At 38.4% G+C, this 144,179-nt stretch overlaps 1 pseudogene; it reads left to right on the forward strand.

The window, feature by feature from the left end:
* Window positions 1–7,205: 7,205 nt before the first annotated feature.
* Window positions 7,206–112,279, forward strand: LOC149177696 (glutamine--fructose-6-phosphate aminotransferase [isomerizing] 1-like; annotated as a pseudogene).
* Window positions 112,280–144,179: the final 31,900 nt, after the last annotated feature.

Below are 144,179 nucleotides of genomic sequence, written 5' to 3' on the forward strand. Positions count from 1 at the left end.
CGCAGGTTGATCTCAAGGTTGAGCAGAGCATATTGTATTCATCTAGATTCTTTGACTAATGCAATATACATATAGTAGGGGTTTTTAGCTGTGGCTTTCTCTTATATGCTTTGTGATTTCATCGATCGTTTATTGTTTCTGCTGATGAGTAGAGTAGATTCAAGTATTTTGTTTTAGCATATTACATAAGAAGTTTGAATCTACAAGGAATTTCTTTAATTTTTTTTTTGATATTTTCAACCATCAAGGACTCCACACTCACTAGTCTTCCTTCTAAATGTTGTGTTAATTTTCCTTTTCGCCTCAACAAGAACATGAACTACAACATGTAAGACTCATGCTTTCTTGATTGTTTGCAATAGGTAAGAACCACATATCTTGCTTTTCTACAACAATTAAGACTCACACTTTTTTATTTTCTGCAACATTAGACTCACACTTTCTTGATTTTCTTGATTTCCAAATTTGATTCCCTTCTATAATGCTTTTATTTTTTCTCTGAATTGAATGTGTTTATTTACTGAATGTTATCACCGCGTGCAAATTATGAACAATTGGTCAAGGATTTACGATCATTTTTGGGATAAATAGAATCTAAACAAGTGTAATATGCAATGTTGTTGCTTAATACCTACCTCTTATGCAAATAATAACAAAAGTTATTGTAACTAGGATAAAAAGAATACTACTACTATGTAAAAAATTGTCTATATTTATGACAATTTTTTATCATATTTTTCTAAGTAGATTACTATGTTGAGTAGCAAATTTACTTCTATACCTGCTATGTTAAATGGAATGAGAAGTGAATCAACTTTTATATTGATCCTTTGCATAAAACTATTGTTATAGAGGTAGATGAAGTTGTTTTATAATTAAAATGTCAAAATCTATAGGTTTTAAATAAATTAAATTGAATAGTAGAACATCTTAAAATTATTTTTGTAACTAAGAATATTATTATGAAACTTATTTAAAGTATATCATAATTAGTATTTTTTAAAGATTTCAAATATAATTTTTAAATTTAAAAAAAACATAAAATTAAAGTTGACTATTCAAACTTATGATTTTTTTTTTTAAAGGAACATGTAGCTTTATATTTATCAAAATTGGAATCAGGTCAGGTCCTTTACATTCTAAGATTTATGTATTTCAAGCCTTTCCCAAAAATGTTCCAATTAGATCTTATAACTAACCTGTCTGGTCATTGCTATTCTCCTGACTACATTTAGGCTATAAATTCGCCAAAATACTCCATATAGTTTGACAAAAAAAACATTACATAAGTAATTTAAAAACAACTACCGCTTTCCACCAATTCCTTGGGAGGACTATCTTCCTAAGCCATATGTTCACCAATTTTCACAGCGTTAGTCATCGATGGCCCGTTGGATTTCCCTTCCTCTTCCCCGAAAGCCTGAGCACCTGATGGAGATGCCTCTTTGAGCCCGAAAACTTCCTTCATCACACCGATTGTTGCTGACTCCACCTTGACTTCCATACTATCTACTTTGAAATTCAAATTAATCAATTTGGTGGTTAGATGATCCATAGACCTCTATAGAACCTCATCCTTCCCTATTCTAGTGAGTTGACTGATCACCACTAACAATTGAGCACAAGCTTCTTGAATAATTTGGTCCCCTGCTTCCACAATGAGCATCACAATTTCCTCCTTGAACAAAGACATTTGTTCCTCCGTGAGAGCACCACTTCCGTTTTTTCTAGAGGATTCCATTTTGAGAGTTATCCATATTTGTATGCGAATCACTTTAAAATTTAACTGCTGCATCATGCTCCTTATATTCCCAAGCTACTTACTCCTTATCAACTATTGTGGACATCAACTCACATTGAATGCATACCCCTATTCTTTGATCATTCTCGGCGCGAGATTCCATCCCCGATGTCGTTGTTTCGTCCACAATTCGACTTGGAATTAAATTCCCTGGATTGAATCAGATATCCCCTCTCCCATCATTGAAGCTGTTAATTAATGTTAATTACCATCCCTTCCAATTGTCTCTTATCATGGATTTCATTCCATACTGCTTCCATCTAGAGGTGTATCGATCCTGCTGCTTATCTTGCCACCTAAGAAGGTCTTGTCATGCATCGACTTGAATGAGGGGTGATAGTGGGGTGTCGAATTTAATCCTAGTTTATACAATTCCTTGGCTGTATTCATTCTCCGGTTTCTCTTGATCATGGAATATGATATAATATCATTTCTGCTTGATCTAGCACCAATGTCCCTTGTTCTACTACAACTCCCTTATTGGCCCGCTTGTCTATTGATCGATTATTCTCCCTTTTAACATGGAAAAAATCATAACATTCAAAATTATTGAGAAGCATCCTTATTCATAGGAATATGGGGGAGATATCTTCCTCCTTTTGTTGTTTGATCTTGATACATCTTTGGATGATGATCATTGAGTCTCTAATTATACTTATTTGATGTAGGCCCGTTGCAGAAGTGATCTTTAACCCTTGCTAAAGGGATAAAGACTTGACTTGATTATTTGAAGCATTTCCAAATCCCTAAGCATACTTCATCTCTATTTATCCATTAGGGTTATATAACACCTCTCCCGCTCATGCCTCCCCTAGATTACCTTTCGAGGCCCCATCAAAGAAGAGTTGATATTTGCCCAAGGACCGACTCCAATCTTCAAACCTTTCCCTTGGCATCCTTATACAATAAGAGGGGGTTGATTTATGGGACATGAATCTACCAGCATGATCTAGAGGTTTATCTAGCTTGAACCACTCTTTCTCCTCATTCCTGAGAGTGTTCATATTTGATGCATCGTACCCCCTGGATGATATCGCTTCGAAGAGAGACTGCATTCCTTTCAATGCCACTTATACTGGGGATGACCTGACATCTTTAAAGATAGCCTAATTTCGACATAACCATATGGTATAGCATAAATACTTGGGGAATGCCATCTAACATCTTAGATTAACTGAATCATTGCTATGGTTATATGGGTATTGATATCTCTAATGAACAAACATTTCAGACCAATAAGAGGGCATGCTTTGAATTTGTACAAGCGACTGTAATGAAATTGTGCAAACTTCCAGAGTGAATGAGAATTGAAAAAAATATGGTTGATGTCTTCCTTAGCCTTACCACAAAGAACACAATGAGAAGGACCTTGTATCTTCTGCTTTTTGAGCTTTTTCTTTGTTAGCATTTTCCCATGAGCTCTCTCCCAAAAAAGGGTGTTAATATTTGATAAACCATTCCTGTTCCATATCTTGTCCCAAACCCGAGAGAGGGGAGGGGAAGGAATATTTTTAAGAAGGTAAGTGTAACCCTCCTTAACAATGTAATGGGATTGCTTACCTCCTATCCAAATACGCCTATCCAATCTAAGCAATACTATTTGAGTGAAGCCTTTTAGCGATTTTATCACTTCTAGCCAATGATGATGGAGGTGGGGTGGGGGCGGGGGGGGGGGGGGGTATGTGGGCGGGGGGTGGGAAGAAAGACTACACCATTCGCTCCACATCACATTCTCATCCCATATTGAAATGTATGTTAAATGGTTAATGTCACGATCTTCTATCCATTTAGCCAGCTCCCAAACACCTTGATTCTTAGAAGCCAGAGCGACGAGAGGGGTTTGATATTTCTAGAGGTGAATATACTTTCCATTTCCTGACTGCCATCCTTACTACCCTAACAGAAAAGGGGCAACAATTTTGAAAATCTTCCAAAATTTGGTTCCCTGCCCTTCCCAAGAATCACCCTCTAGCCTAAGCAGCCTGTTCTTATGAAAATATTTTTGAATGAAATCTTTTTTCCACCATTCATTTGAGTCTGATAATAATCTCCAAACCAATTTTGCTCCTAATGCTAAGTTCATATATTCAGGGTCTTTGACGGCCAACCCATCCAGTCTCTTTGGTAGTCTCACAATGTTATAGTTCACTAAATGAAATCGATTCTCATTATTTTTACCTCCCTACCATAAGAATTTTTTGATCATGCTGCCAATACTATGGATGACGTTCTTTGGTGCTAGAAGTCAAGATGCAATATACATAGGTAAGAACGATAACACCGATTTGATGAGCATCGTTCTCCCTGCTACATTCAACCACCAATCTCCCCAAGATTACACTCTTTTTCTAATTTTTTCAGGACCACCTCCCAATCCTCCCCATTTCATTGTCTTAAAGAGATAGGGATACCGAGATATGAAAAAGATCTCTAGTCCTTGTTTACTGGAAAACCTAATATTTTTGAAATTTCCTGTAAAGTGGTTTCAAAGCAATTTCAACCTATCAACTAACTCTTCATTCTATTGATCAATCCTTCAGACAAAAACAAATAGAACATGAATTATTTTATTATGAAATTAAAAAAGTTATTTTATTATAAAACTTATGTAATATATAGTTTAATTAATTTTTAGAAGATATATAGAGAAGTATAATATCATTTTATTGTGTTTTTTCACGTTTTATTATAAAATAAACACAATATATTCCATTAATTTATAACTTTAATCAAATTTTATTAATATAAATTAATTTAGAAATATAAATTGATTTAAAATTAGTTTTTTTATTTTTGTTAAAATAAAAAAAATATTTGAAATTGTAGTCATATATGAAATTTGGTTTGATTTTTTTATCTTTAATATAATTGGAAAAGAAATTATTAAAAAAATTGAGCATGTGAATTACTAAATTGGCCTACGAGCATGTGAATTTGAAGATCTAGATTAGATCTACCACATATGCTTCCCTTATTCTTGACATTTAATATGAGTATGGCACTAAGCAAAAAATATTGATAATTAATATTCATATAATTAATATAAAAAATAAATTTGTGATTTAAATTTTTTTATATAAAAAATTTATTTGATCTTAAAACTCTATTTTTTTGAACTATTCTTAACTTAATTTGATGTAGGAGCATCCAGCTAAGGGAGGTCATGGCTGGAGTATTTGTCTTTGCAGACTAGAAGGAGTTTCAGTTAGTTTTTTTTTTTTTTTAATTCCATTTAAATTTCTAGTTAACAACATTTAGGACCTTATGTTAAGTTTAAGGCTGTCCCAACCACTGTTTATTTTTATTTACGTTCTTTTTATTTTTGTTTCAAATTAACTTTAGAATACAGACAAGGATGAACAATTATCAATGAATAACTAAAATGTAACTACTGACAGTTTAAATAACTGAACAGTGATCTTTAAGAGAAGGAAGAAAAAGCCACTGTAATCATCCATCATAGTATTGAATAAAAAGAAGCATGCAATCATTTTGAAGCAAGAAAAATCTGAATCCATATATTTGCAGCCTATAGTTATTTAAATTAAATTCATATACCCATTTCCTAACAGTGACAGAGAGCAGACATTATCACAGAGGCAAGAAGAAAATGCAGTCAAGTCCCATAGAACAACAGAGAGGGTTTGCAGAAGAGTCGAATACAACAAATATCTACAGGTACCAACAGAACTCGCATCATTTCCATTTACTATTTACTTTTCAAAAATCTCTGTGTATATATATAGATATCAAAAATTTACAGTCCAAGATACAGTTAAAAAAAAACACAAACAAGCCACGAAACAGAGGTCCTCCGTAACAATGCCAAATACAACCACGAGTTCACCATAGAGCCAACATAAATACAGTTTCATAAGTTAATAGCCCGGAGGCATAAATACATAGACCATGACACAGTGAGGCTGAAGCCACAACCCTCGACAACAGACCCAGAGAAGACTACTATCAGCAAACGCTTCGAAACAGACCGACAGAGAAACGACAAGGCACGACCCTACCCGATACAAGAGCGTAGGTGTCAGGGCAGAGACCAGTGGTCGGCGAGCCCACTTGTACACCTGTAGTGGCCACCAAACAAGGCCATTAGAACCCAACAAATAGAACCATAAACTGAAAACAGGGACGAGGTTTGAGAAAAGTTCACTTACCAGAGGAGCCGAGCCTTGCAAACGGAGGAAGGAAGTCACGGACCAAGGTCACAGTTGCAGAGCACCCACTGCTCACAAGGAGCAAGAATAATCAATAACAGTAGAAAACGAAGCAGAAGCTTAAGACATGGAGGGAGAGCTTACCTTTGTTTGAATGCCGGATGAAAGCTGAGAGTCGAGCCACCCCACGACCATGACCTGCAACAAAATGCCAAGCTTACAGTCAAACAACGAGGTGAACACTTGGAAATCAACAACATAATCGAAACCAGCGTACAACAAAGACCCACAAGTACAGGACCCAAAATCATAACCAGAGCCGAACAGACGGAGACCAAAGACTGAGACCAGGGGTCCCAGACCCGAAACTTCAGAACCGTTCTCAGAACAGGGAACATCACCAGAGCGTGCAAGTAGAAACCCTCACGGAGAACCATCCCTAGAGCTGGACAAGCGAAACCCTCGTGGAGCAGCAACCTGAGACCAGAAGCCGAGACCTCACCTCGACGGAGCAGCAGAGCACCAGAGCAACAACAGAATGGTCAGGGTTAGGGTTTCTTCGGTATAGTGAAGAGGTGGGAGAAGCGAGACCCGAGGACAGGACAGTTGTCCTCACACCATTAAATCACCAGTACCGTGCCATAAAACCAATAAACAATAAAATCATCCACGCAATCACCAAATTAATGATATGCTGTAAGTGATTAGGTCTAGTCCCATCAAATTTGGTATCAGAGCAAGTTAGGGTTAATTCAAGTTTATTTATTTATTTATATAGAATGGAAGTTGGAAGAAGAGGTTGTGGTAGAGCTATTCAAAGAGTAGTAGATGAAGGATTAAGAGAAGAGATTAGGATCCTAAATGCCCGTTTGGCAGCAGTAGAAGCAGGAAGGAGAAGGGATCCGGAATGGGGGGATGACAGTGATGAAGAAGCTGTAGTTACGACAGATGGATCAGATGAGGAAGGACCTGAAATCAGATTGTTAAGGTCAGTTTTATTGGCTAGTAGTAAGCCAAAGCCTGAGATTTCAAACTATGATGGTAGTTTGTCCACAGAAGTGCTGTTGGACTGGATCAGTGAGTTAGACAAATACTTTGAATGTGAGGAGATTAGCAAAGATAGAAAAGTTAAATTCACTGCCACCAAGTTGAAATGACATGCAACCTTATGGTGGGACAGTGTTCAAGCAGAGAGGAGAAGATTAAATAAGCTACCCATTAAGAAGTGGACTAGAATGGTCGCCAAAATAAAGGGTAAGTTTTTGCCCAAAGATTACCAGATTGCTCTATATCGACAGGTGCAGAATTTGAAACAGAGAGGAATGACTATGAAAGAATATACTGAAGAATTTTATCGGGTGAATCTGAGAGCAGGTTACGTTGAAGACACCCCAGAAAAAACAGCAAGGTTTGTGAATGGCCTAAGGCTGGAGATATTGGATGAGATAAGTATTCTTTCTCCAAAAACCATAGAGGAAGGGGATGAATGGAAAACAACTTTCAATGCGTTTACACGCAACTAGGGGCTAACAACCGATAACATCCTTCTTGGACCAATGAAGGTCTATATGAATCGCTGGTGATGCCATTTGGGTTGAGTAATGCCCCTAGCACTTTCATGCGCCTAATGAACAAGATGTTGAAGGAGTTCATTGGAAAATTCGTGATTGTATATCTTGACAATATAATTGAGTTAACAAAATTTTTATAAATTAAATAAACTATAATTAAATTATTCTAGAGTCTGGGACATTAATCTAGAATGTTTGAGGGCACAACAGTTCTTTACACGTATATTTTCATTATCGTCCTAATCTCCTTATGTTTTAAAACAAAATTCTTTTGGACCACTCCCCTGATGCAGTGACATCCCAACCGTGATGTCATTTGATGTTGTACACTTTCTCATCAATCCGTCTGCCAATGTCCTCTAGCTAATTCTGAGGAAATATATTTTAATGGATGAAAAAATTAAAAATACTTAAGCATTGATTATGGTTTCAACATGGAAGAGCGTTGACATAATGATAATTAATTATGAGGGCATTTGCTCATTATAATTTTTTTTTTAGATTTTTTATATAATTTTTTAATAAACTTTATAAATTGTTTTAAAAAATTTACAAACTAATTGAAGTCAAATGAGTTTGATTAACAATTAATTGCAATTATATATATATATATATATATATATATATATATATATATATATATATATATATATATATATATATATATATATATATATCTATTAGTAAGAAAAAACGATGGTTTCTGTTAGATAGCAAAAAAAACCAGTACATATTGTATGTGTGTCTATCATTGCAACTTGCATATAAGAGAGATAGTGAGCAGAAAAAACAACCAGATGTGGTCATTTGACCCAGTCATAATAAGTGCAAACAGTGAGGGCCCCTCTGGGCACTTCCAAAAAATAGCAAAAAGGTGTCAATCAATAAGACTTGTACATATACCGAGTCTAATATGGAGAAGTAAATCAGTAAACATTCAAAATAGCAGTAGCAACCAAAAAAGAAAGTCCTTGTTCTAAGAAAACTAGAAAAAAATGATAAAGTTTAAATAGGTGCTGTCATGGATCCAACATGTGTGCATTGTCCTCCTCCTGTATATTGCAGAAAACAGATCTGCCCTATCCATGGATGCCTCTCTTTTTCATATGATTTTTGTAAGTCAATCTTCATGACTATTGATTTGGTTGTAGTCCATGTGAATTCAAGCTCCACACCCACATCTCCTATCCTGTGCTGCACCATCAAAGAAACATGCAGGGAAAGATATATTTGGTGCGACTTTATGTTGTAAAGTAGTCCCCTGAGCAAAAGCAGTAGTCAATAATGGCCCCACCCAAGAAATGATGTTGTTGATAATCTTGCTCACATTTAAATCATGACCTTCGAAAATGATGGAGTTCCCGACTCTCCATAATTCCCAAAAGATAACAATTGGAACAACCCTTAAATCTCGTGATCTCCTTCTCCACCATATTAAACAAGCTTCTATCATGGCCTGTACGTCATATTTGAAAGAAAAGATATCCATGATCCTATTCCATACCTGAATTGCCCAAGGGCAGTGTAGAAACATGTGTGCATTGTCCTCCTCTTGTATATTGCAGAAAACACATCTGCCCGATCCATGGTTGTAGCTTTGGTTGTAGTCCATGTGAATCCAAGCTCCACACCCACATCTCCTATCCTATGTTGCACCATTAAAGAAGCCTACAGGGAAAGATATATTTGGTGCGGCTTTATGTTGTAAAGTAGTCACTTGAGGAAAAGTAGTAGTCAATAATGGTCCCACCCAAGAAATGATGTTGTTGATAATATTGCTCACATTTAAATCATGACCTTTGAAAATGATGGAGTTCCCAGCTCTCCATAATTCCCAAAAGATAACAATTGGAACAACCCTTAAATCTCGTGATCTCCTGCTCCACCATATTAAACAAGCTTCTATCATGGCCTGTACATCATATTTGAAAGAAAAGATATCCAGGATCGTATTCCATACCTGAATTTCCCAAGGGCAGTGTAGAAACATGTATGCATTGTCCTCTTGTATATTGCAGAAAACACATCTGCCCAATCCATGGATGCCTCTCTTTTTCAAATTTTCCCAAGTTAGATTTTTGTTTCTCCAAGTCAACCAGGTGAATAGGATCATTTTATATGGTACATGTGCTCTCCAGAATGTAGCAAACCATGATGTGTTCTGTATATTGTGTGTGGTGCAACAAATGTAAGAATATGTATTAGGAACATAAATAACACCTTTATGTATCTTCCCATCCCACCCAACTTGGCCCCCCTCTGTAGAATTTCCTGTAGATTCACAAGATCATGCAATTTACTAAAGCACATGACAAAAATATACTTCTACTTTCAACCAACGGAAGCCAATAGATCGACAAAAACAATATGAACAAGAAGAAGATAAATCAATGGCACATCATAACACAATAAGTATCCGGGGAAAGCCTTAGTTGAAAACCCTCTACTATCTGTATTGCATTAAATCAGAAATCCAAGATGATAATACAATGCTTGCTCTCACAATAACAATCCCAACACTCAGTATGATCAATCTCCCTACTCACAAGTAAGCTCAATCCAATCTCTATCCTCTTCTACTGCTCTCCAAACCCCTGATTCCTTGCGCCCTTGGTCATAGAATTTGGATGAATACACTATGATCTACTCAACCTTGAGCTTAACCTGCACAAGTATTTCCTATCCTCCGCCTGATGACTTCCTTTGGCCAATACTTAGCCAAATTTCCAAGCCTCCAAGCTTCTAATTCTTTGCACAATTCCTGAGAGAATTAGCCTATATTTAAAGGGAAATTCCTCATCCATCACCACGCAATCCAAAATTAGGTCCTTCTCTAATTTCATGCATGATATTTACAACTTAGTAAATCATACAACTGATAGTACGCTATGATTGCACTCTAGTCTCAACCGAGTCTTTCTCTGAACTAACATGCATGAGTTTCTGATGAGGGAATTTTCAGATAACTAGAGTAACGCTTGTGGATGCACCAGCGCATCAACTGACTGCTAATCCTCTATTAGTTCCACAAATAGTTAGAACTAATTTAACTGACCATAACTCCGCAAATTGAGTTATCTAATTACAACTCATAAATAAACTCATCTTGGCCCCCTAAAACTTAGGGATCACATTTACATGACTTCAGATAGACTCCTAACTTGAAATTCCTAAGTTAACTAAGTCAACTTAATTTAGTTAACTATTAAAAGTTGCTATGAGAAAAGAATGACAATTTTAATTCATAATTTAATTCAAGGACAAATTAAATTGGAATTTTTGGATTCTATTTTTAACATTTCTTGTTGTTATTTTCAACACCCTCTCTATTCTTGTATACACCAACACTACATAGCTCATTGGTTATGCCCTCCCAGCTTTCCACATTTGTGCCTATTAGCCCCATTTCCTCAACCTACATCCATATTGGAGTGATACCCTGTCATGTTTTAATGGTCTGGGCCAGGTAGAAAATACCCCTCCTGTTGAGGCTGTGGATCGGGGTGGCATTATAATGCTTTTCAATTTCAGATCCCAAAATTCAGTCCCTACCCAAAATGATTTCTTCCCCTGACCCAAAAGTCCAACAATGTCTTCTTATAAGCCAACACTTTACTTTGTTGAAGCTAATCCATATGGTAGATCCCTGTTTTCTCCCAATGAGCCCATCTCGCATCCACTGTCCAGCCTGAATCCCCCTTAGATATTTTGATCTAATGATGTCAACCCATAAACAATTCCCAAATATTGTGCACCAAAGGGATTTGACCAACAAAGCCCAACCGAAAAATTTAATGTTTAGTAATCCCCATCCACCCAGCTTCTTAGGAATAGTGATATTATCCAATTTGGTGAGATGATATTTAAAAGTTTTCCCTGAGCCAGCCCATATAAATCGAGCCATAATAGCATTTATCTTCTGGATTATATTTGCAGGGAGGCAATATAAATGTGCCCAATATACCACCAGCTACTGTAGAACTAATTGTGTGAGAGTGACTCTACCACCTAGTGTTAATAATCGGTGTTCCCATCCCAAAATTTTCTTCTGGAACCTGTCAACAACCCACCACCAGTCATTTACCTTATAATTATTAGGCTTGATGTTGTATCCCAGGTATTTTAGACCATTACTAATGTGCACTGCCTCAACACCAAACAGGTTTTTAATGTATTCAATATCCTCCATCTTTCCTACCTCGAATAATAGAATGGATTTCCCTTTGTTGATCACTAGTCCAGAGGTGTTGCCGAATATGTAGAAAATGTTGTATAAGGTATCCCAATACCTTCTCAATATCATTTTGAATACCAAAATGTTGTCCACAAAGAAACTATGAGTGACTTTGATATCTCGGCCAACTGCCAAGCCACAAAAACCATCCTCCAAGCATGCATGTCTGATTTTGTGGCTGAGTCCATCCATAATAAGAATGAATAGTAAGGGAGACAGTGAACATCCCTGTCAGAGACCCCTTCCTGCTCCAAAAAAATTGGTGGGGTATCCATTGATGATTACAACATAGTTGACAGAGGTGACACACACCATAATCCACTCAATATTTCTATTCTCCAATCCAATCTTATGAAGTATAATGCACAGGAATGCCCAATCTACACTATCATATGATTTTTGTAAGTCAATCTTCATGAATATTGCTTCCATTTTCCTTGTGTGGATTGAGTGCATGCATTCTTGTGTCGTGGCCACTGCATCATGAATTAATCTATCCTGCAAGAAACCAAATTGTTCCGGAGAGATATGTGTGGACATGGTGTGTTTGATCCTATTTGCGATGATCTTTGATATAATCTTGTATATCAAATTGTAGAGGGAGATGGGCCTATAATTAGCAAAAGAAGTCAGTTCATTGCTTTTTAGAATAAGGGCGATGAAAGTAGAGTTGATAGCCCCCAGGATGTGCCCCTGCCTTCTAGATTCTTCAACCATGCTAACTAGATCTGGCCCAATCATATCAAAGAAATGTATGAAAACTCAACCGTCCAACCATCAGGTCCTGGGCATTTATCTTTCATGAAGGACTTAAGTACAGAAAGTACCTCCTCAAGATTGACCAACCTATAAAATAAAGATAAATTTATAAATTTATAATATATCATTTTTTTTATGGTTATATTCATGAATGTGAAACTTTTGAATCTTGTATATAAATTTCAATTCACATAACATGTAATGGATTTATAAATTTGATAATTTTAAATTTGATTTACAAATTTTGAACCACTTTGTAATTATAAATAGATAGATACTACATTTTTAATTATATATATATATATATATATATATATATATATATATAAAAGATATGATTGAGGTAATGTTTATCTCACTAAATTTTATAATTTTTTTTATGCATTTTGTTTAACATTTTGACTTAGTCAAAATAAAATAAAATAAAATAAAAATAAAATAAAAAACACACAATTAATAATTATAATTATAATTAATAATTAAACTACCCTAGATACATATTAATCCTAGATCTGCCAAGCATCGAGATGGATCAAATCTCTTTTAGAGTGGAAAGAGATTTGATCCCTCTCATGCTTGGTAGATTTGGAGTTAAAATGGATCTAGGCTAGCTTTACTTAAACATATTAAAAAACACCTTATTTAGTTCGATTGTACTTTCAAATGTGACAGATGAAACTAATATGATACAAATTTTATTTATCAATTCATTAATTTAAAAAAAAAATTGAAAACTTTAAGAAAGAAAGAAAATTGTTTTAATGTCCACGAGGCTAAAAATAGCCTATGGGATAGATTGCTTCTTCATCTGGTTGATGTATTCGGCCCTTTTCTTGTGAAGCCTCATAATAAATGCTCCCAGCTTCTCGAAAAACCCCTCGCTAAATAAATTATCCCAAGAGCTAGTTGCCAGAATATCTGCATAACTTTCCCTGTTGTCTTTGAAGGCGTCACATTCTAAAATGAAATGCTTTTCTGTTTCCACTTTTCTAGAATAAAAAAAAAAATACATTCTCTTTCCTCCCACACTTCTTTTGGCTTTTTCCAATGCCCTGATTCACAACGAAGTTGTTGAGAATTAGTCCTTAACTGAGCAATAAGAATTTTGGCACTCCAAGAAATATTGGCCTCTATGTACGCTTTTTGTTGATGATTATGAGTGGGATTAAACACTCCAATATAATACTTTTTCTTTCTACCTAGCTCCTTATCCCAAGTACACTTGTGGAACTTATTCATAACAAAAGCTTTTATCTCTTTACTGTTTATGGGAGATGCGTTCAAGTAAATACCCCATTTACTAAACCATTTATTATTTTGCGGCATCCAAGTCTTTTTTCTTTTGCACAATATGTCATTAAAGACAACCTTAGACCATCTGCCCTCTTCCATGTGCTCAATTTTTTTAAATACCTTATGACTCGCACCATAACAATTGCTTCAATAGGAGAAACCCTTGTCACTAATAACTAAGTGTATGGTTACTAACAAATCTACTTTATTCAACTTTTAAACACATGGAGTAGCCATTTTTTTTTTGCCTTTTTGAATTTTAAACTATATACAAGTCATACATTGTCACAAGTCTTAAATATGTTGTTAGTGTTGGGAAACACTCATATGCATCAATTTATAATAAACATCAACACACTTATCTCATAATATATCTTACATTATTAAGATTAAAAAAATTATATAAAATTACTAGATTATAATTTTATTTTAAATTATTATATATATATATATATATATATATATATTTTAAACAAAATGGTTAATTTTTTTCCTATAAATTTCAATTTGGTTTCAAGGCTAGAACCTTTTACATCTACAACATGATCTCCATCTACTAAGATCAAAAGAGTCCAAAAAAGTCTTGCTTTCTTCCTACATTGTCTACATATTGCACTTCTAAGTTAACATTGCATATAAATCCTCCAAAAAACTCCTAAAGTTACTATATACTTGCAATATATGAATTAACACAAGAAACAAACTAGACTGCATAGTTTAAACTATATTCATGGTTTAACTCTTTCTTTTCCTTGTCATGTTGCCTAGGCTGTGAAGGAGCAGATTCTTGGACTCCCTTTGCAACCTCATCATCCCCCTGCGGCAGCTCTGCAATCACGACCTGAGGTGCCTCCAAATCGACGATCCTACCCTCTTCCTCTCCTACTTCAAATGATTCCAGTTTGATCAAACAGAGCTCCAAAATTTCATTTTTCTTTGTAGCATGTCTACCTTAGTCTACAACAGGCCAATTTTATGATTTAAGAGCACTAATTGCACTTGAACCTCGATGGCTCCCATTCCCCATACCTGGTTAACAAAGTCAATATGTATTCCATTGTCACCGTGAGGTAGTCTAGGTGCCATATGGAATATTCCTTCTCAAAGGTAGATGACCTTTCCACTTCGATTCCAATGCCATAGACCTCCTTTCCTGCATAAACGTTTATGAACCAAACTTGAACTGTTGTTGAAATGATGATGATCGACCATTCTTATAAAAAAAAATGTTTGCCCCCACCAATTCATCAATTTTATCGCCATCTTCAATGCAATTAACTACCTTTTATAGTCTTAGACCGATACATTCAATTTGAGGTTTAAATTCATTGCAAATTTCTCCCACCTCCATTAGTTGAATTTTGTACCTCGAGCATGCTTGCGTCTCCTCAGAATTAGGTGTAACATTCCTTTGCATACTCCCACATTTTTTGAAGATTTGAACTGGTGTCCATTTTCCCTTGGCCTTGCATGAGAGCACGTGGGTTAGCAAGGTGGATGCATGGACTCAAATCCCGTCAAAATGCAATTGCCATCGAAATGTTGAGGAAAGGGATTGGGGATTCGAAATACATGAATGTGGCTGAACATGAGGCCATAAGACCGACACCCAAATAATTCCACCTTTATTTCTACTTAAAATATTCAAAGCACCAACACTCTGATTTATGCTTGGGATTTTCATGGTAATGGTTTATACACACCACTTATATAATCTTGAGCCAAGATCCCTTGTTCTAAGTTAGCTCCCTATGTTTGCTAGTGCATCCTCTTTTGAGTTGAGGTGCTGGTTGTTGGAATTGAGATCACTACTGAGAGGGGATGGGGTTAAATCAATAGTAAAGGCACTTACAATTTTTTCTCCAAATGATTATTCTTTAATCATGTATAAAATGAAATACAAAAACATAAATTAGAGCATCAAATATAAACATGTAACCATGAAATTAATCAACATAATAGACACAAATATTTCTGGTTGAAAACCCTCTCTAGGGAAAAAAACCACCCGCTGCAATTGCCTGCTAAAATATTCTATTATGTAAAGCAATTTATTTACATAAAGATTTAGTTGGCTACTATCAAATGGAGACTCTTTCTCATGCAAATCTACGAACTACCATCTGTTGAAGGCCACCATGAACAACAATCGTCGACCAGATAATCCTAAACTAACAATCAACTCTTTAGACTCCTATTTGCAGGAAGCCACCATGACCAACGAGCTTTGACCAATTTCTTCCGAACTGTCCAACCACCATTGGATTGAGAAAACTACTCAGTTATATTGATTTCATCGGAGTCCTCTAACTCCTCTCCTTTATGTGGTTCTCGTTTCATACATTTTAATACTGGAACCAATAATTTCTCAACATGAGCACTACAACAACGTATCATCAAAGCACACAATCAAAAACTAAATCTGCATCACAGTCTCATCAACACTGCATAAGATAATTTGTAGAGTACTTCAGCAAAAGCCCCTCTGCAATAATAAATCTGCTCACAAATAACTGCTGCACACAATGAGCAAACTAGTGAATACACAAGCTACTACCAAACACCCGGAAGATATACAATCAATCTCTACTTCATCTCCTCACTCTCTGCTCAAAATGTTGGTTGAAACATGATTCAACTAACTGCTACAACACCTGCAAACTGCTTCAGAAAATATGCATCAAACATTCCTCACACGGCTTGCACACAATCCTCTAATCTCTCACACACTCAACACATCAAGAGAATCAACCATACTATCATTGAGATTCCTCAGATATATGGATGAACTGAGGTGTTCAACTCAATAATTACTAAGAACTATTGAGCTCCACAAACTCTGTTCATATGCTTGATTTGATTCAGATTCATCTCATTGACTTGATCAAGCCACTCACTCCACTTCATAAAAGATATTTTCAATGTTAATCACTTTCTAGAATCTCCTTGACCTTTACATGAAAAATTTCGAACAAGACAAGCTAGAAAAAACCATAAATTAATTTGAGATGCGCGAGGAATGTGGAGAAAAACACTTCTAGGATGTATACACGACTCTTGCGAAGGAAATCTGCATATATTCTTGGGTATACACGACTCTTGCGAAGGAAATCTGCATATATTCTTGGGTATATCCCTTGAAACTCAATTTTTACATTTGTTTAAGCCACCACTTGGAGATGATCTCTGGGAGTAAGCTAGGGACATCATGACACACCTTGACACATACTTTGACACCATGAAAACATGCATAAAGCTCAGAAAAGGACATCAAAGAGACCAACATCTCCAACTCCTCAAGCATCAATAACAACTTGTCCAAACAACTCTAGCACCTATAGAAACATCTCTACTACCTGTAACAACATCTCCAACACTTGCAAAAACAACATCAAATCATCCAACTGCCTCCAACACCGGTAGAGGCACCTCCAACACATATAGCTACTTCTCCAATGCTTCCAACACATGTAGAAGCATATGAAACACTTGTAGCAACAATCCAACCACCTGCAACATCAACATATTCAACATATGATAAGCCATCATACCATGCCTTGCAACCATCTCTACTCAGCCCCAAATCACCTCCACTAAGTCATGCCACAACCAAGTTGACATCAATGCCAACCAACAAATCAACCAACTGAACATTGCAACAACCAAACAATCATCACACATCATCATCGGATTGACATAAGAATATGAGAAGTAGCACCATGACCTTGTTGACATCAATGGCAACACTGCAATTCCAACAAGCTCCCCCTTTGGCATTTATGTCAACCTCAATCCAACATCTGAGGTTGATCTCCATACACTCTCCAAAACTAAAGATGCAACTCTGAATCTGATCTCTATCCATCCAAATTCTCTCCGCCTTTGACATCAATGGCAAAGGGCCATACCAACATTGAATGAAATTCTAATAATGTGTCGGATGAGAGAAGTGATCCCCATGTCATACTTAACTCCATGCATATGTAAACCAAGAAGTATCTCCTGCAAGATAAGCATGTGAAACAAGAAACTTTGCTGCTAGAAAATCTCTAGCCAATGCCATGCAATCTCTGAAAAATGAACATTCTCCCCCTAAGCATGTAATGAAGTTGTAATCACACCCTCTTTGCTATTGAAGCAACACATCCTCTTCACTGCAATACGCCTCCTTGCCAAGTGCAAGAGACTACTCCTCATGAACCATGATTCCAACTAACTTAGGACAAGATATACAATGAATTACAATACATATACAATGCTTCATGGAGAAAATACATGGCTTTGAAAAATACATAGGACTGACATATGAATCCTCTATAAACTCTCTTATCAACAATCAAGACTTCTATGGACCGAAGTTTACATCATGCACCTAATGTATTGGGGCTACATCAATGATATACAAAATGATACACGAATAGGAATTCCATTGACACACACATAGCTAATGATAAGACATACTAGACACCATGGGTCTCTCTATGAGCAATGTTCCAACAAGATAAAACAACAAAGGTACATGGATTTTAAATCTACACATAAGTGTGCTCTCATGTATGCATGCCCAATACAATAATATAACATGAGTACATGGCATCAATGAGAAATGATATACTCTCTCAATGTGTAGCAACAACAAGAGAAGAAATAGCCAAACCATATGCTAGTGCATGGCCACTTAACACCTTAGCCATCATTATCCCAAAAATGAAGATTCTGTAGCAAAATCATGATAACCACTAGCAACCACCACCATGCTCCACATGTGCATCAACAAAAAAATCAACTGATAGCAACAACATAACAATATGTCATAGAGCAACAAAATATACATATCCTCATCATCATGAGGCTCATCAACCATCAACATAATATATCATTTCCTCAATATCAAGCCATCGACACATTCTCTCTCCCCATGAGAGAAAAAAAAAGCAACAACATCCATCCTGCCAAAACATCATGAGCAACAACATTACCTCCATATATAATCAACAATATAAATCAACATGATTGAAACATATGAATATCCAACACATCATAAGCAACATCATACTCTTTCTCCATGCAAAAGCAACATATGATTCAACCATCTAATACATATTAGCAACATAAACTCATCATCTCCTCAACATAGGCGGATAACATATCATTAATAAGGCACAAGCAAAAAATCATCACTATAAATCGACAACAACAACATAAGATCCAACAATAAAGTATTGTGAGCAACGCATAATTCATCCTCTCCATAAATGCACAATATATCATCATCAGCATGCATCAAAACATCATGAACAATAAGAACCATCCACCTGATGTCTCATCCATCCAAAAATATATAAGCAATGACATGATACATCTATAATAGAAAACATAAGCGATTGTATTCCAACACATCAACTATTCTAAACTGAAGCAACATAAAAAAACTAACTCAAATGAATCCCAAGCATATGCATTGCATGCTCCTATATACGAAAACAATGCCAACCATCTACGACTCTATTAGGAAGAAACAATACTCCGCTTGGCATTGCAATGCAGATGCCATACCTCCAAGAACATCATAAACACCTCAACATGCAGTTGCTCCAAAAATCATTAGTAATAGATGTACATGGACGATCCAACTAAAACCAGACTTGGAATATAAATAGATCAAAAATGAAAATGCACTTCAAACCTCATGAAATCCCCCTGAACACATGCATCTCTAAAAATGCATATTTGTCTTCATTCACACTTTCTGATATGGATGCACATCCAAGAATCTACATGCAACTTATGATGCAACCATATGCTCCCCCCTGAGACCATGCAAGCCTCAATTTTGATGGGAGTTCCCTGTTTCTCTTTTCTCCCCCAAACTTTTATCTGCTGATCCTTCCTCTTCTTATGTGATTGGCTTTGCATATTATTCTCTTTTTGATTGGATCTCCTGTAACATATGGACAACTTGAAATCCTTGGCCTTATGGCCAATATTGTCACAAAAAAAACATCTTATGTGACCAAGGAACTTAGGAATAGCTTGATATCTTTTGTTGATTTGATTTTTATTCCTTACATGTGCCCTGTAGTCAATAGCCTTATGGCCAAAATAATTGCATGAGAAACAATAACCATAAAATGTACTATTATACTTGGCAGATGGAGATATTCTTCGCATGCATGCTTGCAGTTGCTTCTCCTTTGGTTTCTCCTTTTGATGAGAGGGTTTGATCTTTTCATTATTGCAAATTACTACTATATGTCCACGTATTCCACAATTATAACATCTTCCAATTCTATTCTTCTTCTTTGGCCTTCTATGCTTGTTCTTCTGCTTTTTGCATGGCTGTTGATTTACCTTTTCCTCACTGCTACTAGCTTCTCCAACAATTTCTGATTTGCTTGTAGATGCTTGAGCACTAGTTTTGAACCTCTCTAATTCTTCTCTTGCAAATTTTGCTTCAGCTTTCAATTTTTGATACTCATCCTCCAACTCATTGTATTTCTTCCTCATTCCAATTTCAATCTTCATTCCATCTTCCAGCGAAGTTTTCAAATCTGAAATTTATTCTTTGTATACACACTCCTTTTCATCAAACATTTGTAGCAACATCTTTTGATATTTATTTTCACCCATGAGCCTTTGAATCTTTGATTCTAGTGCCATTATCTTGGGTTGCTCGTCATCTTTGATACTGATCTCTTCTTATTGTTGTTGGGTGTGGAGCTTGATTATCTTCCTGATTGCTCATAGGTTTTTTTTAGTCGTGTTGGATACCTATTCCTAACGGGGCACCAACGACACCCGTTTAATCTCTGTCGGGGGTCCATGGGGGGTGGCGATGAATTTTATGAACCCCCCCGCCCCCCCGGCGAGGGTTTGGGGGTAGCACCCTCGAAGCTAAAAATAAAGGAAAATTTGCCTTGTAAAATATTGTAATTTCATAATCAATCCGGTCCGTTCATTATGCGATGATCTGACGGTAGAAGTTATGTTAATTTAGGGTTTTTTTTTCCTTAGAAGGCAACCCTCGGTTTATATGAGGGAATTGTATTGCGACTGCGTATGATTATTTTGAGCAAGAGAGAGCGAGAGAGGAGGTTGTGTGAGATTAAAGAGGAAATTACAATAGATATGCTATAGGTTGTATCTCTTCATTTTATTGGATAGTATAAAAAAGGATTGGCTGTTTCTCCGTGGACGTAGCCCAAATTGGGTGAACCGATGATCATGTGATCAAATTTTAGCTCAAAAATGAAAATGTCTAGAAAGTCTTGAAACTGACGTCAAATCGAAGTGCTCTTCATTCTGAATCCAACGACGTTCATTTCACTTCAATCCGAAACCATATGCTCAAGTTATCGTGTGCTAACTGTTTGGCCTGACAACTAAAATTTTAGCAGGTTTGTTCATTGGGTGATCTTACAGTTGACTCAATAGATTGACTATGCACCCTCGGGCCAATGACAAATTGACAAGTGGCCTCATTTGATTGGTGCATGTTGGTGAAATCTGATTGGTTGATGTCTTTTTTTGGTGTACCAATGATTAGGTGCCACGTGGCACCCTGGGAGAACAATTTTTTTTTATGGTCGGGCTAGCCTCAACCAGGTTTGAATCGGTGACCTCATGACAAACATTGCAGTGCTCTACCATTGCGATGTTGGTGGTTCTTGTTAACCATAGTGGCGAATTTCTATTTAAACTTTCTAAAATTCAAGTTTGGGGGTTGGGGCCGGGGCTAAGCCCTTGGCCCCTTGTCACTACGCGCCCACAGGACCGGAAATGAAGGAAATGACGCTAATGTGGAGGGGATGTCAGTATGGCCTGACCCCAAGGCGTATGAAGAGCTACAGAACCATGGACGAGCGGGAAAGGTGCCAAGTGACATGTACAAAAAATTGGGGGCCAGCGCCGGGTTCTATAAACTGTTAGAACCGCAGCCCGACGGTTGGGGGGCTAAGCCGACAGGGGTAAGCAGTTAGCCCCAACCCCCAACTGCATGGCCCCATGTGGCCATATTTTTTCCACCATAAGGGTCATTAGACAATTTAATTGTCTAACAAATTGCACCAGTGGAGGGTGGATTTGTCGCCTCTTTAGTGAAAAATAAGGTGGATTTGTAGGACAATTAGACTGTTGGTCCGATTTGTAGGACAATTAACAGTAAAAGTCATGGAGAGCTTGGAGAGCCATATCTTTTGGAGTTTTCAGTTTTTTGGAGCTCAAGAAGAGTCTACGTAAGTGTTTTTGGATATTCTGGATCCAATGGTGACCTCTAATTGTTGATTTGAGCACATCTACAGAGTCTTTTTACAGGTTGAAGACAAAGGGTGTATGGATCAATCCGGTTTTTGAAATGGTTCTGGAAGGTGTTTGAGCACAAAGAATGCCTTGTAAGGGTTTTCTCACATTCAGAGGTCTACTACAACAGCTGTTACTTCAAGGGTTCAGCTCAGGTTTACTTTTCTCATTATGTCATGTTGAAGGAAGTTTTGTTTATGCTTTTCAATGTGGAATTGAAGTGTTCATTTTTGGGTGCAGGAATTACACTTAAGAAAACTCCTCAACACTTACTTTGTCAACCCGGGGGATTCGTAAACTTAGAGACGAAGCACAGGCAATGCCAGAGATGGTATGAATCTTCCTAATATAAATCCCTACATTCTTTAAAGGAAAGATTGCAGAATCAAATTAAAAAGAAAAAATGGCAACTTGAACCATCAAAATAATCTAAGACTGGAACAAGGAAGAATGCATTTGCAAGAGGGAATTAAAGATAAAGGGAAACCACTCTAGCTAATTATTGTTTAACTATTGAGTGTGTGTTTTTCTTTAGTAGAGACACTTAGCAGTCTCATCAGATGGGTCCTTAAACCTGCTCCTTTAGAGATTTCCTTCTTGCACTAATCTGTCCTGTACTATCGCAGTCTGCGTACACTAGTGTAGGAACAGAGATTTATGCAGAAGGTATAAATAGTGTCTTTACTAAATTCTTTTTACTTCCTGCAAGGGCTTGAACTTTTCCAAGTTAAAAGCACTCAGATCCCGTGGCAAGAAACTAGTTCTTGCACCGGATCAAAGCTTCCTACATTTAGCATTTAATTCTTAAAATGAGTGCTTGATTATTGCAAGTGCTATTACACTGCTAAATCAAATTGCACACATAAAAAGTGAATGTTTTTTATCTTAACAGAGTGCAGGAATAAAGAAACAATCAATATATATTTATCCTGTCATAAGCATTTAATGAAAGAAAGAAGATTGCGGGAAGTAAACTAAGAAGGTGTTGTGGCCAGCAACAACCCCCTTCTTATTTAGTGTTATTACTAATACTAAATAAGTGGGGACCCTTAGTCAAAAATTTAAAAAATCAATTAGTGCTTGAATTTCCTTTTTTTCAATAAAATTTACCATCATAAACTTAGGAGAATACCCTTGAAAAATCTAAAAAAGCTTAAGTTTTATGATAAGGTAGGATAAAATCACTCCTTAAGAAATATCGCATTGCAAAAAGGATAATGGATACCTCCTTACAAACACAATTCTAAGGTTGCGAGATCGCAATGCGAAACTTCATCGCATCGCATGCATCAAATATCACTTATGCTGAAAAACCTCAAACTGCCAATATGCGATGGCGCATATCGCAAATCGCATTTCGCAGAAAACACATTAACAGATGATTGTCATATGCTACGCTCTAGCGATATTGCAATGTTGCGATATTGCGATCGAGCGATAAAGCGATATTACGATAAAGCGATAGAGCGATATTGCGATGTTGTGATCTGCGATATTGCGAAGCAAATCGCAAAATCACTTCATCGCAAATCTTTCGGGCTCATTGTTCAAAAAAGTATTTTCCATAAATCGAGACCTGGTTATGCACTTTAATGCTAATTAATGAGTTAGTTGCCAATCATTAATGAAATAGGGTTTCGTGCTTATCGAAGAGCCATTTCACGTAAGGTGGTATATTTTATATGTCTTCGGCATTTAAAGCTTTCCCGTCACCTTTTACTTATCATGATTCTCACCTTATTTGTAAACCGCAAGAACAAAAAACAGAGAATTATACAAAGCAGTGTTCGGGATACTATGGGAAAGAAAGGCAAAGCTCCGAGTTCTGAAGATCAAGAAATGCACCCTTGTATACAGACACCGCCTGTAACAGAGACGCTGGTATTATTACTTGGGAAGGCATGTATAGTCTACTTGAGGAAGAGAATCCCAAAATGATGGAGGTTACAACTACTGCAGGCTCACATAGGTCTTCTGAGGCGTCTATTGCAGAGCTAGCTTGCTCATTCTTACATCGGATAGCGGCGAGGCCCAAAATTCTTCCATACACGAACATGGTTAAATGGGTACTGGACAGCGTTGACATCACAAACAAACAATTTAAGACTCAGTGTCAGCAACTTATGGAATCATTATTTTTACAAAATTTAAGCTTTATATCCGCTAACAAAAAGCGCGCAAGAGGCAAAAAATCGCATCAGGGAAGTCCGGATCAAGAAACGGAGGTAGTTTCCGATGGGCAAAACCTCTTGAAAGGGAAAGACTCTAATTTCTCAAGTCACCTGTAAGCCAAAAAATTTGTAAGAAAGCAACGCTAGAGGTAAAAAAGTAAAACTTGAATGCTAAAACCAGTGGTATTTTTTCCTAAATATCTTCAAAATGGTATGTATTTATGCACAACAACTGCAAACAGACTGGAGACAGAAAGCTCAAGAAAACGCAGAATCGATCAAAAGATTAACTAAGTTGAATTGGGATTCTTACTGGGCACATTTGATAAAACCACACAACCAGTGCATGACTCTCAAATGTATCATCAATTCTGCCGAGAAGATGGCGCCAGCTCTTGCTGATGTTGTTTTCGCAGGACAGTTAAAGTCGGAAGTCGGCCAGCCGACTCTTCTCAAACAAATGCTGAACGCTTGTGATTTCAAGGAACAGATACAGAAATAGTTAGTTGTTAGTTTTAATTTTAGATTCAATGTTAGTATTAATTTTGCTTTATTTTTGCCTGAAATGAGGACGGTCATTTAAACCGTATCCTACATTTTTGTAATAAGTTATTTTTAGATTTAGTTAGTAGTATTTAAACCCTTCTCATGCATTTAGAGAAGGGTCTTGAAATTTGTCAAAAACTTGTCCTCAGAACATGCACTTTTGCACCCTCCGAGGAGGTTTTGATGAATGAATGGAACATGATTTATTGATATCTGCATTTAATATCTACTACTGATGTTGCACTTCTGTACTCTTAGTGGATGTTGGATTAAGAAGAGATAAATCATTATCGCTTGAAGCTCATGAGTAGAACTAGTTATAAATGGTACTTCTATCTCTTAACTCTTTCTGCCTTTGTGTTAAAGTGATATTTATATTCAGTTGTTTATATATTGATGCGTGAATGCTTGAGTTATCATTTGGCACTTCTGTACGGTGATAGCTATTTATTTATGCTTAATGTATGAGTAGCTTATTATGTGATATGTTTTTCACAACTGTTTCGTCTAACTTTTTATACGAAGTGGTTTATCTCTATTGAATTCTCTTCTTATAACAGTTGAATGATCTTTATTACCAATTGTTATTTGAAATCATTTTAGATCGCATAATGGAAAGATTACACCTCGGGTTAGTGTAGAATTAGTTATTTAAGTTTATTAGAATACAATTGCATGTTATTAGATTAGAGTTAAAGTAAAAGCATTTCACTTGGGAACTTTTAGAAAGGAAATATCAAATCTCAACACACACACACATAAATTGGGAAACTAGTCCCATATCCCCAGTTGGACCCACTATACCAAACGGAAAAAGAGCTGCTAACCAAGGTCTGGACAGAGTGGGTATCCCCCTTGTCGTAAACCCTGTTACACAGTAATTTGTCACCATCCCTGTTACTCCTCTTGTCGTACCTTGGAGGACTCATCCCGGGAGTTATAAGAAGTGACAAAGTCTAAAAACGCTTACATTATGTTCCCCTGAGTATGTACTCCATGTTCCCTGAAGACACCTTCTGCAGATTATCCCTGAAAAGTGCTCTTTTTCCATTGGCGCGAGTCCACAGTATCTTACCCGCGCCAATCATGGAGATCCTCAAAAGAGGGCGCGACCATTGGCGCTCTGTCTTAGAGCAACAGTCGTGCCAACCAAGTTTAGTCATGCTTTTTGCCTTAACGCACGTCCGACTGTTGTTTCCTTCATTACATGGAGCTTTTCTGAGGATAAAAAATCAGCTTTATGTCGAGCTCTATCCTATCTCCATCTTTAATGGCTTTTGGAGATAATGCTAATCCACCAAAGGTGTCCCGGTTCATCGTATCCTCCTCCCTTCTTCATCTATATAAGCTTGTCATTATGCATTGGACAAGCTAGTGATAGTAGTGATAATCGTTAGTCATGGAGTGTTAGATGTTGAGTTCTTGAGTTCTTGGAGGAATGCTAGTGAGTTCTAGAGAGGTTATGCTGCCGGAGAGGAGATGCATTGCAACACACATATAGTTACTCGCCCAGCCAGGAGAAGGGTCGACGTCAGAACAATGGTTGTAACTTTTCTTGTTTATTATTAATTGATGAGCGACTGCTATTATAGTTCCAATCTCATTGTCTATCATGGTGATGTGTTGATTTATTTCCTTTCTGACTGAAATATAGTTGTGCCTTGGTAGCTTTTATGTTGGTATTTGTCTCTTCCTTTGCATGTGCAGGTGTTCGTTTATGATCTGTTGGAGCGAGGGGGCGGGGATATCAACTCTGCTTCAATCATAGCGTTGGACTCCAGGTTGGTCTTCTTAATTCACCTTTGATGCATAACTAGGAACTTGCGTAGCAGCGTGGTTTGATTGTGGCTAGTTCTGTTATAGGCTAGTGGGATCGCCTCTGTCCGCAGAGGGGATTTACCTGACCAACAATTTGGCGACTCCGCTGGGGAGGAGCTAGTTGATTTTTGTCTTGCATGTTAATTTTCTTCTGCTTGCTTGAGTGAATGAGCTTCCTGAGTCAGTTTTGAGTTTATTCTTTACTGTTTGACCCATCTGAGCACTGTCAACCCGACCTGAGGTCGTATCATTTATTTTTCTAGTTGGCAAGCTTAATTGGCGCGGTTATTTCTCTGACAGTCGCGCCAGTTGGCGCATGTTGCTCAAAAGCAACTCGCGCCAATCCTGTGGTAGCGCAAGTTGCAGGCTGACAGTCGCGCCAACTCTGTAAATTTTGCCTGTGCATGGGTGGAAAGCTCTTTCAATCTCTTTTTATATCTCTTTCAGCCTCTGGAACTGTGTTGAACCTCTGCTTGACTGGTCTTAGCCTTTATCCCTCAGCTGTTTGCTCATTTCTATTGATTTTCGACTCAGCCCTAGGACATCTAGTGACTTTGCATGTCTAGCCTTCTGTGGGAAGTTTCGGTCTCTTGATTATCCAGTCAGCTTGTTGGTTGTGTTCTGCACTTATCCAGTGATTTGTTAAAGCTTGATCTTCTATACTCTGAGTGCTTCACTTCTAGCCTCTTTGGATTTCACTTGATTTCATTCGAACTTAGATTACATGGTTCAGTGAAAGTGTTTTGTGTTTTTCCTTGCTTGCATGGTTCATTTTGGTGTTTCAGAATTGGTTCTATTTCATTGAGTGAACTTGGATTGTGCATATCTCTTAAAATTTGTTTACATGCATCATGCCATCTTAAAGGAAAGAAAAACAAAAAAAATCTTTTGCATCGTATTAGTTAGCATTTATTGTTATTTGTTGCTATTAAAAAGAAACAGAAAAAATTTCATTTCTTGTTATTAGCTGCATTAGGATCTTTGTTATTTGTTGAGTGATCACTTCGTTTGTGTAAAAATCTCAACCCTCCTGTAGATAGAATTCATCGAATCAAATGATTTAATTTTGGCATATAGTTTGCATTTAAGAAGTTTTTGAGATATCACATACGGTAGGACCAAAAAACTGAAACATAATCGAAGATAAACTTTAAAATGAACTCAATGAACATAACAACGCATTGGAACATAACGCAAATACTCTAGAGGTCTAGGTTAGAGACGTGTTCCGGCGTCTTTAAACCTGGTAGTTTATCGTCGAGTGGTTGGGTGATTCCTCCACGGTGAAACGATAGGTGCCAATACGGACTGTGCTCCCACGTACCGTCGAGTATATATTGGGAGACCCCTATAGGAATAAAGCCTTTATCCATAGGAAGCCGTGTCAACCACCCTACGATTTGCAATGCAGTGAACACAGCATTCACGAAGATTGACCACCAGTACCCTAAAAAGTATTCTGTGGTTTTCCAAAAAGTTTGGCACACCTTCTACCTAGAATTCCAGAGCAGTCACTTTTGATCCTTTTCGGACTCCCTAAACGAAAAGGTGCCTGTGAGCGTCTTGTCACTTCGTGCTCATTAAATATTCGAAGGAGACTAGAGTCATCTTTTATCCTTTTCTCGACTCTTAAAAAATGAAAAGGTTAAGTTCAGTGTCTTAAAATTTACTAGCCACGATAACATTACCCAATTAGATTTTGTTTGCGTTAGCTTGAGTAGGATTATTTCTCGTTCAATGGTAGCCTTCCCGGCGCCCATCGGCCAAGGTGTTCCTCCTGATGGGAACCCTCGTCCATTTCCTTCTGTTGGAAATGTCGGTGTTCAGTATATCGCAACATTGTCTTTGCCTGGGTTGACCATTGGTTTACCCGTGTGGTTGTTTTCAAACTCGATGGTCTCAAGTGTGGTGACTCCTATTTCGCCACCACCTCCTCCACCCGAACAACACCATGTTGATTCTAAGGTGGACCCCTTCCCTTCTTCGCCCATTGCTGCGTCCTCATCTTCTATTTCGCCTGGTGAAATCGTGGATTTCACTAACCAGGTGGCTAAGAAAAAGAAGAAGAAGACCAATAAGAAGAAGTCTCCTAAGGGAAAGGTCGCATCTACCACGAAAATATCTGAAGTGGAATCCCCTTCTGCTCCTCCGCGGAAGGCTAAGTCTCCTTGTCGATTATGCAAGGGGGACCACTTTCTTTCTGATTGTCCTGGTATTCCCTGGATCCTCGATATATGGTCCCGTGACCCAACTCGCTCCTTGTCGTCGTCAATCGACGATACCTTGTCAGTTGGTAAGAGAAAAGGGAAGGTTCGTTTCCCTTGTCGACTTTGTGAAGGTAATCATCTCCTTCGCCTTTGTCCACTTATGGATGAAGCCTCCCGTCTTTTGGCAAGTCTGTCAGCTCCCTTACCCAAACTACCCGCTGGATATCAGCGTCTCTTTGCAGCTGCAGATCATCTCTCCACTAACCAAGTGATCAAACATGATTCCTCTTTGGTCCAGACCTCTCTTCCTGAACCTACCTGTGCTCCGCCTGTTCCAGACCAGTCCCTGGTCGGAACGAGTGTTGATTTACATTCATCATCTACACACCACTCTATCATCAAAGATGAACCATTTGAGTCCAAACCAAACGAAAGTCCACAGTTCCAGATTACAGTTGACCCGGTCTTTCGAAAGGTCCAAATTACAAGTGACCCGGTTTTGCTTTCAGAAATTCCAGCTTTAGATGATCTTACACCTGAATCCAAACCAGACAAAAGTCAAACGGTCCAGATTACAAGTGACCCGGTTTTGCCTTCAGAAGTTACCTCCTCAGATGATGTTATCACTGCAAAGAATGAAGATCCCACCGCCCAAATTCTATTTATTAACGTAGATGATCAAGTTAGCATCCCTCTCATTCCTTCGCACCAGGAAGAAAGTCCATCAGAATCATATCCGGCTATCTATCCAGTCCCACCTCCAAGCAACCTAGTTGTTTCCTTCAATTGGGATCAACTAGTTAATCCTCGGTTACCAGCCTCCATACCATTTCTCATTATAGTCCAAGTCTACCGCATGGTTATGGCCGGTACAATTATTGATGAGGGATCTCCTGTGAGTATCCTTTCTTCAACAGCTTGGGAAGCACTTGGTTCCCCACTGCTTCTGCCTGAGATGAGAAACCTTACAGGTTTCCATCGAGAAACCACTCGACCTTTAGGAATTCTTCCCAATGTACCTATTACATTAGAAGGGAAGACTATTCAAATGGGTGTCATGGTAGTCCAAGGTCTGTTAGATTACAATTTACTCCTTGGACGAGACTATATTTATCGCATACGTGCTATTGTGTCCTCACTCTTCAGAGTGATGTGTTTTCCGCATGAAGGAAGAACGATCAAAGTCGTAGACCAACTTTCCTTCCCCGGTTCGCACTTCACATATAGTCATCTACCATTCCTAAATGGTCTTATTTCCACAGGAAATACCCCAGCACCCACCCCGTCATTCTGATGACGGCAGCTCACCCGGGTGCGTGACTGAAGCCCGGGGGGCATGCATCCTCCTTCAAAATCGAGTCTTTCCAAGTAAACCTTCATACCATCCACTCCGTGAATGCCATGAAGCTTGGGGGGCATGTACCTCGATTTGTATGATCATGCTGGGGGCATGCAACAAAAAAATTTTTTTTACAAGCAAAGTTCTCCATGGTTCAAGCTTGTGTAAAAATGAACCCATTTACATCCCGTGATTGCCTTTTATCCGCTAAATTCTGCTAGATGAGCCTTGGTTGTTTCATTCCATCGCCACCATCTTTTTGGCCGATCATATGCTTTCACTTGGTTGTTTCTCCTTTCCTGAGGAACCGCAGCGATGAGTGGTTTTATTAGCCAGCCTCTTAACCTTTACATGTTTCGAGTAAGTTCCACTATTACCGGAACCAGTTGCTATCCTTTATACCACTTGTTCCTTCAGGACGAGTCGCCTTTACGCTCTTTTCTGACTCGTAAAATATGAAAAGATTGCCGAGTATTTTTCCTTTTTGACTTGTTAAAGAGAATAAAAATGGAGGTCCGCTTTCAACTCTTTTCTGACCATTTAAAGAGGAAAAGATTGCCGAGTCGCTCCTCTTGACTCGTTAAATGTTAATAAGGGGCGGTCGTTTTAAGTTCTTTTTGTCGACCGTTAAAACATAAAAAGATTACCGGGTTTTTGTCGTTTCAAACTCGTTAATGGTTACGAAACGACGTGGTTTTGACCGCTTTTTTACTTTTTCAGGTTGAAATCACTAATTATGAAAAGTACTCCTCGATCGTAATGATCAGGCGGTTCTTTTGGGTATTATTTTATACTTTTTCGGGCCCGAGAGACACAACTTTACGAAAAAGGACATCCCTGGAGTTTCCTTTTCTGCTGTCTTTTCAAACTCTCTAAACATGAAAAGACGCCGAGTTCTTCCTTTGTCAGACTCGTTAAAACTTAATGACATCGGATTGTGTCACAACACAAGCATATGCTATCCCCATCAAGCTTGTTAAAAATAATTGGGGTACTCGCCAGAAATGGCGGGGGGAAAAGAAAATTTTTGAACCATAATTATTACCATAACGGCAGTATGTCGCTCTTGAACATGGCACTTTTTGTTTTCGTGTTCGGGGTGGGGATATTTCATCTCATATCTTTCACTTGCTTCCATGGACTTGGGTACCCTATTTGACCTCTCACCCACTCATTGCCTCGTCATCATGACCTTTGATACATTGATGTCAAATACTGCCAATTCCGTTAATGTGCCGCCGATATGTTCAAGAGAAGTTGACCTCTGCAAAGAAACAACCTCCCTCTGATAGTTCGCACAATCTTGATTCACAACATTATCTCTCTGTCTCGTGTCGATGATGTGGGAAACATTATGGCCCACCTTCGATCAAGGTCACTCCCTGTCGACTTCAACTCATTATCCAGGAAGTTGATCTAGAGACTCCTTTCCGGTGCCTTGGAGCCTGCATGCCTCAATGGCAGGTTCTTCGTGTTCGACGTGAGGTTTTCATCATTGGCCTCCGATCGAATGATTCTACAGGTGTTCGACTTCAGATCATTGATTCACGCGCCGTAGATTGTACCTATAGTACCTTGAGGGCCATTGTCATTATTGGTGGTACCTCTCGCGTCTGTTAACAGTTTCCACTATTGACTGGTAATCAGACGATGTTCATGCATGTTCGACTTCAGCTCATATATTCACATGCTTGAACTTGTACTCTTGTTCGGGGCGGGATGGAGCGCAAGACCCTGGATTGTGTCTGTTGTAATCCAGGCGTGATTCTTGATACTTGACTCATTCACTGGATGGCTGCGACCATACCTGAGTCAATTCATTGATCCTAACCAGATGGCTGCGTCCATACTATGGATCCAGATTATTTATGTACTCTCTTATGGATGGCTGCGACCATACCACGTACATCATGTAATTGAACTATCAGTCATGTCTCTTAATACAGATCCTCGGCGGCAGTAACTATATGTGTTCTTATGTGTGTTCTTGTAAAGCATTTCACCCCTCTCCACCTCTCGGACTTCATGCTTTAGGGGGCATCTGTTACACAGTAATTTGTCACCATCCCTGTTACTCCTCTTGTCGTACCTTGGAGAACTCATCCCGGGAGTTATAAGAAGTGACAAAGTCTAAAAACACTTACATTATGTTCCCCTGAGTATGTACTCCATGTTCCCTGAAGACACCTTCTGCAGATTATCCCTGAAAAGTGCTCTTTTTCCATTGGCGCGAGTCCACAGTATCTTACCCGCGCCAATCATGGAGATCCTCAAAAGAGGGCGCGACCATTGGCACTCTGTCTTAGAGCAACAGTCGCGCCAACCAAGTTTAGTCATGCTTTTTGCCTTAACGCACGTCCGACTGTTGTTTCCTTCATTACATGGAGCTTTTCTGAGGATAAAAAATCAGCGTTATGTCGAGCTCTATCCTATCTCCATCTTTAATGGCTTTTGGGGATAATGCTAATCCACCAAAGGTGTCCCGGTTCATCGTATCCTCCTCCCTTCTTCATCTATATAAGCTTGTCATTATGCATTGGACAAGCTAGTGATAGTAGTGATAATCGTTAGTCATGGAGTGTTAGATGTTGAGTTCTTGAGTTCTTGGAGGAATGCTAGTGAGTGCTAGAGAGGTTATGCTGCCGGAGAGGAGATGCATTGCAAGACACATATAGTTACTCGCCCAGCCAGGAGAAGGGTCGACGTCAGAACAATGGTTGTAACTTTTCCTGTTTATTATTAATTGATGAGCGACTGCTATTATAGTTCCAATCTCATTGTCTATCATGGTGATGTGTTGATTTATTTCCTTTCTGACTGAAATATAGTTGTGCCTTGGTAGCTTTTATGTTGGTATCTGTCTCTTCCTTTGCATGTGCAGGTGTTCGTTTATGATCTGTTGGAGTGAGGGGGCGGGGATATCAACTCTGCTTCAATCATAGCGTTGGACTCCAGGTTGGTCTTCTTAATTCACCTTTGATGCATAACTAGGAACTTGCGTAGCAGCATGGTTTGATTGTGGCTAGTTCTGTTATAGGCTAGTGGGATTGCCTCTGTCCGCAGAGGGGATTTACCTGACCAACAGACCCCATTTTCGGAGCTTCAACATATTTGGCGCCAGAAGGAGGGCCCCGAACTGTGAATGGAAAGTAAGTCTAAATCTAAATACCATTCTGAGAGTAAATCGCCCTCACCATCTCCCCTGACTTCTCCATCGCACTTAGAATCTTTAAATCTAGAGCCAGAAGTCGAAAGAACAACAACCACTGCTACAAACCCTGACATTTCAGAACAATCTACTATTGAACCTCCTGAAGTTGAATCTTTGATCCATAAACTTTAGTGATTTTCTATATCACCTCAAAGATCTGATAAATCTCAAGGCAGCGTGACTTCGCAATATAACCCTGCTCATCCTCTTACCAGATTAAAGAGCAAAAAGTTTGGTGTTCAGCTAACCGAGTTATCTCTGCCTACAAGAAAGAGAGCAAGGAAATCGCCTAAAGGTTTCGATAGCGAGACTCTTTCATCATCATCATCCATCTCCACCTCTCCACCGCGAAGTCAACCATCCACTCCTCCACTTCAGATTATTGTCCACCAGTCCACAGGAACTTCCACACCTTTTTCTCAATCATTTGGAGTCGTAATATCCTCATCTTCTCAATCGCAGGGATCATCTTCTACACTTTCCTCTGTTAGTAGTTCAACGATGGTCCAATCTCCATGGAATAACCCAGGGGCAGTCTTAATGCATGTGCCCTTGAGTCAGATACCGACCCATCCTGAAAAATGGTTGCCTAAGTTTAATCCTGAAGCAGGCATGCTAGCGGAAGAACATATAAATAACTTTATGTTATCCATAAATCTCAATGGAGTTACCAACGAAGATGCTGTCGTTTGACTTTTCCCTTATACTCTGCAAGGAGCAGCCGAATCATGGTATTTCTCATTACCGTCTGGATCTATCACTAGTTGGGATATCTTCCAAGAACAATTCTTGACTAAGTTCGGTGATGACAGGTCTACAGCGACACTGATCAACGACCTGTCTAACCTTAGGGCCGAGTCAAAGGAACTGTTGGTATCATCCCAAGACCTCTTTTTCCTCCTTAAAACATATCATTTACCCATTCCTTTTCATCATATATCCCTTAGAATCCTTGAAAATTAATTATTAATAGTCTTATAGTTATTAAAATGCATTGGAATTGATTTAGGAATTTTATGTTGAAGAATTAGAAGTTTTTGGTGAAATGGTTACAGGAAGTTCCAACATCCTGTAATTAGCTCATTGTTTGACATGTGGCACAACAGCTGGGCGAGAACGAAAGGCATGGATGAAAAGTAGAATGTCCAAGCATGGACAAACACCTATCCTACAGCCGGATCGATCCTCCTACATGCGCGGTCAACTCAGGTCAAAGCATGGCACACTGGCGACAAAGGCAGAAACAGCAGCTCATTCTATTTTGATTTAGTTTTTGTTTGAGATCAGTTAGGATAGAAACATTTTGAAAAGCTCGATGTAATAAAAGCGGCAACAGCCAAATTCCGAATGTACATTCATTATCGAAATGACATGGTTGTGCTAGACATATGTAAATACAGTCCGAGTAATGGATAGATGGTTAATCGTTGTATCGTTCTAAAACAGAGTTTTGAAACTTAATACTAAGAACCCAGTTGCAGTTACGACTTGTGTCTAGTGCATTGATTTGATATTCGGTCGAATATAGTCCAGTGTACCTCTGGAACGCGGACGGGCCCTGCGTTCAACCGGTATACTGTTCTTTTCATTTTATTTGCACTTAGGTTATCGTATGGTTTGCACAGTAGTTACGATTGATTGGATTTCGATTTCAATAGGTATTATATGGTTTGCACAGCAGTTACAATTACTTGGGTTTCGATTTCCATAGCTTTTGATTTCCATCGAATGTATATGGTTTGCGCTTATGGTTGGTTTGCGTTTATGGTAATGCTGAACAGTCATCACTGAGATCTGGAAGTGCGTCCTGTAAGGGATTCGATCCCTGTGTTGTCTTTTAAAAGCACTATCATAAACTTTGTTTTCATTTCACAATTCATTTATGATCTCTGTATATTTTGATGTTGTATAAATATTAGCGAATGCTGGGTGTTTACTGAACAAGGGTTTTATGTGTAATGTCTTTGTAAGGAGATTGAGTTCATTGTTGCAGTGATACACATTGTTTAGTTTCAGTGTGAATGCATTTAATGATAGTATTGTAATCAGGTATATTAGCAGAGTGACCTGAGTGTTTGGATGATAGGTGACATACCCCAGTCTTCCGTAAAGAAGCCCTGTGACCTACATCATAACCACTTAGCCAACAATCCTTTATGTCTATATAATTTAGACGCATGCCTCTAAGCTTACGCATCCTGGTCGATAATAAATATAGTCTAGTCTAGTACCCTAGCTAGAACACTACATTTTGGCGCCGTTGCCGGGGAGGCGTACTTAAAAGATTCAGACAAAAAGAAAAAAAATTTCAACACAAAAATAAACAAAAACACAGTTAGAAATCATGTTCATTTATGCCTAGATTTAGAGACAGTCAAGGGAGATTTGTAAAAACCCCCCACCATCTAAAAACTAACCTATCATCATCAGGAGCAGACTCTCTAGGGAATACAACACCAGCTGAGGAAGTTATCCAAACATTGGCAGAAAAATTTTATTCAGGACAAGAACTTACTCTTATTGAGAGGGAAACTTTATTCACACATAAATCGTAGAAGAAGCACTTTCCTAGACCTTCTACACAAGGAGAAAGTAGTACAGTTACTGAACAATCTTCCTTCCTCCTTTTTCCACCAAGTGACACTGACACAGAGAGACCAATTAGAATGGCTAAGGAAGGATCTGGATCAGTACCACGCCAAAGAGATGAAGAGGAGTCAACTTTTAAGTTCCCTATACATGAACCACAGGAGGATGAGGAGATCAAAATGAAAAACATACCCCCATCCGTGCTACCAAATTTCTATGGTATGGCTTCGGAGGATCCGGACTCATTCTTGTTCGAGTTTGACATTGTATGTCGAACTTATGGCTATACAGATGATGCCCATAGGCTTAGATTGTTCCCAGCCACACTAAAAACATCAACCTTAAAATGGTTCATGGGGCTTGGTGAGCATGCTATAGTTGATTGGGATGGTATGAGGAGAATATTTCTTAGGAAATATCAGCCTTATTGCAGATCCAAAGACTCTAAAGATGATATCTTTAGAATGAGTCAGCAAGAGGATGAAACCTTAGAGGAATATTTAGAACGGTTTGTCTATAACTTACAAAAATCTAAACATCGAACTATGCTTCCTGATCTGGTCCGCACAATATTCTTGAAAGGTATTCGAGAGGAATACATGGATGATCTCAACCTGATGGGAAAAGGTGACATTTCTGCCTTACCCTTTGAAGAAATCGCTGAGTTGTGCGAAAAGTATTCAAGGAGTAAAGCTAAAATGGGAAAGAGAAGCCTGTCATCAAGGGTCACAAAATCTGCCTCTGCAAGTGTTACAAGGGCCGAAATAGGGAATCTTTTAGAAGAGTTTAAAACAGATTTGTTAAGCACTCTAGGGAACCAAATTGACACTTTAAAAGCCAAGAAGAAACAAGAAGATGAAGATCATATCATGGCTATCTTCTGCCCAAAATGCCGAAAGAAACATGCATTAAAAGATTGCCCTCTAGAGAACATCCAAGTTTGTGCTTTTTGTACTGAACATCATGATATGTTTAACTGTCCTAAAGTTAAAGTTTTGCAGAACTGTAATATGGCAGCCAATGCAGAGATGGAAAACGTGTATTACATGGGCACAAAGCGACCATGGCAGCCAAGGCCAGCAACCCAAGGTATGTTTCCAAATCAAAATCTGCAGTTTCCTATGAATGATCAAATGTATGCACAAAACTCATGGAATGTACCCATGCCATGGCAGCACCAAAACCAACCACAACACCAATGGAGACCGTCTCAACAGTACTCCCAATCTTATCATACATATCCTCAATCATACCCACCTTACTCACAACCATATCAACAATACCAACAGTCGTATCCATCACATTCTCAACCATATCAGCAGTATCCTCAGCAAGTTGTCTATCAGCCCCAACCTCCTCAACAAGCTCTGCCTGCTCCTCCACCAATAAATGCACCACAACTCCAATTCCCAGCTAACTCACAACCTCCCAGACCCACTCAAATTCCTGCTCAAACTGTCCCAAATCCGAATAATAGAGCAGAGAGGCCAGCCTACAATGTAGAAGAAGGAACCTCATATTCCACACTGCCTTTGCAAAACATTAATTTGAGGTCTGGTAGGGTGCTCCACAAAGATTCTCCAATAACAGATAAGCAAGAAGAAAACTCAGAAAAGGAAAATGAAATGACAAATCCAACAAAACCAATCAATGATACCAAAGATAAACAGATGCAACCACTGCATCCACCTTTTCCAGACCGATTGGTCCAAGTAAAACCACCACTGTCTATACCACAATTTGATGTCTTAGATGAGCTTAAAAATGTCTACATAAAAATCCCACTGTTGCAAGCTATAAAAGACATTCCTATCTATACCAAAGCCATCAAAGACATGTGCCTCAAGAAGCCTGCTAGGAAAAGAATTGATCCTCAAACCATTCATGTTTTAGGAAATTTAGCAGGCCTTATGACCAATACCATCTCCATGGAGAAGTATGTTGATCCTAGCATTCCCAAAGTGACCACCATCATTAACAACATACGGATTCCAAATACTTTGATAGATCTTGGAGCCGCAATCAATGTCATGACTCTTGAAACTATGAGAACACTCCAGCTCATGAATTTGCAACATACCACGATTGTTCTTGAATTAGCTGATAGGTCCAAAGTCATTCCTGAAGGGATTTTGGAAGACATCATTGTCTCACTGGACTCTTGGGAGTATCCAGTGGATTTCCTAGTCCTTCAACCCAAATCCAATTTAGGAGGACACCCTATCATCCTAGGTAGACCATGGTTAGCGACTGCTGATGCATTTATAGGATGTCGATCAGGCAACATGATCATTTCAAGGGGGACCGAAAGAAAACAACTCACCCTTTATCCATCGGCACAATCACCAGCAGTAACACATAATTTGTGGCTTGATGATAAATTTAATGATAAAGAAGAAGTACAATCTGTTTTTAGCATTGACCAAATCTATGATTTCCAGGAAGACAATAATGATTTGGTAGAATTATTCCTTTCTCAACCTGATATGTCTGAAAATTTGAGAAGTGAACAATATCATGCTGCAGATGTACTTCTGGCCCAAAGCTTTCAAGAAACATGCACCATCCAATCTTTGCAAACTACATTTCACGACATTTTTCCAGTTCAATCCATCACCAATACACAGAGTCAGATCATAGAGATTAGTCCAGGGAAAACTCTGAACATAGGCAATCACCTAGACTCATCTCGACAAGAGAAATTGATTAAACTCTTGAGAAAATACCAAAAAGCCTTTTCTTGGGACTACACCGATATGCATGGGATTCACCCCGACACATGCACTCACCATATCTATACATATAGCACCATTAAACCAGTGAGGCAACCACAGAGAAGAATGAACCCCATGCTCCAAGATATTGTCAGAGAGGAATTGCAAAAATTTTTGAGAGTTAATTTTATATATCCTATTTCTGACAGTCAGTGGGTATCCCCATTGGTTATAGTGCCCAAGAAAAATGGTAAGTGGTGCATTTGTGTTGATTACAGACAGCTGAACAAAGCAACGCTCAAAGACTACTTCCCACTGCCATTTATTGACCAAGTGTTAAACAGTAGACACCCTAGCTGGCAAGTCATCATTTTCTTTTCTTGATGGTTTCAGTGGCTACAACTAGATCAGGATAGCCTCTGAAGACCAAGACAAAACCACATTCACCTGTCCTTGGGGCACCTATGCCTACAATGTTTTGCCATTTGGACTTTGTAACGCTCCAGCTACCTTTCAGAGAGCTGTGTTAGCTATTTTCGCTGATTTAATTCATGATTGTGTTGAAGTCTACATGGATGATTTTTCAGTATATGGCAATTCATTTGAACATGCATTAGAAAATCTTGAGAGAGTTTTGAAAAGATGTATTGAAGCTAACCTGTCCCTCAGCAATGAAAAGTGCTTTATGATGTTAAACGAAGGGATAGTGTTAGGCCACTATATTTCTTTTCAAGGCATCCAGGTTGACCCAGCCAAGATCCAGATCATTGCTGATTTGCTAATTCCACAGAATCAAAGAGAGGTAAGAAGTTTCCCTGGGTATGCAAGCTATTACCGCAGATTTATTGAAAATTTTAGTAAGATAGCTTTACCTTTGTTTAAACTTCTAACCAAAGATGTACTTTTCAACTGGAATGAGAACTGCCAACAAGCATCCGAACAGCTCAAAAAGAAGTTATCAACCGCACCAGTCTTGAGAGGGCCTAATTGGAGCCTACCATTTCATATCTTTACAGATGCATCCGACACTGCAGTAGGTGCATCCTTAGGCCAAAAAGAGGAATCTTGTACTTATGCCATTTATTTCATTAGTAAAAATCTAACACCTGCAGAGTTAAACTACACAGTTACAGAAAAGGAAACACTTGCCATCATTTATGCTGTGAATAAATTCCGACATTACATAACTGGTTATGAGGTCTTTGTACATACTGATCATTCAACCATTAGACATTTAATGAATAAACCAATAACTAGTGGCAGAGTTACCAGATGGCTACTATTGTTATAGGAATTTAACATCACAGTGTTAGATAGACCAGGAAAAGAGAACCAGGTGGCAGATTTTCTCTCTAGACTGCAAAATCCAGGTGAGGTTGTTCCAGTTGAAGATTCTTTTCCAGATGAAAACTTATTTGCAATTTCCATAGTAACTCCTTGGTATGCTGATTTGGCCAATTATTTGTCTACAGGAAGGACACCTCCACACTTTACTGCAAAGGAAAGGAAGAGACTAGTCAAACAAAGTGCTAGATATTCATGGCTTAATGGCGATTTATTTTACACCGGTTATGATATGATTATTAGGAGATGTGTAAGAAATGATGAGGTAGTTGATATTTTAAAATCTTGCCATGATGAACCGTGTGGTGAGCATTTTGCAGCGAAGCGGACAACATTCAAAGTTCTTACTCTTGGATACTACTGGCCATCCATTTTCAAGGATGCCAAGAAGTATGTAAAGAGTTGTGACAGCTGCCAAAGAATGGGCAGGCCCACAGCTACCGATGAGATGCCCCTTCAGCCCCAAGTTCACTTAGAGCCATTTGACAAGTGGGCTCTAGACTTTATAGGACCCATTAACCCAACCTCCAATGGTAAGAAGTACATCTTAGTATGTACTGATTACGTCACAAAGTGGGCTGAAGCAAAAGCACTGGTTAGAGCAACCGAACACACAGTAGTCAATTTCCTTTTTGAGGAGATTTTTGTGAGGTATGGAGTACCAAGGGAAATTGTGACTGATCAAGGTACCCAATTCACCTCAAAGCTAGTGAAGGACATCACAGACAAATACCAAATCAAGCATAGGAAAAGTACCCCTTACCATCCACAGGCCAATGGGCAGGTGGAATCCACAAACAAAACTTTGGAGGGGATCATTACTAAAACTGTTGCAATGAACAGGAAAAACTGGGAAGAGAAGCTCAAAGATGCACTCTGGGCTTACAGGATTACCTGGAAAGATACTACAGGATTTACACCATATCAGTTGGTGTACGACAAAGAGGTAATGCTTCCTATTGAGTTCCAAATACATACTTTTAAACTGGCTGTAGATTTACAAATCGATTTGGACCAAGCACAAAAAGAAAGAATCCAACAGTTGAACCAGCTGGATGAGATGAGGCAGCAAGCAGAGGAAACCACAATCCTCATGCAAAAACAAAGGAAGCAGTGGCATGATGCACATATTAAGAAGAAGCAGTTCAAGGAAGGTGACTGGGCTTTACTTTTTGACTCAAAATTCAGAGATCATAAAGCCAAGTTCACCACCCATTGGATGGGCCACTATGAAATTGTTCAGGCTTATGACAATGGTTTAGTCAAGCTCAAAACTATTGATGGAGAAGGTCACTCTTTCACAGTCAATGGTCATCGCCTGAAAATCTACACCAAGCCCATCAGCAAGCAAGATTTTCTCCATATACTATCTCAGCAAAGAGAGGTTGAGGTATTGCAGCCCTCAGCTGCAGTACCACTGCCTTAGTTTCATTTCCTTTCAATTTCAGAGTCAAAAAGAAATAAAAAAAAATAATATAAAACAAAAACTAAAAAAATACATTAAAAAAAAAGATAAAAAATAATGGGTTAGATGTGAAAACCAGTCGCTGGCACACTCTAACCTCGAATTCCTACTTGAAAACCAATTCGTTGGCGGGTATGAATTCTCTTTCTTTTGTTTACTGTTTGATTTATCCGCTGAATCATGACTTGAGGACAAGTCAAAATTTTAGTCGGGGAGAGAGGCATCAACACTTTGTTCTTTTATCTCTCCATTGTAAATTCTTAAAGATTTCTTATTCTATATCTTCACTGTAAATTTCCAAAGCAGCTTGTTCCAGCATTCCAGATTTCAATAAATAAGCTGTTTTGTCATTGTTTTATCTCAGAGGGACCTGGTTATAAACATTATGCAGGGGGACCTGTTCTGTCCAGACATCTATGCTACCAACACCAGCAGTAAGGGACCTGTTTAAGACATTCAGAAGGGACCTGTTAAAGAAATTGACACCAAGGGCTACTTCAACGAAGTTCATCAAGTTTCTACAAAGATTTGGGCACCAAGACTCCATCAAATGCCCAAGCTCAGTGAACCTGTATCAATATAAGGAGCTGCATGAACATTTTCAAATTTTTCTCAAGGGACCTGTTACATCTTCAAATTTTTCTCAAAGGACCTGTGCATTCAATCTTCCTTAGAGGACCTGTTACAACAAGCAAAAGAACAGTAAAAAAGGGACTAGCTACTCAGCATGTCAATACAACAATGACCAACAAAAGAGTAATATGTTTCTTGTTCTTAAACATTTAATTTCTTAGATTGATTTTTAATGTAACTTTGATGACTGTGAACTGTTATGATTGATTTCAAGGACACCTACATTTCCTATCATCCCTTATTCCACCGATTCTCATCATTCTCATACATCAACCTATTCATACTTCTAAACCCATTACCAACACATCAACCTTGTCATACATCCTACAGTCATACCAACATCCTCCATCTGACCGAATACCAACTGGAATAGGACACGTGGCGGATTGTGTTTTTAAATACAAGGGAAAGAGACAAATGTAAAGCGGCCTATCTATTTCATTCCACACAGCCAAATCATAACTCCACCACCCGACGTACCCAATGATTCAAGGGACTTCCCAAAACCATACCCAGCATTATATATACATGCTCCCAGCGCTCTTGTGGTGACATCTATGTAAGCGTACAACACTCCTCTGTTTTAAAATGAATGAATACGTTGTGAAGTGAGTACAGCCGGTTATCCCACCATCATTTCCGCATTCGATTCCCATAACTTTCAAAGTAAAATCAGAAGCAGTGAGCGCCGAAAGAAGTATTATCATTTGGGTCGATTTACACAGTGAGGATTGGAGGCAGTGAGCGCCGAAAGAGGAAAGTATCACCACTCTGTTTCGATTCCCACCACAGTCATAAGACAATCGACCGGCCGAGCATCATATTGAAGACTAAGGGAAGCGATACACCAGGTAACCAGTTTGAAATTTCTTTGTTAAAATTGTAAGAACATAAACAGAGAAGGGTTAGAAGCACGACCCTCTGTCACTATGACTAATAGGGTCGAACCGAGTGTGTTCGACAGTTCACAATATCATGAGGATTGCATTGAAATTCTCAGAGAAATACAGTGGCTACCATTTCTAGAGAAATTTCATGGAAGCAATGAGGAGGTTACCAAGCAATTTTCTTTCACCTTCAATGGAGAAAAAGCCCTTATAGGTAACTTCTCATTCAGGGTTTCAGAGGATACTATAGCTCAGGCAATAGGGATTAGTCCAAAAGGGGAGAAGTATTTTAAAACCAAGCAATTTAAAGAGAAATCATGGACACAGTTTATGTCTAGATCTAGAGTCTCATCAGTGAACTGGAAGAAGGGTGTTCCAAGAAGTTGGTTGATGCATCCCTGGGATGAGATGGTCTACATCCTTCAAAAATTCATAACCTGTGAAGGCCGTTATAGTATTGTCTATCTATACCACATTAAACTACTCCTCCACTTGAAGAAACAATGTGTTATCAGTGTACCATATTTTCTGTTACAAAGCTTAACCAAGATGTCCAAGACTATCCAGAAGCAGAAGGGGAATGAAGACAAAAGCCTGTATCACTTTGGCTTAATTAAAATCCTTATTGAGCATGAATTGCAGAGAAGAGGGAAACCATGGAAATAATTCCTAGCTGTTAATCAAATTAGAGATGAGGAAGATAAAGAAGAAGTGCAAGAGGACTCAGGGTTCATGAAGGACATTGATGAAGAAATCCCAGTATCCAAAACCAGCAAGGCACCTCTACCTGTGGGCAGCATAAAGACTAGGAACATGAGAAAGGAAGATGCTAAGAGGGCCGAAAAAGATAAAATTTTCACCACTTACTCACGAAGAACAAGGAGGACACCAAAAGCCCAGTTACAAGAGGACCAGCTTGAATCCAATGCACCTGCACAAATGGATGTTGAGAGTGGTGACCACTCACTACCAGGACCAGAAATTGATATAGAGGTGGAAAGCAATAACAAGCAGGAAAAATGTTCACCACCTCCCATTAAGAGACAGAAGAAACTGGAAAAACAAATTGAAGAATTAAAGGAAGAGCTCATGGAGGCTAATATGCTAGAAAAAGTTATCAAGAGAGAAAATGAAATGCTCCGGGCGCAGAGTAAAGAAACTCAGAAGAAGAATGAAAAGTTAAAGGAAAGAATCAATGAAATGGAGGCTGAGCAAACTGAGATTTCTAACTGGGCCACTAAGTGGTACAATCAGAAGAAGACTCTCAAAGAAAAATACAAAAGGTTAAAACAGGAGCTCAAGGGTCAGAAAGATAACCAGGTGAAAAAGAATGTGGACACATTGCTCAAGGCAGCGGAGATCCAGGCAGGGACAGAGTTCAAGGGAAGCACTTCGGGGATAGCATGAGGACATGCTAATTCCTTAAGTCGGGGAGAGATGTTGGTATCATCCCAAGACCTCTTTTTCCTCCTAAAAACATATCATTTACCCATTCCTTTTCATCATATATCCCTTAGAATCCTTGAAAATTAATTATTAATAGTCTTATAGTTATTAAAATGCATTGGAATTGATTTAGGAATTTTATGTTGAAGAATTAGAAGTTTTTGGTGAAATGGTTACAGGAAGTTCCAACATCCTGTAATTAGCTCATTGTTTGACATGTGGCACAACAGCTGGGCGAGAACGAAAGGCATGGATGAAAAGTAGAATGTCCAAGCATGGACAAACACCTATCCTACAGCCGGATCGATCCTCCTACATGCGCGGTCAACTCAGGTCAAAGCATGGCACACTGGCGACAAAGGTAGAAACAACAACTCATTCTATTTTGATTTAGTTTTTGTTTGAGATCAATTAGGATAGAAACATTTTGAAAAGCTCGATGTAATAAAAGCGGCAACAGCCAAATTCCGAATGTACATTCATTATCGAAATGACATGGTTGTGCTAGACATATGTAAATACAGTCCGAGTAATGGATAGATGGTTAATCGTTGTATCGTTCTAAAACAGAGTTTTGAAACTTAATACTAAGAACCCAGTTGCAGTTACGACTTGTGTCTAGTGCATTGATTTGATATCCGGTCGAATATAGTCCAGTGTACCTCTGGAACACGGATGGGCCCTGCGTTCAACCGGTATACTGTTCTTTTCATTTTATTTTCACTTAGGTTATCGTATGGTTTGCACAGTAGTTACGATTGATTGGATTTCGATTTCAATATGTATTATATGGTTTGCACAACAGTTACAATTACTTGGTTTTCGATTTCCATAGCTTTTGATTTCCATCGAATGTATATGGTTTGCGCTTATGGTTGGTTTGCGTTTATGGTAATGCTGAACAGTCATCACTGAGATCTGGAAGTGCGTCCTGTAAGGGATTCGATCCCTGTGTTGTCTTTTAAAAGCACTATCATAAACTTTGTTTTCATTTCACAATTCATTTATGATCTCTGTATATTTTGATGTTGTATAAATATTAGCGAATGCTGGGTGTTTACTGAACAAGGGTTTTATGTGTAATGTCTTTGTAAGGAGATTGAGATCATTGTTGCAGTGATACACAGTGTTTAGTTTCAGTGTGAATGCATTTAATGATAGTATTGTAATCAGGTATATTAGCAGAGTGACCTGAGTGTTTGGATGATAGGTGACATACCCCAGTCTTCCGTAAAGAAGCCCTGTGACCTACATCATAACCACTTAGCCAACAATCCTTTATGTCTATATACTTTAGACGCATGCCTCTAAGCTTACGCATCCTGGTCGATAATAAATATAGTCTAGTCTAGTACCCTAGCTAGAACACTACAGGAACCTATCAAAGATTTTAATTCACGTTTCAATAAACTGTTAAATAAAATTCCTACTGCTTCCAAGCCTAGCGAAGAAGTGCGAAGTGAGTGGTACATCTCTGCTTTACCGTCAAACATAGCAATCTTCGTTGATAGGGTTAACAAAACAACTTTAGCCGACACTATGAAAGAAGCAATAGTGGTAGAGAAACGTATCATAGCTCTAGAAAAGAAAAACGTGATAGAAGAACGAAAATACAAGAAGGTTACTTTCAAGGAAGACCCCAAGAAAAAACAATCGAAAGATCCGTTCGATTTAGAAGGATTGCAAAAAGTTTTGAAAACCATGTCTAACGAAAAGGTTGACATTAAGAAACAAGTGGCAGAAACTTCTTCTAAAAAGCCGTATAAGCCTTATAGAAGAAACACTTAAACCGATTCAAAGCCGCCAAATGCTATCACAAGTGCTGAATCAGAAGAAGAAGAAGAGGAAATCGTTACCGAAGAACATACCGATGAAGAAGAAGTTGTAGAGGTGCAAGGTATGTGGGAATTCATCCTCCTAGATGAAGAGGATCAAGAGGCATCCCCGGTTAGTACTCGAAGTAGAAATCAACTTGATCCTCCTCAACCTACTCCTAAGCCAAAGAGCACAAGCTCAATGACTAAGGATAAAGTCGCAGCCAATAAAACGACACCTAAAGCGACTCAAACCAACCCAGTCCAAACAGATTCATCAACTCTATCAAAAACACTGATCGTTTAGGATGAAATGGAGTATAATATCATAGAAGACATGAAAAAGACTAGGGCTAACATAACTTTTTACGAATTGAGCAAGTTAAAACACCAGCAAAAGGTACTTTTGAAAGAATTACATGCTGTACAAGTTGCACCCTTGCGCGCTGCTGTAATCTCTTAAGCTTCCCATGAAATGGGAAGACCTCCAACTAACGTGATTAATAAAGTTGATCCAAACGACATCGCTTTAATTGGAGGAAGGTCGAGATCTCATGCTCCCCCTTTTCTTCTTGCTTATGAAATTTTTAATAAAAATTTGCATAATTGCTTAGTGGATTCTGGAGCTTCATCTAATATTCTACCAAAATCAATATGTGAAAAGTTGAATGTTCAATTGCAAAAATCCGCTGTGCGCATAGTTCAGCTAGATCGATCGCAAGTTGAAGTGATCGGCGAATTAAATCAGCTTACCATAAGGCTGTCATCCAATCCAAAGGTATGTCAAGTTATCGACATTTTAGTTGCTGATATTCTGGAATTTTATGGCTTAATTTTTAGCAGAGATTGGTCAGAAAAACTTCATGGATACTTTGCAACTGACTGGTCGCACATGTGGCTCCCTTACAATGGTAAACCAAATCAGATAAAAGTTGAGTGAGAAAGACATCATAAATTCATAGTAACGGAACTAGAAGGAGAGAACGAACCAGTAGCATACATCAATAACATCATTGGCAACTACTCAGTAGATTCTTTCTTAGGAAATTTTAATGCTCATACTTCACCTTACTTAGAACATTCTATTTTATCTCAAGTAGAAAATTTCTCTCAAACAGATAGTTCTAAATGTATTAATTTTATAGATAGTCCTGTAAATAAATCTTTATTTTGGAAGTTATTTTTTGACAGTTCTAAGTCTAACGAAGGAGTAGGAGCAAGATGCGTGTTAATCAGTCCAGAGGGAAACAAAACTATGCTAACTTGTAGACTCAAATTCGATTGCACCAATAATACCGCAGAATATGAGGCTTTAGTCCAAGGATTATACAAAGCAATCGGATTAGACATCAAATATCTTCAAGTTTTCGGAGATTCTGAAATTGTAATCAGACAGGTACGCAATACTATACATTTTTTATCAGGTCATTTAAAGCATTACCAATTTTTAGTTCAAGATCTAACTAAACACTTTATAGCATTTAATATTTCATCAATTCCCAGACTCCAGAATGCTAGTACAGACCTCCTAGCTAACGTAGCTTCCAAGCTCATTCCTTCAGAAGACTATAGCCCTGATCGATTTTCAATTGAATTAATCTTTAGACCCTCAATTCCTGATAACATTACCAATTGGAGGATTTTTAACGACGATCCTGATATTGTGAGCTTTCTCACATCCAAAGGATCTTACACCAATCAGATAATTGATTAGGACCAACATGACAGACAATTGCAACAAGATAGCGCTAATAATGCTATGCCAAAACCAGTAGTCAAGTTAGAATACCTTTATGATTTGAAAGATCGATTTAAAAGATCTACCAATTCAAAACTGCAAAGTTCAACTTTGAACTATGAATTAGTAAATCTAGGAACTAATGCCAAACCACAGAATATCAACCTAGGCCTTGGCCTAGCTCCTGAAGAAAAATTAACGTATATTCGTCTCTTGAGACAATACAAAAGTGTCTTTGCTTGGAACTACGATGAACTCAAAACTTATGACACTTCTATCTTCCAACATACTATCCCAATGCTAAACGATGAAAAACCTGTCCAGCAAAAGTTGAGAAAGATCCACCCCAATCTAGAAAACCAGATCAAATTTGAACTCAATAAGTTATTGAAAGCCAAAATCATTTTTCCCGTTCGGCATTCCAAATGGGTTTCCAATATGGTTCCCGTTAAAAAGAAAAACGGAGACATTAGAATTTGCATTGACTTTCGAAACCTTAACAAAGCCTGTCAAAAGGATAATTTTCCTTTACCTCCCATGGAGCAAATACTACAGGCAGTCACAGGATCAGAATTAATGTCCTTCTTGGATGGATTCTCAGGATACAACCAAGTGTTGGTTCATCCTGATGATCAATTAAAAACCACATTTAGAACCAAATGGGGCACTTACGCATATCAAAAGATTCCCGTTGGTCTGGTCAACGCTGGTGCCACATTTCAGCGAGCCATGGACATCACATTCAAGGAATTGGTTAACAAATTAGTGGTAATCTACTTGGATGATATAACTGTACATTCCAAGAAACGAGGCAATCATCTTAGAGATTCAAAACAAATCTTCCAACGTTGTCAAAGGAATGGAATTTCACTTAACCCGAAAAAATCATTTTTCGCATTAAGTGAAGGAAAACTTCTTGGATTCATAGTGTCAAAATCTGGAATTCATATTGATCCTGACAGAATCAAGGAGATTTCCGAAATTCCCCTACCTCACAACAAGAAAGCTATGCAATCTTTCCTTGGCCAGATTAATTTTGTAAAGAGATTTGTTCCAGATTTTTCAAGAATCGTGTCTCCTTTACAAGCAATGATTAAAAAGAACTCAAACTTGAAATGGGGCCAAGACGAATATGAGGCATTCAATCTAATCAAACAAGCAATTGTTAACGCTCCATCTTTAGCAACTCCAAATTTTTTCGATCCTTTTATTTTATATACATTTGCCTCTGATAGATCATATGTTGCGATACTCACTCAAGCAAATCAAGACAAGGCAGAAGCTCCAATTGCTTTTTTTCAGTTCAAATTTACAGGGGGCTGAGTTAAATTATTCAGATGTAGAGAAACAAGCTTACGCTGTTTTCAAAGCAATTAAATATTTCAGACCCTTTTTACTTAAGACCCATACAAAAATCATAGTACCGTTTCCAGCGGTAAGAAATCTCTTAGTATAGAAAGTGTGGGTGAGAAAAGAGCCAATTGGGTTACTGCCTTATAGGAATATGATGTAGAAATCAAACCAGCAAGTATTGTAAAAGGTCAAGGCTTTTGCAAAATGCTAGCTGGAGCATCGCTTATTTTCGAAATGCCATCTACAGAGATACAAATGTATGAGGTAAGCCTAAACAATGTTGAATCATTATACGCTGATATCATATTTTATCTAAAGAATGGATATTCTCCTTCAAACCTCGATCATACCAAGAAAAGATCTCTAAGGTTGAAGGCTAAACAATATCAGCTTGTGAACGATGTTATTTTTAGAATAAATTATGATTCTGTTCTCCTTAGATGTCTTGAGAAATCTGAAGCTGAAAAAGTCTTGCAGGAACTCCACGATGGGCCAGCAGACGAACACTATGCTGGAGACGCTACTGCACATAAAATCTTATGCGCAGGCTATTACTGGCCCATATTATTCAAAAACTCACATAACTACGCAAGGAAATGTCAAGTTTGTAAAACCGCTGCTGGGAGACAAAATAAACCATCATTGCCACTGCAACCGGTCAACATTGAGCAGCCTTTTGATCAATGGGGATTGGACATAATAGGTGAGATCGTTCCTCACTCCTCTAAACAACATAGATATATCCTTACAGCAACAGATTACTTCACTAAATGGGTAGAAGCAGTCCCTCTCAAGACGGCTAATGCCGAACACATCATCGAGTTCATAGATCAGAGCATAATCACCAGGTTTGGGTTGCCTTTTGCTTTAATGTTTGATAATGCATCATATTTTTCTGGTAATGCGATGACTGAATTTGCACTCAAAAGGGGTTTCAAGCTTAAATACTCTGCCAATTATTACCCACAAGGGAATGGGTTAGCTGAATCTACAAATAAAAACTTAATTAGAATCATTAAGCGAACCATTAATCAAAATCACAAAAATTGGCACAAGTATTTAATATATGCTTTATGGGCAGATCGAATAACGCAAAAAGCCTCCATTGGAACTTCTCCCTTTAATGTAGTTTATGAGAAAGAAGTGGTTCTTCCAACTCATTTAGCAATTCCCTCTTTGGCCTTAGTTCAATATATTGATGAAGCACCAACTTCTTCCTTACAACTAAGGCAACTGGAAATAATTAAGCTAAAAGAGAAACAAGAACATGCCAAAATAACTCATGCTCATCACCAAGCATCAGTAAAAGCTTCTTTTGATTCAAACATAATATCCAGAAAAGGACTTTCAGATGGGAGATCTAGTTCTAAAATGGGATAAGGCTCATGAGGAAAAAGGGAAACATACGAAATTTCAACGAATGTGGCTTGGCCCTTTTCAAATCGCAGAAGTCATAGGTCTGTCCACTTTTATGTTACAGGATTTAATAGGAAAAAGAGAATCTTTACCTGTTAACGGACAGATCCTCAAAAAATATTTTCCATAGGAGATCATTCTTCTATCTTGTAGATTAGTTTTTTTATTTTATTTTTTATTTTCATAATAAAACCAGTTGTAAATGGTTACATTCGGAATTCACGAAAAAGACACAAATTCTCTGTTAGATTTTGTTTTTTCACTTGTATAAATAGAATTCTTTTAGAAAATTGATCGTTATCACTGAAAGATACAGTTAAAGGCTCTAGGCCTAGAAATGATACTAGTTTCAACCTTGTAAATTTTGATGAAAAACGACCTTTAGTGGGAAATTGTTTTATATCAGTCCAATGAAAGGTATCAATAAAAATACGAAGATTCTTTGTAGAAAATCTCTTTCCAAAAACTCTACCATTGTCGTCCAGAGCTATCTTAAGGAAACAATGACTTCCTCCCCACCTAGGAAATTACAACGTTCAAGGAATAATCCAATGATACACTTTAACTTAAAGAGTAAGAGGTCTCATCACGAGCCGACTTATCATGATCATAGATATTATAGCTCACTGACTTTGCCAATACTGCATACCACAACAGGACAATGACTCAAAGATTGTTGCAATCAAAAGACAAGGGGTCTCATCACGAGCCAAATTGTTCAGCAAAGTTATAAATCGAGTGAATGACACTGTCATAAATTGGCTACCAAACCAAGACATTGTTCTTTAAGGGTAAAAAAGAAAAATGAAAGCAATAAGTGTGAATATGGATTTCTCTTTGAAAATTGTATATTTCTCTAAGTGGGATACAGGATTATTGCTGGGTAACAGGTAACCTTGTCGAGGCTATAAATCCCTGCTTGCAGCAGAGGCTCTACCTACGACAAATGAGCATATTTAAAACTGATTTACAGAGAAGGCTTTATTTTTATCTTTATAAACCAAGAAGTGACTGATGTAGATACAAGGGCTAGCTTGAGGGAGTAAATAATCAAAATTAAAATAGAAGAAATGAAATATCATTGATAGGAAAAAGCATAATGTACTTTGTCTTTCTCTAATAAAGTTTGATTTTTTAGAAAATTTTCTATTTTGGAAGTTTAGAAAATTCAAAAGAAAAGCAGAGATAACTGGTTCTTCTAAGTGAATCGCCAATTGTTGTGGCCAGCAACAAACCCCTTCTTATTTAGTGTTATTACTAATACTAAATAAGTGGGGACCCTTAGTAAAAAATTAAAAAAATCAATTAGTGCTTGAATTCCCTTTTTTTCAACAAAACTTACCATCATAAACTTAGGAGAATACCATTGAAAAATCTAAAAAAGCTTAAAATTTTATGATAAGGTAGGATAAAATCACTCCTTAAGAAATATCGTATCGCAAAAAGGATAATGGATACCTCCTTACAAACACAATTCTCAGGTTGCGAGATCACAATGCGAAACTTCATCGCATCGCATGCATCAAATATCACTTATGCTTAAAAACCTCAAACTGCCAATATGCGATGGTGCATATCGCAAATCACATTTTTCGGAAAACACATTAACAGATGATCGTCATATGCTACGCTCCAGCGATATTGCGATGTTGCGATATTGCGATCGAGTGATAAAACGATATTGCGATAAAGCGATAGAGCGATATTGCAATGTTGCGATCTGCGATATTGCGAAGGAAATCGCAAAATCACTTCATCGCAAATCTTTCGAGCTCGTTGTTCAAAAAAGTATTTTCCATAAACCGAGACCTGGTTATGCACTTTAATGCTAATTAATGAGTTAGTTGCCAATCATTAATGAAATAGGGTTTCGTACTTATCGAAGAGCCATTTCAAGTAAGGTGGTATATTTTATATGTCTTCGACATTTAAATCTTTCCTGTTACCTTTTCCTTATCATGGTTCTCACCTTATTTGTAAACGGCAGGAACAAAGAACAGAGAATTATACAAAGTAGTATTCATGATACTATGGGAAAGAAAGGCAAAGCTCTGAGTTCTGAAGATCAAGAAATGACGCCCTTGTATACAGACACCACCTGTAATAGAGACGCTAGTATTACTACTTGGGAAGGCATGTATAGTCTACTTGAGGAAGAGAATCCCAAAATGATGGAGGTTACAGCTACTGCAGGCTCACATGGGTCTTCTGAGGTGTCTATTGCAGAGCTAGCTTGCTCATTCTTACATCGGATAGCGGCGAGGCCCAAAATTCTTCCATACATGGACATGGTTAAATGGGTACTAGACAGCGCTGACATCACAAACAGACAATTTAAGACTCAGTGTCAGCAACTTACGAAATCATTATTTTCACAAGATTTAAGCTTTATATCCGCTAACAAAAAGCATGCAAGAGGCAAAAAATCGCATCAGGGAAGCCCAGATCAAGAAACAAAGGCAGTTTCCGATGGGCAAAACTTCTTGAAAGGGAAAGACTCTAATTGCTCAAGTCACCTGTAAGCCCATAAATTTGTAAGAAAGCAACACTAGAGGTAAAAAAGTAAAACTTGAATCCTAAAACCAGTGGTATTTGTCAGAAATATCTTCAAAATGGTATGTATATATGCATAGCAACTGCAGACAGACTGGAGACAGAAAGCTCAAGAAAAGGAAGAATCTATCAAAATATTAACTAAGTTGAATTGGGATTCTTACTGGGCACATTTGATAAAACCACAGAGCCAGTGCATGACTCTCAAATGTATCATCAATTCTGCCGAGAAGATGGTGCCAGCTCTTGCTGATGCCGTTTTCGCAGGACAGTTAAAGTCGGAAGTCGGCCAGCTGACTCTTCTCAAACAAATGCTGAACGCTTGCGATTTCAAGGAACAGATACAGAAATAGTTAGTTGTTAGTTTTAATTTTAGATTCAATGTTAGTATTAATTTTTCTTTATTTTTGCTTGAAATGAGGACAGTCATTTAAACTGTATCCTACATTTTTGTAATAAGTTATTTTTAGATTTAGTTAGTAGTATTTAAACCCTTCTCATGCATTTAGAGAAGGGTCCTGAAATTTGTCAAAAATTTGTCCTCAGAACATGCACTTTTGCACCCTTTGAGGAGGTTTTGATGAACGAATGGAACATGATTTATTGATATTTGCATTTAATATCTACTACTGATGGTGCACTTCTGTACTCTTAGTGGATGTTGGATTAAGAAGAGATAAATCATTATCGCTTGAAGCTCATGAGTAGAACTAGTTATAAATGGTACTTCTATCTCTTAACTCTTTCTGCCTTTGTGTTAAAGTGATATTTATGTTCAGTTGTTTATATATTGATGCGTGAATGCTTGAGTTATCATTTGGCACTTCTGTACGGTGATAGCTATTTATTTATGCTTAATGTATGAGTAGCTTATTATGCGATATGTTTTTCACAATTGTTTCGTCTAACTTTTTATATGAAGTGGTTTATCTCTATTGAATTCTCTTCTTATAACAGTTGAATGATCTTTATTACCAATTGTTATTTGAAATCATTTTAGATCGCATAACGGAAAGATTACACCCCGGGTTAGTGTAGAATTAGATATTTCTGTTTATTAGAATACAATTGCATGTTATTAGATTAGAGTTAAAGTAAAAGCATTTCACTTAGGAACTTTTAGAAAGAAAATATCAAATCTCAACACACACACACACACAAATTATGAAACTGGTCCCATATCCCCAGTCGGACCCACTATACCAAATGGAAAAGAAGCTGCTAACCAAGGTCCAGACCGGGTGGGTATCCCCCTTGTTGTAAACCCCATTTTCGAAGCTTCAACAGAAGGCTTGCTGCATCACACCAACGTGCACTGGTGCAGGTTCATTTCTCCTACTTGGACCAAGAGGGGAAAACCAATCAAACAGAAATGCAGAAAAGGAGATATCACACCAACGTGCACTGGTGCAAGGTTATTTCTCTTGCTTGGACCAGGGGGGGAAAACCAATCAAACAAAATTGCAAAAAAGGAGATATCACACCAACGTGCACTAGTGCAGGGTTATTTCTCCTGCTTGGACCAGGGGGAGGAAAACCGATCTGAAATCAAGTTCAGGAAAGGGAATTTATCTACTTCACACAATGGATCCGCTTTCACTCAGACAGGAATGCATGTGCTCAAAATTAAATTACACTTGACAATGTAAACACAAATTACAGGAAAACGAGAAATGGGGTAAACATGCTAGGTTGGCTGGGCCCTAGCCAACCATCGCATTTCCCCTTTAAATAAAAACGCTGCTCAGTATCTTAATCAATTCATCAGCTCAAATACAGAAACACGATTTGTTAAACATGAGGCGGAGCTCCCTTTTATTAATTCACTGAGGCAAGTACATAACATCGTCCAGCCTAGATTCAAGTGATAACAAAATACAACACCCTGTTACCGCTTCTCTGACTATGTCTCCGTTTTATCAAAAAATTCCCCTCTAGTCCTATTTACGTTCTACATTATATAGATCTTTGACCAAAGGCCAAAATAGATCATTCAACTGATTACATAACCAAATGCAAAATTTAGCTTTTCGGTCTTCAAAATTAGACAGTTAGCAAAACTGGCTGTAGCCAATCTCCAGCTTTCGTCCTTCAAAGATTCGATCTCGGCTACCTTTGGATTGATCTTGCTGTCGTGGTTGAAGTTGCTCAAAACAAGGTGACTCGATCTCGGCTGCCTTTGGATCAATCTTGCTGTCGTGGTTGAAGCTGCTCAAAAAGAGGCGTTGATCAAGGAGGTTCGGATCCGCTGCAAGGGTTTGTTGTGCTGGCAACGGTGCAAGATCTAATTCTGCACTAGGATCAACGGTCACGGTAAGTACTCTAACTGCCAAATAAACATTAGAGAAATTGATAAGTTACAAAGAGTGAATAAAAGTAAGAAATCATGTAATAAATAATTAATTAATGCTGAGTTAAATTAAAAGTATGAAAAATAAAGATTATACGAAATATGTCACCGTGCTTGGACTAGTGCAGGATGAGGGTGTATAAAAGAGGTAAAACAACAGTAAATGGTTATGATTTAGGAACTTGGGGAAAATGACAAAAAGAGAAAATTAGGGGGCTAACATCCTCCCATCCCTAAGCTGTTGTGTGTCCTCACACAACTCTTTACCTTTGCAAAAAACCTTCAAAATTTTGAGCATTTCAGCTCAATCCTGCTCTGGCATATTGACATCAGCCTGCAATGTTTCAGACTTCTTCTTTCTGATGTTCTTTAGTTTCTTTGTCACCTTTTTAAGTCAGTTGAAACATTGCGTAGCTCGACACTTCCAAACTCTAACTTCTCTTTGCTTTTTCTGGATCTCCGCAGTTAATTCTTCTTTACTCTGTTCTTTATCCCCTTGTGCTTTCGCTATGAGCTGTTCTAAGTTCTGCACTTGAAGCTCTAGTTCAACTATCCGAGCAGCAGGAGTTACCAAATCTCTTCCTTCTTCTGTCTTGATAGGGGCTGTGTCTTCCTCAGGGACCTCAGTATCCCTCATGGTTACATTAGGAAATTATTCTTCTTCTGGTTCTTCTTCTTCTAGTTCTTCTTCTTTGGTTCTTCTTCTTGCACTGGTCCTTCTTCTTCTGGTTCTTCTTCTTGCACTGGTGCAGAAGAGGATTCAACGTCTTGTGGGGACTGTGGTTCTTTGCCTGCACCAGATTCTTTATTCTTTTTCCAAGGCCTTTTAATGAAATCTGCCAACAGAGTGTCATCTTCGACCTCTGCAAATTTTGCTGCGTCCGCAAGGACTGACAGGTTGTCTTCTTCGGGGGTCTGTGCCTGTATTGGTGGTGTAGAAGGAGTCTCTTCAACAGGTGCACTAGCTGTCTTCTTATTTGGAGATGGGGCCCTTTCTTCTTTTGATTTTTCAGGTTGTTTCCTTTTTGCACTGGTGCAAGAAGGACGCCCCTTTACATTCTTACACAGACCCTTGCTTGTGCTAGTGGGGTCCTCTGTCTCCTTTCCAACAGTTGTCTTTTTATGTAGTTGTTTTAACAGCGCCTCTCGGGTCATGCCTTTAACTTTTAATTGTTTCTGGACCAAAATCTTTATCAGGTCATGGTGGTATAACTTCTTGTCGGCTTGGTCTGCCCATCCGTCCTGCACACCCTTGGCCATTTTTTCCAAGCTCTTAAGCAAAAAATAGGGGAAATTCATCCTCCACCGGATGTGCCAGGCGACTTCGAAATGTTGCAACATCCTAAAATGGTACACAAAAGTGCGAGAATACCTTCCCTCACAGGTTACGAATTTCTGTAGGATGAAAAGGAGGTCCTGCCGCTGTCCCAGCAGGGCACTGCACGAAACTCCTTCCTTCCAATCTACCTTCATATTTTTTTCGACGACGAAATGCTGCCATCACTTCCTTTCTAGTTTCTGATTTTTAAACCACTGCTCACCAGTATTTTCCAAGCCTGTTGCTGCTACTATAAAATCTTCCGTAACCTCAAATTTTAGAGGCCCAATTTTTACTCTGCCATTTTTGAAACTTCTGGCAAATTGTAAGGCCACTTCACTGTTGTGCCCGTCAAACTTTTGCAAGAATTGAAGAAAGCCCGAGTCTCGCAATAGTGCAAGACTATTGCGATACTCAACAGTCTGTTCTACCCTACTGAGAGACGAAGGTTTGCTTCGAATAGGCGGCATCGCTGCTTAACGGTTATGAACAGTCAAGAATTTACATGCAACACCGGGAAAATTGGTTCTTATAGATAGGGATCCAACCGTCCACCATCCCTTCCATCTTATCACCCATTCATTCCATTGAAATAGTCGTGGATGCACGACATCTTTGAGATCATGCCGGATTGGTACTTGCGGCGGCGTTTTAACGACTAGGTGAGGTAATCATTACGAGTGAAGGACATCTAGGATTATGGCAGAAAGGGGCAATTATATCCAAGCAACAGTTAAACACTTCCGCACTCCTTCATAATTCAAAAAAAGAACTTAACATTCATTACAAAATGATCATGATTCTTAACTTAAAAAAACCTTGTACTTTAAATAATTTTCTCCTAGTTAATATGATAGCACAAGTACTCATCGACTAAGTGAAAGGACTTCTTATAAACTTTCATGATGACCACTTTCCTATGACGTATGCTATGAAAAGAACAAATTGTACTATGTTTCTGACAGGGTGCATGCTTGCACCGCTTAAACTATGTTGTTCTGCTTGCATTATTATATACGACGACATGCTTGCACTAGTGCAAGAATAATATCTGAAAAAAAGAATAGGGAATTTAAATAAAATATAGGCTAAACTTCCAACATGGCTTCCTTAATTTATACTGGAAATTTGCTTCACCCTTTCTTGATGCTTCAGAGCATATCCTTTTGCTCTTTGTGTGCGAGATTCTGCAATGAATTCATGAGGGAACAAAGAAGTGGGAAAAGAGAAATTTCAGAATGGGAAGGAATTCCGTTATAGGGATTCCAAGAATAGTACCACAAGAGGGGATAAACAGAAGTGGGATAGGAAAAAAATTCAAGGGTAAAGTGGGGTTTTTATGAAACGGATAGGGTAAATTCAGAAGAATATGGGAAGGTTAATCATTCTGGGATTGAAGAAGAAAATTGAGGGAATATTACGAAAGTGGAATATGAAGAAAGGCAAAAAATTTTCTGGAAGGTCTGCCTGCACTGGTGCAAGAAAAATAACTGCAGCGAAAATTAAGCGTTACTTGAATAAAAATATCCATGCTAATTACCCCAATTGTATAAAGGTTGGTTCTGTTGAACCTACTTTTACTTGGTCGTCGCTAGCATATTTAAAGATTAAGCAACATTCTCTTTTTATTAGAAATTTTTGATCTTCCTGCCAGCAAGCTGGTTTTCAGGTTGATCATTCTGCAATCATGTCAGTGAACTGATTTTCATAATTACAGGAAAATGTTTTTTTTCTTTACTTAAAAAAAAATTGTATTATTTTTTTTTTAAGAAGAAGAAGAATTCATGTTTTCAAAAGGTTGGTATTACCATTCACCACTACCGTTCCGAATTGCTGTTGGACTTGCTGTGTAAAATCTTTCCTCGCAAGTGGCTGAAAATACTTCTTTAATCTGTGTCCATTTACTGAGAACACTGAATCTTGTCCATCAATAGTTTTAACTTCTACTGCTCCATTCTCGAATACTCAGATCACTTCATAAGGTTCCATCCAATGTGTATAGAATTTCCCTTTAAAAATTTTAAATCTAGAATCATAAATAAGCACCCAATCACCTGGCTTGAATTGCTTTCTCTGAATAGACTTGTCATGCCACCTTTTGCATTGCTGCTGAATTAGTATGTTCTGCTGAACAACATCCCTATGAAATTCATCTAACTCATTTAATTGGAGAAGACGTTGTTGTTGTGCCTCAAAGATATCTAGTCCTAACTGAACTGCAGTTCTGAAAGTTTTGATCTGGAATTCAATTGGTAACAGAACCTGTTTGCCATATACTAGCTCATATGGTGTATGTCTTGTGCTATTCCTCCAAGTGGTTCTATATGCCCACAAAGCTTCTGGTAATCTTTCAACATAGTCTTTCCAATGCATGTCTACTGTCTTTGTAAGAATGGACTCGATCACTTTGTTTGTGGATTCCACCTGGCCATTTGCTTGCGGGTGATACAATGTGGATTTCTTGTGCCGGATCTTGTATTTCTCCATCACACCCTGTACCAGATTAGAAATAAACTGCGGACCATTGTCATAAACAATTTCTCTAGGCACACCAAATCTAGTAAAGATTTCAGTAAAAAGCAAATCAACAACAACTTTTTCTGTAGCAAAGGAAACAACTTTAGCTTCCACCCATTTTGTAACAAAATCTGTACAAACCAAGATGTTTTTTTTACTTAATGACGTTGGATTTATTGGCCCTATAAAATCAATAGCCCATTTTTCAAACAACTCAATCATAACTTGGGGGCATAAAGGCATTTCATTGGTTTGATTAGGCTGGCCCATTTGTTGACAGCTATCACATCGCCTGACATACTATTTGGCATCCTTAAACAAGGAAGGCCAAAAGTAACTAGCACGCAATACTTTATATGTAGTCCGCTTATCAGCGAAGTGGCCTCCACAAGGTTCATCATGAGCAGATTTCAATATGTCAAACACTTCCTCCTCTCTTACACACCTACGGATAATCAGGTCTGGACCAGTGTAAAAGAGATCTCCTTGAATCCAAGAGTATGCAACACTTTTCTGAATAATATTCCGCTTTTCACGAGTGGACAAGTGGGGTGGTGTTTTCCCAGTAACCAAGTAATTAGCAATGTCAGCAAACCACGGAGAATCTGTTGACATAGCAAAAATATGTTCATCCGGAAAATCATCATTAACAGGAGTTGCTTCACCAGGATTATCTAATCTAGAAAGAAAATCTGCTACAACATTAGATTTTCCTGGTCTATCAACAATAGTAATATTAAATTCCTGCAACAATAGTAACCACCTAGTCACTCTACCACTATTCAATGGTTTGTTCATCAAATATTTAATCGTGGAATGATCAATATGTACAAATACTTCATATCCTGTAATATAGTGCCTGAACTTATTAATTGCAAAAATTACAGCTAAAAACTCTTTCTCTGTCACTGTATAGTTTAATTCAGCGGAAGACAAATTTTTACTAATATAATAAATAACATAGGATTGCTTATTTTCCTCTTGTCCTGAAGCTGCGCCAATAGACAAATCTGAAGCATCAGAGGAAATGTGAAAATGCAGGGACCAATTAGGACCTCTCAAAACTGGTCAATGTACTAACTTTTCCTTCAATGTTTCAATAGACTGTTGGCAAGTTGTGGTCCAAGAAAATTCACTATCCTTAGCTAGAAGTCGGAAAAGAGGGGCAACTATCTTAGAAAATTTTCAATGAATCTTCTATAGTAACTAGCATGTCCTAAAAAACCTCTTACTTCCTTTTGAGTTTTGGGTGCAGGAAGATGCAAAATGCTTTCAATCTTTGCTGGATCAACCTGGATACCTTTACTAGAAATCAAATGGCCAAGTACCACTCCCTCTTTGCACATTAATCTACATTTCTTGTCACTCAAGGCGAGATGGGCTTCCTGACAACGAAGAAGTACTTTCTCCAGATTTTTGAGAGCTTCCTAAAAAGAATCACCAAACACAGAAAAGTCATCCATATAAATTTCTACAAATTCTAGATCAGCAAAAATGGCCAGGACTGCCCTTTGAAAGGTAGTCGGGGCATTACATAAACCAAAGGGAAACACTTTATAAGCAAATGTACCCCATGGACATGTAAAAGTAGTTTTATCTTGATCTTCGGGTGCAATCTGTATCTGGTTATAGCCACTGAAGCCATCCAAAAAGGAAAAATATTTATTTCCTGCAAGGGTATCAAACACCTGGTCAATGAAAGGGAGAGGGAAATAATCTTTGAGAGTGGCTTTGTTTAATTCTCGATAATCAATACAAATACGCCATCTTCCATCTTTCTTAGGTACTAGCACTAATGGAGAGACCCACTGACTGTTGGAAATAGGATAGATAAAACCGACATCTAAGAATTTCTGTACTTCTTCCTTTACAATATCTCTTAGAGCTGGATTCATTCGCCTTTGGGGTTGTTGGACAGGTCGGGTTCCTTCCTGAATATAGATATGATGTGTACAAGTTTCAAGAGGAATACCCTTCATATCTTCATAGCCCCAAGCAAAGGCACTAAGATGGTTTTGCAACAAATTCACAAGCTACTCCTGCTAAGATGAGTCCAAATCTGAACTAATATGCAAGGATTTACCAGGGCTAATCTCAACAAGAGTAGTATCAGGCTCAGGAGTACTCAAGGGAGTGGTCAAATGCAGCGGTACAGAAGAATGAGAATCATGATTTTCTTGAAAATCTAGGCTGAAAATCTGGCTTAATGGCTCAAAATTAGGCATAGTGTCTAGATTATTCAAGAAATCTTGAATCTCATCTTCTTGTGAAGACCCAGTATAATGATGGATAAGGGAAATGGGCTGAGTCTCCTCATCACTGCTTTGATCCAACCATAAAGTATCTCGAAGGTCTTGAATGGATCTAGCAGGGGGGTATAAGGTAACTTTCTTCCTAGAATCTCCATACAAAATATACATATCACCGGAACGACATCCAATATATGCATCGACTGTAGCAAGCCATGGTCGACCCAAGATCAAGGGATGTCATCCTACTGGGTTCTTTGGTTGAAGCACAATGAAATCAATATGATATTTCCAAGAATCTAATGAGATGATCACATCATCCAGTACTCCTTCTGGCTTAATTTAGATCTATCTGCTAATTCAAGCACAATGGAAGTAGGGCGAAGATGAGATAACCGAAGTTGATCCATGGTTTGCTTAGTCATGACATTAATGGCTACCCCCAGGTCTATAAGAACATTAGAGACAAGGACATTACCAATCTGAACTGAGAAAACAGGGTTTCCAGGATCAGTATATTTTTCCATAGACACACATCCCGTCATCAACTCTGCTGCCCTACCAACAAATTGAATGGTTTGGGGTTCCACTTTTCCTCCCGGGTTTCTTGAGACAGAATTCCTTAATAATCTTGGTACAAATGGGGATCTCTTTGATGGCTTGAAGCAAAGGTATCTTAATGAAAATATTTCGAAGCTGTGATGCCAAGCTAGTCTCAGAAATAGGCTTACTTCTTTCCATTACTAGCCTCTCTAGGAAGGGAGGCTGGTTGGAAGAAGATGAAAAGGATTCAAAGGGTAAGGGCTGCTTAGAGACAACTTTCAAAGAATGGTTAAGAGTTTCCTCTTCTCCTTTCTCTTCATCAATCACTATAGGTTACTTCTGATTTTCTGATGTTATAGTCCTTCCCGATCTTAATTGAATATCATGAACCCCAACTGGAATAAACTAGTACTCGAATGGTAAAGGTAGGTTTGTTACATAGATAATTTGCACAGCTTTATTATTGTTAGGATTGGGCATAGGTTGAGCAGGCAACTGAGGAGGTCGAAAAGGTGGAGGTAAAGGAAACAGTGGAGTAGACTGACTCAGAAGTTGAGGTATTGAATAAGGTGTATGTGTAGATGGATATGACTGCATAGGTGGCTGGTAGGAATATGGAGAATGAGTTGGCCCTCTCCAACCTTGTTTCCATGGTTGAGAAGGTTGCCCATGCTGATATTGATTCCCATACTGCCATTGCTGATTAGTGTTAGGATAAGAATATGCATGTGAATTATAACCAAAATAGTGTGGAGAAAATTCAGGAGCCATACCTACACCTACCTGAGGCCAATTCCTTCTTGCTCCCATAGCATACAAGTATTCAGCTTCAGGCTGTCCCCCTGTAAATACAACTTTAAGTCCTGGTATAGAGGGACATTTTTCTGTGACATGGTCTTCTGCACAAATAGCACACTTATTAGTTTCTTTCAAATTAAGAGGACACTCTTTAGGAGGATGTTTGTCTCTACGTTTAGGACAGAAAATACATAATGACTCTTGTTCCTTCATGAGTTTTCACTGAAATTTTAAAGAGTCCCACTGTTTGGTAACAATATTCATTATATCAATTTTCATGTTTTCCATTTTATTTTTTAGTCCAATAATCATAGCATCAGTAGAATTTAGTTTTTCTATTTCTATTTCAAGTTCCTCTACCGGATCTATACTGATTTCTTGAAAATTTCTTGCATAATTCACAAATTTGTTTAAAAGTTTGCTGAGAAATATCACCTTGTCCCAACATATTTAAATTATTTCTAGCATTCTCAGTAAGTCCTCTTAAGAACAAGGTTCTAATAGTATTGGGATCAAACTTAAGTTTTGACCTTTGTAAACATAAATCTTTCTAGGTAATCTTTAAGAATCTCATCATCATCCTATATGATTGTAAAAATCTCATCCTGCATGTCCTGAGTTTTGCAATATTCTTGATATTTAGACAAAAACACTCTCTTCATCTGATCCCAAGAGGTTATAGTGTTTCCTCCTAACCCCATAAACCAGCGTAGAGCTGAATCCTTGAGAGTAATAGGAAATAATCTTAACTTCTGAGTGTCAGTTGAATAATCATAACTTCTACACAGAATATCAAACTCGAATAGAAAAGAGTCAGGATCTTCATGAAATTTACCATGGAAATGAGGGAAAGCTGATGGTGGAATATTCTTCATTTGCGCCATAGTACTAGGGTCCACAATTTGAAACACAAAAGTGGGTTGTTCTCCACTTACCTTGTTTTCACCAGTCCCTTCCACATGATCTTCATGGTCCGCCATTGTTTCCCTTTTACTTGAACCGCTCTCAATAGGCTGAACCACACCTGAGCTGTTGTCACCAGAATCCAGGTGGACTGTTCCTGCATGATGGGTTTGAATTGGATTGGGCTTCCTGCTTACAGAAGGAGACCCAATATGAGAATTGTTTTTAGAATTCTTTCGGCCCTTAGTGGGCTTCGAACCCTTACCTTTTCTAGGCATTCATTTCAAAAAAGAAAGAAAAATAACAAACAACTTCTAATAAAAAACAATCTCAAAAATCAATTACCACCAGTAAGATTCCTTCAAAGAAGCTTTTCCAAACAATATCGCAGAAATAAAGGAAAAATTACCTCTATTGTATAATCAAAAAATTCTTACCAAATCAAATCGCCTCCCCGACAATGGCGCCAAAATGTTGGGTGCAGGAATTACACTTAAGCAAACTCCTCAACACTTAATTTGTCAACCCGGGGGATCCGTAAACTTAGAGACAAAGCACAAGAAATGCCAGAGATGGTATGAATCTTCCTAATATAAATCCCTACTTTCTTTAAAGGAAAGATTGCAGAATCAAATTAAAAAGAAAAAAAGACAACTTGAACCATCAAAATAATCTAAGACTGGAACAAGGAAGAATGCATTTGCAAGAGGGAATTAAAGATAAAGGGCAATCACTCTAGCTAATTATTGTTTAACTACTGAGTGTGTGTTTTTCTTTAGCAGAGACACTTAGTAGTCTCATCAGATGGGCCCTTAAACCTGCTCCTTTAGAGATTTCCTTCTTGCACTAATCTGTCCTGTACTATCGCAGTGTGCTTGCACTAGTACATGAACAGAGATTTATGCAGAAGGTATAAATAGTGTCTTTACTAAAGGATTTTTACTTCCTGCAAGGGCTTGAAATTTTCCAAGTTCAAAGCACTCAGATCCCGTGGCAAGAGACTAGTTCTTGCACCAGATCAGAGCTTCCTACATTTAGCATTTAATTCTTAAAATGAGTTCTTAATTATTGCAAGTGCTATTATACTGTTAAATCAAACTGCACACATAAAAAGTGAATGTTTCTGATCTTAACAGAGTGCAGGAATAAAGAAACAATCAATATACATTTATTCTGTCATAAGCATTTAATGAAAGAAGGAAGATTGCGGGAAGTAGACTAAGAAGGCTTGCTGCATCACACCAACGTGCATTGGTACAGGTTCATTTCTCCTGCTTGGACCAGGCGGGGAAAACCAATCAAACAGAATTGTAGAAAATGAGATATCACACCAACGTGCACTAGTGCAGGGTTATTTCTCCTGCTTGAACCAGGCGGGGAAAACCAATAAAAAAAAATTGTAGAAAATGAGATATCACACCAACGTGCACTGGTGCAGGGTTATTTCTCTTGCTTGGACCAGGGAGAGGAAAACCAATCTAAAATCAAGTGCAGGAAAGGGAATTTATCTACTTCACACAACGGATCCGCTTTCCCTCAGACAAGAATGCATGTGCTCAAAATTAAATCACACTTGACAATGTAAACACAAATTACAGGAAAACAGGAAATGGGGTAAATGTGTTGGGTTGGTTGGGCCCTAGCCAACCAGTTTGTTTCCCCTTTAAATAAAAAAGCTGCTAAATACCTTAATCAGTTCATCAGCGCAAATACAGAAACGCAATTTGTAAACATGAGGAAAAGCTCCCTTTTATTAATTCACTGAGGCAAGTACATACGTTAATATATCGTCCAACCTAGATTCAGGCGATAACAAAATACATCACCCTATTACCGCCTCTCTAACTATGTCTCTGTTCTATCAAAAACTTCCCCCCTAGTCCTATTTAAATTCTACATTATATAGATCTTTGGCCAAAGGCCAAAATAGATCATTCAACTTGTTACATAACCAAACGTAGAATTTAGCTTTTCGGTCTTCAAAATTAGATAGTTAGAAAAACTGGTCGTACCCAATCTCCAGCTAATTCGTCCTTCACAGATTAGATCTCGGCTGCCTTTGGATTGATCTTGCTGTCGTGGTTGAAGCTGCTCAAAACGAGGCAAATCGATCTCGGCTGCCTTTGCATCGATCTTGCTATCGTGGTTGAAGATGCTCAAAACGAGACGGTGATCAAGGAGGTTCGGATCTGATGCAAGGATTTGTTGTGTTGACAATGGTGCAAGATCCAATCCTGCACTAAGATCAGCGGTCACGGTAAGTACTCTAACTATCAAATAAACATTGGAGATATCGATAAGTTACAAAAAGTGATTAAAAGTAAGAAATCATGTAGTAAATGATTAATTAATGCTAAGTTAAATTAAAAGTATGAAAAATAAAGTTTATAGGAAATATGTCACCGTACTTGGACTGGTGCAAGATGAAGGTGTATAAAAGAGGTAAAACAACGGTAAATGGTTATGATTTAGGAAGGGAAAAATGGAAAAAAGAGAGAAAATTAGGGGGCTAACATTCATATGCTCATGTAAGCTCATTTCAGTTGGAATATAGGATCTTTGTAGGAGATGCCTTGTATTAATACTATATGTGAGAGTTCTTTGTAGGAGAACATTACCTTGTAGGGGTAATAGCCACATGTTTTCATCATCAAACTTTTATGTACTCCCTTTTATACTGAATATGTGGAGCAATCTAACTATGTTGGCAGAACCAGAGATGTAGCCCAGGAGGGGTGAATTTCGTCACCAATTTTTTTGTTATACTCTTCATGATACATGTATGGGTTATGTGCTATTATGTTGCTTATTTTAAGTTTACATGTGAAGACTAACTCATGACTTGAAGAGACATTGGAAGAACTCGTTTTTGTGTCAAGCCCCATTACCACCTTGCAAAGCGTCATAACGGTCCTTGTTTATTTGCTTGTTTGATTTTGGAGAAGGGGAAAAATACACCTCCTCCATTTCCAGATCAAATTAGTATTAGAGCCTAGTTTGACCAAGTTGCAAGAACAGGTAAAAACAGTCTCAAAGAGCTAGAAGAGCAGAATTTGGCTCTTCGTATGGAGAACATTGAGTTGAGAAGAATGCTAGAGATAACTAAAGAGGAGAAGATGCATATGCGCCTACAGTTGCAGCACGTGCTAAAAGAACAAGTTTATGAAAGTTCCACTCCTATGACAATAAGAGAAACCTCTAGAATGAAACCAATATGTGGTCATGGTTCAAATAGTGGTTATGGATCATATGAGGAAGATGATGTAGGTGAATTTTGCAAGCATCTTCAAGATTCTCACCATTTGTCAGTTGATAACAGTTGGTGGCTAGAGTCATCTGCAATATTGTCATCATCATCAAAAGTTGACAAGATGAATGACAACTTTAAGGAGGTAATAAGCATTTCAAGTACAATTCCTTCTATTTATGTGCATAAAACTCTTTTGCAACATTTGAGCAACATACCAAAGGCATTGGTATGAAGATGCTTTCTAAAATGGGTTATGAAGGAGAAGGTCTCGACATCAATGGCCAAGGGATTACCAATCCAATCACGGTTGATAAAGACCAAAGTATCAGGGATTGAGATATGGTCAAAGGGTGTTTGGAGAATGCTCTAAACGGTTTGAGGCACATCAATCATCTGAGGATGAGATGCCACACGAAGATGGTGGTGATAATATTCATTTTTCGCCCAAGCGAGATGAATGCTTGAAAGGACCTTGCATATCATCGTCCACTCCACTCCGTCAAAGTTGCAACCCAAGAGACATGTATAAATTTCATGGGTGTTTTCCAATGCATGATAATTTTGACTACTTGTGGAATATGTACCCTTGTACTTTTTGTGATGCATTTGACCATTGTGTGGTTTTCTGTGAGCAACACATGATAATGGTTAAAAAAATGATTCAGATTCTAGGAATCTAGTATAATGATTCTCCTTCGCATGAGAGGACTTCTTGTTGGAAAGAAAGAGAGAGTTATTTTGTACCCATTACAAGATACATGGGAGTGGAAATGAACGATGTTGGAAATTACATCCAAAGCTTCGTTCAAAGAAAGGAAAGGAGATTGTGCAGCACAATGCAAGGGAAACAAGAGGTGGCAAAGATGACTCAAAAAAAATCCTAAGCAACCTTCAAGGGGAAGATTGGGTAGATTATTTGTAAAGTTGCTCTGTAAATTTGTAATTACTTCTTGTTGTTTCTTTGTTTGGGTACTTTTGTAAAGTGAAGAATAATTGTCACTATGGGCAACAATTATGTGTTTTTCAATGATGTATGTATTGACTTGTTTATAAGTCCACATGTTCAAGGACTTTTGGAATGTGCACGTTTGTCATTAAAGTTTTGTTGACACCTAATCCTCTGTGATTGGGTGAATTTGGAATGTGAACAGTCATCAGAAGATGAACTGAGCAGTCACATTCTTTGTATATAACAATAACTACCTAATGAAATAAATCGAATCAGTTTTCTGCCAAACTGGAGTTACTCCTGGCCTGACATGGTATCAGAGCCAGCTCCTTGTTTTAGCTATTATGCTCCTTGTAACTCCTCTGTCCTGGCCTCTGCTTTATTCCCTTCTGTTCTGAAATAATCTGCCTCTGCCGCACTGCACATCTGTCCATACTGAGACCTGACGGTGCCACTGCAGAGATACGCCACCAGCTCCTGTATGCGTTGTTGAATGGATATACGAGTGGGACGTTTGAATGTGCTGTCTCATGGTATGTGCTGTCTAATAATCCAGTGGTTTTAACGCTGTCCAGTTTTCCTGTTGAACTGCGTTGAATGTGTATTAACACTGTGGGTTTACTCACTATTCCACGGCTCTTTTAATCTGGAATATTAACACTGTTTATATGGTATTTGAAACATTGTATGGTATTGTGCTGTGCGCTGTTTATATGGTATTTGAAACGTTGTATGGTATTGAGCTGTGCGCTGTGGGTTGTATTAACGCTGTGGTTTATATGAGCTGTGCGCTGTGGGTTGTATTAACGTTGTGGCCTATATGAGCTATGCGCTGTGGGTATATAGTATGCGTTAGTGGGTTATCAAAGCCTCTCATTGTTCCGGTATTCTCAACTGTTCAATACACCTCTCATTGTTCCGATATTCTCAACTGTTCAATACGCCTCTCAACTGTTCAATACACCTCTCAAATATTCTTCCCAGTCATTTGTCATACTCTTGTAAAATGCCGCATATTCTTCCTTCGTAATATCCTCTGGTTTTCTCATCCAGATAGGCTTCTGTTTGTTCACAAGACTCCATTCATGTGAAACTTTTCCTAATAACTTTTAATGTTTTCTTTTGTTGGAGAGTTTCGCGAGAAATATTCAGAGAAAGGTCTTCAGAGTCCACGACACCCTTTACAAAGCTAAGGTATTCCGGGATCAACTCTTCACAGTTGTCCATGATGAATACACGCCTGACATAGAGCTTGATGTTATTTTCCAGCTCCTGGTATCTCTGCGTGGGAGACAGCTCCTGTATCGACATTTGAATGCGGAAGGGTAACTGTCGGTCTCTGCGGGTATCGATTGGTATATTTAAATCATATTGAATGGACAGCGCATTTAAATCATATATATGGTATCGATTGGACAACGCATTTTTAGTGTATCTTTAAAATGTCTTTAACGCTGTCCCATATTTTTTAAACACTGTCCAGCACTTTAACGCTGCCATATTTTTCATTACTGACTTTAACGCTGCCATATTTTTTATTACTGGCTTCAAGGTCTAGAGAATCAAAGGGATTTATGGTGTTTTTCTTTCAGTGAGCTTTGAAATTGTGATGCCGTTGCTGCTCCAACTTTGTAGAGCTCGCGGTTGATGCCGTTGCTGCTCCAACTTTGTAGAGCTCGCGGTGAATGATTGATTATTGACTGTGATATGAATTAAACAACCAAAATTGTTTCCCACAGAAATTTTTTGAGTACAATTTCATTGTATATCAGCAGAAATATTTTTTTACAGAATGCATTCAATCATCTCTATGGTAGGAATAGTTCTCACTGGCAAGGAGAACTATCCTGAATGGTCCCGGATGATAAAACACACCCTCATCTTCAATGAGTTGTGGAAAGGAGTGTGTGTTGGAGAAGGAGACAATGACCCAGTGCAGCCTACATCAGACAAAGAGCTCGTCATTTGGGAAAACAAGAATAGAAAAGCCTATGCATTAATCGCAACATCTGTAAATGAAGAGGTGAGTCGCCATATTTCATCATATTCAACTGCCTTTGAAGCTTTACAAAAGCTGAAAGAACTCTATGACTCACATTCTGCACTTGAAGTTGTTCAGCTCATGATTAAACTCTTTACTCTTGAACTGAAAAATAATGATCCTCTTGCTCTTGCATCTGAAGTAAAATATATAATGCATGATATCAAATCCACTAAGGTTGACTTGGATATCCCTCTTATTGCTTTTCTCAAGGCACTCTATCCTACTTACTCCAATTATCTTGAATCTTTACAAGCAAATGGAAATCTTAAAGATATAACCTTTGACTCTCTTGTGAAAAAGTTTGCAGAAAGAGAGAAAGCCTTTGGAAAGAAGACAACCCCTGAATCTTCTGAAGAGACTGTGTGCCTTGCTCATAAATAAAAGCATCCTGCTCAAGATTCTACAAGAGGAAGAGGTGGACGAAGAGGAAGAGGAAGATACTTCAGAGGCAGGGGGGGCAGACATTCTCAAGGAGAAAAGGCAGACTTACATTGCATTCGCTGCAAAAGAAATGGATCACATGATGCCTCTACATGCAAGCTACCATGGGACAAAATTGAGCAGAAAAGAAACCAACAGAAAGGTAAAACTGATGATACAAACAAAGGTAAAGCACCTGAATCCGCTCACTATATCGAGGCACAATGTAACATTGGAGTAAATGAAGATTTGTTTAATGCTTCACTTGCTTCTTCAAAAAATGATTGGTTGCTTGATTCAGGAGCAACCTGTCATATGACTCATAGAAAAGATTTTTTTGAAGATTTCACTGATAATGTTGATGGAGCAGTATACTTTGCAGATCAGTCAAAAATCAAGCCATCAGGGCTTGGCACAATCAGGCTTAAACTGCCTGGTTTTCCAGACTTTCTTCTGGATCATGTTCTATATCTCCCACAGCTCAAGAGAAACTTGCTGTCCTTGGTCCACATCCGTCAGCAAGGTCACTCCATTCATATGTTTGATGGCAAACTTGAGGTAATAAAAGCTTCTGACCACTCACTTGTCATGAGGGGAATAGAAGAAGAAAGACTTCTCAAACTGCAAGGAAACTCTGCTCATGCACAACATTTCTCATATATTTCTCATCATGAAGAAGGTACACTTCCATCAAGTTTATTATGGCATGCTAGATTTGGACATTTAAACTATGACGATCTCTGCTTATTGAAGAAAAATGGTGTTGCTGGTTTGCCTACAATTCCTAGGAAACATAAGCAATGTGATGCTTGCATTCTAGGAAAGCATAGCAAACAGTCTTTTCATGATTCACATTCAAGAGCATATAGGAAGCTTGAACTCATTCATTCAGATTTATGTGGTCCAATGCCTGTTCCTTCTGCAAATGGAAATAAATATATCATGACATTTATTGATGATTACATAAGAATGTGTTGGGTTTATTTATTGAAGAACAAATCTGATGCTTTTCAAACATTCAAGAATTTTCATAAATGGATTGAAAATGATGCACAATCTCATATTGGGTCTATTCGCACTGATAATGGAAAAGAATATACATCAAATGAATTTGAAAACTATCTTCGCCAACATGGGATCAAACATCAAACAACTGTGCCTTATAATCCCCAACAGAATGGTGTAGCTGAAAGAATGAATAGAACAATCTTGAATATGGTACGATCCATGCTTTTCTTCAAAAATGTAAAGATAATGTTTTGGGCTGATGCTGTTCTATGTGCTGCATATATAAATAATAGATGTCCATATAATGCTATAAGAAACAAGACTCCTTATGAATTGTGGTATGGACATGTTCCTTCGGTAAAACATCTCAAGGTCTTTGGTTCCACCTGTTATGATTTGATACCAAAGGTTCATAGAAACAAACTTGGCGCTAGAAGTCGTAAGTGTATCTTCCTGGGGTATTCAAACACCTCCAAAGCATACCGCCTCTATGATGAAGCAAATAAAAAGTTTGTTGTATCTAGAGATGTAATTTTTCTTGAATCATCCAAAACTGACAATGTTGTTGAGCGGCAACTTGATCACTTGGATAGATTCACTAAAACAAAATCATTTCAAGAATTTGATAGTCAGATTCCACATCTTGAAGGGGGGATTCCTATTTTAGATCAACATGTGGAATCTTCTTCTGAAGAACACTCTCCCCCGAATGAAACTCCAACAACGGATGATGTTTTAAGTGATGTAATTGATAGAATTGGGAGACTCAATCTTGATTCAGTCCCAACTCAATCAACAGAGCAGCCTGGACCATCTCGGAAAGGTCCCCCAAAGTGGCTGACAAAGACACTTGAAAGTGTTCATCCTAATGAAATTGGAAAAACAGGAACTAGAAATTCAAACCGACAAAATGGAGGTGATGTAGATGACTCTAATTCACCTGTTGATACGGATGTTTCTTATGATTGTGAATTGAACTTGTCTACAGATTTTGAACCAACTTCCTTCAAAGAAGCTACTTCTCATGATGAATGGAAAGAAGCGATGCAAAAGGAGTATGATGCCCTCATAAAGAACGACACTTGGAAGCTGGTTGATCCTCCATTTGGAACCAAACCAATTCGCTGCAAGTGGGTCTACAAGAACAAGTACAAAGCTGACGGCTCACTTGACAAGCACAAAGCTAGGCTTGTGGAAAAAGGTTTTGCACAGAAGGAAGGGGTCGATTATGAGGAAAATTTTGCTCCCACAGCAAAATGGGCCACCATCCGGACACTCTTTGCACTAGCAGCTCAGAATGGTTGGAAAGTCCATCAAATGGATGTAAAAACTGCCTTCTTGAATGGAGATCTAAAAGAGAATGTTTTTATGTCCCAGCCTGAAGGATTTGCTGTGAAAGGACATGAACATAAAGTATGCAAACTTGTGAAGTCCTTGTATGGCCTCAAACAAGCACCGCGAGCCTGGTATGAAAAACTAACTGAGCATCTTCTAAAACTCAACTTCAATCATTTTGATCTTGATGATGCAACTTTATTTGTCAAGAAAGTTGGCAAAACAGTTGTATATCTTGTGGTATATGTAGATGATCTTTTAATGACAGGGAACAATGAAAGCTACATTGCATCCATAAAGAAGGAATTGGGGAAAAGTTTTGAAATGACTGATTTGGGCTATGTTCATTACTATCTTGGCATTGAAGTAACCCAACATCCAAAATCCATATTTCTTTCTCAAAAGAAATACATTGGAGATTTGTTAAACAAATTTGGCATGACAGAGTGCAATCCTCTTTCTACTCCAATGGAACAAAACTTAAAGCTCACATCTATTGAAGGAAAGGAATTTGAGGATGCAACAAAGTATAGACAGCTTGTAGGAAGTCTCATCTACCTCACTACTACCAGACCAGACATTTCATTTGCTGTTGGAATCCTCTCCAGGTTTATGCAAAAGCCTTGTGAGGGACATTGGTCTGCTGCAAAAAGAGTTCTAAGGTACTTGAAGGGAACTCAAGACCTTGGAATCAAGTATACACAGGTGGACGACATCAGCTTGATTGGATACTCTGATTCAGACTTCGATGGAGACAAAGAAACTGGAGTATCTACTTTAGGATATGCTATGAGTCTTGGATCAGGAGCTGTCTCTTGGAGATCACACAAACAATCAGTTCCAGCAGATTCCACAACAGAAGCAGAATACGTGGCAGCCGCTGAAGCAACGAAAGAAATTGTGTGGCTCAGGAAAATTCTTGAAGATTTGCAGGTAAAACAAGTACAATCAACTCCACTCATGATTGACAACACCTCTGCAATAAAGTTGGCCAAGAACCCAAAGTTCCATGATCGTACAAAGCACATCAATACTAAATATCATCTGATCCGACATCATGTTGAGGCCAAAACAATCCATCTCCGTCATTGTTCCACAAATGAGCAAATTGCATACATATTCACCAAAGCGCTTGGAAGAGAAAAGCTTGAAAGATTCAGAACGATGCTTGGACTCACCAACATCCCTTCAGATTAGGGGGGGAATGTTGACACCTAATCCTCTGCGATTGGGTGAATTTGGAATGTGAATAGTCCTCAGAGGATGAACTGAGCAGTCACATTCTTTGTATATAACAATAGCTACCTAATGAAATAAATCGAATCAGTTTTCTGCCAAACTGGAGTTACTCCTGGCCTGACAAGTTTGTCTACAAGTTTGTCATGTACTCACCGATGCAAGTATTCAATATGAAACTTGTTGTGAATAGAATCCTTTTTTTTTAAAGATTGTACAAGATGACTATGCTTTGGTAGGCAAAGACAATTATATCATTGAATTTTTGCAGCAATGCACTTTTTTATGTACAAGCTCAATTTGAGGATGGTAAAACAAGATTATGTTGCTTCTGATGTTCAAGGTGGAGTCAAGTTTGTTTTCAACAGTTTAACTTCAAAATGAAGTTGTTTTGAGCCGTGCAAAGATAAGATTAAAGAGAATGTTCAGATTCCACTCATCAGTATTTTGTTCTTGCAATAATTATAAGAATATTGGTTCAATTCTTAACTGGACAATAGGTCTTCACAAAGAAGATAGGTGAAGTGCCTTGATTGGATTTTGAAGGGCACCAATTGAAAAGTAAGCATTTTGGATTGAGTTTTTGGGTGATTTTGAGTTTCAGCCTAATTATATTTACTAGGAAAGTAAACTTTTGGAGTCCAAAATTTCCTAGTGGGAGGTGTGATCAGGTGATCAAATTTTAGCTCAGAAATGAAAATGCCCAAAAAGCTTTGAAACTAGTGTCAAGTCGAAGTGCTCGTCATTCTACATTAGGGGAATTTTGAGGTCTAAAATGGGTCTCTTAAGGAAATTATAAAATAATAGTGGAAATAATAAAATAAGATTAGATTACATCATCAAATTTCAGAGGTAAAAAAGAGAAAAAAACTATTTTTCCAACTCGTATTATCAACTTATCTCCTTATGAGTTTACTCAAATTTCGAGCGAAAACACTCGTTGGATGAAGAATTTGATTCCTCATCCAAGGAGTACCCATGTTCTATACTTCCGATGGACCCTTCTACACGAAATTTTTTTCATGTATTTCTTATTTTTCGTGTAGTAGAGTACATAGAAAGTATGCAACATGAGTACTCCTTGGATGAGAAATCAAATTCTTTATCTAACGAATGTTTTCATTCGAAATTTGAGTAAACCCATAGGGAGATAAGTTGATAATATGAGTTGGAAAAATAGTTTATTATTTTATTATTTTTTAATCTTTTTACTTTTTTACTCCAAAAATGGTGAATCAACCCCCATGGTTGACATCATCATCTTGAATCATATTGGTTCTTGTAAAGTTTATTTTGGTTGTACATTTTTCTTAGGAGCCCATTTTAGACCTCAAAATTCTCCTAATGAAATCCAACGACGTTTGCTTCACTTCAATCTAACACCATATGCTCAAGTTATCGCGTGCTCACTATTTGAATCAAAAACTAAAATTTTAGCAGGTCCGTTGATTGGGCGGTTGATTGGGTGACCGTAGAGTTGACTCAGCAGGTTGAATGTGCACCCTTGAGACAATGACAGACTGACAAGTGGCCTCATTTGATTGGTGCATGTTGGCAAAATCTAATTGGTTGATGGCTTGTTTTGGTGGACCAATGATTGGGTGCCACGTGGCCCAATCATGGGCTGCCACATGGCACCCCGAGAGTGAACATTTTTGTTATGGCCAGGCTAGCCTCAACCAGGTTTGAACCGGTGACCTCATGACAAATAATTCAATGCTCTACCATCGCGCTGCTTGTGGTTCTTGTTAACCATAGTGGCGAATTTCTATTTAAACTTTTCGAAATTCAAGTTTGGGGGTTGGGGTCAGGGCTAAGCCCCTGGCCCCCAGTCACTACACGCCCACAGGACCGACAACAGAGGAACTGACACTAATGCAGAGGAGGCTTGGGTATGGCCCATCCCTAGGGCATATGAAGAGCTACAAAACCATGGAAGAGTGGGAAAGGTGTTAGGTGACGGGTGCAGAAAATCGAGGGTTAGCGCTGGGTTCTATGCATTGTTGGAACCATGGCCTAATGGTTGGGGGGCTAGTTAGCCCCAGCCTCTGGCCACATGGCCCCAAGTGGCCAGATTTTTTAGCCATAGGAGTCATTAAACAATTTAATTGTCCAACAAATTGCACTGGCAGAGCGCAGATTTGTTGCCTCGTTAGCAAAAAACAGGGTGGATTTGTAGGAAAATTACACTGTTGGTCCGATTTGTTGGACAATTAATAGTAAAACTCATGGAGAGCTTGGAGGGCCATATATTTTGGAGTTTTAAGTGTTCTGGAGCTCAATAAGAGTCTTCCAAGGGGTTTTTGGATATTCTGGATCCAATGGTGATCTCTAATTGCTGATTTGAGCACATCTAAGGAGCCTTTTTGTAGGTTGAATACCAAGGATGTATGGATCAATCAGATTTTTTGAAGCAATTCTAGAAGGTGTTTAAGCATGGAGAAGGCCTTGTAGGGGTTTTCTCACCTTCAGAAGTCTACTACAACAACTGTTACTTGCAGGGTTCAGCTCAGGTTTACTTTTCTCATTATGTCATGTTGAGGGAAGTTTTGTTTATGCTCTTCAATGTGGAATTGAAGTGCTCATATGCTCATGTAAGCTCATTTCAGTTGGAGTATAGGATCTTTGTAGGAGATGCCTTGTATTGCTACTTTATGTGATAGTTCTTTGCAAGAGAACATTACCATGTAGGGGTAATAGCCACATGTTTTCATCAACAAACTTTTATGTACTCCCTTTTGTACTAAATATATGGAGCGGTCTAACTATGTTGGCAGGTCCGAAAATGTAGCTCAAGAGGGGTGAACTTCGTCACCATTTTTTTTGTTATGCTCTTCATTATACCTGTATGGGTTATGTGCTATTATGTTGCTTATTTTAAGTTTACATGTGAAGACTAACTCATGACTTGAAGAAACATTGGAAAAACCTATTTTTGTGTCAAGACCCATTATTACCTTGCAAAGCATCAGAATGGTTCTTTACTTGTTTAGCTCAATCGCATATATCTGTGAGTCTATTGTTTTATGCGTTTCTATATTTGTGTTTCCGCAATATTTTGTGTATTTCATTGCTTCGTTAATTAATTTCTAACAATTGGTATCAAAGCTGAATGTTTATTTGGTTAATAAACTCTTAGGAGAGAAGGGTTCCTGGTTCGAGTGGGAGCAATGGAGGAAGATAGTAGGTTCAGGGTCGAGAAATTTAATAGCCAAAACTACCAACTGTGGAATATGTAGATGAAAGATTATCTATATCAGAAAGATCTGTGCCTACCATTGATCAGAAAAAATAAATAAATCGACGAGTATGATAGACGCAGAATGGGAGATTCTCAATAGAAAGGCAATGGGAATAATACAATTATGTTTGGCAATGTCGGTGGCATTCACCATTTCAAAGGAAACGACAACAAAAGGTATAAATATGACAATGGAAAAACTATATTAAAAACCCTCGCCCTCAAATACGGTATTTCTTATGAAGCGTATATTTAATATGAAGATGTCAGAAGGTGGATCTGTTGCTGATCATTTAAATGAATTTAATACGGTTACTAGTCAGTTAAGTTATGTAGGGGTAAATTATGATGATGAATTTAAGGCTCTGTTGTTTCTGTGTTCATTGCCAGAAAGTTGGAATGGTTTAGTTATGGCTATCAGTAACTCTGTCTCTGGATCAAATACTTTAAAGTTCGATGATGATGTCGATGCTATCCTTAGCGAGAAAATGCGACAGAAAAGATCATGTGAGATATTAGGTAATGCTTTAACTGCAGAGACTAGGGGAAGAAAAATGAAAAAAGGAAGGAGCCAAGGAAATCATAGTAAATCAAGAAAAGACAGATCCAAATCCAGATCAGGGATAGTGTGCTAGAAATGCGGGAAGAATGACACCTAAAGAAACACTGCAAATCTCGGAAAGGAAAAAAAGGAGATGGACAACAAGAGAACAATCATAAAGCAAATGTGACAAGTGATGTGTTGCAATATTTTTTTATTCTTTCAATAGAGACTATTATTAATGCCTGGGTGGTAGATCAAGGAGATTTTGGACATGTTCGTTTGGGTGATGATAAACCCTGTAAAATCGTTGGAATGGGTAAGGCTTTTATAAAGCAACACAATGGAAACCAATGGCTATTGAAGGAGGTAAGGCATATTCCAAATCTAAAGAAAAATATAATTTCAACAAAGTTAAGTGGTGAAGGTTGTGTAACTACATTCACAGACAAAGCATGGAAGGTCACTAAAGGAGCCCTAGTAATAACAAAAGAAGAAAAGGTTGGCACATTGTATTTATGCAATGGTATTTCTAATTTTGTTAATGCTTCAACTTCCAGAAGAGAAGATGCAACATTGTGGCATCATAGGCTCGAGCACATGAGTGAGAAAGGGATGCAGATTCTTCACTCAAGAAATTTATTGCCATGTTTGAAGCATGTTGATTTGGATTTCTGTGAGAATTGTGTTTATGGAAAACAAAAGAGAGTCAAATTTGTTAGATTTGGGAAGGACAAGTGTTGGAAATAATACTGAGAGAGGTGGGGGGGGGGGGGAATCAGTATTAGCAAATCAATAATCTTTTCATTTCCATTATCAGATTCATATACGCTACTTCAGTTAAGGCAACCCACGTGTATACACAACTGTGTTTAATGCAACTAGCGTATATCCAGTAAACTTATGATTCAGTTAGTTGATCTTTAATGAGTGCATCAGAACATTATTAACCATATAAACAGTGAACAGGGGTGGTAAAATAGAACAGATCATCACACATAAGAAGCACACATGAACCCCATGATATAAGGTGGAAACCTAATGTGGGTGAAAACCACCTGCTGTAATCATCTCTATCTTCCTTTTAATAAGAATCTTCTTTTTAAAATTTTGTACTGGCGCAAACTCATACCAGTACGTAGGCACCCACCTCGAGAAGGCTACAACCTTCTTTCGTTCTCCAGCTACTACTGGAAGGGAGCTACAACCTCTTGTACTAGCCAATATGTTTACTAGTACGTAGGCGCCGACCTACAGTAGACTACGACCTTCTCTTTTCTTCCAGGGACCACGTTTCATAAATTTTCAGACTGGATCCATCAATACAAAACAATCACCACTGCAATACAACCATCAACTATATCTGCATCATCAATTTCTGAATCACCCAACAACTGAATCACTGAAACCCTGTTATCAAAACACAGTCACCAGAACATAGAGTAGAACCCAGAACTCTGCAACAACCACTAGAACCAACAACAACCTCAAATATCAAATCTCATAATGTATACGCTACTTGGCTGTGTCGAACCAATGTGTATACGTTGTTTCACCAAAGGGAACCCGCGTACAGATATGAAAATAATTACTTATACCTTCGCTGCAATTTTCAACTTCAGATATACCCAGAACATAAGATATAAAGGATAAGACATGTGTCAGTATTCAGATCTATTCATGATCATACCATATAATGATAATTCATTTTAGTCTTCATGATCCCAGTCCATCAACCTTCATCAACCGCATAGGTGCACCCTTGGTTCAGATCAAGCAAAGCATCACAAACCCATAACCAGCATACTAGATCTCACACTTCATCAGATATTCATCACTTGCACACTTGCCCTTTGGCCTAATGATCTCCTCCTCCTTTTATAGTCTTAGGCCTTACTCAATACCATGGTCCAAAACCACTTAGAACCAATACCTTGGACTAATTACCTGGGGTTAACACGTTGGACAAGATACCTTGGACCAATACCATGGATCACAATACCATGGACCAAATATCACAGACCAAAACCAAGTTCTCCAACATGTACGCGCCTTTCCTTGTGTGAAAGTGCGTGTATACGCATACGCGTCTTTTGCTCGGCTAACCCACATATATACGCGACTGGGTCAAAAGGGAACTTGCGTATATCTCTTTTTCCTTCATTCTGAGAGCCTGAACTATGATCTGTCATCTAAGTGAGTTGCCATCAAAGACAACACTTGTGTCATACCTGTATCATAATGCCAACAAAAAGAAGAGAGAAAAATTAGAGCTTGTGCATACAAATGTATGGGGACCATATCATATATCATCTCTTGGTGGCTCTCGCTATTATGTTACTTTTAATGATGATGCAACTGAAAAAACCCAGATTTATTGTATTCCGAATAAATCTAATGTATTTTATACTTTCAAGAAATGGGAATATTTGGTTGAGAATGAGACATGAAAAAAGTTGAAGTGTCTCAGATTAGACAATGGAGGTGAATACTGCAACAACAATTTTGATAACTACTGTTTAGAACATGGAATTTGCAGAGAGAAGACAGTTCCAAGAACATCACAGGAAAATGGTGTGTCAGAAAAGATGAACATGACAATCATGGAGCATGCAAGGTGCATGAGATTGCATGCAGGATTTCCTTTACAATTTTGGGCAGATGTTATAGATAATGTTGTTTATCTAATAAACATAGGATCTTCAAGTTCCTTGGATGGTGGTATTCCAGAGGCGACATGGATAGGTAAAAATATAAACTAATCATTTTTAAAGACTTTCGGTTGTGAAGCCTTTGTCCACATTAATAAAAAAGATAGAACAAAGCTTAAGGCAAAAATCAAAGAAATGTACCTTTATTAGATATGGTGTTAATGATTTTTGTTATCGCTTATATGATTATGAAAATCACAAAATCATTAGGAGTAGAGATGTCATATTCAATGAAAATGTCTTGTATAAAGATCAAATGTCAGAAAAGAAACAGAAAAAGGAAAACAAAGAATATGTAGTTCTTAATGAAATCACAGAAAAAGTAAAGGTGCCTAAAAATCATAATGATCAACAGCTATAACGACGACAACAACGACAACAACAACATGCACCTCAAACACTTGAAAGCAGTGTTAGAAGATCTATCAAGATAATTAGACCCCCTGAACAATACTCTCCTTCATTATATTATGTATTGTTGATTCTGGTGAACCAAAAAGATATGAAGAAGCAATGTAGATAGAAACCAAGAAGAAGTGGGAGCAAACCATGGAAGAAGAGATGGACTCCTTGATGCATAACTAGAATTGGGACTTAGTCAAGTTGCTTGCAGGTAAAATAACATTGCAAAATAAATGGGTTTATAGGTTGAAAGAAGAATATGGAGGAAAACAGAGATATAAGTCTAGACTTGTGGTGAAGGGGTTTGCATAAAAGAAAGATATAGACTTTGATGAAATATCTTCTCTCGTTGTTAAAATGACTTCAATCATAATTATTTTAAGCCTAGTGGTAGCAAAAGATTTGCATCATGAGCAGTTAGATGTAAATACAACATTTCTCCATGAAGATTTGGAGGAAGAAATATATATGCAATAGCCACAAGGGTATGAGGTCAAAGGAAATGAGAAATTAATGTGCAAATTGAAAAAGAGCTTGTATGGCTGAAAACAGGATCCAAGGCGGTGGTATCTAAAATTTGACAAGTTTATGTCTGAACAAGGTTATACTAGATATCACTTTGACCATTATGTTTATCTTAGAAAGAAAAATGATGGCCTATATTATATTGCTATTTTATGTAGACGACATGCTTGTTGCAGGGTCTAACATACAAGAAATAAATATGCTCAAAAGAAAATTGGCAAATTCATTTGCAATGAAGGATTTGGGTGCCGAAAAACAAATCCTTTGTATGAGAATAATTAGAGACAAAAAAAATTGCAAATTAACATTGGCTCAGAGTGAGTACATAGAAAATGTGTTGGAAAGATTTAATATGAAAAATGCAAAACCAGTTAGTACACCTTGGCTAGCCATTTCAAACTAAGTAAGGAGATGTGTCCCAAGACCCAGGAAGAGATGAATTATATGTGTAAAGTTTCATATGAATTAGCAGTTGGAAGCTCAATATATGAAATGGTCTGCACAATGCATGATATTACACATGCAATGGGATTTATAGGCATGTATATGAACAATCCAGGAAAAGAGCATTGGATGGAAGTGAAGTGGATTCTTAGGTATATGAGAGATACCACAAATCAAGAATTATGCTTTGGTGGTTCAAACATTGCTCTACATGGATATGTTGATGCAGATATGGTAAGTGATAGAGATAAGAAGAGGAGCACCATAGGGTATGTGTTTACTGCAGGTGGAACAACTACCAATTGGGTTTCAAAGTTGCAAAACATTGTTGCACTTTCAACAACAGAAGCAAAGTATGTTGCTACTATAAAGGCTAGTAAAGAAATGATTTGGTTACAAAGGTTTATGGATGAGTTGGGCAAGAAGCAGGAGATGGGTAGGTTATATAGTGACAACTAGAGTGCCATTAATTTTGCAAAGAACTCAACATTTCATTCCAAGACTAAACATATGTAACTCAATTACCATTTCATACGGCCAGTTTTCGAAGATGGACAGTTAAAGTTGGAAAATATACACACTAGCCAAAATCCTGCAGATATGTTAACAAAAGTTGTAACTAGGGAGAAACTGAGATTCTTAATTTCAATTAGTCTTCAAGTATGATGATGAATATGAAAAACATCCAAGGCCAAGGTGGACGCATTGCCCAACGAGCGAAGCAACGATGGAGTTGCTATAGTCAGTCTCCAAGTAGGGGATTGTTGGGGTGTGGAGCTTGACTATCTTCCTGATTGTTCAAAGATTTTTGTTTTAATCGTGTTGGATCCCTGATCCTAATAGGGTTCCAACGCTGCCCATTTAATCACCATCATGGGGGTCTGGGGGGGTGGTGAAGACAACTTTTATGATCCCCCCTGGTAGGGGTTCAAGGGAAGCGCCCCCGAAGCTAAAAATAGATGAAAATTTGCCCTGTAAATTATTGTACTTTTGTAGTCAATCCGGGTAATTCATTAGGCAAATGATATTATGCTAGAAGTTATGTTAATTTAGGTTTCTTTTCCCTAGAAGGAAACACTCAATTTATAAGAGGGAATTGTATTACGACTGTGTATGATTATTCTGAGCAAGAGAGAGAGAGGAGGTTGTGTGAGAACAAAGAGGAAATTACAGTGGATCTTCTGTAAGTTGTATCTCTTCATTTTGTTGGATAATTTAAAAGTAATGATTGACTGTTTCTCCATGGACATAGCCCAAATTGGGTGAACCACATATATCGGTGTCTATATTGTTTTATGTGTTTTTGTATTTGTGTTTCTGCAATATTTTGTGTATTTCATTGCTCCGTTAATTAATTTCTAACAATTGTTCCTCAAGATTGATGCTCGATCTATCACTGCTATCACTAGTGCGTTCATCTTCTTCTTGTGAGGAGGCTTGATTTGTCACTGCAATAAGAGTAGAATCCTTTGCATTTTTCTCCATCTTTGAAATATGCAATTTTCCTCCAAGATACAAACTTTGCAACCTGTCCAACATCTCTTTTGCAGTCTCATAATGTCTCACATACATGCTATCAAATTTTGAAATACTATGCAAAATAATCTTTTTAGCCAAATCATTAAATTCATCTTTAACTCCATATTCAACTGATAGCAAAATATTTTCATCAAGAGATAGAAAATATGACTCCAATTTCATCTTCCAAGTTGCAAATTTACCTACATGAAGCATTGGAATTCCTTGTTGATCCATTTCAAAAAAATTGCAAAAATATGCCAAAAACTCCAAGATCCACTTTCTAGCGATCAAGCTGCACTCGAGAGCCCTACTCCAATACCAATTGTTGAAAACTAGATCACTACTGAGGAGAGAGGGCGGGGGTGGAGGTGAATAAATAGTGAAATAACTTGTACATTTTTCTCCAAATGATTTTTATTTAATCATGCATAAACTGAAATAAAAAAGCATAGATCAAAGTATCAAATATAAACATGAAACCATGAAAGCAATCAAGACAATGGACGCAAATATTTATGGTGGAAAACCCTCTCTAGGGAAAAAAACCACCCGTTGTTGTTGCGTTGTTCAAATATTCTATTATGTAAAGCAAATTCTTTACATATACGTTTGGTTGGATACTATCAAATGGAGACTCTTTCTCATGCAGAGCTACGAAATACCATTCGCTGAAGGCCACCACAATCAATGATCCTCGCTCGAATACTTTTGAACTAACAATCAACTCTACAGACTCCTATCTACTGGAAGTCATCACGACCAACGAGCCTTGCCCAATTTCTTCCGAACTAGCCAACCACCATTGGATTGAGAAAATTTCTCACTTATATTGATTTCATCAGAGTCCTCCAACTCCTCTCCTCTATGTGGCTCTCATTTCATACATTTTCATATTGGAACCGAGAACTGCTCAACATGAGCACTACAACAACATATCATTAAAACACACAATCAAAAACCAAATCTGCATCACAATCTCATCAACACTGCATAAGATAATTTTTAGAATACTTCAACAAAAACCCCTCTGCAATAATAACTATGCTCACAAATAACTGTCGCACACAACCAACAAACTAGTGAATAAACAAGCTACTACCAAACACCAAGAAGATCTACAATCAATCTCTACTTCATCTCCTCATTCTCTACTCAAAATGCTGGTTGAAACATGCTTCAGCTAACTGTTGCAACACCTGCAAATTGCTTTAGAAAATATGCATCACACAACTTGCACACAATCCTACAATCTCTCACTCACTCAACACATCAAGAGAATCAACCATACTATCATTGAAATTTCTCCAATATATGGATGAACTAAGGTGCTCAACTCAATAATTACTAAAAACCACTGAGCTCCACAAACTTTGTTCATATGCTTGATTCAAGCTGGCTTCAGCTCAATGACTTGATCAAGTCACTCACTTCATTTCATAAAAGATATTTTCATTATTAATCACTTTCTAGAATCTCCCTAACCTTTTCCGACTTTTACATGAAAAGTTCTGAAAAAGAAAAGTCGAAAAAACCACAAATTAACCTGAGATGCGCGAGGAACGCGGAGAAAAACATTTCCAGGATGTATACATGACTCTTGTGAAGGAAACTTGCGTATATCCCTAGGTATATGAGACTCCTGTGACGGAAACCTACATATATCCCTTAAAACTCAAGTTTTACATCTGTTTAAGCCACCAATTGGCGTTGATCTCCAAGAGTAAGCTAGGGACATCATGACACACCTCGACACACACTTTGACACCATGAAAACATGCATAAAGCTCAGAACAGGACATCAACAAGACCAACATCTCCAACTCCTCAAGCATCAATAACAACTTGTCCAAACAACTCTAGCACCTGTAGCAACATCTCTACTACTTGTAACAATATCTCCAACACCTGCAAAAATAACATCAAGTCATCCAACTGCCTCCAACACCAATAGAGGCACCTCTAACACATGTAGCAACATCTCTAATGCTTCCAACACATGTAGAAGCATATGCAACACCTGTAGCATCAATCCAACCACTTGTAGCAACAACATATTCAACATATGACAATCCATCATACCATGCCTTGCAACCATCTCTACTCAACCTCAAATCACTTCCACTAAGGCATGCCACAACCAATTTGAAATTAATGCCAACCAGTTGAACACTGCAACAACCAAACGCTCATCACACATCATCATCGGATTAACATAAGCATATGACAAGTAGCACCATGACCTTGTTGACATCAATGCCAACACTACAATGCCAACACCGCTTGACATGGAAGAACTCAAAAATCTCAAATTTTGCTATTTGTAAGCTTATTTTTTGTAGAATATAGCATTTGGACCTAACTAGACTTCTCTTTCAGTTTACACACTTGTTGGACAACAATCATTGAGTCTCCATACACCGTTATCTATCGAATTCCTCTTCAGATAACCAATTCTAACCCTTTGTAGCAAAGCTAGAAATTCAGTTTGATTATTAGTAGCATTCCCCAAACCCCATGCATATTGTATCACTATGTCTTCATCGAGGCAATAGATAACCCCTCTCACTCCTGCCTCCCCTATTTTAAATCATTATAATTAAGATTAATTATAAAACAAATTAATATATGAGTTAAACATATATCCATTTAAAAACAAAACAGGTAACAAGATTTTTAATCATGGATACTCACTCCTATCTTATCATGGAAAATTTTATTATAGGTCAATATCATGGTTTATCAATCATAGCACATGTCCAAAAAACCATAATTCATTTTTGCAATCAAAATATTTGTTATGCATTTAATTTATTTTAATTTTATAATATTTTTTTATTTAAATTGAAAAGTATCAAGATATAACTATTTTTGAAATATACTTTCATTCCATATATTTCATTACTGTAAAAAAATAATTCGTAAATACTTTGTGATTAAATTTTTATAATTATGGATAATTAAATTTCAATTTAAATTTAAACAATTTATTTTAAAAATTTAATTAAATATTTATAAGAGACCATGATAAATAATTAAGTCATTGAAATTTAAATTTGTGGATAATTGAATATTTAAGGTGTTACCTTTGGGAAGAACTCCCCTCCCACTGCTACTCTGCATTGTCGACCCTGTGTTAGATGATTGCATTATTATTTGTCGTCAGCTGATTATGGAGATTTGTCTCTAGGCCCTCTTCATTATGCCACTCTTGATGTTATGTGGCATGAGTCTCCCTATTTCGAGGCAACCATGCATCTTCCACCTTACGTGTGTTACATACAAGGTTCACAAAGCAAGGACATTGCTTGACAAGGCCATAGGAACACTGCTTCTTTAGTTCTCGTATTGATATTCATGATCATGAGCTTTATTTTTGTGTCAAATTTGGATCGTGCATGCTCGCCTCTCAGAGACCTTAATTTTGACGAATATGTCGATTTCTCTCATAAATTTCTCTGTAATGTGCTTTTTATTGCACATTTAAAGTGTTACCTTTGGGAAGAACTCACCTCCCACCGCTACTTTGCATCGTCGACCTCGTGTTAGATGATTGAATTATTATTTGTCATCAGATGAGTATGGAGATTTGTCTCTAGGCCTCTTTATTATGACACTCTTGAAGTTATGTGGCATGGGTCTCCCTATTTCGTGGCAAACATGCATCTTCCACCTTACGTGTGTTACAAGCAAGGTTCACAAAGCAAGGACATTGCTTGATAAGGCCATATCATGGCAAGGCCATAGGAAGACTGCTTCTTTGGTTCTCGTGTTGATATTCATGATCACAAGCTTGATTTCTGCGTCGATTTTGGATCTTGCATGCTCGCCTCTCAAGAGACCTTAATTTTGACGGATATGTCGACTTCTCTCATAAATTTCTCTGTAGTATCTTTTTTATTACACAAGATGTTAGTTCGAATCCTTATTCAAAGGTTTAGTTTGGCTCAATCAGTCATACCAAGTAAACAACTTGCCACCAAGGTTAGTGGTTGCCTCCAATCGAGTTCAATTTTACTTATATCTGTAATGGTTGATTGGGTTTTTGGTTTTGGTCTTGACCTTTAGGGTTTCGATTAATAATTGTTAGGGTTTTAATACTAAGGATTTTAGTGTTTCAGGCTGCTCATAAGTCTGCTCCCACCACCAGGTGTGAAGACGTTGCATAGATATCATCCTAGAATTCAATACTCTTCGATAAGTGGTTTTGTCTTTCAAGGTATGTGAGATCATGATATTTGTAACTGGTTTAATCTATTTTTCACTAATTTTAAGCATTGACAATTTTTGTAACTAGGGTTAAGTAACTAAAGTTAGAAGTCTCGATCTCCGGCCTTTTGCCTTGGGTTAGGCTCTTCTTTAAAGGAGACCATAAGAATAGTATCAATGCTATCATAGAGGAGCAATTCACTAGTGATCACATCCAGGGAATGACACCATCTCCGTCGAGTCATCATTAATTTGAGCTTCCCAAAGAGCTCCCGTTTAATTAATTTGATGAAAATTTGAGATCAATTTAATTGAATTTTGCTTTCCTATAAGTTTTAGCTTGATGCTTTCTATAAACAACTTAGGTTATTCATATTTCTAGATTTATACCCAAATTGGTTTAATTTGGCCTAAAGTTTAGTGGAATGGGGTTTTGTCACTAATTTGAGGGTGGTGTTTGTCTATTTGCTGCAGAAAAAGTTTTGAAGATGGAGCGGAGGAGAATACTTATGTGTTTCTTAGTTTTGGTGTATTTTTTTCTCTTCTATTTCTTGTGTTGATGATTGACTTGTAAGGATTGTGCTAAAGAAGAAGCCACTGAACCTTAATGTAGAAATTTTGAATAATATGACACATATTCAACAGAGATTATCCTGATCATACAATTTAAGCGGAACATGTATAATACATAATCTCCTCTATGTTGATCATCAAATTACAGAAGCAGAAACATCCACAGGCACACATAGAAGCATCGATCAAACTCATAAACACAGTATGTATCCCGGGGAAAGCATCTCGCTAAAAACCCCACACTATCTGTATATTATATTGATTGAATCATGTAACAATACAAAGCATAATACTTCTCACAAGTATCTCCACCTGTTACACACAATACAGCTCAGATTTGATCTCCAAATCTCTCCCGCTGCTTGCCTGCCTCCACTGCTCAAACCTGCTCGAGAACTGATGAGAATAGCTTCCCAAACTCGATTTTACACTGCAAAATAGTCACCCACACTATGTTGGACGTGAGCAACAGCTATAATATCATGAAGATACGTGAGCAAACTCATTGGCATACTCAATCCTTTGATTGTGCAAATCATCATGCACAGTTATAGTCACAACTGATAGCAATCTGATCCTCTAACACCTGTCCCTGCTGAACTGAACATGCACTGACATGCAACTGAGTTAACTGATGTATTCTATAGTTGCATTATGAGTTAATAACTTGTGAATTAATTAATAACTAATTCACCCAACTCATCTTTAGTCTATTGATCAGTTAGACTAAATACAACCAGTTTAACAAAGCTAAACTGAACACAACTCCATCAACTGTACCTCCAGTCCACTAAACTCAACTCACTTGAGTTCTAACGGAAGTCATGCATGCAACAACTCAACTGACTCATAAGAAAAATGAATTTCCTTCTGACCACTGCATGTGCCACTTCCGTAGCTCAAACTGAAGTGCTCCAAGAGAATAAGATTAAGTTTATAGTCCAAATATTATTGTGAGATAATAATATTTGACTTTTCTATTTTTGACTTTGATCACTCACACTGTGATCACTCACACTTTCATCAAAAATAGAAGTCCATCTATTTTTCCCAACTTGATCAATCATCCATAGACATGATCCATATGTCTAAAAATAGACATAGTCTAAAAATAGACTTGCGCCAAAAATAGCCTGCGGGCCCACTTAGTGAAGGCGACTCTTTTCACTAAGCTCCATCATCTTGTTGCACTCTCAACAAGCATTTCTTGTTGCACACTTTTCAACACTCCCTCTCAACAAGAAAGGCTTCCTCTCAAACCCGATCCTGTAACTCTGGAATGTTCTCCATGCAACACGTCTGGCCGGTCCACTTGCTCTGTCATCAAAGTCTCTGACTGCTATTGCCTCTGTCGACTGAAACTTTGCATCTCTGTGCTCTTCAGTATTTGACTGCTCTAGCCTATGTCACTTTGATCTCTAACTGCATCCGTGCTGCTGCTGGTTCTATCTCCCAGCATTGCATCCGCACTGCACCTCCCAACTGACCTCCCTGTTGGGATAGAAACACCCTCTGATGCTGAAGCTCTACCTGCTGCTGACAAGTGCTCCCTCTCTGACAGCTGCGCTACTGCAACATCTCCATGCATCTCGCACCATTGCACACCTCTCTGTGCCACCTAACACTGTGCAAAACACTTGTGCCTCTCGCATTGCTACAGCCTGCTAGCTATGCGCTGTCCTGGGACTCCCTGCACTGTCGCTCTCTCTGCCGCTCCATCCGCATCTGTCTCTACCCAATCAGTCAGTTCCTGCTACTACACATCGGGGCTCCCGTAGCAAGGTCTCATCCAAGAGGTTGGGTACCTCAAGGATCCTGCCCCTCTTCCTTGGGACAATCAATCCACATCACCCCACCTCCTGCCTGGAGGTATGGATGCATGCGATCCCTCAGCCCACCTGGCTTGAAGTTTCCCCCTACTGGAGGTCTCTGGATGAGTAGATGTCTCTACTCGATCTCCTCTCAGCTTCCCTTGTTGTGGCTGCTCCACAACCTCCTGAAGCTGCTGCACCAATCGTGGCTCCTCCACAATCGTCTGAGACTTCTTTTGGCTCTGCATGTTGAGAGGTAATATACGCTCCCTCTCAACCACCAAGTCTCCATCAGTTGCCTCGCTGCTCAAGGCTTCGCATGCATCTTGAACCTCAAGAGCATACAGGTTCCTGACCTGTGAACCAATCTCATGACAATGAAAGCATCTCACCTTCGACTTGTCAACCTTCTTCCCATCACTGGAAGAACTGGATTTGGAAAGAGAAACCTTCTCCTTCCCCTTCTTCACCTTACTCGCTAAGGCACAGTTCTCCTCATCTTGCATGGATGAAGAACCGTCTCTGGTGCTCCGTCTAATCTCCTCCTGCATCAAATCCGACCATGGTCGTTCTCAATTTGGCAGTTTCTCCCTTCCATTCTCCGAGTCCTGGTAGCTATGCCAACTCTTAGGAAGGTCAAGCAGTCCTAGACTCACCATCCTCATCATCAACAGTAACCCCCACACTTCCCAGCTCATCTCGACACTGAGTGAACCTCGTGAGATACTGGGGCATACTATCTCCATTCTCGAACTGAATGTTTCTGAGTTTTATCTCTTGCTTTGGAATTAAATTCGAATTCCACCAGCACAAAACTCAACTGCTTCCGATCTAGAATTCGTGAGAACAAAGTATTTCTTGTACAGAGATTGACTGTATGGGCTTTCACCGGATATTTCACCTTCCAAAGGAAGGATGAATCCAGAGGCTACCTGGCCCGATTACAGGCTCTGCCTAGAGAAATAGAATGTAAACACTTCCTGAATAGTAGATCTGATGATCAATCCTCGCTTGATATCCTATAAAAATCTCTTCTACAAATCAAGCAGCTCCGATACCATGTAGAAACGTTTTCTACAAATCATCTAGCTCTGATACCATGTAGAAAATGTTTCTACAAATCATCTAGCTCTGATACCATGTAGAAACTTTTTCTACAAATCATCTAGCTCCGATACCATGTAGAAACTTTTTCTACAAATCATCTAGCTCTGATACCATGTAGAAATTTTGAATAATATGACACATATTCAACAGAGATTATCCTGATCATACAATTTAAGCGGAACATGTATAATACATAATCTCCTCTACGTTGATCATCAAATTACAGAAGCAGAAACATCCACAGGCACACATAGAAGCATCGATCAAACTCATAAACACAGTATGTATCCCGGGGAAAGCATCTCGCTAAAAACCCCACACTATCTGTATATTATATTGATTGAATCATGTAACAATACAAAGCATAATACTTCTCACAAGTATCTCCACCTGTTACACACAATACAGCTCAGATTTGATCTCCAAATCTCTCCCGCTGCTTGCCTGCCTCCACTGCTCAAACCTGCTCGAGAACTGATGAGAATAGCTTCCCAAACTCGATTTTACACTGCAAAATAGTCACCCACACTATGTTGGACGTGAGCAACAGCTATAATATCATGAAGATACGTGAGCAAACTCATTGGCATACTCAATCCTTTGATTGTGCAAATCATCATGCACAGCTATAGTCACAACTGATAGCAATCTGATCCTCTAACACCTGTCCCTGCTGAACTGAACATGCACTGACATGCAACTGAGTTAACTGATGTATTCTATAGTTGCATTATGAGTTAATAACTTGTGAATTAATTAATAACTAATTCACCCAACTCATCTTTAGTCTGTTGATCAGTTAGACTAAATACAACCAGTTTAACAAAGCTAAACTGAACACAACTCCATCAACTGTACCTCCAGTCCACTAAACTCAACTCACTTGAGTTCTAACTGAAGTCATGCATGCAACAACTCAACTGACTCATAAGAAAAATGAATTTCCTTCTGACCGCTGCATGTGCCACTTCCGTAGCTCAAACTGAAGTGCTCCAAGAGAATAAGATTAAGTTTATAGTCCAAATATTATTGTGAGATAATAATATTTGACTTTTCTATTTTTGACTTTGATCACTCACACTGTGATCACTCACACTGTAATCACTCACACTGTGATCACTCACACTTTCATCAAAAATAGAAGTCCATCTATTTTTCCCAACTTGATCAATCATCCATAGACATGATCCATATGTCTAAAAATAGACATAGTCTAAAAATAGACTTGCGCCAAAAATAGCCTGCGGGCCCACTTAGTGAAGGCGACTCTTTTCACTAAGCTCCATCATCTTGTTACACTCTCAACAAGCATTTCTTGTTGCACACTTTTCAACACTTAAAACCCTATGCACTAGCAAAGCTTCGACGCATAACAATTGTTATGTAGATGCACTCGTTTGGAAGCTTGGTTTGTGGGGAGGTCTAACGAGGGTGATTATAATCCTTTGAAGAATTACTTGGACACCCAATACTTTGGAGACATTGTAATTGGAACTCGATCTCAGAGGTTTACCGTCATATTTGATATCGACAACTCAAATTTTTGGGTGTCATCTTCTAAATGTTTTTTTTTTTTTTTTGCTTAAGTAAGAGACGATCCTTCTATTGACTTAAAAAGGAAAATAAATTACATAAGTTACAGCAAGCGCTCAAAAGCGCAAACCCCCACAAGGAAGAGGGAGAAATAAACAATGTGCCCTAAAACCAGATAGTCCATAAACAAAACATGCGGAGCAATGGCCCGTGAAAACCCCCTAAACTGCTCGACCAATTATGGCCGTCGATCTTCCCCTTCTAATCCGACGGCTGGTATACATATCGCACAACTTAGAAGCAAGATGTATACCATGCGATGAGGGCGGTATTCCTTCCTCGGTCCCCACCACGTGTCGCGCTCTGAAAGGCATCGCTAGCTTTTCCTTAAAACCACCAATGGGTTTGAGGGTGCCCGATAAAGGTGGTAAACCGTTAGTCGTTTTGACCTTTCGGTCCCACAAACTTGCACGACCATCTGTGGCCGTTGATCTTCCCCCTCCTGATCCTACGGCCCCAAGCAATATCGCACATCTCATATGCACGAGGAATACCGCGCGATGAGGGCGGTATACATTCTTCTTCCCCGGCCACGCGTCGATTGCTGAGTGGCATCGCATGCAATCCGTGAAAATTGTTTCCTAGTCAAAGGGCGCCTGATGCAGGTGGTAAATCCCAAGCAGTTTATGACTCTGGTTCGCTACTCTCCTGGTCCCCAAAGTTCTGCCCGAGGAAGTCGTGCCCTGAAGGGTCACCTTTTGTCGATCTTCACGGTAGCCTATTTTTTGGGAGCTTTTCCTTTTGCGCAGAGAGCTTCTGGCCCTATGACTTCCTCCGTCCAGACTCCCAATAGCACCTAGGCTAGTGTAGACTGAGCTGAAATCCTGAGCAATCCTAAAGTGCTCCTCCACTGAGAATCTGTCTAAAGTGAACTTATTCCTCATTTGCATAAAGTGAAATGGTGTCTCTCGATCTGTTCTGATAGTGTTGTCTGTCTATGAGTGCCCGAGATGAGCATTCATCTCTCACTCTGTCATCTGTTACCTCCTCCCACCAGCAGCACCTGTCAGTAAGCTTGCTTCGAACCCCTTCATTGGCTAGCCAGTCCGCCACTTTATTGGCTTCCCTGCGAACATGCACAAACCTGAGAGTTTTTAGAATTCTTAGGTGTGATTGAATTCTTTGGTAGACTTGCAGAAGCTGCCAGTGACCTGAGATTTTCTCTGGAGCTGCTCCAGCGCTAATCCGTTTGACCGAATTAATTACTAATTCTGAGTCAGCCTCAATGATGACATTATGAATGTTGTGCTTGAACAATATTTCCAAGCAAAGCTCCATCGCCATGAGCTCAGCCATATTGTTGGTTGCCTTCCCTAGATAACTGTTGAAAATGACCTGTATGTTTCCCTCCTCATCTCTCAGAACCCCTCCATAGCCTGCTTCTCCAGGGTTTCCTTTAGAGGCTCCATCTATGTTAAATTTTAAAAAACCTTGAGAAGCGGGTTGCTAAAGAGTCTTTCCTTCTGAGGTATTCCATTGATCTGCAGAGGACACTGAGCGTGATGAACCTGAAGCTCCAACTTTTCCAAGATTCTGGCCTCTCTGTGTCCTATGGGTTTTCCCGAAGAAACACCCCCTAGGATGTGAACAACCTCCTTGAGTTGCTTAAGGATTAGCTTAAGGATGCTGCTCACCGGGCTCGTCTTATCTTTGAAAATCCTGTTATTGCGCTCCTTCCAAACATTTCAGATTATGAACCTTGGGGTCAACACCCAGGCGAAGTTTATTGTCTCATTATCCGAGAAATTTTTCCGCTAGTTCTTCAGTGTAGCAATGATGTCATTTACATGTCTGTCTGTCTGCTCGAAGACATCTCCAACCCAGTTCCAAAGTGTTGTAGTGAATGAGCATCTATTCAGGAGATGATTAGTGGTTTCTTCCTGTTGACCACACAGATGACATCTTGAGGGGCCAACAAAGCCTCTTTTCCTTAGGTTGTCCCATGTCAGAATCTTGCCCTGTTGCACCAGCCACTTGAACAGTTTGACTTTCATCCAATGAGGATTATCCCATAGTTCTTTCCATGTCTTATCAGTGTTTGGAAAGTTGAGCCCTGTGTCTATTCTTTTGGCTTCCTTAAGGGTGAAGAGACCTGCCTTATTCTTTCCCCATCTTAATTGATCATCTAAGGTTGAGGTTAAGATTTGTCTCTTTTCCAAAAGACCGTTAAGGGCTATAGCTTGGGTCTTCATCATGCCCATTTCACTGTAATCTGGAAGTTTCCATATTCGCCATTTCCGATTGTTACTTGATTGATCCCAATAATCACTTACCCTTCTTAATCCTTTGGTGATGGTATCTGTGTGAATGGCTGCTAATTCTTCACTACGGAGATTATCCTCCTGCTGCCAATTATCCTCCCAGAACCAGGCCAGATTTCCATTTCTGATCTCCCAGAAACTATGTTTTTGGACTAGGGCCTTGTTCTCCCATGCTCTATTCCAAATTAGTGAACCCTTTACTTGTCCTGTCATTCTTATGAGGTTCTTCTCCTGCCAATCGCTTGCATACTTTTGCTTCCATAGTTTAGCCCAAGGGGCTTGTATTTCCTTTAGCCATCTCCACCAAACTTTGGCTCCTAGAACTCTGTTAAGAATTCCTGGGTCATGAAGCCCTAAGCCTCCATGGGATTTTGGTTTGCAAACCCTATCCCATGCCACTAGGGCCCATTTCTTCTTTTCTTCACCTTTCCCCCAAAGGAAATCTCTCTGAGTGTTTCTTATTTTAGTAATTACTCTAGTTGGTGTCGGAATAGCTGATAGCATATAGATACAGATGGTTTGGAGGATAGCCTTAGTTAGAATCAGCCTCCTTGCTAGATTTAGGGCTCTATTTGTCCATTTGATAATCTTATCTTTTAGCTTATTTAGAACAAGCTCCCAGATTTCCTTGTGTAACGGTTTGGCAGTGAGGGGAACTCCCAGGTATTTCGAGGGAAATGACTCTCTTTGAAAGCCCAAAATTCTGGAAAGATTTCTTTGAATCGAAATATCAGTGTTGAAAAAGAAAATCTTTGATTTAGTAAGACTTACCTCTGTGCTCGCTGCCATGGCGAACTCACTCAGAATCTTCTTAAATGCTCTAGCTTCCTTGATTGTGGGTGTGCCTTGAAGCATAGTATCATCCACAAATTGCTGATGTGTTACTGAGTCCCCACCTTGAGTGAGTCGCAGACCCTGAATTCTCCCTTCCTCCTTAGCAGCTCTGATTGCTCTCCCTAACCCTTCCATCATTAGAATGAAAAGGAAAGGAGAAAGAGGATCACCTTGTCTGAGACCTCTAGTAGGCTTGAAGGTTTTGGAGGGAGAGCCATTGAGAAGAATTGAACAGCTGGCAGTGGTAACTAGCGCCATGACCCACTTAATCCAATTGTAATCAAAGCCATATGCTTTGAGAACTACTCTTATATATGACCAGCTAAGTTTATCATAGGCCTTTGCTATGTCCAGCTGAATTATCATCCCTGCCTGTTTATTAGTGTTAAGTGAATGAACCACTTCATGAGCTTGAATTATGTTGTTAAGAATTTGTCTTCCTTCCACATAGCCCATTTGCTCCTCTGACACAAGGGAAGGGAGGAGTGGTTTGAGACGGTTGGCAATTACTTTGGATATTATTTTGTACACCACATTGCATAATGCTATAGGTCTAAATCTGTCTGCAGAGGTGGCCTTTTCCTGTTTGGGGATTAAGGCTATAAAAGATTCATTGAGAGCCTTCAAGACTGTTTTAAATGTTCGAGAGTCTTCCACTACCTCCAAAATATCCTATTTTACTATCCTCCAACATGTTTTGAAAAAGTCCACATTGAAGCCATCCGGGCCTGGTGCTTTCCCATTGTGCATCTCTGTAATAACTTCCTCAATCTCTTCCTCTGTGACTGGTCTGTTGAGATTGTGATTGTCTTCTCTGGATACCAATTTAGGAATGTACTGAGTGAACCTTTTCGTAGACTGATGTCTATCCACCATGGTTTCCTCAACAATTCTCTTAAAATGTTGTACTAGGACCTCTTCCATCTCTTCATGAGTGTTTCTTTCTATTCCATGCTGATCTGTAAGTTTCACAATCATGTTATTGTTTCTATGAGCTATGGTGGATCTGTGAAATAATTTGGTGTTTCTCTCCCCTTCCTTAATCCATTGTACTCTGGATTTCTGTCTCCAGAATATTTCCTCTTGTAGACATCTATTTTCCCATTCATGCTGAAGTGACTCTGCCATCTCTTTCCTTTCGTTTGTATAGCCTTCTGTGATAAGAATTTGGTTTAATTCCTTTAGTTTCTTTTCCACTTCTCCTTTAGCTTTGAAGATATTGCCAAATTCCTTTTTATTCCACTCTTTGAGTCTATCTTTAATGTGTTTGAGCCTGCAGTGTAGAAGGAACATCTTTGTACCTTGGAGGTGTAGCTCTTCCTTCCACCATTTTTCAATGTTTGTAAGGAAATCTGAATGTGTGAGCCAAGCGTTTTCAAACCTGAAGGGGTTGTTCCTCGGTTTGCCAAAAAGAGAAGCTTCCAATTGAATGGGCCAGTGGTTTGAACCTCCAAAAGGTAGGATGAGTGCAGTTAGGCTACTTCCCATGAGAAGTAGTTCCTCTGAGATAATAAATATGTCTAATTTACTTGGGAAGAGCCCCCCCTTTTATTATTCCAAGTGAAGATTCCATTGCTGGTTTCCATATCTACCAGTTTCATATTGGTGAGGAAGTGCTGGAAGGCAACTGAATCCCTACCAAGTGTTCTAGTTCCTCCTTTCTTCTCCGTGAGTGATTTTAGCATGTTAAAATCGCCTCCTAGAATCCAGGGTATAGTTGGGTGTCTCTTCTTCATATCCTCCAGTGTTGTGAGGAGTCGAAGTTTGTCCTCCACTGGCTAAGGACCATAGACATTGGTGACCATGTAACATTGCCTGTTACCCACTGGTTGGATAATCAAGGAAAGGTGGTGTCTGGACGCCTCCGCATCAATCACACCAAATTTATGTGGATCCCATAGAGTGAGAATTCCTCCAGAAAATTTATTTGCCTTAACCTCAAGGTACTTATATTTGTTTAACCATTTGCCATGTTTTTCTCTAATCTTCTCCATTGCGCATTTTGTTTCTTGAATGAATACTATGTCAGATTTTTCCTCTCTGATCTTATTACCTAGATTCCTCTGTTTTCTTCTACTCCCTAGTCCTTTAATGTTCCAGGTTGTCATTTTCATTGGGGTGGGGTTTTGAAGAAGTAACTGGAAAGGTCTTTCATCCTTCCTGAGTTAATCATGAGTTTGCCACACTCCAGCGACAATTCTTTCTGTCTTTTCCTTCCCCTCTTCTTGCCTGGATTTTTTTATTAATTTTACTATTAATAATCCTATAGAGGAAGTCCCTTTATTTTCCTGGTTATCATGACCTCTTATGACTCCTGCAGTTGTTTGATGAGACTTGTTAAGGAACAACTGTTGTACCTTTTCCACATCCTCTTGAGGTATGGAGTTTATTCCCAGGTTTCCTCCTTGTTCGAGAAACTTTTCCAGTTCTAGGTTCTCCCTTTCCAGGATCCCCTGTAAGTCTTGGTCCTCTGTGCCACTTTCACTTGGAGTCATGTCATGGTCTTTTTCTATGTCCATGGTACTCAAAGGGTCCATCGTGTGTTCATTCTATCCCTGTGTGAACTCCATGCTGGTCTCTTTTTCTTTCCCCCTTGCTACTTGATTCTCTGTGCACTTATGATCATCTCCATCTACTTCTTTTTCTCCTAAGATCTCGAAACTATTGTGACTTCTTGTTTTATTCTCATTCTCAATAGGGTTCTTTTGTGACTTCCTTCCCCCTCCTTTTTCTTTTCCTCCTACTTTGGTGAAACCTGTCTGATCTTTCCCTTTGTTGGTGTTTAGGTGTTCCTCCCTTTTATTAAGAGAACAGTCTCTAGATAGGTGCCCATGCTCATGACATTTGTGGCATCTGAATGGGATATGCTCATAGTCAACTGTTTGTACCCATTCTTTGTCATAGACTATTAGAATGACCTCATATGGAAGGGCTCTTGATAGGTCCATCTCCACACATATACGGGCATAGGAGGTATATTTTCCTCGTAGGGTTGCCTCAGAAATTTTTAAGAAATTACCTAATTTATTGCCTATAGCTTTTAAACACTCTAGCAACCAGTAATCTAAGGGTAAGGAGTAGAGTCTAATCCATACCGGTACCGAAGTGAAGGTTTCTCATTCTGGCACAAAGTTCATCGTCCAAGGCCGCATATAGAGACCAGCAGCTGCAAAGAAGTATGGTCCTCCTTCAAAAATTCTGTCTTTGTCCTCCATGCTCGTGAACACCACTATAAAAAAACCTTTGGATCCTAGATGTATCTTTAACTCTCCCTTTGGTTTCCAGTTGTATTTTATCCAAGTGTACAACGCTTTCTTTGACGACCAGATTCCCATAAACTTGCATATAATGGCATAGTTAGCCATGTGATCCCTGTGCTCTTGCAGAGCTGGATCATTCAATAAAACCTGCAGTTTAGTTATGGTCTTGGGTTTACAGGGCCCCATTTTGGTTCTATTCTCTGTTCCCTGACCTCTGTCTTCTGCTTTCTCCTCCTGTCGGTCTTCTTCGTGGGTCCCTTATTCTGCATGGGTTTTGCTGCCTTCCGCCTTTTGATTCTAAGTGTTTTTTTGTCTTGTCCTCCAAGGAATGTGGAGGCTTGTTCTTATTCCCTGCTCTTCCTCTATTTGAAACCACATCGCTGTAGGAGGGAGTGGAGCTCCCTCCTCCCTGTGCCTCCATGGTTACCTGTTACCCTCTGTCACTATGTTTGTTGAACCCTAGAACCTCAGACGCCTCCTCAAATCTGGATTTTCACCCTTATTGATAAAGTTGTCATCTTCTAAATGTTACTTCTCAAGTAAGATTTTAATTTGATCTTATTTGTTGCATTTCAAATTGCCAATTTTGTTTGGTTAGGGTTTAAATCTAGCGATTTCATCATTTTAGAAGAAATTTAGTGAGCCTAGGCATTCAAAGATTTTCTTTTGCTAGGATTTTCCTATCGCTGCTTTCTTTTGATATTTGAAGTGGAAAGTATAAGCCATACTTCGACATCCCCTTTGTATTACTGCATATGCACGAGTCCTTGGGATGTTCCAGTAAATTAGAAAATGGAGTCCATAAAAAGGACTTGGAAGGGTTTTGTTTAAGTTCTACAGTGTTCGAATCAGAGCAAATTGATTATAAGATCTGAAGGTGTCTATAAAATAAATTGTGTGTGAGGTTTCCCTTAAATTTTAATGGGATTTATTTGATATTTTGCCTGGATTGAGACTTGAGGCATCTAGTGCCCTTTCTTCATAAGCCAACTGTTTGAATCCTTACTGTACTATCATCTATTTCGTTGAAAGATCTAAGTCTATTTGTTTGAGCTTCCCAATTCACTGGTTTGAAATTTTATTTTGACCTTTCAATTCCCTTTTATATGTTAACTTATCAAACCATTTTGTGTTCATATTATTTTCTATGAATGGTGTTTCTTGCAATAAAATCTTATTATAGTAATATTTTTATTCTAAGTAAAAGATTAATCCTTGTTTGTTTTATATACTAACACATAGTTATGTCCTTTGTTTGCAAAGGATGCCCAACAATGCCTTTTACCCTGATTATTGATATATTATTTTTGCTTAATGACTAGTATTACTAGCATACCGTTTCTCTTTTTTTTACAACACCTTTCTATATGAATTTTGTGTGCTTTACTTGGGATTCTGAGTATTTGAATTTCAACTAGTGAGAATGTTCCATTTACCCAAGTTGTTATCGAGGTTATGAGGAAAATCGAAGGAGCCTATGCTCTTATTTTCAAGAGTCCACACTACCCTAGTGAGTTGTTTGCACGTAAGCGCGACAGCCCATTGTTGCTCGGCATTAAGGTCAGTGCTTTGTGCCATGGAGTTATACTTGTTCGACATAGAAAATAAGCGATACTTCTAATGCAAAGTTTAATATTCTATAGAAAATAAGCATTGCTTTTCACTGATTAGTGTAATCAACACCTTCTTATTATATACATATACTTTAGGAAGTTCTTGAGGATGGAAAAGCTAGAGCTGCTTTTCAAGATGGAAAAATTAGACTGAAAAAGGAGAATGGAAATCCCAAAGAATTGTTCTTTGCCAGTAATGCCTATGCATTAATTAAACATACAAAAAAGTATTGGTCCTTGAGGATAAGGAAGTTGCTCACATTAAGATATGTCATCTGTGTTTTATGAGTAAAATATTGTGATTCTTTTATCTTTAAAATCTCATCTAATTCTAGAGACATTGCTTTTCAAGATCACACGCTCAGATTACTAGAAGATGAAACTTGATATTCTTTGCATCAATGAAAGTGATGTATCTTCCATATTAGTTTTTTAATCCAAGTATCAAATTGACACATAGACACCAATACGGAAACGTGTGCTTGCATTTGTAAAAGATGCAATGTGTCGATGAATTACCACACATGAATCACACGAACATGCAATTGTTTACCACGTCCTACTTCTATTGAATGTGATTTATCTATCTTGGATGGATTTTGAACAAATAAAACACGAACACGCAATTGTTTACCACGTCCTAATTCTATTGAACGTGATTTATCCATCTTGGATGGATTTTGAACAAATAAAAAGGGGAAAATATGAGCAAAAAGAGATTCATGAATAACCTAAGTCATTAGCAACAACAATGAGAGGAAGGCAGGCTAATTAGAGGGGACAACAAGTGAAAGGGAGTGTTCTTTTAGGTGGAATTAAGGATCATTTACGGACAATTAGGAGGTGCAGGAGAATGTTTTCATTGCTTGTGGTACAAGCTATAATGCTACCTTGGCATCTAGATCGATTGTTGAGGAGCTTTCTGGTAAGCTTAAATGTAAGCATGGTATTGGACAAACCGCAGTGAATGTTTTCAAACCTTTGGAGTTATAAATGAGATTCCATTTCAAGATTTTACATAGTAATGGTTTGTGCATTGTTTTATACATGAAAGTGTCCCCATGACGATGGAGCTTGCAAGAGATTTACTAGATAGAGCAAGGACCAATTTATAGAGAAGATACCGCAGTATTTGTCAGTCAGTCAGGAGAAACAACCAATACTCTGTTGGCATTAGAATATGCTTTGAGAAAAGGAGCATTGTCTGTAGGAATTACAAATACTGTGGAATCTGGATAGTGCCATAGCAAGGAAAACACACTGCGATATTCATATCAATGCCGGGTGTGCGATTGGTGTTGCTGGTACCAAGGTAATATACCTTTCTCTTCCTCAAATTTTCTCTTGATTCTTCTTTCCATTTTGATTCCATTATCAAGTTTTTCATCATATCAGGGTAATTTTATGATGATTGCAGGCTTATACAAGTCAGATAGCAGTAATAGCTATGTTGGCCCTGGCTGTTGGATAGGATTCAATTTCAAGTCAATCATGTAGAGAGGCAATTTTCGATGGACTTTTTGACTTGCCAAGTAAGTTTACAAGGCTTCCTTGAAAACGAATGATGGCACAAGTAGTAGATACACGTAATTCACTTCCATTGCCATTTTCCCATTAAAACTGTAACTGTATCAATGAAGTACAATGAAAGCATTCAAGTCAAGCATATACAAAAAGAATGGTACCTTTTTTCAAGCCAGTGCCTCTAGAATTGTCAATAATCAAGTCGCTTGATTCATGTTGGTGTCTAAATTTGATTACACTAAAATATGGAAAAATTTATCTAATGCAAAAAATAGTGATAAAATTGCCTTATCTTCCGCAAAGAATACTGATTGAATTTTGTTAAATCAACGAATACCAATATTTTTTTATAATTTCAAAGCTGATAAAAACATGTCAAATTCAGTTTTAGACTGCATAATTGTATATATCTACGCAATTTTTAATTTGAAAAAACTGATTCTAAACCATTATTTTATGAATTTTATAAAAATACTTCGCTGGAACACTGTACGTACAGATGTAGTTTTGAAGTTAAAAAACATGATTCTTAACGATTGTTTTATGAAATAAAAAAATATTTTACTAGTTGATTTTTGACTCGCCATTTTATTTGACAGTGCTCGAGATTTGAAGAATTTTGAAAATTTTCTTTGGGAAAAATGGTCAGAAGTGGTGACTAAGGTTATCAGAGGGAGGTTGAAAAAGCATACATTTTTATATATACCATGTTGTTTGGGAGTGGGAGCGGGAGCGGGAGCGACCATTTTCAGAAGCTCCCGGTTTGGGAGCGAATCCGGAGCGATTTTTTAAAAATATATATATTTTTTATATTTTTTAATTTTTGATACATATATGTCAACAAAAACATGTAGAATGATGAATTATACATAAAAAACATAAAAAAAACATACATTGATCATTGAACTATGTCACATCAATCATCTAGAAATTATAATCGTCATCAACCATGTCCACAAGTTAGTAAAATACATATTACAACTTAGTAAAATACATATTACAACTGCAACATATTGAGTCTCATGATTCATCAAATTCAATCTTAAAGTTTCAACTTCAAGCTTTCAAAATTGAAAATTCAATAACATTTATCATCATTGATCACCAAAGTTGTACTTGTAAGCTAAGTTTAACCATTACAAGAAGTAATATCTAAGATATTTCTAAGTCCTAACTTCTAACTGTTAACATGATATGAAATGTTATAAATTTATAAAATCAAACATGAATAATGAAATGAAATGAAACAACTTTAGTCTTTCACGAAGCATCATATTCATAATTCACAGTCATTACCAATGAGTTATAATTGCCAAGGCCCAACTTCAAACTTCAAATTTTCATTGTCACAGTGATATATTGTTTACAAAAAATATCATTATGATATGAAAGAGTCAAGAGTCAAGGACTCAAAACTCAACAGTCATGAAAACTAAAGTCTAATAGAAACTAAAAAAGACAAGTAAATTGTAAATCTACATGTGGCCCTTGCCACGAGAGTCTCCAGGAGTATAAGCAGGTCGTGGTGGTCTTCTAGGAGTCTCCCGCACAGACCGACGACCAGAGCTAGAACCTCCACGTGAGGGTGTAGATGGAGGTGGCGACGACAAAGGAACAAGACTCGGACCTCGAGCACTGCTACTGGATGGTGGAGGTGGAGGTGGCATGGCTGCTGTAGATGCTTCATCTTCATCCCTTACAAGTTCCTCTTCCAGTTCTTCAATATGTACAATGCCATCTTCCAAATTGTCATCCTCTGGGTGATTGTCCCAAATTTTATATGTGGGATCCTCATAAGCCCGATCACAGTAATGACTCAACAACCTCAAGTTGTAGTGCACATAAACCAAGCTTTCTGCTCGGTTTTCATTGAGTCTGTTTCTTTTCACATTATGTATGTAGCTGTAGGTGCTTCAACACCTCTCTGCAGAAGAAGTATTTACAACCTGTGAAAGAACTTTTTTTGCCAATTTTGGCAAAAGTCCCTAGCCGCCATATGTTTCCCACCATGTGAGAGTATCAAATCTATCTCTGTCGTCCATTGCATGGAAGTTACCATACAAACCAGTGCCACTAAAGTATCAGCCTATTTCAAAGCGCACAGCGGCACATTCCTCCTTGTCAGGTACCAACTTTTCTAATGCTTCCAAATATCCTCTAGTTACCTCTGGATCTAAATGGGGTTTGGTCCTAACCCCACCCCCTGCTGCAGGTTGGCCCAACCAAGATGTAGAGTAGTATTTTGGCGTAAGGATATACGCCAAGCAATGTAGTGGAAGATTAAGTCTATTCCACCGTTCACACACACAATCGTGAATCAGTTTGTACAAGTCGGGATCTCTGTTATGAACAATATCTTTTATTTCCCCCAACATGGTATCCATCTGCTCATACACCTCACCAATCACTGGTTTGTCTGTATCTGCAAACTGAATCATGTGATAAATGGGCTTGGTGAAATCCAATACTTGCCTCACACTTGTCCAAAACTGACCATCAAGAGCGGCCTCCTCCACCATTTCAAAACCTCCCCTGTCAGCTGCATTTGTAGCCCTTTCCTTTAATACCTGCCAATGTGGACTTGATACCATGCTAGCCAATGACTCTCTTACCTTCAAAAGGCGCCTGAAGGTGAGGTAATAGCTACCAAATCTGGTCTTCGCAATCTTCAACAACTCCAATCTCGAGTGACTGCGGAAAAGGCCATGGGTATTGCTATGATTTGTAATAAATTTTATTATTTGTTTGCCTTTCTTGTACAAATCACCAATCCATTGGTATTGTTCATTTTTGTTCTTGACAATATCATGCAACAGAAGGTTCAATGTGTGAACCAAACATCCAGACCAAATATGTTGGGGTATTTATCCTCAATAATTGCTCCCGCTGCCTTACAATTAGGAGCATTATCAGTGATGACTTGGATGACATTGTATGGCCCAATACGCTTAATTGTTTCAAGTAATGCTTCTGCAATGTTGATGGCGGTCTTGAACTTGTCTGAGTAATCATGTGCAATTAGAAAGATGGGACCACTAACAGACACAGCAAGAACACTTATCAATGGCTTGCCTTTTACATTTGTCCATCCATCAGATACAATGGACACCCCATGGTCAGTCCAAGAACTTGTCATTCTATTCAAAGAATGTGATATTTTTTCTTTTTCATGATCAAGGCCAACGGTTCTTGCCTTGTCATACCCAGGGCTCTTGTATCCTTTAGGGGCATCATTTATGGCAGAAACCATTTCGTGCCAATAAGGTGAGCGAAGAACATTGAATGGTATCCCACATGCATAGAGAAACCTGTAAACCTTTGAATCCACATCATTCCTACACCCCTCATCAAGGAAACCTGATATGATTCTACGCCTTAAAGATGATGACCCTGTGCCTCCATATCCACTGCCTTGGGAGGATGTTGAAGGAGTTCTTTGTGATTGTGAGCTTGGTTCAAAAAAACCCCTTGATTTTTTTGATTTGTATTGGGCTTCCGCCTCTTCCCTTATGTATTTGGCTCTATCCGCTGCTGACACCGCTATACAAGTTTTGATTCCTATTTGTTTGTCTCCATCCCATGGCCTTTTCCCGCAGAGGTGTCTTCTAGCACGGGTGTATGAACCTGTGTAATCAGTGTTGCAATGGGGGCAATGAAATTTAGTGGTTCCACCCCCTCTCCCTGTTTCAGCCCTGTTAACATATTTCCACAATGGGGTTTGGTCTTGTTTAGTTTTTTGAGGGTCATGTTCACCCTCCTCCAGCTCCTCCTCACCGGGGTTTTCACCAATTCGACTTCCTCCAGCTTCTTCATCCCCCTCTTTAGTTTGGCCCCTCCGTTTCCTACTCTCCAGCACAGTGTTGCACGAAGCGCCCCCCCCCCGGATCGAAGCTCCGAAGCGCGCCCCGTACGGAAGCGCCGTACGAAGCGCGCTTCGGAATTATGGAAGCGGCGCTTCGGCAATTTAAAACGCTTCCTGGAATTTCCGAAGCGCCGGCCGGAAGCGCCGCTTCCATGGCTTCGAAGCGCGCTTCGTACGGCGCTTCGGGCCGCCGAAGCGCGGCGATTCGGAGCAGGAAGCGTGCGCTTCACGCACGCTTCCGTACGCTTCGGCCAAAGGGGGCGCCGCAAGGGAAAAAAGACGCATTTTTTTTAATTTTTTTTTTAAGTTATGTTAACTCAACATTAAGGGGGTGGGTTAGGGTGAGGTTAGAGTGAGGAATGAAAAGAATTAATCCCCCATTCATTCCTCATTTTCTCACTTTGAGTTTATGAGAGTTGGAGAAGAGAAGAGAGGAGAGGAGAAGAGAAGAGAGGAAAGGAGAGGAGAAGAGAGGAGAGCTTGGAGGAGTGAAGAAGGAGGAGCTAGGAGAAGGAGGAGGAGCTTGGAGGACTTCATCTACAAGAGCTAAAGAGGTAAGTTCAAACCCCAAACTCCCTTGTTTTTTTGACAATTTTTTTGTATTTTTCTCCTCCCTCTCCTACTCTTTCCCATTGTTTCTACTTGCTCCTTTATTTACAGGTTGTCGTTGTCCACCACCTATATCCATATTCCAAGATGGTGTTCTTTTGGCTTCTATGTATCATTCCACTCTTGGTTTTAATGATGGCAAAGGTGAGGAATAGAAGGGAAGAAACAGAAGAGGACATTGGTGATGGTCCTAATAGGAGTGACCCAATGTATGATGAGGAGGAAGGGTTTGAAAAGGAAGGGGATGAACTTGAAGGGGACACTGAAACACAAGATGGGAAAGCTACATCAACACCCTTGTGGAACTATGTGACCAAACTTGATGGGGGAAAGGGTGGTGGATCTTACAAATTTGTGTGCCCTCATGGTTGTCATGGAGGAAAACCATATTGTGGTTCATATACCCGTCTGAGGAGGCATCTTTGTGGGGTGCTGGACAGTGATGAAAAAAAGGGTTCTGTGGGGGTACAGATTTGCCCCAACATTTCAACTGAAGAAAGAAGAAAATACATCCAAATAGAGATGGCTGCACAACAAAAAAACAAGAAACAAAAAACTCATTCTGAATCAAGTGCAACCTCTAAATTTGGTAGTTGCTCATCTCCTCATGGTACTTCTGCAAGCTCTAGAGGTAGAAGAACAATAGGGGATTTCCTTAATGTTGCTGGGAGGGATGATGTGGATGGAAAGATAGTCCGTTTTCTTTGTGCTTGCGGTGTACCATTCAATGTGCTTCGCTCTCCCTATTGGCATGAAATGGTAAAGGCCATCAATGAAGCCCCAAAAGGATACAAGGCCCCCAACTATGAGAAAGCTAGAACAATGTTATTAGAAAGAGAAAAAGCTAAGGTTCAAAGAGCTTTGACACGTTTTACAAATGAGTGGGTAGATTCTGGGGTATCCATTGTATCAGATGGGTGGACAAATATTAGAAACCAACATTTGATAAATGTTCTTGGTGTTTCTTCTAGTGGTGCAGTATTTATTGCATGTCATGACTCCTCCTCCATCACTGCATCTGCACAAAACATTGCAGATCTCCTATTGAAATCAATCAAAGATGTTGGTCTGAATAATGTGGTTCAAGTGATCACAGATAATGCAGCAAATTGTAAGGCAGCAGGAAAAATTATTGAGCGTACTCATCCACACATCTTTTGGTCTGGGTGCCTGGTTCACACATTGAACCTTTTGATGCATGATATTGTGAAACACAAAGAATGTGGGTGGATTGCTGAGGTTTACAGGAGAGGGAAGCAGCTCATTAAATTCATCAGAGGGCATACAAGGGTAAACTACTTCTATGGCACTTACTCCAAGTTGCAATTGCTTAAAATTGCAAAGACAAGATTTGCTAGTTATTACCTCACCTTTAGGCGGCTAGTGAAGGTGAGACAAGCTTTAACTAATCTGGTGTGTGCTGAAACATGGGATGAAATTAACACTGACATAGATGGTGCTAATGCAGTCAAGGACACTGTTCTTGACAGTTACTTTTGGGGACAGGTTAAATATGTTTTGCAATTCACCAAACCAATTTATTACATGATCAAGTTTGCAGATTCAGATCGACCAGTAATTGGGGAGGTGTATGAGCAAATGGATAGCATGTTGGGGCAGATTAAAGACATTGTTGAGCCTAGAGATATCACCTTGTACAATTATATTCGTGTAGAGGTGCAAAACCGATGGGAAATGCTAAATGTTCCATTGCATGCATTAGCATATGTTTTGACACCTAAATACTATCATCCATCATGGCTTTCAACACCAGCACCTGGGGGGGGAAGCAGGAGAAAACCACACCAAGATCAAGAGGTTCACCAAAAATATATAGCTGCATTGAGTAAATTAATCCCTGATGAGGAGGACGCTGCATTGGTACGGAGACAGGTGAGCAACTATACGCTCAACACTGGTCCATTTGGGAGCATGCATGCAATTAAAGATCGAGAGAATTTTTCTACTCTTGAGTGGAGGGACATGCATGGAGGGGGTACTCCACTTCTACAGAGTTTGGCATTGCGGGTGCTATCACAGGTGGTAAACACTTCTTCTGCAGAGAGGTGTTGGAGCTCTTATTCTTTCATCCACAGTGTTAAAAGGAACAGGTTGAATTTAGACCGGGCAGAGAGCTTGGTTTATGTTCATTACAACTTGCGATTGTTGTCCCATTACTGTGAAGATGCAAAGTCTAATAAAGACTTGTTGATTTGGGACAAGAATCCAAAGGAGCCCAATTTGGAGGATGGAGTGTTGCGACTAGAGCAATTAGAGGATGCTCTTATCCAGGTATGTCCATTGTGGTATGAATTTTCCAATTTTCCCTTATAAAGCATTTCTCTAATTCATGTTTTTAATTTTTTTGTTAACTAGTGTTTTTTTTTTTTGCATGAATTTTTTGAGCAATTCTAGGATGATGATGACCGTGTTGATATGCCACCACCCCCACCCCCATCTGGTCCCTTGGTTCCTAGGTTCCATGGTTCAACACCAACAGCAGGGGGTTCTTCTTCATCAGTTTCAGTGCCACGACTTTCACAGGCACCATCTTCTTCATTGCCACCACGTGGAGGCTCGCCACCACGTGGAGGCCCGCCACCACGTTCTATTCGTGGTGGAAGGAGGAGAGATTAGTAGATATATTCACAATCTACTACTTTTTGTCATAGATTACTCATTAGACTTGTAGACTTGTGAATTTGAATTTTGAACCTTTTTGGCTTGGCGGTGACCAAGTGACATATTTTGTAAACATTATTATTTGAATTTTGGACATGACAAATGTTGACAGTTGCTCACTTGCTAGATAAATCATAATATGCTCTATGTTTTATGTTTTATAATATGCTTAAATGTTTTATGTTTTATAATATGATTAAAAATTTGATGTATGTTTGTAATAGCTAGAATATAGATGATTGTTGTACATACTAGTAACTACAATGGAATCATGGATGCCATATCTATCTTGATTTATGCAAAAATATGCATGTTTTCATGTCTTCTACAATTAATTTGGTATTTGGGATGTTTGTTTTGAGTATAAATGCAAAAAAATAAAAAAATAAAAATAAATATATATATATATATATAGCAGACGCTTCCGCGGACGCTTCGCTTCCTAGATTTTTGGAAAATGACGCTTCGGCATCCCCGCTTCCAAAAAACGCTTCCGCTTCGCTCCCGCTTCGTGCAACATTGCTCCAGCACCATAATAACCATAAAAGGGACCAGGAAGAGGAAAATGCCAAGAAATATAGCCAGGTCCATGGTGTTTGATGTTTGTAGGGTTTTGATTCTTGAATCTGCAAATTAATTTAATTTATTGGGATTAATTAATTTAATTTAAATTCATGATTTTTAAACTCAATAAACTAAATTAAATTAACTAAATTACTAAGTTACTTACCTCTGTAGGCTTGCTCCTCGCTCCTCGGCACTTGCTCCTCGCTCCTTTGCTCTTGCTCTCCAACAAACTCAACTCAATGAAGTGATAATGAAGTTTTTTAGGCCCATTGGGCTTTTAAAACAATTTTTTTTTTTAATTTAATTTATTTTTTTTTTACGTCTGTGGATTTTTTTTTTCCGCCGGATCGCTCCTGGCGCCGCTCGAAACGCTCCCGGAGTGATTTTTTAATGCTTGGGAGCGATCGGGAGCGATCACTCCCCGATCGCTCCCGGGCTTAAAATTTCGCTCCGCGAGCGACCGCTCCCTATAGTGCTCCCGAAAATGGCAGGGAGTGCAATTTTTTTTCGGGAGCGCGCTCTCGAAAATCGCTCCCATCCGGGAGCGATTTTGGGAGCGCGCTCCGGAGCCGCTCCCGCCCGGAGTGCGATTCGGAAGCGGGTTCGGGGGGGGGGGCGCTCCCCCGCAACTATGACATATATAAAAAATGTTTTCGGAATTGCAGTAATTCTTTTTATTTCTATGAAAAAATCATAATTTTATTAGAACATGATTACATCTTTCATATGCTTAGTAGTGTGCCGGAAAGCCTTCGTCAGAATCCATAGAATAAGAAAAGTCATTTAATCCTGCTGGGATTATCCCTTTCAATGAAACATATACAAATACAATCCAAAATATGATCAGCTTACGGACCTCATTCTATCACCTACAGGTCCATACATATCCAAGTAACAGATCCAAAGACTGTGTTATAACAGTTCAACAAGTATTTGAGCTCATATGAGAGCACACAATTGTAGGATACATAGTCAATAGAGGATCCCTTTAGATGTGCATAAAACTGTAGTGAGTTACAAAAGAATTGATTCCACGTGAGAAAAATCAAAGAAGGGGATGGTGAACCGTGATCGGAGAGAGCTCATCAGCCACCTCATTCTTTGCCCTGTAGGCATCTTGAAAAGAGATTCCATCAGAAAGAACCTCAACAGATTTAATATCCCTAAAGACAGGTCTTAACAATAAAAAATTTAAAGAGTTGACCCCCTTCATCTAATTGTTAACTACCCTGGAATCCCCCCAACTTTGCAATTTTTGAACATCTTTTTCAGCTGTGAGCATGTGGGACTTGTCTTTTAAGTATCAACCAAAAAACCATTAATTGAGCGGGCATTTAAATTTCGAGATTGGTTTGAACCACCATAACTGGTTTCCTAGCACCTCAGCTTCGCACGCTACTTTATACCCAGGCTTACTCTAAAATATGTATATCGTTTTGGAAATGCTACTTATAGATGCGGTCAAAACTTTGTTGTAGAAATCACCGCCTGGGACTTGCCCCTGGCTTCAAAAGCATCCACTGGGGGTTCGAACCTGAGACTTGCATTTATGCACCTGACACTTGTATTTATGTAGTTTTGTTCATTATCAAAAGGTCAAACACACGCCTAACAGACCAAAAGTGGCCCGAGGCCCTTAAACAAACACATGTATAACAGGCCAAACTAGTCTAAGTGGAACTATAAGATTTAATTTATTTGTGTGTGTTATGAAAGTTTTGTTACATGTCATTACTTCATTTAGTTCATCCAAGAGTTGGACAACTTCTAAACCTCAGCTAGTAGTAGCTCACAGATTGTGATCACAAGGTTCACATCATTTTTATTTCAAATTCTTTTGAAGGCCAGCCTTTTTCAAGCATGTTGTGCTTCACTCACTTATGTATTTATTGAATGTTATAATGCTTGGACAGGTTTGTTTCTAGGATTTTCGGTTTTATAAGATGTTTCACAGTCAAATTAAAAAGTTTTGTTAATTATTTCATGTATCCTATACTTCTTACTTATGTGAAAGCTTGGCAGGGTGGACTCGGTCCTGTGTATACGAAGAAAGTGGTGAAAATCTCGGAGCTTCTCAATAACGTGGAGCTTCGAACAGAATAATGCAATCATTGTCAAAAAGTTTCACGTGGAATTAGATTGTAAAGCTTTTCTTCTAAGGATTCATCATCTACTTCTTTTGGAAGTGAATCCTCAAGATCAACCTGTTCTGTCACTTTTGGATGCTTGAATACTGCTTTGAATGCAACAGAAGGGAAGACAAGAATAACATCTGACAAATAAGCTAGCACTACATATGAAAACAACAAAACTATGGGGATGATCATGCAGTCCTCTCAACAAGCTTTTCCCGATCCCCTAATTTTCTGCAAACATTAGCTCTTCAGACTAGTTTTTTGCCAAGCAACTTTTAGATAGTTATAAGTTATACCTTAGTATCAGATGCAATGAATAGTTTGCAAATAGAGAAATGTCTTGTTGGTTTGCAAATATTAGCTCTTCGGATCAGTTCTTTTCTGCTGAGTAACTTTTGTCTTTAGTGTGACTTTTTGGACTTTCTGGTGCTAGAATCCGACGGAAAAAATTGAGGTGAAATCTTGATTTGTGTTATTTAAACTGGTTTTTTTGACTATATATGGATTCAACATCCTCAAAAACTCCTGAGGCACTTCCATTGTGCAGGGGTTATCCATCAAGCTTGTGATTTCAATAAATTCCTGCCAAATTTGAGAGAAATTAGACTAGAAAAACCCACCGGAAAAACTTCAAAAAAATCACACTAAAGACAACTCGCTTTCAAATAGTTATACCTCAGCATCAAATGCAATGAACAATTTGCAAATAGAGAAATTTCCTGTTGGTCGTTATTTAAACCATGAATGGAATCTACTTGAAGAAAATAATATGTCAAATTGGGGTCCTTTTGAAAGGACTATTGGTAATCAAAATCAGTCGGACTATGATGAAACAGAAAAACAACTATCTAGACAATATTAGCCTTTTAAAGAATGGTATCTTCAAAGGCTTTTGTCTGTGGAATGCCACAATTCAGACTGGACCTTTGCTAAGTTCCACTAAAGATGAATCAAATAACAACCCAAAGGCTAGGGCATATAGCAAGAAAATTTATCCTTTTGATGACGTTGATAAGAAGCCACTGAATGTCTGCTTTCTAAGACACCAAAGTAGACATTCTGGATTTTCATTCTGTAGGTCTCATAAGGAAGATTTTGAGTGGCCAACTCAGAATTAGAAATACATGAAATGCAAAGACAAATCATGGAAGCATTTCTTACCGTGATCATCTGCTTTCTAGCATAAGTGTATCTGCTTTCTTTAGAATATTTACCACCCCACTGAATAATTATTATTTCAGTCAAGTCAATTTTCATCATCAAGTTCTTAGGACTAAATTCACAGAGCGTAAGGAAGCATTGCAATGTTGTTGGAGAAGTTCACCAACAAAAACCCATGTTGGAGAAACTCACTTCAACAAAAACTTGAATGCATTATATCTTACTCTCATCAAAATTGAAGTGGACATGCTACTGTACTCTCAAATATTGACTTGAATGGCCTTATGTCATTTTAAAAGAAGCAAGACATTATATTGCAATGGTGAGCAGAGTGGAGCAAAATAGGTCGACCTAGCCTGCCTAGAGTATAATATTTCTAACATGTATATCCATCAACACAAAAATTGGACAAATAATTGAACTTTATGATTTAATAACAAAATATGGTTTCATGATTTCAACTTAAAACAAATAGATTTGTTGTATTTCTTTGTTTTGCTGCCTTTCTTTATTCTATGTGGACTGATAGATTTGTTGTATTTCTTTGTTTTGCTATGTTTGTTCATTCTATATAGATTGAGGTGTAAATAGCGCGTAAATAAATAATTTTGGATAGGTCTACAATGATCTGGACTCCATGAGAATGCAACTTTCAATCTATATATATGAACTGAGTCCAGTGATTTTGTAAAATCCTTGGTGGAAGCCAAGGCAAGTTAATATAATGAACTAGATCAAGTGATAAATTCTTGGTGGAAGCCATAGCAAGTTAATTAATAAAAATAATGAACCAGATCAAGTGATTTTATAAAATTCTACCAGGAGATTGCAAGTTCAACCCTGATTTGGTAGCTACTAAAGTTATAAATTTCACTACCGTTCCGCTTGACGAGAAGTAAATTGCAGAGAAGCAATTTGCAGCCAACCTTGTGAACCACGGACCTTTGGGAGGTATGTATATTTCTGTCTACACCTTTGAATTATGTTAAATTATGTTAGAAAACCATGACGGTGAGTCACTTGGCTGTTTATGTTTACCTTTTTCTCGTCCTTTGACACTTAATTATGTCTACCAGACCCATTTTCAGTGAGCAACAAAATTGAATGCAATCAATTTTAATTAAAGTCTATAAAAAATTTAAAAATAGAGTCGAGTTTATAAAATGACTCTGAATTGCACATTCCCTTCTTAAGAGGGTAACAATGAAAGATCCTCACCTCAAAGTGGTACCTTTTCCGGTTGGACTTAATGCATATTTCATGCAAACATATATTGGAGGTGTCCCATGTCCTCTAATTTGTTGCAAGAGATTTATAAATCATGTAGTGTTGCTGGTGGGGTATGGATATAAAGGATTCGCACTACCAAGGAGTGCTTTTGGTGGGGTATGGACATAAAGGATTCACACTGCTGAGGTTGGGGTACAGACCTTACTGGATCATCAAGAATTCGTGGGGTGAAGAGCACGGTTATTACAAGCTTTGTCATGGGCATGATGGATGTAGAATGAGTAAAAAAAAATTGCAGTAAAATCAACAAGATGAAACAAAAAGTTCTGGCACATCTTGTTCGTTGTGCAGCTGTATTGTGCATCCTTCTGTTCAAATATGTTGCATTATCTGTTGACTGTTACGTTCAATACCACTTCAAACTATTCCAGTCCATGAAGATGTATTTGATATTTGTGTACACCATATACACTTAATATTTTTGCTATTAGATTATGTTGCAGTATTATTTTGTGATTCCCACGAATCTCAATGATAATCTTCAAATGTCATCAGTGTCCTCCCTTCTGGACAATATATTTCATATTGGTTTCATAATTGAAAATCTACTCTGGCTCTCTGGGTTGAAACGGGTTTATGAAAAGCACTAGGTGATGTAATTACTTAGCTAGCTCCCACTAAGAATACGTAAGGCCAACTTGGCAAATCGTAAAAGTTAAAGTAAGTTTCTAACCTTTTTTTCAGTAAGAAAAAAACATCTGTTTTATATATTCCAGTAAAAACAGTACATATAACCGATAATGATATATATCAATATCGCCCAATTCTTCCATATATTGTCATAGTTCCAAACCATATGCCTGTAGCTATTCTTATGTGCATTCTAAGAAAAATGCCAGTATATACCCAGATATAGATCAAAATATATTCTGTACCAACTATGTTCATTTTGTTCCAAAACGGGTTATCCTCCATATATCTACATATCATATATGCTATGTACGAAAAACAAAATAATAAATAAAATGAAAACATTTGCCATATTCACCATTCGAGTGTCTCAAAAAACCAAAAATTTGTATGTGTTTATCCCCATTGGAAATGTTGTTGTTAACCCGGAAGCAGAAGTATCCCAGCTTCCACTTTGCTGTCTCCCATCACTATTTCAATGTGCATCCCATCCAGCTCATCCTGTAGTCCCATCTTGGACATATGGTCTGCATTTTGATTATATTCCTGTCCAATATGTTGCATTGTTGAGTCCCTTAGAGAGTCCCATAGGTTCTCAATCTGGCTGAGCCATCCTAGTAGCATTGGTTGGTCTATTTTAATGCTGCCCTTTACATGATCAATGATGGTCCTAGAATCTCCATAAATGTGGATGGTGGGAATGTTCAGAAAAGAAGAAAACCAAAGCAGGCCTATCAAGAACAAGTTTCTTCTACAGTTTGTCACCAGATTTAGAGGGTATATCTTGTCTGCTCCTGAATTGCAACTGTATTATAAGGCAATGTTAATGGATCTCCTAATTGGCAAGCCAATCTCAACCTTTTAATTATTGTACTCTCTCTCTTGCTCTGCTGAAGCATTTGATTATAATAATAAGAAGAATTGATCAAAGGGTTTTCCCCATCTTGGGGTTTTTCCCTGGCTTATGCCATATCCTTGTGTTCTCTTTTCTTGGCTTGTTTTCTGATTCGATCGTATATGTTATTTCTTAAGTTGCTATCAATGTGATAATGATTCAATGCTAATAAAAGTGAAACGGACTAACAAAATGGGGTTATGTGGAATTTGAAGTAACTATCTCAAGCAATGTTGCACGAAGCGAAGCGCCCCCCCCCCCGTGGTTCCAAGCCCCGAAGCGCGTCCCGTGCGGAAGCGCCTAGGAAGCTTCGCCAGAAGCGCGCTTCCAAAATTTTTGTCGCTTCTTGGAAATTCAGAAGCGTGCTACGGAAGCGCTTCTTCCAGGCCTCTGAAGCGCGCTTCGTACGACGCTTCCGTACGATTCCGGAAAAGCTTCGCAGTGTTTAGAAAATTGTTTTATTTATTTATTTATTTTTATTTTTTTAAATTTTAGGTAAGTTTGCTTGTTGGGGGTGGGTCCACCTTGGGTTAGGGTGAGGAATGAAGGCAAAAAAAATATAAATATAGCAGATGCTCCCTCATGGTAATGTTAAATTCTTAAAGTAAAAGGATGAAAATGAAAACTTTTACTTAAATTTTTAACATTACCATGAAATGACTCAGGATATTTGAGAGTGGTTCTAGCCTCATTGGACTTCATATGGAGATAATAGAATTTCATATCCTATTCAAAATTCAACAGACTTAATAGTTTTCAGGAATTCAAGATCAATGGGATTGTGGCATTTCATTCAATTATATCAAGTATGAAGGTATGCGATTAGCATTTAATCAAGAGCACGAAGCGCTATATGTACCCTAGTGTTGGTGGTGTTAATTGTTGAACTCCTTTGTCACGCGGCACGCCCTTAGCAAAAAATTACCTTTCAATCAAGTCAAAATCATCAATCAAGCATGTTAAGCTTTTTCTACCATATTTTAAGTCTTGAATTAGGTAGTTTGATCAAAATTGGGCAATGTTGACTAATATCCCTAGACAATCGAGGTAGAGGCAAAGGCTAGACAAGAGGAGAAGAATCTAGATTCTAGATGGTTGATGCATCTAAATGGTTGATGCTCAAATAATTAATCATTAATGTACAATGGATGTTATATCTATCTTGATTTATGCAAAAATATACATGTTTTCATGTCTTCTACAACTAATTTGGTATTTGGGATGTTTGTTTTGAGTATAAATGCAAAAAAAATATATATATATATAGCAGACGCTTCCGCAAACGCTTCGCTTCCTAGATTTTTGGAAAATGACGCTTCTGCGTCCCCGCTTCCAAAAAACGTCCCCGCTTCGTCTCTCGCTTCGTGCAACATTGATCTTAAGCAAGAACATGTTAACCTAAATTTAACAACTATTCTCTTTGATTGCATTGACAAAGAGAATAGGCTCCAAGCTAGGGAAAAAACCACACAAGGGGGAAAACCCAAGAAAATCCTCTTCTTATAGAATTAGATCAAAGTGAGATATCTAAGACCCAATACCAAGACCAAGACAGTCGCAAAGAACCCAAGTCAACCCTCCTCCAACTCTCTTCCACCAAATAAAGGTCATCAAAGTCAACGCTTATCAAATCTCTGAAATTTGGTCATCCCCTAAAAATTCGGTCCTGTAACAACTCTAAAAAACCACAAAGAATACTCGCACATGTGGACAGAGTAGGGTAGAAAACAAGACTTTCTTTCTCCTTGGACTTTGCTCTCCTACTTTTACTCCGTTGATTTTCTTCTTGTTTCTTTCGCAGAAATCGAATTGGTTGCCAAGATGTGGAGCACAATTGCCATTATATAGTTGTTTGACCATATGAAGAGACACAATTTATAGGCTGTAGATTTTTACTGTAGATTCAACAACTTATGTGATATGCTAAAACACAAGACAAGAATCTACTCTACTCTTCAACGAAAGCCAAAATTGATCGATGAAAACAATAAGCATAAAAGGAAGAATATCAATAACACATAACACACTATTTCTCTGGGGAAAACACCTACTAAAAACCCCAACTATCTATATTGCATTAACTAGAAGATCTGGGAAGAAAATATAATGCTTGTTCAACTTGAACAATTCCTGCACTAGTACAATCTATCTCTCTGCTTCACAAACCAGCTCAAGCCAACGCTTAGCCAATTTTGCTACCTGCTAAGCCCCTACTTCTTTGTGCAATCCCTAAGGGAATTAGGCCATATTTAATTGGGAAATTCACTCTCCATAATTTCGCAATCCAAACATAGGTTCCTCAACTGATTGCATGCACCATCTGTACAACTCAGAAAATTATACAACTGATAGTACACTATCCCTGAACTCTAATCTCAATTGGGTCTTCCTGTGAACTGACATGTATTGAGTTATTTATGATTGAATCTTCAGTTAAGTGGTGTGGTACTGGTGATGCACTGGTGCACTACTCCACTACTAGTTCCTCCAACAGTTAGAACTAGTTTAACTGACTACACCTTAGTTAAACTGAGTTATTTAATTACAACTCAAAAGAACTCAACTTGGGCCCCTAAAATTTAGGGATCACTCTACATGACTCTAGATAGACTTCCAACTTGAATTTCCTAAGTCAATTAAGTCAATTTAACTTAATTAACTATTACAAGTTGCTATGAGAATAGAATTTTGATTTAATTCACAATTTAATTCAAGGAAAAATTAAATTGGAATTTCTTGTTGCTATTTTTAACACTCCCTCTCAACAAGAAAGGGATTATCTACTACCCCAATCCTGCCTCTGTGAAACTCGAATTTGCATCTTGACAATGCCTTTGTCAAAATATTTGCATCCTGCTCCTCTATGGGAATGTACTCCAACAACATAATTCTCCTCTGCACACAATCTCAAAGATGATGATACCAGATATCAATATGCTTGGACTGATCATGAAAAACTAGATTTTCAAAGAGTTTGATACAACTCTGATTGTCACAGTAAATCACAGTTGGATCCATCTGTTGACCAAACAAACCAACCAAAATCTTCCTCATCCAGATAGCCTCACAAGTTGCTTGACTAACAACCATGTACTCTGCCTCTGTTGAACTGAGTGCAACTGATCTCTGTTTCTTGCTATACCAAGAAACAACTACTAACCCAATATTGAAGATCCCTCCTGATGTGTTCTTCCTGTCAGATGAACTCCCTACCCAATCTGCATTGGTGAAGACTTGAAGGTTCACTCCCTTTGTTAGTTTGTACCATAAACCATACTGAGTAGCGCCTCTGAGGTATTCACTCCCTTTGTTAGTTTGTACCATAAACCATACTGAGTAGCGCCTCTGAGGTATCTCAAAACATGCTTGGTTGCCTTCCAACACAACGTGGTCGGCTTAACCATCGCTTAACTAAGTTGGTTAACCGCATAGCACATGTACGGTCGTGTATTCACCAAATACATGAGTGAACCCACAAACTGCCTGTAAATAGTAGCTTCCACTACTTAACTGGAAGTAGCATCCTCCTTCCTCCAGTTCCCTGCTAGAGGAGTCTCCATGGGTTCGCTGCTCTCCATATGAAACCTTTTGAATATCTCATTGACATACTTGCCCTAAGAGACAAAAAGTTCCTCATCACCTTGCCATACTTCCATGCCCAAAAAGTAGTGCATGAGCCCCAAGTCCTTCAATTTGAATTCTCTTGCAAGGTCCTCTTTGCAAGACTTGATCAACTTATCATTACCGTCAGAATCAAATCGTCAACATATAAAACAATAATCAACAATTTACCTTCAACCACAATATGGTAAAGGTTCGCATCTTCTTCACTTTTGGTGAAGCCCGACCTGGTGAAATAGCTATCGATCCTAGTGTACCAAGGACGAGGTGCTTGTTTTAGCCCATACAACGCTCGCTTGAGTCAACACACATGCGACTCTTGGTTGAAGGTCTCAAAACCTTCAGGCTGCTCAATATACACCTCTTCCTCAATCATGCCATTAAGAAATGTTGTCTTTACATCCATCTGATGTATCTTCCATCCCATCTATGCTAACAGTTCCACAATGGATCTGATTGATGAGTACCTTGCAACAGGAGCAAAGGTATCATTGCAATCAATCCCATCCACTTGAGAAAAACCTTGGGCCACAAACCTGGCCTTGTGTTTCTCCACACTACCATCCACTGCTTGCTTTACCTTGTAAAGCCATCGGGAACTCACCACTGACTTGTCTGTTAGTCTTGGGACCACATCCCAAACACTGTTCCTGACAATGGAGTCATACTCCTCAACCATGGCATCAACCCAAACTGGTTGTTGCACTGCCTCCTCAAAAGAAAATGGTTCAGTCTCTATACATTTGCTCATAAGAGCCATGTATTCAGTGTACCTCTCTAGTGACCTCTACTTGCGTTGTGATGTGGGTGCTCCCACATTCTCTCTAGCATCATACAATAACCTGTCAACCTCTCTGGTGCGCTTTCTCCCATCTCTGGAAGACTCTGCATTAGTGGGTGTCTCCACTCCTTGATCCTCTGCATGTGGATGCTCCACATCAATCTGAGGTTCCTCCTTAGGAGCTAAAAGTTCCTCAAGCGCATGTAGCTGAAGCTCCCTCTCAAGGGAACATCTCACGACCTTCTCTTCATCGAATTTTACATCCCTGCGAACCACTATCATCCTGTTGGTCGGCAGGTACACCCGATAGTTGTGAGGTGTATCAGTGTACCCCACAAATATCCCCAACTCTATTGTTGGCTCAAGCTTATTTCGTGCATCTTTGGTTACATGGCAATAGACTGATGAACCAAAAATCCTGAAGTGACCCACATTTGGTTTCTTTCCTGAAAAAGCCTCTTCTGGTGTACTCATCCCAAGAATTCGATGAGGGCTTCTGTTTTGCAAATAAACAACTGTGTTGCATGCCTCGGCCCACAAGTGTAGTGGTAGGCCCTGATCATGCAACATCGCCCGTGCTGCCCCTACAATGCTTCTATTCTTCCTTTTAGCCACCCCATTCTGTTGTGGGTTATGAGGTGTTGTTAACACCTGTCGAATGCCTTCTGATGCACAAAAGTTTTTAAACTCATTCGACACATACTCTCCACCGTTATCACTCCTGAGAGCTTTAACTTTTCTGCCAGTATCTTTCTTGACCAATGCTTTAAATTCACAAAACTTTGCAAAACTCTGATCTTTCTTTTGCATGAAGAAGATGCAACATCTACAAGAAAAATCATCAACAAATATAACATAATACATGTGCTTGGCCGTGGATGCTGTCGAGAACGGTCCACACACATTTGAGTGGACTCGATCGAGGATTGCCTGTGCTCGACTATCTTTGTCATGAAAGGAAGCCTTGGTGTACTTTCCCAATGTACACCGTTTGCATGTGTCAACCTACTCTAGTGTACCCTTGGGAAGACCAATAGAAATTTGCTGCATGATTTTCGAAGCGCCATGATGCAAGTGACTGAACCTCCTGTAACACAACTCACCAATGTCTCGGCTTTGCACCTTCTTTACTTTCGTGCTCAAGGCATCACAATCTTCTACCTCCAACTTGTAGATATTCTTTACTCGAACCCCTATCTTCTTCACCTGTCTCGTGGCTATGTGATGAGGGAACGCCTTTCCCTTACTAAATATCACATCATAGCCTCTATCCTCCAACATGGCAACATAAACCAAGTTCTTCTTCAAACCAGGAACATACATAACATCTCACAAAGTGAGGGGAGAACCCAACTCCCTCTCTAAAGTAATTGTACCGAGCTAGGTAGCGCTATACCTCCCGTCATCACCCATCTTGTTATGCAGAGATCCTTCTCCTCCAAGTTACTAAAGAGCTCTTTGTTATTAATCATGTGGAAAGAAGCTCCACTGTCCAGGTACCATACACTACCCATCATCGATGACACCATACATGTGATGAGGGTAAAGTTCAGTTCGAATTGCGAGGCAAGAGCCTCACCTACTGCTCCTCCTGAGGGCTTCTTATCGATCTTTTTGAGCAAACACTTTGTGGCAAAATATCCCAGCTCGTGACAGTGAAAGCACTTGACTTTCGACATGTCCTTCTTGCTGCCATGACAAGAATTTGATTTGGAATGGGATGACTTCCCCTTCCCTTTCTTTACCTTACTTGCTAAGGCACAATTCTCCTCGCCATCAGTCTTTGATGAGGATCTGTCTCTAGTGTTCCTTTGAATCTCTACCTGTACCAAACCTTCCCAATCTGGAAGCTTCTCCCTCCCATTAACTGAGTCTTGGTAACTGTGCCAGCACTTGGGAAGTCTTAGAAGAGCTAAGCCCACCATATTGTCTTCGGCAATAGTAATCTCGACACTTCCAAGCTCATCCCGATAATGGGTGAACTCGGTCAAATACTTCAGAATTGAGTCACCCTTCTCCATCTTGATCTTTCTGAGTTTGTCCTTCAGTGCCAACTTCCTATGGTCAATGCTATTTTGAAACAGGTCCATCAATGCCTTCTACATTAAGTATGGAGTATCCTTGCCGTGGAGACTTGAGACAATGTGGTCTCAAACTCCTTCCAGGATAATCCTCCTCGCTTTTGCCACACACTTTCTCCATTCAACCAAATCTTTAACATCCGATGTTGGAGGCTTAGGAATTTCATGATCTATGAATTCCTTGAGGCCATTGTCTTCCAGCACTGCCTCCATCTTGTCCTTCCAAGCTATGTAATTCGAGCTACCCTCCAAGGCATACTCAAGTCTCAAACCGTGGAAAGCCATATTGTTGATTCTAAAGTATGAACTGCAAATTCGATTTCAACTACACAACAACCTCGAATTCTCCTCTTCTATACTGCCTTCAACTCTAATACCATGTAGATTTCTATTGTAGATTCAACAACTTATGTGATATGCTAAAACACAAGACAAAAATCTACTCTACTCTTTAGCGGAAACCAAAATTGATCGATGAAAACAATAAGCAAGAAAGGAAGAATATCAATCGCACATAACACAATATTTCTCTGGGGAAAGCAACTGCTAAAAACCCCGACTATCTATATTGCATTAACCAGGAGATCTGAGAAGAAAATAAAATTCTTGTTTAACCCGAACAATTCTTGCACTAGTACAATCTATCTCTCTGCTTCACAAACCAGCTCAAGCCAACACAGCGAATTTCGCTACCTGCTAAGCCCCTACTTCTTTGCACAATCCCTAAGGGAATTAGCCCATATTTAATTGGGAAATTCACTCTCCATAATTGCGCAATCCAAACATAGGTCCTCAACTGATTGCATGCACCATCTGTACAACTCGGAAAATTATACAACTGATAGTACACTGTCCTTGAACTCTAATCTCAACTAGGTCTTCCTCTGAACTAACATGCATGAGTTATTTATGAGTGAATCTTCAGTTAACTGGTGTGGCACTGGTGATGCACTAGTGCACTACTCCACTACTAGATCTCTACTAGTTCCTCCAACAGTTAGAACTAGTTTAACTGACTATAACTCAGTTAGACTAAGCTATCTAATTACAACTCAAAATAACTCAACCCGGGCCCCTAAAATTTAGGGATCACTCTACATGACTCTAGATAGAGTTCCAACTCGAATTTCCTAAGTCAATTAAGTCAATTTAGCTTAATTAACTATTACAAGTTGTTATGAGAAAAGAATTTCAATTTAATTCAAGGACAAATTAAATTGGAATTTCTTGTTGCTATTTTTAACATGGGTTGGCCGACTTGTCCATCTGAAGGGCCGACTTGGTCTTGTGGTGACAAAATTGACTCTTTTGACTCAATAAAAAAATTATTTTCTTATAAATAGTCCAAATGGGACTTTGACTCATGACAAATTTTCTTATTGACTCAATAAACCCTAGAAGCATGAAGAACATGCTTTGACTAGAAAATAATAATAATAATAAATTTATTTTTCTTCTTTTTGTTTTTACATGAAATACATATTGATACAAGTACAATGATAATTATGAAGACCGAACCTAGTTACATTTTTCCACATTTATCCCCGATGATGGGTGATGCATTCACCAGAAATGTCTAAATTTCAAATCTACATGGTTTTATCCAAAAATATTTATAGCAAAACAAAAATGTTGGTAATCAGGATTGTTCTTCACAAATTTATCCTCATGAAGTCTGAGTGGGCTGCATAGACTTGCATAACTACTAATAACCATTAAAGGGCTTAATCTATGTGATTCTCTGTGCCATATACACATGCCTGTGAACTAAGCATTATCAATTTAATCGCAGTTTTGTTCTTGATATTAACATGCCAGGTCTTGAAAGGGAAGGGCCAATGCATCATAACTGAACTATAAACAGACTGCGAAAGTCAGTTTGGTAGATCTCAACATCTTTTACTGTAGCTGTTCTAGCTAGTATCTAGTAATGTATTCAGTTACCAGTACATCATAAATCTTGAGCTATTAACTTCCACCAAACTGTCTCTCAAATAAAGATATTAGAGAATAATCCCACCTGATTTACTGTTCGGTACAAATGGATAGTGGAAGATTGCTCACAGTGGACACTAACAATGTCTGCACCAGCCTTGATAAAATCTAGTACATGTTGTTCCGGTTCAACAATCATCTATATTGAATGAGTTGAAACATTAGTAAATCAATTAACACATTTAACTGCAAGACCATAAACTCATAATCCATAAACATCAGAAAACAGTAATCACATTTGACTATCAAATCAACCCATCTTTTATCTCACAACTAATACACGAAAACTAAAATATCTAAAGACCACATCTAGATGCTCACTCTGAACAATAGACACTCAAACAGAAAGAGTCATATAAGAAAGAGTGTCAATTATACCAAATGTACATCCAGTGGCAAATCTGTCACGGGTCATAATGCAGCAACCACCAGAGGTCCAATGGTAATATTTGGCACAAAATGCCCATCCAGAACATCAACATGAACCCAATCGCAACCTGCCAACTCCACAGCTTTGACCTGTGAATCGTACAAACATATGCCACTCTGAAATCAACAGCTGGACCAGTGAAGGCGAAAAATCAAAGATTTTGCAACTAAAAAAATTTGCAATCATATAAAGCAACCCCTTTTTTCTTTTTTGGTTGGTAGATCACCCTCTGTTAAGGAAGTGGGCTTACATTCATCTTATGGATAGCATGACAGAGTTGTATCTATTCAGTCGAACTAACATGACATCAGAACTCAGGGAAATTTGATCAACAGCATTACCATGGAAAACATGCCCACCAGATTTGAACCTGTGTAATCCTCATGGGAAGTGCTCCAACTTTTCACCAGACCATAACACAATAGACATGCAAATCAGCATCTAGCTTTAGCACATTTTACATAAAACCTTGAGGAATGGCAGCTTTGCATGGCAATAGATAAATCCATATTTCTAATAAGTGCCTCAAGTTCCCCATTGCAGGAGAAACTACAGGAGCTCACAATACAAAGAAGTCCAAACCCAAACTAGGTTTGGATGATAAACCCATGAGTTTATTATCTTGCATACAGAGGGAATGTTTTCCTAATCTTTTGTATGAGATAGTGATATTTATGACAATTAAGTTAAGTTTATTAACTGATCCTAGACTTGAAGCTAAGTTGGTCTTTGAAGATTTGACAGTTAAAGGTGGAAGGGGACTCCTATCTGACTGCTAACTTTGATGGAAGGGAAATAAACCAGTGACAATTGAAAAACAAAATATTTGAGTGAAAGGATTAGGTAGCTCCTAAGAATGTTGATGAAATGGATTGAAACATGTCCAACGGAGGAAAAATTTGGCCAATATATTAGCAAACTAAGTTCAAAAGCCAACTAAGTTCAAATTTAAAAATATACTGATGAGATAAAGGAGATGTGGTCAAGTAAAGTGATGGGTAAAAGTTCAATTTTGAGAAGTAATAACAACGTAAGGTTTCATTTGTGTCAACCAAATTTCCAAAACCAATTCACTGTTAGGTTTTTGAGTTGATCAACTCAAACATGCATAGTGTGTCATTTTAAATCCATCTTATCACCTTCTTACCCCTAATTCTCTGTCAAAGATGAGAGAAGGGAGTTGGAGATATGGGAGTTAAAATGAGACTGAAGACGCGTGATGATTGCTATGTCACAGGGTTCGGCGAACCTGAAGCTTCAGGTTCGAAATTCGGCGAACCTGAAAAAAAAAATTGAAGTTCGTTCAGGTTCGCCGAACCTGAAATTCGAACCTCAAGTCGAACTCGAACCTCATCGAACTTCATCGAACCTAATCGAACCTCAACGAACCTAATCGAACCTCAACGAACCTCAACGCGAACTTAAACGAATTTTTTGAGGTTCGACGGTTTTCTTGACGGTTTTATTTGGCTGTTTAGAAGAAAAACCAGGGGCCGCATACCGCTTTTTAGCAACTCTTCCCGCCAAATAATTCTTTATAAACGATGGCTGGCTACCGTTTTGGCACACACTGTCGGGAAGGGAGTATTGAGTGAGGCTGAGCGTTTGTTTGTAGAGTTCTCAGTTGATAGCGCTGTGCAGTTTGCACTTTGCAGACGTGCAGGCAGCAAATGCACTCTTTGAAGTTTCATAAACACTTCTGAACTGCTACTTCTGCAACAACTAGGTTGACAATTAGTCCCTTCACTGTCGGGTTATTACTCGCTTCACTGCTAGTTTGCTAGAAATGAAATGATAAAAATTGAAGGGTGAATTGGTCTTTTGGACATACGTGAAAAATTCACCAAAAAAAGCGATTCAAAACCCAAAATGATATATCAACCGCAAGGCTACAATATAGCAGAAACTAGAAGCACAACTAAATGTCATATATATTAAGTAACAAACACTGAATCGAATTTAACCTAAGTTAGTATAAAGAACGCTCATCTGAGAAGAGGTGTTAATTTGAAAGCTAGATTTCCATGCTTATCATTTCTTTTTTCTGTTTATTGACTGTTTGTAGTCATTGCTGAAACTAGGCACACATAAATGTCATATAAATAAGAAAAAAGCATTGGATCAATTTTAACTTATTTTAATTTAGTATAAAGGATAAGCGTCTGAGAAGAGGCGTTAATTTGAAATCCAGAGGATTTCCATGTTTCTCATTTCCTTATTATGCTTATTGGCTGTTGGTAATCATTGCTGAAAGCAATGTCTTTAAATTTCCTATTTCATGTATGTTTACTAATAAGAATTTGTATTCATGTGTTTATGGATCGATTTTGAATTTTCTATTATTTTGTCATATATAGATATATATATATATATATATTGAAAAATGTGTATAGTCGAACCTAATGCCAAACCTCATTCGAACCTGATCGGAAAATTCGAATTCGAATCTAACTTAATCGTTGTCGAACTCGAATTCGAACTCGAACCGTGTGACATAGGATGATTGACCTGATTGGACATGAAGGAACCTTGTGTTCCAAAATGTGAACAATCTCAAGAGACCACCCAGATAATCAGTTGAGTCTGAGTATGTTTTCCAGGCAAGGTTGAAGGAACTCCTCCTAGACTGTAAGATTAGATCAAGTGACATTACATGGACAAACCAATATGGCTAGACTGGTCCCTCAAATTTGTAGGCACTTGCTAGCCTACAAAACAGTCCCATAGGTGTGGGTCGAATATATGTATGTATGCATGAAATTAAAAAAAAGAAAAATAAGATTATCAGTCAACCTTGGGATCCAGAATGTGAAACATTTAGGAGACACTTCCCAGATTGTCAGTCAAGTCTAGATGCCTTTTCCTGTCAAGGAAATGCTCCTAGACTGAAAGATTGGACCAAGTGACACTACTAGGACTAGCCAATATAGCTAAACTGGTCCCTCAGAGTTATAGGCACTTGCTAGCCTAGAAAACAGTCCCACATGTATGTATGTATGCATGCAATGAAAAGAAAATTAAAACATGATGTTACAGCAAAATTAGCACTAATCAAACTTACAAGACACATTAATATTTAAAAACTTAATAAATCTACAACTGATGTTATCATAGCTATAACAGTAATAGCATAATTACAATAACTATGCACATTTACTATCCTAATATGTACGTTGTAACAATACATAATATTTAAAAATTTAATAAATCTACAACTGATGTTATCATAGCTATAACAGTAATAGCATAATTACAATAACTATGCACATTTACTATCCTAATATGTATGTTGTAACAATACATAATATTTAAAAATTTAATAAATCTACAACTGATGTTATCATAACTATAACAGTAATAGCAAAATTACAATAACTATGCACATTTACTATCCTAATATGTACGTTGTAACAATACCCATAAGAAATATGAGTTACATTAGCAATTAAAATACATATGAATCAAATTCCGGTGTGCCCAAAACCCTTTCTCAAGAATTAAGGCACTAATTCACCTTAATTTCCACTCCTACCAAACACTCGAAAATTCTCACCACTCGAATGCCATTCATATGCCCTGATATCACTGATTTACCCGATTGAATAATGACCAAAGTACCTTTTGAGTGGAAACCCACCTTTGTCCATGTGCTCATGCCAGATGGGTGGGAAGTCAATGGTTGATGCAAGTGACAGAGATATATGGCATATCATCAGCTAGTGGTGACTATCTGGGGTTGTTGGTTGGCATATCATCAGCTGGTGGTGACTATCTGGGGTTGTTGGTTGCATGGTTGACTGACTGGCTATCAAATGTAGAAGAAAGTTTTCTTCTATGACGTAACCCATTTTGGTGGGTAACATCTGGCTCCAACTTAGGGACATGAACTTACTAGTAAAACAATAGTCGGAAAAAGAAATACTGATTCACCTCCCTCTCAGTATTTCCAACAATTGGTATCAGAGCCAGTACCTTCACTCAAAGCCTAACAACTTGAAGGTTGATCTTTAGAACACAAATGGCGAAGTCAAGGAAGAAAGTCTCCAATCCTCCTAAGGATATGTCTCCCTCTACTACGAAAATAGAAGACAATCAATTTGAGGAGGCTCCAAGGCTCAATGGGAACTTTAATATATGGGAAGCAAGAATGAGGAATTTCTTACAGACTCAAGGCATTGAAATATGGAAATCAGTGATTGTTGATAGCAGGATGGATGAAGAATCCAAGGAGTACAATGCAAAAGAAATGAAGGCAATCTTGAATGGGCTACCTGATTCTGTAAAGAACAATCTAGGAAAATATTCATCAGCAAAGGGTATATGGGACAAACTTCATGACCTTCACTCAAAAGGAGCATTGACCATGACCATTAGTCAAGAAGATGATGGAAATCTAGAAGGAAATCCAGAACCCATCATAGAAGCTGAACATGAGAATGATGACATCAAGGCTAAAACAGACCTAGAAGATGAAGAGAATGAAAAAGATTTTGTAGAAGAACTCCTCGCTCAACTTATGACTGCCATGGAAGAGATTAACAATTTGAAAAAGGAAAATGAGGAACTTAAGAAGATAGCACTAGTTGGTGACCAAGATCAAACAAGGAAGAAAGTTGACCTCATCAAGCTTCAAGTACAAGAAAGGGATGAAGAGCTTGCCAAGCTTAAGAAGGAATTTCATCAAAGCAAAAGAAAGCATCATGAAGAAGTCATATCCATGACAAATCAATTGAATAAAGCAAAGAATCAGGAAGATACCTTGTCAAGTCAACTTGAACAAAGGCACAAGAGCTTGAACAAACTTGAAGAAGAGATTGGTCAGTACAAGGTAGAGGTCTCCTCTCTCAAATCTCAACTACAAAAAGCTAGAAAACAAGCACAAGGAGCTGAGAAGACAATGGAAGCATTGGAAGTCATAGAAGGACAAGTTGATGAAGCAGGAAAGGAAAGAAACACCATGATCTGTCAACTAAAAGCAAAGGATGAAGAAATCTTCAAATTAAAATCTAACATCAAGCTTCTCAAGGCTGAAACATGTAAAGCTACAAGGATCAAGGAAGAAATGGAGAGCAATCAAGCAAAGAATGAAGAAATCTTCAAAATGAAGTCAGATATCATCTCCCTTAAAATAGAAGCAGACGAAGCTACTCGTATCAAGGAAGAAACTGAGAAACAACTTGCTAAGAAGAATAATGAGTGTGAAAAATTGGAAGAAGAGGTTGTCTTCCTCAGAACAAAGGTTGAAGGGATGAACAAAATCTTGAAGAGCTCTCAAGCCTTGGATGACATGCTCAGCTATCACAGATGTCCATTTGATAAATCAGGTCTCGGGTATGCAGGTGAATCCTCAAACAAAAATGAAAATGCTTTAAACAAAAGGGATGTGAGGAAGCCAGAAAGAAATGGTGATGCTCCCAGTTACAGCAAAGGCAAGGAGAAAAATCAAGGCTACAATGGAAGAAATCCTGCTCCAAAAAGAAATCCTACTCCAAGAAGGAATGTAGATGATGTCAAAAATGCGAGAGGCAATGGTTATCATCAAAGGATCTCAAGGCAGAACGGCTTCAGAAGCACATCAAGGAAATCTCCATCTCCCAAGTACCAAAGTTCATTTTTTGGTTATTGTTATTCTTGTACAAACTTTGGTCACATGGCAAAAGACTATAAAGCATATCATAAAGATAGATGTTATGGTCCCCAACCATCTCATAGAGATAGATATTATAGTCCCCAACAATCTCCAAGAAACAATTTTGCAAGAAGAAATCATGAATTCTTATTCATGAACAATGTAGAATGCTTCAAGTGTCATAACATTGGTCATATGGCACATGATTGTAACTTAACTTGGGCTCTTACACAAGCTAGAACCATGCAAAAGAAGAAAGTTACACAAGTATGGAGAAGAAAGCAAATACAACCCGAAATTCCCTTGAGCTCTCCAGCCAACAGCATATGTCATTGGCCTGAATTTTGACAATCTAAGCACTAGATGGGAAGACTCTGCCAAAAGAGATGATGCATACAGTTAGGGGGAGCCTGTGATTCTTGATCATTATTGCAAAAGCTATTAGTGAAAGGATCCTTATGAAATCCTTGTTGAGCTATATTAACAATCATTCTTTGATGAAGATCATTCCTTAGGAGTACTCCACTGAAGAACATGATCCTGTAACCATTCTTTGGACTGTTGTTAAAGATGCTTTCCACTTAATCTCTAAGTAGTATTTGGAACAACAGAGAATGGCATCTAATACTAAAGAAATAGATCAAACAACTATGGTGCTGTTATCACAGAAGTTTATGTCTTGTCTCGGGGATTTAATGTGAGAACAGATAAATTATGGACACTAATAGAGGCAATCTTCAAACAAACAGAAACATCTGGAATGGAGTTTGAAGTAAGAACAACTGGCAGCATATAACAAAACTGAAGCATTGCAAGAAGATGCAAATCAGCAGAATGAATTTAAAAGACAGTCACAGATTGGATATCTAAATTTGCTAAGAGGAAATAACTTGCTGAGATATGTACAAGAACACAAGGAAAAGATGGCTCATAGAAAGAAGAATGTTGTGCAGTCAAAAATAACTTATGTTGATACTGGCCACTTAGAAAATATAGCAACAGTGAGACACAACCCCTCACCATTCATTCAAATGCAATGATGTTGAATACTGGATGGCAATGACTTAAGGAGAAGCACAAAGACACAAAGGAACTCAGATTTGAAGAAAGACAATCTCAGTGGCAGTTTCTCTTAATTTAGACTATGAAGGTCTCCCAATTTTGCCTATGGAGACAACAATATGGATTGAAACATAAAAGCCTGGACTTGGACACTTGGTGTATGGCTATTTGCAATCTGATTGAAAGCATTGAAGTAGAGCATCTTTAAGCATTGTTGAAACCATGATAAACTAGTTCTGAGACATGAGGAGGGAATAATGTGCTAATTGATGATAAAGCATCAATCCTTTTATCTTGAGTAAAACGAAGAAGAGCACTATGACAGGGGGAGTCACAGACCCATGAAAATCTACCGTTCATGAAGAGCAGAAGCAGTTTGATAGGGGGAGTCCCAGAACACTCCTTTGCCATTGATGTCAAAGGGGGAGAGAAGAAGAATATTGCCATCAATAACAAAGGGGGAGATTGTTGACCTAGGTTGCCATTAATGTCAATATGGCAATATTCTAAATACTAGATGATGATATGGAGCCAAGGGGAAGCAGAACAGATCCATGAAGAGACAGGAGCAAGGCCATCAAAGTAGCTAAGTCATAAGCAAGAGGAGTTAACAAAGGAGGCATATCAAAGCATATTACAGAATATCAGAGCAAGAGAGGCATATCGGAAAAACGCAGAAACCATCAAGGTATGAAGGTATAAGAGGAGGTCTTTGAAAGACACTGCCAAGCTAGAGGAGCCACAATGGAGCAAGAGGAGCCATATTGAAGGAGCACTGCATGTAATACATGCCCCAGAAGAACCAAGAGGAGCTACAGGAGGAGCCATATATATATATATATATGCCAAAACAGAGCTATCAGAGCTACAGGAGGAGCCATATATATATACCAAAACAGAGGTATCAGGAGCAATGTATGCCACAAAAGGGTTATATGCATGCAAATGAGCTATCGGGAGCCATGTATGCCACAGAATACACTATCGAGAGCTATTGGAAGCTATATAGTGTAAATGCATACAAATGCACTATCGGAGGCATAAACCCATATATATATGCGTTTAACACTATCGGAGGCCAAAACCCATATATATATGCATTTAACACTATCGGCGGTCAAAAACCATACATATTTGCAATACACTATCAGAGCGGAAAGGCAGAGTTTATATATGTGTGCGTGGAATACACTATCGGAGCGGACGTATACATAAATATTGGCGACAATGGAAATCGGCAGTTCGGCTATTTTCCATCACCCCAAACCCCCAATTGCGATCATATATGCGGACCTGACGACATATATGTCTGGGTATATAAACAGGTGAAGTCCAGGTAGTGTTTCATATATATTGTTATGTATATAGGCCTTAAGCCTCGCCACGTCAAACACTTGCAAATTGCAACATATATATATATATATATATATATATATATTATATGCCTTGCCACGTCAAACACTTGCAAATTGCAACATATATATATATATATATATATATATATATATATATATATATATTATATGCGTGGACCCGCTGCAACATTGTGCTCTGGTTTAATGACATATTGCATCAGCCATATCGCAAGAGCTTAAAGCCTTGCCGTTTTCGAAAGCGCCGATTGCGATATTTGCCGCAGACCCGATGGGCCGATTGTAACATAGTTAATATATATATCGCGTCCATTGGCCATCGGCCATTGGTGACTGTCGATTGCTATTACAAGGTGGACCCGATATAGTATAGATGCGGGTATAATATTTTTGAAGTCTGCCCTTAGCGCTTCACTTGTGGTTTTTCTCATATTTTTTGTGTATTTGAATATTGGCCTTGTGCGCAGTGTGAAGGAAAAAATGCATATGATAACGGTTCCGATAGTTCAGGAGGCTGAACTAAAGCCGATGGCGATTGCGATTGGGACGTGGCATGTCCGTTACACTGTAAAGTCCTGAGTATGTCCATGATGATTGAAAAAAAAAAAGAGCGTTGTTACAGTTTAACTTGGAATATGTGCTCCCCATGTGTTATTCGGTCCTCTCTTATGAATTTACATGTCCCTGGAGTATCAATGAACTTGAATAGAGACAAAGGAAGCAACAGTGACCGAGAAGCCAAGATGCCGAAGGGTAAGCTAGCGCAAAGGGAGCTGAAGAGAGCGGTGAGGAAGCCAAAGGGCCAGCGAAAAGAGGAAACCGATAGTCGGAGGTATCAGGAGTGTATACAACAACAAAAATAGAGAACAAGTGGTTGAATATTGTGTAAATACGCTGGAGGAGACAGAGGCAACTAGAGTGTCTAGCAAAACAAAAAAAAGAGCCAAAGGACCAATAGGACAGGAGACAGTCGAAGGGGATAAGTAGCCAGCAGAGAAACAGTCACGCTAAAGCCTTCATTGTAACAATAAGAACATATGCTTGAACAAAACGCTGGTTCTTATGTAGAGTTTAGTGTAGCTAACAGTGGACTAACTAAAGTTGTGTGGAGACATTATCAGAGGTCATGAAGGCTATTGGAGACTCTGTGTGGGCAGTATGAAGAGTTGTAAAGACTCCTTCACAAGAATACTAGTTGTCATTAATGTTGTAGCATGGAGACTACAGTGAAGCTATAAACAAACAGAACTCAGTAGAGAAGAGTTCTGAGAGTAGAAAATTACTATCAAACATGCCTTGACAAGATTGGGTTGGAACCCTTGGGGTTGGTGCCTCAGAAGTGAGAAGGATTGGAGTCCTTGGGGCTGATGCCTCAAAAGTAAGAAGGATAGGAGTCCTTTGGGATTGGTGCCTCAGAAGTAGGAAGGATAGGTGTCCTTGGGACTGGTGTCTCAGGAAATGGAAGGATTGAAGTCCTTGGGAGTTGGTGCTCCTAAGTCCAAGATTGGTACCTTGGCGAAATAGAGTTGGAGCTCTGGAGGTTGGAGCCTCACCAAAGTCCAAGTTGGTGCTTGGCAACTGATTGCAACCATCTATATATTGTATCTATTTTACTGCAAAGATTATATTAATAAAAGCATTTATTCTTGTTGTTCATCTTGTGTTCTGAATATAAATGTTTTAACTGGTAAAACAATAGTCGGAAAAAGAAATACTAATTCACCCCCCCCTAGTATTTCCAACAATAAAAACTTGAGAAAATCCTCCTAGTAACATACAAAGTTCAAGACGATTAAAGCAGAAGATCCTCCAATGGAAATCTTCCACTAGCTTTGAAGGGTGGACCTATCAAGAAGAGAAGGAAGAGTGAGCATAACCAAATACTAGAGAAGCAACAGTAGAGCTACATGAATTCAAAATAAAATATGAAAGTTTTTCACTTGGACCACTATCTAATCAAGTTGATTCATCCAAAACCATTAATCCAAACATATCCATCAATTTGCAAGCATCCAAAAGACATGTTCAAAGAGAGTGCCCTAGCTAGCCATCCATAGAAATATCCATGAAGTACACGAGTTTTCTTCAAAAATATCTAGAAATAAATTACAATGAGATGTGCTTCCCCTCTTACTGAGAAGGAATCTATCTTCTATCTCAATCTAAAAAGTAAAAACATTATCCTCCTAGATCTAGCAGAGAAAAAATACAAGAAAGTGACTTGTCATCCACAAGGTAAAGGAGACTAAGACAATATGTGAGGTATGTCAAATGTACACAAAGCCATTGCAGATAGAGGATCAATCCCCCAAAAGATGAAGTTGTTTAGGATCAAGAGGCTCAATGTCCCTCCCGAAGGTCTAGTATAAGCCTCAAAAATGGTGACGCTGCCCTCCTAAAAATAACTTGCATTAGGAAAACGTATTTCTAGCCTCAAAATAAGGCAAGTCCACATGCGTGAAGTGAAAAGGGCCAAATAGGTTGAAATCTCCTCCAAAACAGCTAACGAGCTAGATGAAAGTAGTGTTAAGAAAGAATCATCAATGAAATGCAAAAAGCCAAGGAAGAATAGTTAAAATTACGATACTTATAATTCATTGGAAAAAAGAGATGAATTGATGTTGGAGCTTACTAAAGGATGTGAAAGTTGTGAACATAGTAATATCATTATCAAAATAAGTCAAAATCCTATAATGATCATGTTATAATTTTACCTCTAGCAGAGAAGGTGACACCAACTATTTAGCAAGGACATGAGGTGAACAAAATCAAGAGGTAAAATAAGGGAGGTATTGACATTATTTGAGAACCTGGCATGTCAAGAGGATGCCCATGCATGCAAAAGTTTCCCAAATATGCCTCGAAAAATGTGACAAATTACTTGGCATATGTTTACTACCACAAGAACTATGAAATTTCCTTACTAAATGTGACACCACATGAACAATCATAGAGTCATCCTCAGTTGTCCCTGGGCAAAACATGTCGAATACAAAAAGGGGGATCCATGCTTAACAAGATAGATAGGAATGGTGTTAAGAAACACGCATAAGTGAAATGTAAATAAACCAAGAATAGTTGGAAATATTATGCTTATACTCAACTCAACGAAAAATATGTCTTGATGTTAGAGCTTGTTGAAGCATACAAAAGATGTGAGAATGGTAATCTCGCTACCAAAATAGGTTATGATCCTACAATGGTCATGTTATAGTTTTACCTGTCGGAGGGGAGAAGGTGACACCAACTCCCTAGCAAGGACATGAGGTGTACAAAATCAAGAGGAGAAAACAAGAGTGGTATTGACACTACTTGAGCACCATCAAAAACAAAAGGTAGAAATGCCCATGTAAAGAAATAAAGGGCATCTAAAGTGGCAGTGTTCATGAAATAGCTACGAAGCTAAGAGGTAGCTATGCCCACATGTAGGTACAAGGGTGCAAGACACTGGTCAAGCAATAATGAAGGAAAGATCCAAAAATACTATCACCATGGTAACTCTAGCATGAGAAGAAGCGAATTTAGAGAGTCAAAAGCAAAGGCTATAGGAGACAATGCTACAACAAAACATGCAAATGTGTGATTGTGATAAGCCAGTGACAAACTAGTGAAAAAAAATAAATTCAAATGACTATGTAGATGTTGAGAGAATAAGAAAGGAAGAAAGAAAACAAGAAAAAAAACATAGATATATACAAAGAGAAAACTGGCTATGATAGTAGGATAGTACTAGCCAAGCCAAGGAGAAAAGGATTAGAGGAAGCATGTGTTGGATAAATGATTAAGTAATCCCATAGCTGCAGTCTACAGGGTGCAACAACCAAATCCAACATTACAAGGAAGTGACAAGGAGGAAGGAGCATGGTGACTAGAACCACCTAGGAAGATGTTTCTCAAGTCGGGCCCTACTCTAGACAATTACCTAAATTGAGTCAATCACTAGTGAGGTGACTAAAAATAAAAGAGACAAAACGAATATATATATATATATATATAGATAGAAAATACTAATTCCCTCCACTGTGATGACAGGTGGGAGACTACTATTGCATGCTAAAAGTTCAAACATGGTAATCTCATTGTCTAAGCAAGCTATATACCACCACTGATAATACTTTTGGCTTGGCTCAAGTAGAGGCAAAGGCAACACTAACTTCATAGAAAGGACAAGTGAAAAACTGTTAGGTCCCTATACTACTAGTGAGACTCCTTATTGTTATTAGTACAACCTCCTTATTATATTGTTGTGCCCATGCAATCCCCATATTGTTATTATTGTGCCCCATAGAAGCCCACTATTGTTATTATTGTGCCCTTATATTATTATTGTTATGTCAGCTCTGATTATATTGACCCCTTAGACTCCTACATATAGAAAGGAGGTCTTGTCATTTGTATCATCCAAGAATTGTTCATTTGTGTAATATAAAAGAGGTTGCCCCCTCGAAGAGGCTTATTTCTAAGGTGTTGATCTATCTTTTCTATCTTTTTGTGAGTTGGTTTCATAACATTTGGTATCAGAGCTTTGGATTCTAGGGTTTCGCTGCTCCAAACAGGTCATCGTGGAATTTTCGCTATAACGTTTTTGCTACGAAGTTTCAAAATCTAAAAAAAAAAAACATTTGAGAAGATATCGGTCTGAACCTTGGGTCCGAATTTCAGATCTTGTCTCGCTATATTTTCGGAGATATGATCTGAAGAAGTTAGGGTTTTTGCAAGCTCCAGAATTTCATCTCAAACAGGTCATCGTGGAATTTTCGCTATAATATTTTTTCTACAAAGGTTTAGACTCTGAAATTAAAACCCATTTGAGCAGAAATCTTGGCGAAGCTCGCGTCTGAATCTTAGATATTTTCTCACTATATTTTCAGAGATATAATTTGAGGAAGTTAGGGTTTTTGCAGACTTCCGAATTACATTTTAAACAGGTGACCTTGGGAGAATCGTCCTAACTTTCTCTCTGAGCAACAAATTGAAATTTTGTCAGAAGTTGCAGAAAGAGGACAAACTATAGTTTTCTGTGTATATTTTTCAAATCTGAAGGTCGAAACAGTGACACGTGTCACATCGTACAAGTTTGATCTACTGAAACATTATATAATCAGGGCATCTTAGGAGATTGGGCATAACTTTTTCTTAAAGAATCAAATTCTAATCAGACTTGCGGGGTTAGAAAAAGGACTCAAAGGGCTACTTCAAGACGCAATTTCAGAACTTGGAGATCTGAAATTACCGAGTTACAGTCGTTTCAAGATCAAGCTCCTAAAATCAAGAAAAAACGATATGAGGAAGTTTAATGGCAAGGATCCAGTAAATTGGATACTACAGATGGAGCAATATTTTGATCTACATGAGGTTCAACTATTACAAAAGGTACATATTGCATCTTTATATTTAGAACCAAATCAATTTTTATGGTATAAAGGGCTTTGTTCTCATAAAGCACTTGTCACTTGGTCAATTTTCATAGAAGAAATGATAGCACATTATGAGGATACAAAGAGTAACACCTTCTTTAACCAATTGATAAATCTCGAACAAAAGGGTTCAATAGTCCTCAAAAATTGAATATAAGGGTAAATGATATTCCAGAGAAGCAAAGGATTGATTTCATCATAGGGACTTTAAAGGATAACATTCAACATTAAGTTCGTCTTTGGGAACCTGATTCACTGGAAAAGGCATTCAGGTTGGCAAGAAAAATTGAAAGCGAAATTATGCAAACAAGGAATCCCACCACTCACAACTATAATTATGGAAGTGTCTTTTCTCCTAACCTTCCACAACCTACAAGGTTTATACGACAACAATTGGAAGAAAAAAGAGAAAAAAGGCTTTGTTACAATTGTGATAGCAAATACACTAAAGGTCATAAGTGTGCTGAGAAGAAATTATTTTACATAGATTCTGAAGAGGAGCAAGAAAAGGATCGAGAAACATCAAAAGAAGAGGATATACACCAAGAACCAACCCCAGAGAAAGAAGAAATGAATCCTACCATATCTTGTAACGCATTGGCAAGAATTACCACTCCTCAAACTCACAAGATAGAAGGACATATCAAGAAGAAAAAGGTTGAAGAAGTGAAAGATCACATCGAGAAATAAGAAATGAATCCGACCATATCTTGTAATGCATTGGCCGGAATTACCACTCCTCAAATTATCAAGATAAAAGGGCATATCAAGAAGAAAAATGTTCAAGAAGTGAAAGATCACATTGAGCATCAAGAAATGAATCCAACCATATCTTGTAATCAATTGGAAGAAATTACGACTCCTCAAACTCTTAAGATAGAAGGACATATCAAGAAGAAAAAGATTCAAGCAGTGAAAGATCACATCGAACATCAACAACAAGTTCTCCAAATTTTAAAGGATAACGCCACTTTGGTGCAGAATCGAATGAAACAACAGGCAGATCAACATCGCAGTGAAAGATGTTTTTATGTAGGCGATTGGGTATTTTTATGGCTACATCTCAAGCAAGCTATTTATGAAAAGGAAATGTTGGCAATACTTAAGAAATGGTGACCTTACCTAATGGGAAGACTCTTCAAGGTAAAACTGGATCATGATAGTCTTAGATACTTTTTAGAACAAAGATTATCTTTAGAAGAATAGAAAAAATGGGTCACAAATATGCTGGGTTATGACTTTGAAATCATCTACAAAAAAGGGAAGCAAAATGTTGTTGCAGATGCACTCTCAAGAAACGATGAGGGTGTGGAAGCATTGTTTTGTGCTATTTCTATTATTCACCAGATTGGATAAACGAAGCAAGGGATGAATGGAAGAAGGACGAAGAAGTGTGGCCACTCATTCAAAAGTTGCAAAAGATCCCAGTTCAAACAATATTGCCAGTACTTGACGAGGAAGGAAAAATCATATTGGAGCGTGGAGCAGTCACTGAAACAAGAACCCGACAGCTACGAAATCGATCAATTTCAAAATATCTCATCAAGTGGAAGAACTTACCCGCTGAAGATTCCACATGGGAGGACAAGAATTTTATACAGAAGCATCAAGATTACTCAAGCGTTGAGGACAACACTTTTTGAAAGAGAGGGGCATGTTAGGTCCCTATACTACTAGTGTAACCCCTTATTGTTATTAGTACAACCCCCTTATTATATTGTTGTGCCCATGTAGTCCCCATATTGTTATTATTGTGCCCCATAGAAACCCACTATTGTTATTATTGTGCCCTTACATTATTATTGTTATGTCGGCTCTGATTATATTATGACCCCTTAGACTCCTATATATAGAAAGGAAGTCTTGTCATTTGTATCATCCAAGAATTGTTCATTTGTGTAATGTAAAGGAGGTTTCCCCTCAAACAAGCTTATTTCTAAGGCATTGATCTATCTTTTCTATCTTTTTGTGAGCTGGTTTCATAACAAAAACGGTGAGAGAGAAAGGCAAAAGAAGCAACTACTTTGTTGAAGCACCAACGAAGGAAAGAAGTAGCAATGCTAGCATGGAGCTAGAAAGGGTAAGGGGGAACTCAATGTTAAAGAAAATCCCACACAAGTAACAAGTGGTAACACCAACACACCTTGCACACCTATTAATCGATATATGTTTTAGCTACTAAAGCATCTGTAGCGATGAGATAACAAATAGAGGAAAAGAAAAATAAACAAGAAAAAGAAAATATTTTCGTCAAGTTGTGAATGATGTGAGAGGAGATAAACAACTTTGAAGACTACAATATTAAGACGTCAATTAAACTATCATATGTGTGTATAGAAATAGGACAAGAAGCAACAAGCCTAAGTAGCATGGAGATATAATAGTAGCTAGTGTATGAAACATAATGTAAGATGGGCATCGTAAAAGAACTGTTATCACACAATCTTAAACCCAAATGCACAACCCTTACAAAGGTACAAGTACAAGTCGAATACCGAGGTCCGAAATGTTACCATTCTCACCTAGGGAACTACTTTCCCCATTTTAATGAAGGAAAAGTCCAACACCAAGGAGTTTTACAAGGTGGAATGTAGGATCCCAGGGGAAAGCCAAACAAAATCTACGGTCACCTATGTTACTACTCAAATGAGCATCAATCTATATGATGTGTGTGCTATGAATTATGGAAGTTACTCAGAATTAAATCTGGATTTAAGTAATATACTTTTTAGAGCTATTTTAGATGGCTTAGTAGATGATTATGTAATTGGAAACTATTTCAAAAGTCATGATTTTAAATCTACTAAATCCTATTGTAAAAGTTTCTTACAAAAGAAGAAAGTACAATAATAAAAAAGTTTAAAACAATAGCATGTTTTAGCCACATAAAAATATTTTTATGAGTGATTTCTAGGGTTGAAGGTGTTACCCACCAAAAAGTGGGTGATGCCTAGGAGAAATATTTCTCCTATTCATCTCTTCCAATCAGCAACCAACAACCCCTGAGAGCCACCTTGTAGCCAATTTGACATGCCATTCATAACTCCACCATTTGCATCAGTCATATGCTTCCTTGCCCATTTGTCAAGAGCACATGTTGGAAGTTGGGCTTCTGATCAAAAGGTACTTTATTCATTATGAAACTGAGTACTTATGCCTGTTATTATTTAGGCATCTTGACATGGATTATGGGATGAATTGGAAGAAAGAAGGGTCTTGGCCATAGTCTTGTTCCCCGGCCTTAAATTGGGGGTTAATTCTCTATCATAGTCTAGTGAGACCAACCCTAATGGCCTATGGCTTCAAGAAGGGACACTACTTGGGAGTACACGGTTGAGAAGGGACACTACTTGGGAGTCCATGGTTGAGATAGTGTGTCCCATATGTCCCTTTTCCATACTTATCACCTCCCTCTGTACATTACAAGCTCTTATTTCACATCCCTTATTCAGGTCAACTATCCATTGGTTTATTGGGATTTGGTATCCACAAATCCTCATACCTTGGGTAGCACCTGGAAATGCACCCTGGGAGGTTGATGCAACGAAAAGAAAATGAAACGCATCTGATAGCCATAAGAAAAACAAAGAAAAATTAAAATACAAAATATGGTTGGGACTTATGAATTAGCATGTGGGAAAAATCCAAGCATGAGCTCTACCTCTATCATATGGCCATCACTCGATTCATTGGCCAATGTTTCCCTATATCATAAAAGACAAGCAACCCTTGCATGTCGCAACAGTTGATGGATGATGAACTGCCCCATCGTAAAGGGGGAAAAAACTTATATACATCATACAAAGCAAGCTCTCATTCCTCGAGCTACGAGCAACAATACATGGAAAAATCAAGAAAAAGTAAAAGGAAATATATAGAGGGGTGGAAAGAAAAGGGTTGAATTAGATCATGCATCCACGACTGCTCCCTCCTCAAATCTATGCACCCACCCATGATGAGGTATTACAACATAGCTGGTCCCTTTGACCATGGAACTTGGCCATGGAGTCCTATTCCCCCTTCCGTTCCACCATTATTCACATGGCACTTATTTATTGCAGGGAGGACTGAGGACATGTCAGTTCCCTTTGGGGATTGGAAACACCTAATAGGGTTGTTTATTAGCCACTCCTACCTAGGGAGGTAACACCATTATGTGACTAAGGCCCCAATTTTCAAAAAGAAGCCACATATGAAGTGTCATTATGCCCATTTATTTCAAGCTTGGATAACTTAGATGCACTAATTATTAGGTCTGGGCAGCTTAACTAGCGTCTAGGTCTTCCAAAGCGACATATTGACACCAACATGTGATGCATTAAGAGACATGGGCCTCCGTAGTAATTTAGAGCATCATTCATAGCCATGGGCACCTCTAGCATCCATAGCTTCTGCAATTTGCCCTATATTATCCATGGGATGATGCACTTGGACCAGCATGCCCCCAACCGACTTAACACTTCATAAGGGTCAAGCAGTTGATCCAGGGCCCAGGTGAGGTTTGTCTCATACCTTGAGACATGAGAGGGTTAGCACCATCTTTAGTTCCCCCAACGTTGGAGCAGAGACAAAAGATTTCACCACTTGGAGACCCATGAGACCTAGTTTTGTGTGCCAAACCATATTTAGGGGTCCACAGGTTGATTTGCATTGAGGAAAAGGGGCCAAACTTCATCGGATGTTAAAGGCCCTATACAATTGTCATGGCACAAGAAGGCCTAAACATCAACCCTCTAGAGGCCTACACATGCATGACGTCGACATTTTGACCCTCTTGTTGGAGATTTATCTTTATTTCACATTGGTTACTAGGTTGGCCTATGGCCTAGAGGCTTTGTTGCACAATACTTTATAACTTTAGGGGTTTGTAGGGTAAATTACACATGTTAGACCTCATATATATTAGAGAGACCTCATTTGATCTCTCAAGACCATTATTGGAATTTCGGCCCCTTAGAGGAACTCACACTTCTCTTTTGTGGATGAATTGGAGTATCCTTGGATGCATTTTGATATATCGAGTTACTCTTGGATATTCTTTCGAGTTATTCTTTGGAATGATGGAAGGAATTCTTGGGTGTTATCTTGTAAGTGTCCTAATTTGTTGAATATCATTTTCTATGTTTAATGCATGGAATTAATGATTTTACGTCATGCTAAATTGTGTACGTCATGCTAAATTGTGTCCTAATTTGTTGTAGATAAAATTTGAGTTGCTACCTAGATGAATATGGCATGCATTAATCATACATAATATGTAATGAATGGTCCTAGTGGTGAACTAATTGAAGCTCTCCCATGAAAATCCATTTTTCCATAAAGTAGGTAAATGCTTAAAATTTGCTTGCTAGGGCCTCCTTAGGAACAAGTTTAACTATTTTAAACCGTCCTTGACTCCATTCTCCCAAAGGACAAGGCACTATTCCAAGCCACCGGTGATAAATCCTATTTTCATCCATTTTTTCTCTCCTAAAATTTAGTCCTTTTAAGGCTAGATTAGTCA

The sequence above is a fragment of the Pinus tabuliformis genome, chromosome 4_1, assembly GCF_031772625.1.
Source record: "Pinus tabuliformis cultivar Carrire ecotype Pingquan chromosome 4_1, CPIR1, whole genome shotgun sequence".
In the NCBI taxonomy this organism is placed as follows: domain Eukaryota; kingdom Viridiplantae; phylum Streptophyta; class Pinopsida; order Pinales; family Pinaceae; genus Pinus; species Pinus tabuliformis.